The sequence below is a fragment of the Carcharodon carcharias genome, chromosome 12, assembly GCF_017639515.1.
Source record: "Carcharodon carcharias isolate sCarCar2 chromosome 12, sCarCar2.pri, whole genome shotgun sequence".
NCBI classification, from domain to species: domain Eukaryota; kingdom Metazoa; phylum Chordata; class Chondrichthyes; order Lamniformes; family Lamnidae; genus Carcharodon; species Carcharodon carcharias.
This window is the reverse complement of record NC_054478.1, coordinates 90149310-90293488: the sequence shown is the minus strand read 5'-3', so window position 1 is coordinate 90293488 and position 144179 is coordinate 90149310. Positions and strand designations below refer to the sequence as shown.

At 42.3% G+C, this 144179-nt stretch overlaps 1 protein-coding gene across 1 annotated transcript; it reads right to left on the bottom strand.

Moving 5' to 3' along the window:
• Window positions 1–26634: 26634 nt before the first annotated feature.
• Window positions 26635–141608, bottom strand: ppp1r1c (protein phosphatase 1, regulatory (inhibitor) subunit 1C). The gene is made up of 5 exons (XM_041201785.1): window positions 141478–141608; window positions 141203–141260; window positions 110038–110075; window positions 100669–100729; window positions 26635–27000 (listed from the first exon to the last, which is right to left on the bottom strand). The coding sequence occupies exons 1-5, from the start codon at window positions 141556–141558 to the stop codon at window positions 26900–26902; spliced, it is 339 nt and encodes a 112-aa protein (XP_041057719.1). The 5' UTR covers window positions 141559–141608; the 3' UTR covers window positions 26635–26899.
• Window positions 141609–144179: the final 2571 nt, after the last annotated feature.

Genomic DNA, 144179 nt, shown 5'->3' with positions numbered 1-144179 from the left:
AGAAGGCAATTTTTAGTTTACAGAAGAACTACAAAATTAAATAAGGAAGCAGAAGAAACACAAGTTGATAAATTTTTATTCACCTTTGGTTCATTTGCTGGTGAAGTGCTCCACAGCCGACATATAGATCAATACGGGATGACATTTGGTGAGATATTAAAATGCTTTGATAGATATTTTAAAGCACCAAGGGCAACATGAGCGAGCAACTCCTAATAAAGCAATGAGGGCAACAAGAGACCCCAGAGAGAGAGCGATAGAAAATCCCAGAGAGAGGGAGCCAAAGGGCCCCAGAGTGAGGGAGACAGATGTCAGTACAGAGCGAGCAGATGGTTATGAATGAAGGAATGCTATCTGAGATAAATCAAAATAAGCAAAATGTTCAAAAAGTAACTGAAATTGTTCTACAGGAAAATGTTTTCATCAGAGCTGATCTGGAAGATTTAAAGTGCTAGATTCAAGTTGAGTATGTACCTTTGAAAACACAAAATAAACTGAAGTTTTCAATGAAACAAGCTGTTTAAGATCTGAACAAACAAATTTCAGAGATGACACAAAGGTATCAGGAGTAGATAATGACGCCCAATTCCACAGTTGGCAAATCAAAGCAGGAGTTGGGAAAGCACAACCAGCTATCCAGCCAGCTAAAACAGCAGCCAGACAAGGCACACAAAAAAGTTGAAACCCTGAAGGTTTTCTTGAAGAATTAATACGTAGCCAAGACATAAGGAGCTTCAGAAAAAGCTGCACTGGAACTATCAACAACAATAAAACTGTGCACTGAAGCCCAGATTGAGTTGGCAAGAGGTCAACAAGGAAATAAACAGTTGAAAGAACAGCTGATTGTCCTTCAAGATCAAATGCAAAAGGAATTCATAACCATTCCGCAACATGAAGAAATTAATACTGTCTTAAATAGTAGAATGGAAGAACTACAAAAGAAATTTGGGAAGACTTTAATGAATTACGGAGAAGGTCAAAATGAAGGAAGCAAACTTCACAAAGGAAAGAAAAACATATGTTGAAAGACCTTCACTGACTACAGGAATCCCTCAGGTCACAGTTTATTCCTCTGGAACATTACGAAGAGAAGCAAACTGATTTCAAAGTCATTCTGAACATATCGAGGACCCAGTTGGCAGAAAAGACTCAGCAATGTTCAATATTCCAGGAGAAAGCCAAAAACTACAAGAAACAAACTAAATTCAAGTCTAAATCATTAATGTACATGGCAGACAGCAAGGGCCCTAGCACCACTTGTCACAAGCTTACAATCGCAAAAACAACCTCTGACCATCACTTGCTTCCTCCTGCCACTAAACCAAGTTTGGATTCTGTTTGCCAAATTGCCTTGGATCCCATGGGCTCTTACCTTCTTGACCATTCTCCCATGTGGAACCTTGTCAAAAGCCTTACTGAAATCCATGTAGACAACATCAACTACACTACCCTCATCTACACAATTAGTCACCTCCTCGAAAAATTCAATCAAAACAATGTAGGACCCATTACATTGTTAAAGGTTAACAATAAAGGGTTCATGTTTAAATAAACAAGTCTCAAGGTCTCATCACTGAGACATCTGAAGAACCCATCTTACAACACCCCCAAAAGCAACAAACCATGCATTTTACAAACATAAATTGATTAGTTGTTGCATTCAGATTTTCCTAAATCAAGTGGAATTTTCAAGGTTTCTGCTGGTGGAAAGGTATTTTTCTTTTGTCAACAGAAAGGAAAATTTATTTGAAATCAATTCACTTTGCATTGGCAATTTTATGCACAAATAATGCACCACCAGCCAATATAAAAATTGACAATTCTCATTTTGCATTAGTTAGTTTCCCATTTGTTTCATTTTTTGCTGCTAATTATTTTATCTAACATTGCCATTTTAAATATAGACCTAGATTTTAAGCTTTTGTGAAATTGGGACTCATTTGTATGTATGATACTCCCTGATTTTCTATCCTCAGAGTCAATTCTATGATTTTTAAATGCACCCAACATCCCAAGGAGTCTCTGCCTCAGGGCAGCACAGAAAAGTCCTGTGTAAAGCCTCAAAGCATGACCACTGACCCTTGGTGTTGTCGGAGAAAATTGGTCAGGCTTTCTAGTCTTTTAAATGTAAATACCCCACCCTGCCACCTTACCAAGGAGGAACTGGCAATCCTGGTGCTCAGTATTGTTAAGGCATTAATGACTGGGATATGTTGGATAATGTATTTTTTCATTTAAGTATTGTTCCAATACAACTGCCAATCTAATGCAATATTGCATTGAGACTTATTACTTCTGTGAATAATCAAGACAATGTGAAAATAGATGAGGACACGGCACGGCATGCCCCCCACAGATTTCTGACCATGCTTAGCTCAGATCAATTGAAATATCAGCAGAGAGAGGGCAGAAAATGCTTATGATACTGTTATAATCTCTTTAGTAACATAAAATGTAGTACACAGCTGCATTAGGACAACAATATTGGATCAGGACACTATGGGTCCTACATTGTTTGAAACATCACTTAAGTGTCATTTTGTGTTAAAAAATGGACATGGTCTGACAAACCTAATGAAATCTCCTGGCTGTAAAACTGGGTCATTTTTGGGTTAGCAGGCTGTTACTAGTGGAGTGCCACAGGGATCAATGCTGGGGCCCCAACTATTTACAATCTATATCAATGACTTGGATGAAGGATTGAATGTACAGTAGCTAAATTTGCTGATGACACAAAGGCAGATAGGAAAGTTAAATTGCCAAGAGAACATAAAGAGTTTACAAAAGAATTTGGATAGGTTAAGTGAGAGCAAAAATTTGGTAGATGGAGCATAATGTAGGAAAATGTGAGATTGTTAACTTTGGCAGGCATAATAGAAAAACAATATATTATTTGAATGGAGAGAGAACACAGAATTCCACAGCACAGGGGCATCGGGGTATCCTGGTACATGAATCACAAAAGATGGCATGTAGGTGCAGCAAGTGGAAGGCAAATGGAATGCTGGAATTTATTGCAAGGGGAATGGGGTATAAAAGTGGGGAAGTGCTGCTACAGCTGTACAGGACCGTTGTGAGATCACATCTGGAGTACTGTGTGTAGTTTTGCTTTCCTTACTTAAGAAAGGATATAATTGCATTAGAAGCAGTTTGGAGAAGCTTCACTTGACTGATTTCTGGGATGAAAGGGTTGTCACATGAGGAAAGGTTGAGCCTATAAACACTGGAGTTTAGAAGAATGAGAGGTGATCTTATTAAACATATAAAATCCTGAGAAAAGTTGATAAGGTGGATACTGAGGAGATGTTTCTCTTTGTGGGGGCCTAGATCTAGGGACATAGTTGCAAAATTAGGCGTCTTCCATTTAATACTGAGATAAGGAGAATATTTTTTCTCCCAGTGGGTTGTTAGTCTGTGGAATTCTTTTCCCCAGAGAGCAGTGGAGGCAGGAGTTAAAAAGATTTTTGATCAACAAGGGAGTCCTGGGTTATGAGGGATAGACAGGAGAGTGGAATTGAGGCCACAATCAGACCAGCCAGGATGCTATATGAATGGCAAAGCAAGTTTGAGGGGCCGAATGGCCTACTCCCGCTCCTTGTTCTTACAGAAACTGGGGGATTAGGGAGCAGAAAGTCACAATTCATGGAACTCGCTGGCTCTTGGCTTACAAGGTCTCTGTCATAGTTATATGCCTGTAGTTTACTTTCTTGCACAGGATGTGCAAGAGCTTCAGTGAGCAATTCAATTGTATTCAATTCAGATCATAATAATCCATGATTGCTCTGGTTTCACTCCAAAAATTAAAACTGACATTAAAGACCAACAATATTGTTGCCTGTTGGGAAAAATTATCTTAAATGTACACTTATTATTTTCCGGTCATTCCATTGCACGATGATGGAAATTGTTTTTAATTAAATGCTGTTACAGCTTTCACACGAGTGATTAAGAAGAAAATAAAATGCAGGCCAGATGAGCAGATGGTATATCTCCATTGGGACTCTGCGCACGATGGGGGGATCTGCTCCGCCTTCAGAAAAATGCCAGTGACTCCAGAAAATCAGTCCTAATTGGAGCATTAAATATACAAATTGGCTGTCAACTTTCATTCAACAGGCAGCCGATCCTGTTTCCAACCCAGTGGAAAACATCCCTGGTGCGAGAATGTTTCAGAAAGCTGTCCTGATGGGCTCCCCACTATTTTCCTGGCCTCTACCTGCCTCCAAATCCACCACCACAGCACCAGGAAAACTCTAGCCAAGCAGTGAATAACATGATACTTTGGCTATTCTATACTTTATGAAGCATCCAGATTTGCTTAAGCACCATGCACACTGAGTAATCGATGCATGGAACTTATTATACTCTATGCACATGGTGTGCATGTGTGTCACGAGCTAAGAAACTTAAGATGTCCTAGAAACATAGAAACATAGAAAATAGGAGCAGGAGTGGGTCGTCTGGCCCTTCAAGCCTGCTCCGCCATTCAATATGGTCATGGTTGATCCTCTTTCTCTGTGCCATACCCCCATACTCTCCCCATACCCCTTGACACCTTTAGAGTCTATAAATCTATCTATTTTCTTCTTAAATAAGTTCAATGACTTGGCCTCCACAGCCTTCTGTGGTAGAGAATTCCATAGGTTCACCACCCTTTGAGTGAAGAAGGTTCTCCTCATCTCAATCCTAAATGTCCACCCTGTATCTGGAGTCTGTGACCCCTTATTCCTGACCACCCGCCAACCCCACCCCCCCCCACCCCCCCACCCCGCCTCTGCACCCCAGCCAGAGAAAATATCATCCTTGCATCTAGTCTGCTCATCCCTGTCAGAATTTTATATGTTTCAGTGAGATCTCCTCTCATTCTTCTAAACTTAAGTGAACACAGGACTGGTCAGCCCAATATCTCCTCATACGAAATCCTGCCATCCCAGGAAACAGTCTGGTGAACCTTCGCTGTATTCCCTCGATGGCAAGTAGAGTCTGAGAAACCTTGCCATGTGAAAAAAAAGCCAGAGCACTCTCTTGCTTTATCCAGTTGTTTATTGGAAAAAGATGAAACATGTTAGTTACCTGCTTCGATTTAGTGTAGAATGCAGAGTGACTGATGTCTCCAATATATTCTCCATTAAAGCTAAATGTAGGAGGAGGGTACCTATTGTCACAGGGCTAGGTAATTTACAACACATTCGCATTAGTAAATGTTATGGCTGGAAGTCTAGAAATCAAATGCTAAATAATATCTGCAAATTGGAGTCTATCACCCTAAGAAACATTGGAACATTGGAGCATGAGTAGGCCATTCAGCCCCTCGAGCTCACTCTACCATTTAACTAGATCATGGCTGATCTTCTACCTCAACACCATCTTCCTGCACTAACCCCCATATCCCTTGATGCCATTGTCATCTAGAAATCTATCGACCTCTCATTGAACATACTCAATTGCTGAGCCTCCAAGGCATCTCTGGGAGAGAATTCCAAAGATTCACCTGACATGCCTCAGTTTTCAAGCACACAATCTTGCATTTCTGAACACCCATTTCATATGGATAATATTTGGAACTGGAGCTCCATTGGTCTTCCGCTGAGGACAGTTCCCACTTTTCTGCCCTCAGTGATACCCACGAAGTGAGAGTACATCCAGTGAGATGACACCTAAAAGCTTCCTGAAGCTGGGCTCCACAGTGGTGTGAACTCCTGAAAGCATTGTTCTTTTTAATTTTGTAAGGGGGCTAAAGAGATGAGCAAGTTGTGTTTATTTTGGGGATGTGGTGGAGGAGATGAAAAGATGAAAAGCATTTTTGACCTGCATAGTTAGTGGACTGTGAAAATTAGATGACGTCCGGCAGATCCCATTTGCTGCAGTAATGCCCTGTGCTATGTTGGGTCATTTATTTTATCCTCCCAATATATCCTTATATTACTATACAGGAAATAATACTGGAAGATATTCCTTCTGTTGTTGTATCTATAAGATATTATAGCCCATTAATTCAATAGTGCTGACAGTCCACCTCACTCTAGCCAATAATTTGAGAACATCTGATAGTACTAAGAGCTTTTTTCTAATATATTAGCGTGTTGTCTCCACTTCCTCAGAATTCTACATTAACCTTTTGGTTTCTGCAGAAGTCAGCAAAGTGGTTTAAAAAGTATATTTCTCAGTCCATTTTCACTTCAATCTTTAGTAGGTGAAAAGATCCATACTGTTGTTGGTGGGTGAAATTATTACTGAATAGGTATGCAGATAGTTAAAGATAGTGAAGTAGATAATTAAGTGGTTGACTTGGAGATGATGATGGAGATGGGTGGACAGTGGTGCAGAGATTGAATGTGCAATGAGTGCCATATATGGACTCTGTATTTGTATAGAAACTGCCTTTTATTTGTTTAAAATGGACACTGATGAACTGTTAAGATAGCTGCCAAGAGGTCAGATGACATTTGCTTATTCAACATAGATTATCAATCTTCCAGAAAGTTCTGAATTGAATAACCATGGTTAATGGCCTCTTCCTGGAATGGATATAACAAGACAGATATTATCTGTGAAAATGTTTGAAGCTTACTCAGGTTTGCAGTTCAATGAAGGAAAGCTGATGAGACTAGTTATCCGCTATTTAAGTGTGAAAGGCCACCATCTATTTCCTATGGTATCTCAATGGCCTTTTAGCTTTAAGCCATTCTGGGTGGACAATGGCCATTGGTCATGTGACTGAAACTGGATTCTAATGCTCAGATCCTTTATTATCCCAAGACCAAGGCAGACTGCAAAAGAACACTGACAAGCCAACAACTGTAGAGAAAGGCTGTACCATCTTTGCCTTTTAAGAACGATCCATCATCAGCCAGTCTGAAAACCAGACTCGGAAACTAGCTGCAAGTCATCAAAGTACTAAACCCATTCCAGTTTCAAAGTTCATCTGAGAACCAACTTCCTAGATCTTCAACTACAAGAAACTTCACAACCTGTTGTGAATCTTTTGCTTTACAAGACCCTCACTTCAACTTTAAATCATCAATTCCATTCAAGAAACCACAGGCCTGCCACATGGGGGACCGGAAATCGAATATCAGAGGCTGAATTAACTGTAATCTGTAAAAGTGCACTATCTTTACATGTATCCATGTGTGTGTGTGTGTGTCTGTGTGTGTGTGTCTGTGTGTGTGTGTCTGTGTGTGCCTGTCTGTATGTGTGTGAGTGTGTGCATGCATGAGGCAGAATGTGTGATGTTGGGTTAATTCAGGGTAAGTGTGTGAGAATAAATAACCTTTATTTTAAACTCACTAAAGCTTGCAGCTAGGTTATTTGATTGGTATACACACTCCAAGGGTAAGTAAAGGCACACCTTTTTCATATAGAACATACTGATTACAGGCAGTAAGAGGGCAAATACATTTTGTTTGTTCCGTCTGAGCGTTCCCCTGTTCGGACAGAATTCCACATTGGCCCCAAGCCCCAAACCCTCCCTCGGGTGCTGGTGCCCCGCAATATGAGCCGCCTCGGGGACATGCCCTCTGTGCCTTTTGGCACGGCAAAGAGGAGCTTTTTGTATGGACTGCTGCTGCACACCTTCCATTTTCTCGCCCTTGTCCGCCGCCCGGACATGCCCTGGCATGCCTTGTTGCCGTTCGGCGGCGGAGGCCCCCGATGGGAGGCCCTCTACAGAGGTGTCCTCCCCCTTTCTATTGGGGACCTGGGTTGGAGAGTATTGCATGCAGCAGTCCCCTATAATAGGAGAATGCATAGGTTCATGGACTCTCAGGACACATGCCCTTTTTGCGGTCTTATGGAGTCCGTGGACCATGCATATATAGGGTGTGGTAGGCTGCACTCCGTTTTTAGTTATTTGAAAAACCTTTTATTGATGTTTTGTTTGCACTTCAGCCCCATGCTCCTGATCTATGGACACCCGGTGCGGAAGGGGGTCGGGAAGGAGGAGGACCTCCTCGTGAACCTGCTCCTGGGCCTGGCCAAGTTGGCCATTAACAGGTCCAGGCAGCGGGCGATCGACGGGGGAGTCCCGCCCGATTGTTTATCCCTCTTCCGCGGCTACGTTTGCGGCCGGATGTCTTTGGAAAGGGAGCACGCGGTGTCTGCTGGCACTCTTGAGGCCTTCCATGCCCGGTGGGCACCGCGGGGACTGGGGTGTTTTGTTGACCCCTTTAATCACATTTTGATTTAAAGTTTGTAAGTTTCCTTTAAACTTTGTTCTTGGTTTTACAGCTGACCTGAATTAGGGGCTGTGCCTGATTTATCCCAATTTTGTTAATTTGGTTTTATTGGTTTTAACTCAAAAGAGTTACATTTTGTTTGTGCAGTGAGAATCTGAGCTGATGGATGATAATATGAAGGCAAATATCCAAGTAGTTGGATAAGTAGTTAAGTAGATAATGAGTTCCCAATGAGATTACTAATGAAGTGGATGAATGAACTTTGGTGATGTTCCCTGGTATAGAACTGTGTGACAATTTGGAGGTTGGATAAATAATGAATAGCTGACAGGACAGATGGAGGGAGGGATTGATGAACAGGCAAATAAGTAGAGAGTGAGGTAAGTATGCAAATGCATAGTGAGATAGCTGATAAAGTGAGTAGGTGAGTAGATAGTAAAATGGGTGAATAGATGTATAAGGGGCTCCTTGATCATGAGAATGTTAGGCAAGTAATGATATGAGTAGATGAATATTATAATTGTAGATTATATTGAAGGTAAAATGGATGAACTGGGTAGGATAATACTGTGATGGCAGATTAATTATTTTCTTCTTTACAGAGGATAGACTATTTTTGTCCTTCATTGTTGAAATCCCATAATCATGATGCAAAAAGGTTGTCAATGCTTATATATCATTTACTGATTTTTTGAACCTTGCTATTCCTGTAAATGTATTTTAAGATCCGACACACTCATTAATTATTTGTGATCTTGTATAATAGGATGAATGTATTAATACTTTAATTTTAAAGAAAGAACAGAGGGAACAAGTTAAATCTCAGTGATTGGTGATACTAATAGCAATTGGTAAAAAGAAAACTCATTATTTTGTCTTTGCTATCAATTTACTTGTGTTTTATGCATCATTTAACATAAATTGAATTCTTCAGTTTGATACAGTTTTTCATAAATGTGTTGGTAGTGTTCACTAGCAGATTTAGTTATTTTTAAAAATGATGGATTGTTTTCTATTGTTTCAAATCCATCTGTGATTTGCTCATGTGACAACATTACAGCTTAATGCAGTGGTGGTTTCATATTTGCACTTCTGGTGGGATACAAATGCTCATTATGTCCTAGTATGAGAAAATTCATTTGCCTATTGTGTTCAGGAAAGGAATAATTCAGATTGATCATATTTTTTCATATTTCAGTAGTCAATAGAAGGTCTACATGACTTTGTCCTCACCAATTTACCTGTTGCAGATGCACCGTCCATGAAAGTCCTTGTGGAGAAAAAGACCTGTCTTCACATTGAGGATACCCTCCACTGAGTTGTGTGGCACTACTGCTATGCTAAATAGGATAGATTTTGAACAAATCCTGCCACTCAAAATTGGACATCCATGAGGTGCTGTGGGAAAATAGCAGCAGCAGAATTGTATACAACCACAATCTGTAACCTCATGGCCTGGCATATTCTCCGCTCCACCATTACAATCAAGCCAGAGAGCCAACCCTAGTTCAATGAAGAGTGCAGGAATGCATTCTAGGAGCAGCACCAGGCATACCTAAAAATGAGGTGTCAACCTCGCAAACCTACAGGGCAGGGCTTCTTGCATGCCAAACATTGGAAACAGCATATGATAGACAAAAATAAGTGATCCTAAAACCAACAGATCAGATCTAAGCTCTGAAGTCCTGCCACATCCAGTAGTGAATGGTGGTGAACAACTAAGTAACTCATTGGAGGAGAAGGCTCCACAAATATCCCAATCCTCAATGATGGGGTACCACAGCAGATCAGTGCAAAGGACAAGGCCAAAACATTTACAACAATCTTCAGCTAGAAGTGCCAAGTTGATGATCCATCTCCAGCATCATAGATGCCAGTCTTCAGCTAATTTGATTCACTTCACATGATATTAAGAAATGGCTGAAGGCACTGGGTACTGCAAAGGCTATGGGCACTGACAACATTCCAGCAATAATAATGAAGACTTGTGCTCTAAAACTAGCTGCGCACTTAGCCAAGCTGTTCCAGTACAGGTCCAACTCTGGCATTGACCTGGCAATGTCCTGAACACAAAAAGCAGGACAAATCCATCACCCCAATTACCGCCCCATCAGTCTACTCTCAATCATTAGTAAAGTGATGGAAGGGTTCATTGACAGTGCTATCAAGTAGCACCTACTCAGCAATAACTTGCTCACTGATATTCAGCTTGAGTTCTGCCAGCACCACTCAGCTCCTGGCCTCAGTACAACCTTAGTTCAAACATGGACAAAAGAGCTGAACACCTGAGGTGAGGTGAGAGTGATTGCCCTTGACATCAAGGCAGCATTTGACCGAGTGTGGCATCAAGGAGCCCTAGCAAAACTGGAATCATTGGGAATCAGGGGGAAAACTCTCCACTTCTTTGAATCATACCTAGCACAAAGAAAGATAGTTGTGTTTGTTGGAGGTCAATGATCTCAGTCCCAGGACATCACTGCAGGTATTCCTCAGGGTAGTGTCCCATGCCCACCCATTTTCAGCTGCTTCATCAATGACTTTCCTTCCATCACAAGGTCAAAGGTGGGGATGTTTGCTGATGATTGCATAATGTTCAGCACCATTTGCAACTCCTCAGATACTGAAGCATTCCTTGCCCATATGCAGCATCATTCAGGCTTGGGCTGATAAATTAATAGGTAACGTTCGCCCCAGGCAATGACTGTCTCCAACAAGAGAGAATCCAAATGTCTCCCCTTGACATTCAATGTTGTTACCATCACTGAACCCCCCACTATCAACATCATAGGGGTTACTATTGACCAAAAACTGAACCTGACCAACCATATAAATACTGTGACTCCAAGAGCAGGTCGAAGGCTGGGAATTCTGCAATGCTTAACTCACGTCCTAACTGCCCATAGCCTGTCCACAATCTACAAGTCACAGGTCAAGAGTGTGATAGAACACTCTCCACTTGCCTGGATAAGTGCAGCTCCAAGTATACACAAGAAGCTTGACACCAACCAGCAGCCCACTTAATTGGCACCACATCCACAAACATTCACTCCCTCCACCACCAACACACTGCAGCAGCAGCATGTACCATGTACAAGGTGGACTGCAGGAACTTACCAAGGCTCCTTCGACAGCACCTGCCAAACCCGTGACCTCTACCACCCAGAAGGACAGGGATGGCAGATGCATGAGAATGTCGCCACCTGAAAACCTCCTCCAAGCCACACACCCTCCTGTCTTGGAATTATACCCTGGAACTCCCTCCCTAATAGTACTGTGGGTGTACCTATATCACATGGACTGCAGTGATTCAAGAAGATGTTTCACCACCGCCTTCTGAAGGGCAATTATGGATGGGCAATAAAAGTACTGGCCTGGTTAGTGAGGCCCATGTCCCACGAAAAAATAAAAATGTCCTCTTTTTAGTAGTTGTTTTGCACAAAGTAATGTCAGTTGAAGAATCACTGTGGTTATCAGCTTCTTTTCATTGCAGTTGTTCTCCGTTACAACCAATAGTCATACACACAGATATGTATATAAACCGTGAAAACATGCCTTAGGGTACAAAACACAGAGTGACAAGAAGCAGGCTTTATCTACTTTGGCTGTTTCTGTGTAGCTATTTTGTACTGATGGTCTATTATTTATGCCCCATTGTCTACCATGTGCATCAGATGGCTATTTCCTCAATAGAAACAGCAATTATATCCCCCAGCATACCATCCACTACATCCCTGTAAAAGTGATTTACAAACAGAAGTCCACAGACAAGAAGGGAGAAGGAAAGAGAAGCAGAACAGTGAATGGAAAAGGCATGTGAAGTATTCAATTGTTCAATTGCTTGGTGTTTGACAGTGTGTGGCTGTTGACTCTTCTCTGGCATGTCTGCTTTTAGTCAAGCCTAGGTGTGGTTAGACAAACAGAAATTAAGCTGAAGGCAAAAAGCTGGAAGCATGAGAGAGCAAACATTTTAAAATCATTGTAAATAAAACCCCTTTTCACACACAGAAACTGGCGTATCATCTTTGCATATCTCCAAGGCATATAACACAACAATTGATGACTAGGTTGAGAATAGCTTAAATTTACCAGCTCCAGCGCCTTTCCTTTCTTCACCAAAATATTCACCCATGCCATGGGATCCATGGATTTCCCTGCACACCATGGGGTTGAACAGTCTGGATGTAGCAGTGAGCTGCAAGAAGACGATTCTTGTATATTATCTCAGAGCAGAAGACCAGCGAGTATTCGAGGAGCTCATAGAAGACACGTCTACATTTGGTACGGCAGTAAGTGCTCTTGTAAAATACTTTGGGCCAAAAAAAAGCATATGATCAAACAATACACATTCTGCCAGAGATACCAGAGAAATAGTAAACCCATAAAACAATGGTGCAACACTTGGCTTCTAAGTGTAAAATCAGTACATTTTTTTATTCGTTCTTTGGATGTGAGCATCGCTGGCTAGGCCAGCATTTATTGCCCATCCTTAATTGCCCTTATTCAGAGGGCATTTAAGAGTCAACTGCATTGCTGTGGGTCTGGAGTCACATGTGGCTAGACCAGATAAGACCAGCAGATTTCCTTCCCTAAAGGACACCAGTGAACCAGATGGGTTTTTTTTTATGACAATTGGCAATGTGGTCATCATCAGACTTTTAATTCCAATTTTTATTGGATTCAAATTTCACTATCCACTGTAGGATTCAAGTCCAAGTCCCCAAAGCATTACCCCGGTTCTCCAGATGACTAGTCCAGTGACAATACCACTACACCACTGCCTCCTCAACTAACCAGTGATCTAATTTGTGACCAATTAATTGAAAAGACTTCAATTCCATGATTTAGGGAAAGTCTCCTCATGGAGGAAGGAATATTTAACGTTGGAAAAACCATGACCCTTGCAGTCAAAATCAAATCTGCCATGTCAGATTCAAAGAGGTTACACAGAAATGCAGCATTAGACTCAGGGTCACAAGCACAGATAGACCAACCAGCTCATACGCAAGGGTTACAGACTGAGAAACCTCAGCAGTTTCATCAATACATGCTCCATCATGGTCAGATACCTCAAAAATGTGCCCAATTTGTGGAGGCACCATCAATTCTCAACACCATGTCCAGCTCAAGGTTAAAGAGAAATCACTTTGCAAAGGTGTGCAGGTAATTGAAGAGGAGGACTTCTTTAGCTCTGCACATGGGGCAGTCTATTCCTGAAAGTGAGGTACGGCATGTATATACCATCACGGATGGCAAAACACTATTAATGAATGCACAGAAGAGATTGCAGGCATCTCAATGTCACTTCTTATCAATGTTGGTGCGAAAGTATCTATATTCAGTGACAAACTGTACTGTTATTATTTTTCATAACTTTCCTTCACTCCTGAAAAAGACACTTATCAAGCTTACAACAGTTCAATCATTCCAGTTTTGGGAATGGCTGCACTTCCAGTGCATGACAAAAATGACACCATAGCAGCATAGACAATTTCATGTGCTACATAGCGAAAGGCGTTTCTTAGCTTCAAACTTGAAGACCCTACCAGAGCAAACATTAGTGTGACCGGCTACATTGTCTGTACCTAATACTATCCTTCCTTATCCACCAGATTTGGGGAGATTAGGGGGTACTGTCATGATCCTCGCATCAATACAAAAATTCCACCAATTTGGAAAATTTGAGATGATTGGCATTTACTATCCGTACCAAAGTGTCACAGGACCTGAAAAGACTAGAGGCAAACGGTATCATTGAGTGAGTTGACTCATTGCCATGGATGTTGAATCTAGTCAATTGCATAACCGAAAAATGGCAAACTTAGACAGTGTGTCCATCATAGTGCAATTAACAAAGCAATCATTCCAGACAAATAACCACTTTCTACAATACAAGAACTATCGTTATCATTTCATAACTCCACAGTCTTCGAAATGTGTCAGAACTATCTTCAGATACCACTAGCAGAGCAAAGCCAATATCTTTGCTTTTGATACTCATGAACGTATGTTTCAATACCATGGAATATCCTATGGGCTAAGTTCAGCACCTAGTACATTCCAGGAGATTGTTTCTTCATTCTTGTGATGTTGAGGGGATTCTCAAATTACTCATTGAAGCTATTGTCCATGGAAGGGATAAAGCAGAACACTATCAGCAGTTATTAGTGGTGCTCATTCAACTTGTACATCACGATTTAATATTCAGCATGGACAAATGCAAATTCATGGCATTCGAGATTGACGTTCTAGGGTACAGACTGCCAGGAGCTAGAGTAGGGCCTATGCAACAGACAACATCAAAGCCATTCATGCCCTTCCGATGCCATCTAACATGAAGGAGTTGGCATCGTTCCTTGGTACAATAAACTTTTATCACAAATTTGTTCCTAAGTACACAGGGATTATGAACGCTCTTTGAAAGCTACTGTGCAAAGATGCACAATAGGATGGACAATTGCACAGCAAACAACGTGTGACACATTAAAGGTGAAGATAGCAACCCCATATACATTTCAACCTACATAGCAGAGCTGTATGTCATGACACATGCATCAGGAAATACAGCAGGAAGTGCGTTCTTACATTGAAGGAATGGAACGGCCAATTGCTTAAGCATCACCCTGTTGTCAAAAACTGAAACACTAACCTGCATCTATGCTTATAAACACTGGCATATGTATCTCTATGGTAGAAAACTCACTCTCAGCAATGAGCACCAAGTGCTGACTACATTGTTATTCATGTCAGGTCTGGTCATCAACCTCTGCACATCTACAGAATGGTCCGATCATCTTCATCAGTACAACTTTGAGGTCGAGTATCTCTCAGGTTCACACAACCGAATGACTCCTATCGCAGAGAGTATTAGAGAAGTGACTTGCGACATCAAAGACCTATGTGATCGCTATTATTTCACACATGAATATTGTTACATGACAGGAGTGGTAGACAGGATTAGCGACAGACAGCATTCTGCAGAAAGTAAGCCTGCACCTGAAGACTGAGTGGCCTCATGAGAAATAGGAAGAACTGGCCCTGTATTATGAAATATGCAATGAGATTGCATTGTTTGCTGACAACTGTGTTGCATGGGGAGTTTGAGTAGTTATTCGGATAGTGTTGCAGCAACCTGTATTTCATCTTGCCCATGAAGGACAACTGGGCCTTGTGAAGATGAAACAAAGATCCCATGAAGCAGCCTGGTGGCCAGCAATAGCTGCATTGAAATGTTCATAGGAAACGGTAGCATGTACAGTGAAAAATCTGTTAAGACGTGTCCTGCAACCTCGAAAGTTGAACCTTTGGCCAACAAAACCATGTCAACAACTCAAAGTAAATATTTTTCAAGAGGTGCAAGCAGCCTCTAGCAATCATTGTTTTTGCTTGTTGTTCATGATTTGCCTAACATATGGTCAAAAATCGCTACAATACAATTCCATAACCATGACTTTGATCAATGACATCTTAGATAAGTTGTTTACAAAATGGGGTTTTCTGGAGAATATCACTATAGACAACAGACCATGGTTTGGTTCCAGTTTGTTCACCAAGTTCCTAACAAGCTACAGAATTCATCACCATCTGACATCAAGATACAACCCACAATCAAATAGTAGCATTTAACAATTTCTCAGGGCAGCCAAGGACAACCTGAAAGCAAGCATATCGGAGGGGAAAATGTTGGAACAATCCATTCATATCATGCTTCATACATATCGATCCAACCCACAGTCTCTGACTGGAAAGAGACTGACTGAACCTATGACCGATTGTAACTATTGCATGCTGCTGACCATTCTTAAACCATCACTGACATCCAACAAAAGGTCAGAGTGAAAGCAGAAGAAACCAGAAAGGTAAAGTAAAAGCATACTTTGACAAGCAACATGCGCAAGGAAACTAAGTTTTGAAGCTGAAATTTGGCCTCATGTCAAACAGCCAAATCAGAACCACAGCTTACATCATCCCTATCAAGACCAAAGCAGATCAAGTGGTTGCTCGGTACCAATGCAGATCTGTTGGACGACAACACAAGATGGAATGTGCGACACTTGGCAGCAAGCAGACCGAAATATTTCAAGGGCAGTGATTATGAGGATACATTTCCTTTTCCAATGTGTGACTGTGATGTTGATCATTGCAGAACCACAACCTCAAGTTCATAGATCTCAGTGCCACCGTTAACAACCTTCATATCTCAAAGGCTATTTCTGAACTTAGAGAAAATGGACACACTGGATTCCAAGAAACGACTCAATATACATAGCTTTGTTGTTTAGGGTGGTTTAATTTTAAATAAGACTTAGAATCAGACACAGAAACTGATGTGTCATCTCTGCATATCTCTGAGGCATAAAACACAAGAAAAATGGTGTGAAAACAGCAATTAGAACACAGCAGAATGGATAAGAGAAAAATTGTATACTCTAACTTACCATGAGCACTAGTACAGCTTATAATTTCATTATAATGGCATACATCTGGTAATATACATCACATATGCATTAGTTCATTTTCAATGAAGCAACCAATAGAGGTTTTAGTATGTGGCCAGTTTAGGTCAAAGGTGAATTGTATTGCTTTCTTGTCCTCTTGAAGTTTCTCACTTATCTAGCCAGCTGTTTTGAGTTATACTATATTATAAGTTGTATTATGATTACTTCATTCATTTCTGCAATATTTTAGTCAGCAGTCTTTGTAATATCTGGGGGATCCTGAGAAGTTTCACCATCATCAGAGCTCACCAATGAACAGTCAGTAAAAAGTAGCTTAATCTCCAGATACAATCTCTCTAATATGCTTCATTGGGGTGGGTGGGGGTGGGGGGCAGCATTACTAATGGAAGCATTGCTGGTCATTCCAGACTGTTAAACATACCTTTGTTGTAGTCATTGTTTCCTGATGTACTGTACAGTATAGCACAATTGTTCACATTTTTACAACAGAATCTGTCAAGCATGCATCCAGCACAAATTGCTTTACCTAGCAGAATTTTAAGGTGATAGGTTAAAGCACAGGGGAGGAACATGATATAATCACTTTCACAGTCAGAAAATCATTACTTTTCAATGAGGGCATTCACATTACTTTGAATTTCTCCACCTTGGGCTTCCACTTTTCTTCCACAAATTGCAGCTGCAGCTTGAGGCCTGCTGCTGTTCTTATGCCAATAATTTGTTGTGTTGCCTTACAAATGGCAGGTACTAACCCCTTCCCACAATATAGGCCTCTGAATAAGTTTAAACCATGAAGATCCTTGGATAAGGATGAGACTTTCCTGAAACACATTCAGTTCTGCAATTTAAGGCTGCTGACAATTGTTCTCCAGACACATTCTGGATCGCACACTTGGGAAGGTGATCCGCTCTGTCAGGATATCTGTTCCGTCAGGATGTCACCCAGGCAACGAAGTTGAAAGTTACCTACAAGTTGCTGATGGAAACAGGAACAGAAAGCTATGGCAAGATAGAATTCCAAAGGAGAGTTACCTTTTTAAACAAACAAAATACAAAAGAAATTATTGTGGGTAATTATTGATTCGCAATTATTGATTTACTCAGTTGCTCTAGCACCTGAAATAATATCAATATATAGAAATTACAGATGATTTTCTATGCTTGTTAAATTAATTTTGGAAATAAACTTCCAGACTATTAAAATTATTTCACATTAAACACCTACTGTGCTGCTGGCTATGTGTATTTGCTTGAATGATACCTTTTTCATTCTGTCTAAACAGCAGATGTTGAATATATATAAAAAGAAATACTTCAGAACTGATTCCAGATTGACTTTTCCTCACTCCAGACAGAAGGACAATGCTGATGCCTTAGGGTCCAATGCTGTACCAACCAGAAGGTCGTAGAAATCAGACTTGAGATAAAAAGAAAAAAAATGGAAATCTGAAATAAAAACATTTAAGAAGTGTTGGAAACACACAGCAGGCTTATCAGCATATGAGAAGAGAAAAGGCAGGTTAAGGCTTCAGTTCCACCTGAAGAATTTCTACCTGAAATGTTACCCTTATTTCTCTTTTCAGGTGCTGTGCATTTCTGGCTGCTCTATTGTTAACCAGCTTAACACCTTAAACATTGACATACACATCAATAACCTTGCCATTGAAAAGGATAGCGGAAGACTGAATCAAGCTTTGGGCAGGTGGGGATAGGACACCCGTTATCACTGGGTGATTTTACACCCAGGTTCCGCTTGAGAACGCTTGGTGAGCTGCTTACTTGGCAATCTTGGGAAGCTGCCCATTTTCGAAATGTGATATCAGGTGAACAGTCCAAAACTCAGTTGAAGCAGGAAAGCATCATTTAAAAGGACATTGCACTCTCCCTGATGACAGATTGTTTGTTAAACTGCTAGCACAAGGGTCATTCACAGAAAAAGGCAGACATCACTTCCATGTTTCCTGTTGCCTCTCTTGGGCTCTTGGTTCAGGAAATCAGGGCAAGAAGGGAAATATACTTATTGGTCCTGGGTAAGCAAGTGCCAGTATCAAACAAGCTGGGAGCGAGGTTAGAGGATTAGTGACAGGAATATCGCCCTGAGGATCTGGCTTCAATGTAATAGTGTCATAAATATTTAATTTCATGATTCACTTGTTGTTGAGTATAACTTTTTAGTTTGGGGATTGAAATTTTTAAATGTAAGATAAATGAAAATACTAGGTTTGAGAAGCTGACAAACAGGCCTAAAGTAATTGCAAATCAAAATGTTGTCTATGTTTGTTTAACAAGGTTGTAGTGGTGACTATTGGAAACTAAACAATGGGATAACTCTTTGAGCTTCTTGATGGAGATAGGATGACTGCAGCAGGGTTTAAATAGTTCATATGGTTTCCCAAAACAAAGGGAAGGCTCAGGAATGGGGAATAATGGCTCGAAGCTTCCAATCAAAGTTGGAACCTCTAGGCCCAATGCTGATCAGACAAATAAAAATTCTGACTTACCTTCTCTAATTTTTCTGGGCAATCTTCCAATGGAGGATCCTTCCAAACTGACTCAGCACAGGACATCAAGGAGGCAGTAATGAAAGGAATCCACACAGAAGTCACGCCCTCTTTTTACGGTACTGGCTGCTGTATTCAGGTTAAATAAAGAGTTTAAATGTCCCAAGGCATTTTTGAAACAAGCTACTTAGGGAATATAAGTGGATAAGGGGGTAGAGTGGGTAAGGTAAATAGGTAAGAGGGTAGGGTGGGTGAGGTAAGTGGGTAAGGGATAGGGTGGGTGAGGTAAGTGGGTAAGGAGGTAGAGTGGGTGAGGGGTTGGGTGGCAGCTGAATGGGGTGCTGAGGCTGGGTCAGGTCAGGCCAGGGATGTTTCAAAGGGGTTGGGATGGAATGGGGTGCTGAGGGCAGGACAGTTCAAGTTGGGGGAGGAGCGGTGTCGGGGGGAGTCAGGAGATCAAGGGGTAGTTGGAAGATCAGGGAGGGGGTCAGGGGGTCATGGAGGAGTGAGGTGATCAGATCAGATTGGCTGGACCCCAGTGATTAGATGGGGTCAGGTCAGGTTGGGGGGAGTCAGGAATGTCAGGAGATCAGGGGGTAGTAAGGTGTCAGGGTGCAGCTGAGAGTTGGGGGAGTCAGGTAGAGTCAGTTTAGATTGAGGGGAGTCATGGATTGGGGCAAGTTGGGGGGTTTGGGTAGAGTCCAGGTGTTGAGGGGAGAGTTGAGGGTTCAGTTGTACAGTTACCTAGAGTTAGACTAGGATTTTTCTGTCTAACATTTCCTGGGTAACTATTTAGGTAAGTTATTTGGAACTGTCTAAAGTCTCCAACTCTAACTCGGAGTTGGACACCTTTTTGGAGGGTGCTGGGGAGCAGGGGAATTGGTAATCAGAAATTCAAACTTCCCAGGCAATTCCCCCAGAGTCATTGTGTTGGGACTTCCAGGGGATCCTGTAGCGCATCTTGGATATGTCTAGTCTCAAACTTTCCAAAGACCAGAAGATCTTGGCCATTTAGTTTAAGTCTCAATCTGGGACATCCCAGGTAGGCCATGTTGCCACAGGGATAGATTGCTGGGAAGTTTATTTTTGGTTTGAGTTTTATCTGTATGATTTCTCACAGAAACAGTTAATTGTGGTCAGACTAGAAGCAGCTTTGAGGCAGGTATAGAGAAAGAATCTTTCAGGAGGAGCTGCATTGCAGCTGTAACTAGTAACCAAGAGCTATCAGAAACCAGGGATGTTTCTGATTTGGAGTCACAAGCGAGAATGCAGTGAGGCCTACATCTGAACTGGGGTGTCCACAATTGGGAGATGTTGAAGGAGAGTTGGAGGAATCACCTAGCCCGATGCTAATGGAAGGACCCCAAGAAATCTCATGCCTCGGAGAACAGGAGTACTGAGGAAAGTCAAAGTGAATTCCTGAGAGCTATGGCATACTTTGGTTTGGTTCGAGGAGAAGTGAAGGAACACTCAAGATCCTAGAAAGTATGGAGGAACTCTTGAATGGAGATAAATTGGAACAAGGAGTGTGCTGTTGAGATTTTTGGGTTTAAAGTATAAGTGAAATATAGGGTAGAATTTTCAGGTCAGTGTGCAGGCATGCACCCAACCCACTTAAGTGTAAAATAACATATGATGACATCAGGTGAGCATCCTAATGTCATCCCATGTTCGCGCGATATTTCAGTCAGCAGATGCCCGCAAAAGTCAGAAGCATGCCACCAACCATTAAGAAGGCAATTAAACCCATTAAAGTTATAATTGTCCCCGATTTTTCATGGTCCGTCTAACCTAATGGTTGATGGATGGGTGATTCGGCCAGACAGCCTTTGCATTGTCCATGAAACCTCATCCAAGGGTGGGATGAGGTTTCCATTTTTAAAAAAAAATTAAAATTTAAGGACAGAATGTTTATAATGCATATGTTCAGGTGACTGTTTGTGATGCTTGGATATTTTTGTTCTGATTTTAAAATCTTTATTTATTGGTTTAAATTCTTCAGCTCCCTGAGGCAGCTCTCTGCCTTCAGGGAAGTCCTTCATTCCGCGTGCCCCCACGTCCACGCTTATGTCAGCATCCGTCCTCTTCCTGCTTCTGCTCCGGCAGCGCCGAGCATTTCAGTGCATGCTGGCTGGCTGGTAATTGTGCAGCCAGTGTGAAATCGCAGTTGGGGGCTGATCGCGGTCCATTCCCTGGCTGCTCCCAGGCCCGCTGATCGCGCTCACATGCCGACCTAAAAATCCTACCCGTAGTGTTATTGTAGTTGTACTTGTTTTGTTTAAAACAAGTTTTGAGTAAAAGTTTTTGTTTAAAATGTGAAATATTGTGGCATAGTCCATAACTAGGCACCCAAAATTATTTTTAATTGTCTACTGAGATTGTAACAATAGGTTCCGGAGTCTCACAAGAGCCTCAGGGTGAATATAGTTCTTTGTCTCTCCATCTCTCTAAAAATAACAGCTGGCAACACATTTTTCATTCATTAAATGAGAATGGATAACCGTGATCTATAGTTCATTCAGAATTTCATTATCGCATCAGCTTGGCTCAACTGCTAAAACATTTGCACCTGAGTCACAAGATATTAAATTTAAACTCCCCTGGAGGTCTGTACTCATGCAGTGCAGTATCGGGAATGCTCAATTGTTGGAGGTGCTGACCTTTGGATGGGGTGATTAACTAGTATCGTTTCCCTATTGCGGTGGATGATAAAGGACCCATGGAACTAAGAATAAGAACAAGCAGCTCTGACATTCTTCCTTGAACCAATATTACATTAAAAAAAACACAGTTGGGGAGTTTCCTCTGAAATGCTTGAATTCTTTCCTATTAGTTTGTTCAAAGTCCAGTTAACTATTTTGGTGAAGTTAGAGAGGTGCAGCAAGAAAAGTTCCAAGGAAATTCCTGGCTATAATTAACTGGTCATTCATCTTATTACCCTTCTTGCTGTGTGAAAATTGACTGCCAATGCACGCTAACTATATGGGAAGTACTATATAGAAATTACATAATTTCCTTGCTTGGGCTTTATTTGAGCGTAAGTTTTGTGAATGAGCCTCCTGAACCCTAAGGGATCTCACTGGAGTTCCATAATACATACTTTTGCAGTTTTTGACTTGCTACTGAATTATGTGCATTATGGAATATTAATATAAAGCCTTTTCTGTATTGACAATACTGCTTTTCAATAATCAACTGACACACTTTTGTGTCATTTAGGACAGGTGAACCTCATAATGTGAGAATATTTCCAAATATCCCTGGAGTACATTGATAATTGCAGGAGGCCCACACACAAAAAGCATTTGAAAATATCTGCTTACTTTAGTGCCAATTTCCTTGAGAATTAATGCAAAGGGAGAGAAGAAAGAAATAAGTAATCTTGCATTTTTAAGATGTATCATCTCTAATTTTCTAAATAATCCATCATATGAGAGCTGTATTTGCACATTAATTGCCCATTAAATTCACCACCTGATAATTGTTAATAACTGCCAATCAACCTTGCTTGCCCAGAAAGTAAACAATTTTAAGTGTGAGTAATTGGATTTGTATCAGTCTGCCTGAGTTCATTTCTGATTTGTGGCCTAAACTCAGTGGTTCATTGGACACAATAGGCCACACTCCTATTAATGGACAAAATGGCCAGCAATTTGTAGTGTGGAAGATAAACCCCATGAATTGCCAAATGCCACAGGTTGTTGGCCGATTTACATTCCTTCGCTGTTAGCTTCACAGAAATGGCATCTCACGCTTAACCTCCATGTGATTTTCATGTGTGCTGCCGTTGCACATTAATTGCCATTAAACTCACAGTAAAAAGTTAATTTTGTAAATAAAACCAAAATCCCCAATTAACAATATGATCATTGTTAATGACTGGAAATCAAACTCTCTTATCCAAAAAGTAAACAAAGTAAATTACAAGTGTAGGACTCTTATTCCTTCAGGTTGTGGATTGTTTTAAGAGATATTAAAAGAACAAATTTAAAATTTTTAAACTTAATTTTCCATTCTGCCTTTTCTTTTCCTCTTAATCCAATGGATTTTTTCCTCTCTTTATTTGTACCTGCTTTGACATCGAATTTGCTGATTATAATTCACCTTTATTCTCGCTTCTTCCTCTGTTTATTTCTCCATCCCTAAACTTCACTGTTAAAGTGATACATTGTTTTTCCCATTATTCGTCAAAGTCCTTGTTGTCTTTGTTTGCCATTATCAGTTTGTAGTATTAGGGTGCTCAGGACTGTAAGGGTTAATGTGGGACTGGGGAAAAAGTACAACCCACTTTATGATGTAGAGAGTCACATGGGGGTGGTAGAGTGCAGTGGTGAGCCTGGTAGAAGTCACCATGGAGGTAACACTCATCAGGCCTGTATCCTGTATAAATGTATATGATTATGTGTTATTATGTGTTATTGTTCAATCATACAAACCTCTAGACCTCTTCATGAGATAACGTACAACCCTACAAGACAGGTCACACTTCTAACAACATTTTAAACAGAAGTCACAGCAAAAAAAATTGACTTCAATTTGATTCTCCAAGCTTGGGAAAGCAATTAGCTGGCTAAAACAGTTTGTTCAAAAGATTTTCTGCAGAATCGCTGAAGTTTGAAATGGTTCCATAACTGTGATGGGAACCTGCCAAATCCCAACAAGTGCAAGAAGAGGCAAAAAAAACAATTACTACAGCACCATTGAAAATAAAATAAAGCTGTACTCTCTTGTGCTGAAAACATTCATGGATGGTAAATCAACACTGCCAGGCCAATTAAGACAGATGAAAAGGCCAGACAAGGCACAAAATTGGACGTTATGAAGAAGTTGATTTTTAAGATAAATGATAGCATCAAGCTTGAACAAGAAAATAGAGGCTGAACAAGTGAATACACTATTATATACAGTAGGTCCAATAGCCGATGACATAATTGTCAGCCAAGGAATAAATGAATCCTCCGATAACTTTGAAGAGTTCATGAAGTCCTTTGACCTTTACTTAAAACCTAAGAAGTAATAACATTTTGGATTGAGCAAAATTTAACAAGAGAGTCCAAAAGCCTAAGAAACCTGCAGGCTCTTTCATAAATGAATGTACTGGATGAAGGCTGTGACTATGGGGAAGTTAAGTTGGAGCTTATGAGAGACTGAATAGTAGTAGGAGTGGCTGATGATACTCTTTCAGATGTACTTCAATCTAAAGGAGACCTGACTTTGGAAAAAGCCATTCAAATTGCCAAACAGCCAGAAGTCCACCAGAAAAGCCAATCAATTTTGCATAGTGAAGTTAAACCATGGTATAGAGCAACCCCAATAGTCCAGCTCATAAAGCAACAAAAGGACAAGGAGATTCCAGGGCATGGAAAGCAATACCCAAGCAAAATACAAGATGGTGGCAGACCATGTCAGTGCTGTGGTGCCAAAAGACCTCACAGATGCGAGCAGTGTCCAGCAATCACTTTGCAATGCTTTCATTGCAACCACCTGGGGCACTTTGGAAAGATGTGCAAGTCTAAAACCTTGTGACATGCCAAATGCGTCCATGAGATGGATAAGCCACACAAAGAAGAAGTCCAACAATGCTTCTTGGGAGAAATTAAGGAGCCCAGATTCACATTTTAGAATGCTGACATATCTGAAATGGTTACCTCATGAATTCTAAGTCAGACACAGGAGCCAGTGTGACATTCCTGTCGGATCAGGAACCATGGCTAAAAGACCTCTGGCTATGGATGATAGACATGCCACTGTATGGTCCTGGTGGAATCCAACTACCAGTCATAGGCTCTGGTATGGCAACAAACAAATAATTGAAATTCAATACGACATCCACAATCAACCATTTTCTCTCCTGAGCATAGATGCTTGGTTTGCCCTCAACCTCCTCAAAATGACTGAAGATGTCAAAACAACCACTGTAATCAAATGCACCGATTTGGAGACTCCCGAGAGATCTACCAGTGGTAATGATCTCAACTTGGACTTCAGTTCGAATTGTCCCAGTTATTCCATCTCCTTTGCAGAAGGCAGGAAATAATCTTCTTCAGTCAGACCAACCAAATCTCCACCAACATACTTAAAATAAAAGATACAGGGGAGAAGGAGCAGCACCAGAATGTTGAGCCTGAACTTCAGAGCCAATCAGTTACCATCACAGAGCCAGGAAAAACTACAGCAACGAAGCTGCAGCTTCAAGCCCACATGCAAAACATGAAGTCAATCTTGGAGCAGGAGAGAAATCAACAGAAACTCATCAAACAAAACTCAGGGCGGCACAAGTACACATGAAGAAACAGAGCGCAGCATTAGAAGCCAAACTGCAGGTTGAGCTCAGGGGTGAAAAACATACAAACTTAAGGGAGGTAACCCTTCAACTTCCAGGAAGAACATGGCGGACCCTACCCAAAAAGAAAACCCAAGTCTACTCTGTGAAAGAACATTCCCTCCAAAAGGAAAAGGATAAGCCTAGAGTATCTGAGCAAGGAAGATAAATTGTCGACCAAGATAACTACAACCCCAACGAGTTCAAGAAGTAAACCAGATGTTGACAACCAAATATTGAAACACCAAGTACTAAACTTCAGACCAACAAAATCAGCCTAAAGCAGTTGAGACTACCACTCCTCCAAACGTGGAAAAAAAAAGATCTGGAAGATTCCTTCACTGTCGGTGGGTAAAAAATCCTGGAACTCCCTTCCTAACAGCACTGTGGGTGTACCTACACCAAATGGACTGCAGCGATTCACGAAGACAGCTCACCACCACCTTCTCAAGGGCAATTATGGTTGGATAATAAATGTTGGCCTAGCCAGCGACCCATCCATCCAATGAATGAATGATAAAAAAAATTGTAAAGCCTGTAAATTCAGAGGGAGAGGGATGGCATGCAAATATTATACATTTGGATAAAGACTTGTATTAGGTGTAGAATTATGGAGATCAGGACTGTAAGGGTTAATGTGAGACTGGGGAAACAGTATCATCCACATTATGATTTAGAGGGTCACATGGGAGTAGTGGAGTATAGTGTTAGTCTGGTAGAAGTTGGCATGAAGATAGCACTTAGTCAGGACTGTATCCCATATATATGGATATAGTTATGTGTTATTAATAATAAGTTATAGTTCAACCATACAAGCCTCTAGACTTCTTCATGAGACAGCATACAACCTTATAACACAGCTCAGTTTGAACAACTTTCTGGGCAAAAACTTTTTATGCATGAGCAAATCTAATTTATGGGACACACTCTAACCCAATCTGGCCCATAATTTACCTCGATAAGAATGTAAATTTGTAATGATGAATGTAAAAATCAGGATATCTTGAAAAACATAAACGCAAGACCTTTTAATTCATTGTCTTTATTTATAACTTTTTGATTAAGTATTATTTACACTAGGTTAGAGATTCACATCACACATCAATTAGTAGAGTAATAAACATTAATCATTTTACATTACCAATAATATCAATATTATTTCTATTGACAATGTGACTACAAAGTGAATTTACTTGTGAGACAAGGATTTGGTCTTTGGTTCTACACAATCATATCACGTGTATCCCTCAAATCCTATGAGACTTGAAAAAATTACTTCCTGGACCGAAGCCTAATATGGATTCCTACTAGTAGATTTGTAAGCACTCAGCACCTTGCAGGTAATGAGCTGAAGGCCTGGAAATACCCATTAGATTTGAAGCAGGATGATCTCATATTGAAAGGTTTCTCAGTTCAGATCCACTAAACCTCCCTTTCAGCTGCTCACAAGTTTGGCTTTTGTGACCAGTCTTCTTCTCTTTCATTTGCTGCCTCTTCTTCCTCAAGGAATGGTGTCTCATTATGAGTCCGTAGATGTTTCACCCCTGCAAATATGAAAATGATTCAGCTTACAGACATATCCAACTCTTACTGAGGCAACAATAGTTATTCATCCTTTTTACTAGACAAAGTCAAGCACTAGAAGTAAGGCTTTTGATCACTTTAACATGGGTTACTAGCAGCCCAAAGTTCCATTAGGAGGGCAATGTGAAGGTACAACAAAACAAAGATGTTAACTCCATCCTAATCCCACTTGCAAATCTTCTAGTGAAGTGTGTATAAATTCCCTAAAACTTCACCACTCCTGTATGTTATGTTTAACGTTGAAAATATTGACATTCTATATATTTAAATAACATAGTAGAGACAGATGCTCTGGTGTTGTGAAACAGTGCACTGTGCATGCTGCTCAAAATGTATTTTCAATTTCCATGTCTCATTATCGAAAATAACCTATGTTCAACAACAGCATACATTCCCTACAATGAGAAAAGAAACATCAGTTGAATTGTCATTATTAACATACATCTCAACGCGTGAACAGCAATAGCAGATGTCTATGGGTGGATTACTCACAGTTTCTTGGTCAATGTAACAAAAGATCTGACTTCATCAAGCTCTTCATTGAGAGAGCTCGCACTTTTGCAGCTTTGGTACATGCGCTGTTTGCAAAGCAACAGGTGTGGAGTCAATACACTCTACACCATGGGGTAGCCACTATCCTAGTAAAGCCATCTGCTCGCTCTGCCTACTTCCCTCAGGAAAGAGACAATGCAATATATTTCTCTCTCTTTGCATACAGAGCATCGGTGACCTTCCTTATGCAGCAGTAGCTGGTAAACCAGAAAATTTTGGAGTTGTCAACTGCTCCACCTGGGAAGGACCATGGCATGAAGAAGATGAAGATCATGGTCACCTTTGCAACCATTGGCAATGCCATTCTCACCCTACTCTGAGTCTACAGGTCTGCCTGCAACAGGTGGAAGATTTCAGTGAGCATCTCCCTAGTGAAACTATTCCTCGATGAGGTTGAGATAAAAGAATTGCTTCCTGAGATCCTGGATGGGCTTTCCCATAATGAAACTAAGTGCGGTGACGGGCAGTTTCGACAGCGTCCAGCCTGCTGCCCATAATGGCGGCAACTTATGCCCAATTCTGCGCTTGGAGCCTCATTAGTTATGCAGAGGCGAGTATCAGTCCGAATGACCTTGCAGATCGTCAACCTGCTGTCAGCTGGCAGATTCGAAGGTCCTGGCACCATATTTAAAGATCAGCCCAACACACCATCTCACTCTCTCCAGCCCACAGGGATGTCTGGCAGCCAGAACAGGAAGGCCAAGAGCCTTCACACACCAGGCCCTCGAGGCCTTGATCAGAGGGGTGTAGGCATACAGGCAAGTACTCAATCCAAGGGATGGCTGCAGGAAGCACAGCACCTCTCCAGCCTGGGAGGCAGTCGCAGAACAGGTCAGCGTGCCTGGCACCCATGCCTGAAGTGCCACCCAGTGTAAGAAGAGGATGAATGATCTCATCCACTCTGCCAGAGTAAGTCATCCTTCAATTCTCTCCACTATCAAACTCTCATCATGGCATCACGCACTCAAACGGCTACTCCCTTCAGGGGTCTCATGCAACCATTAGTGGGGGACATAAATCAACACTCATTCTCTCACCGAGACCTTCACATCCCCACCATCCCATCTGTCATGTTGCTGTCACTCCATCCTCTGGCCCTGCTGGGGAGGACTCACCACACACACAGGGGACATGCATCTCACCCAACCTCTGCTCCATCCTTTCTCATCACATGTTTTTCTTTCTCTTCATAGAGGCCAAGCTGGCGCAAAACAGGCGTGAAAGATCACAGACTGGGGGAGGGGCGACCGACATCATCGCCCTCACTGAGTTTGAAGGGGCTGCAGCCGAGCTGGCTGGGGAGGACAGGGATCACTCCTGTGGGGAAGGGGAGATCAGCCTCTCACACCAACCCAGTGCGGATCATAGCTCCATCACTTCAACAAATCCTGACAATCACAGTGAGTCACGTGCAGTCTTATCTAGCTCATGCTCATTAACTGAAAATCAATTTCCTATTTTCTAGGCACCAGCTGATTGAGCCCCCCAAGCCAGTCCAGCACCACCAGTGCGAGGCCCCAGACTTAATCGAGGAGGAAGCACTGGAAGAACTGTCATGGCGTACACACACATCCTCCACCACCTCAGAGACACACACGTCGGTGGGGCACAGATGTAGATTAGGCTCAGCCTCACTTTCTGGGGAACACCTCATTGATACATCCCCACAGCAGTTGGAGGCAGGGACAGCCCAGGTCTCCAGCACTCAGGGGGCTGCTGGAGACCAGCCACTCGCTCGGTCCAAGTCAGGGGATTAGCCTCTGGAAGCAGCCGCCTAATCTATGTTGGAGATGTAACGACAGGCGGCAGAACATCAGGGAGAGATTCGGCAGACTAGAACGAATGATGGAGGAGTCTGTCCCTGTTCTGTCTGATGTCATGGCTCCGACATGTGAGTGCGTCAGAGTCACCATGGGAAGGCTGGTGAGCACCATGGAGAGCACCATTGGTCCAACAGGTCTTGCTGGATTTGCACTCAGCCCTGCACTTCACGGCCACACACAACCTGGTGGACACCATCTAGATGTAGGCAACATGGGGATGAGGCACCTTGACCTCTCTTCAAGTGAACCATCTCCTGCAGGAGTCAGGGCAGGGCCCTCAGTCACCCACAGGGAGGGTAAGCATCATCCAGACACCCCTGGGGCCTCCTCTCAGGAAACTCCAAGGGAGTGCATCTACTCACAGCCCCCTCTGCCTGTGACCCCATCCGCTCCTGCTTCTCAGGACGCTGAGGGCGCTTCTGCCCCTGAGCAGTTGAACCTTATCAGCCCGGGGCCCTCCAGGCCTCAAGCCACCAGAGGACGTCTGCCAAGGTCATCCCAGCCATCAGGACATAGCAGTCAGCAGCTGCCTCCACCTCTGCTGCGGATGTCGGGGCTGCACTCTGGCGTAGTGCTAGAGTTAGGAAAGTTACAAAAAACTGATGTTACTTTTGGGTCATGGGTGTGCTAGACATGTAAATAAATTGCACTTTTGTGAATACATTTGATGGGTATGTGAATGTTTGGGGCAACTGAAGGTGTTGTGATTTTATTCTTTGGAATCCTCTAATGTTGAGGTTTAGCCATCCTCCCAGTCAGAGATAGTGTCCCACTGTGAGATTCACATTCCTGTGATGCCAACCTCAGTTGAACTAGTCTCTACACCCTTGTGTGATGTCAGGAAGACGTGTTTAAATCTTTGTTTGAAGTGTGTGATGTAAGCGTTTCTCACCCTTATTCCTCAAGGAACACCATTAAGCGAGAGCAGCTGATCAGCATTGATATTGTCGCGACATTTGTGTCCCCTCAGTGGTAGTGACAGAAGAAAAGACATGCACAGGAGGGGGAGATCCCTAGGCATGTCCACATCTCAGTCACAGCAGTGTTTGCATCATTAGATGGCGGTGAAGATGTCAAGTCTCCTTTCCCATCGCTCTTGATCCTAAGTGGACTCTCAGCTCACTCAGTCCCATGAACCAAAGCAGACATCATGGCCTGGCGATTCATGAGGCAAGTGTGAATGCAGGAGTCATTCTTGCTGCAACTGGGTGGACATCCCCTGAAGAAAATGGCATTGAGGTCTAGGAGAGATGTGGCCGTATTCCCTCACTTGAATTAACACCTCCTGGAACTTGTCAGCGATTGACATATCACGGGCGCAACTTCCTTCCTCCATGGCGTGATCACGCTCACACTGAACCTCTGCAGCCTTCTGGGGTTCTTGACCCTTCAGATCTTCATCCTCCAATGAGCTCCCATCCTCCTCCAGGTCATCCTCTGGCAGAGGGGCACCTCTGCATAGCCAGGTTGTGAAGGGCGCAAAACACACTGTGATGATGTGGGAAACACTATCGAGAGTGTATTGTATTGAGCCACCTGAGTGGTCCAAGCATCTGAAGCGCATCTTCAGAAGCCCTATGGTCTGGTCTATACGGGCTGTGTGTAGTTATGAGCAGTATTATACATCTCCTCAGAACCATTCTGAGGCTGATGCATTCGTGTCATCAGCCAGTATATCAGCGGGTACCCCTTATCCCCAAGCAGCCATTCCTGCAGACTTAATGGCCTCTCGAAAATCTCAGGTACCTGGGAGTGACTCAGGATGTAGGAATCATGGCAACTCCCAGGGCATCATGCATAAATGTGCAGTATATGCTTCTGGTGATCACACCAGTTGTACATTGATGGAATGATAGCCCTTGCAGTTTATAAACATTAGGGGCTGCTGCCATGGAGCCTGTATAGCCACATGGGTGCAGTTTACTGCACCCTGCACTTTGGGAAGCCTGAGATGGCAGCAAAGTCAGTGAATCTCGCAGCCTGGCTATCTTCATTCAGAGCAAACCTGACATAATGATGGACCTTCCTGTAAAGGGCACCTGTGACCTCCTTTATGCACCGATGTGTTGCGCACTGAGAGATGCCTCACAGGTCCCCTGTTAATCCTTGGAAAGAGCCAGAAGCCAAGAAATTGAGTGCAGCGGTCACCTTCAAAGCCACAGGCAGGGGATACCCTCCACCTCTACGTGGTGTCAGGGCTTCACATAGAATTGGCATATGTGATGTACCAGAGCTCGGGACAAGAGTAGACATGCGCAGCATTGCCTCTCACTCAGTTGTAAATAGGAGACTCTTGAACGATAAACCCTAGGTCTGGCGAGTCGCCCCCGAGATCTGGGTCTCTCCTCCTGACCTTCCTGTTCACGCTGTGGCTCTGCTTGACAATGTCCCCCCTGCTGGAACTGCACGAGGAATCGCCTACCCCTCCTTTGCCTCCTCCATTACATTAGGACCCCGACAACAGTAGCATTGAGCCCTGGATCCATATCTGCTTTTGCCTTCTCTCTGAAAGGAAACATTGAAGACATTAATGATTCAAGGGGCAAGAAAGCAAAGCTTAGTAGATAGCATGTTTGGAGACTGTAAGGATCCATAGTTTTTCCTACCCTACTTGCATGGTGGCTAATGCTGCCTTATCCCTGAGACACTAGCACACACATCGAGGTGACCAAATGGCATCGTAGATATTTAAAATCTTGAGCCCCACGCGGGTTACTAAAGTTTAAGTGAGATGAGTGACCCAACCTAGCTCTGTGCTCAAATCTGATGTGGCTTATTAATGACCAATCAGTTGCTCATGGTCAATCAGTGGATGCCCAATGGCCCTTTAGGACTGTGGCATTTGGTGAACATGTGACAGGCCTTCATTGGTGGAATGCCATATAGGATACAGCTGTGTCTCCCTCACTGTTGCCTACATTCCCAAATTCTACATTCCTATGTGTTATTCTTTAGATGCAGCGACTGTGATGTGAAACCACTGAGTTCTGAGTAGCCCTTTAACAGTGCGAATGAAGCCATTGGCTTTCAGTGGCTTTTATCGCAAGGAGTTCTTCCTCCTTTCCTTCTTAGCAAATCCTGCTCATTCATGCGGCAACAAGAAGTTAGAGGGTAACCCCAGAATGGCCCCCCATAATGTCTGCCCTTCCCCCTCACTGCCATTCCACAGACTTCCCTCCCTGTTGCCCCTATCGTGTTCGTCAACCCAACCCTCACCTCACAGCCCACCTGCCCCCGGTTGATGTGCTAGTCACTGAAGGTGGGGGCCTGCATGAGCGACACAGCCCTGTGGTGTTCCTCAGGACAATGAAAGCAAAGAGAAGGGGCAGTCCAACCCTACAGCCCCAGCAGAGCGGTGTTCACCACAACAAGACCGGCACAGCACTATGGCAGATATGTTCCACTCACCTCGAAGTTACCAGCGAACTGAGGTCTGACTTGTGCACGCCATCCTTTTTCAAATGGATTTGAGGCCGATGTAATTTCCCGCTGGCATGACAGAAGATTGAAAGATGTGGCAAGATTCAGGCAAGCTGATGTTTTAATGAGCATTCATGAGATATTAATGAATACAAATGGTGTTCACGGCACTAGTCGGTGGGATAACCGGCCGCCATGAGCATACCGTCAGGAGAATTGCGACTTGTTGTGACTTCTGTGACTTTTTGCCTGCCGCTGGATTCTCTGCTCTTGCTCACCATGAAACCCACCGCTGGTGAGAAAATTCTGACCCCTGTGTGGAATGACCTCCTTCTGAGGGCTCTTTTCCCCTTCCTCCTTCTTCCAGCAGCTTGCCCTGCTCTGTGTTATCTATGCTCATTCCCCCTGTCATGCTGTCAGCCAAGGAGGAATAAAACCTACAACACCCATATTTTGCAGCATGTGTCATGAGCAGACACTTTAAGTGAGCACTGAAGTCTTCACCACATTCCACACCACTTCCTGTAGGCTTCTCCAACTTTACAAAGCAGTTCAAACCACCAAACACTTCTATTAATTCAGTGACAGCCAGCAGAAATCCATCCACTAAGAACCTGAAAGTGGATGGTGATATCTCTACATTGGTCAAATGACTTAGCCCTTCCTGCTGCTGAATGCTTGCTCAGCTGTGTCGATGTAAGAGAGAGCATTAGCTGAAACATTGAGGTCAAAAATGGCAAAAAATAAAGTCAAATCAACATTACACACAGACAGATGTGACAACCTGCCTATTCTGCCTATTCCCAACACACACTTCTAGTGTCCACTCTAATGACTTTCCCAAAATGGCATCTGGCGCAGCCTGCAACAGAAATGTGTGGAGGCAGCACAGAAACCATTTAGACCCATTTGGCCACCCCTAATGCTGCAATATGTGCGCCACGCAATCAAATTTCGTGGCTTGTAACTTTTTTGGAGTTTTCGCTAATTGCAATTTGTTACTTTACTACCTGTTTAATTACTTAATTTACATTTTCTACATTGCATTTTTTAAGTTGGACTTTACTTGAAAAGCTCTAAACACATTTAAATAACTGTGCATACAGCAAAAACAAGAACATTGACTTCAATCCACTGCGATACAATCTGGAATTAGATTGTTTAAAATCTATGCTGATTTAAGCGAAGAGAAGATTTAAATAGGAGGTATAATATATCATCTGAATATCCATTAGCTATATTTGAAATAAATCTTTAAATAACTGCACTAACTTGGAAGCTCACAAACTAAACCAACGTCAACTCTCTAGGCGATATATTGAATATTAACCTTGTCACAAACACGGCTTGTTAGTCATTGTTTACAGCTAGAATTATCACACTTAAATTCTTCTCTCACTGCATCAGTGGGATCAGGTGAACAGATCAATGAGGTTTTAAATTTCAAGATGTATTACTACACATTAAGCCTGTCAAACAAATTATCCTGTAGCATCTTAATTTATTAAAGGCTAATATGTTCCAGTCAATTGGCATAAATCTTTGACTCTACTAGTATATGATTAAATTATTCTTGTGGATCAGAATTCATGGATTGTCATAAATGAACAAAGAAATATTATTCATTGCTTTTTGTGGTCATCAAGCTGAGGCCAGTTTGAGACAAGAAATCTTTTTTGACCTTTTGCGCCAATGCTGCTATCAAGTAACCTCAGATGAATCATAACAGGAACCGGATGGAATGTCAAACCTCCTCTACATTGCCCTAGTACTAATCTTTAACCTCAAAGGCACATGGCGCCCCTTTTGCATCCGTGTGCAGTGTCCATTTGCATTGTTTTTCTTTAAATTTCTATAATTTATTGATTTACTATGAGACCCAATATACAGAGGTAATCAGTAGAGCAGAAGCCAAAAGCCTATAAGCAAATTTGCAATCCAGTCTATCTGTACTCAATTTCTTGCAAACACTTGGTCCATTCCTCTTGCCTGCCAATGCAGTGCCTAATTACCTTCAGTTGGTTAAATTTGCATGTTTTCTATTCCTGGGGGGTGTCAAATATCACTTAAGTCATATGTTGATTACTGAGTAGAGAAGAAAAATATCATTAAAATCACAAAATAGTAACTCATTTTCTGCATCATTAAATTCTGGCTCCAAGTACTGATTATTGAAAGGAATCAATAACTTCAAAAACTCTGACCAATTGTAATTAATCAATTACTGCCACCACGACAGTAATACAATCCTGCACAGTTGAGATAATGTATAATGCATAGGCTATCTGATTTGATCTCATGGTTTCAGCTCCTTACCAATAGCAATTTCAAAATCACTATATGGAAGTGATTAGTCATTAACCGTGCTCAAATATATCCTGTTTCTGATGTGCTTATTTAGATTTTATATTTTGTTGTCAAGACAAGACTTCATCCATAAACTACAACAATTTTTTGGGCATTTGAAAAGCAAATGTCTTCATTGTAAATCTGGCACAAATGTGTCTCAATAAGACAATGTATTCCATGAAGCAGCCAAGAGGATCTTTTCTTATGTTGTGTAAAATAAATGGCATGAATCCTATGCCATTTAGACTTCAATAACAGGTTTGTCTAAAAATGACTATGCCGCTTCATCATAGGGTTCATGCTGTCTTTTTAACAAGCTTATACTTTGGCTACAATATGGCAGAAAATCTAACCAGCAAACTCATAAATGCAAACAAAACTACAAAACATGACAGACTTGATGTCCTCTTTGTTTCTTTGCCTGTCTCTTTGCTTTCAGCTATTCTGCTACTTAGCACAGACTTCCTCCTCAAACCAAATGATGCCATATTTGCCATTAATGTTATACTGTTGGGAGCTGTGTCTCTGCCTGTCTGGTCCCACTATTTCTCCTTTTCTTCAACAAAATAAAGTATCTTAAAAGAGCAAAATACTGCTGTTGCTGGAAATTTTACTAGAAACAGAAGGTGGAATTTTCCATGCCAGCTGGCGTCAGGTGTCATGGTGGGCATGAGCAAACAATATGGTGGGAAGGCCAAAAATCGGTTTCATGACCTCGTGAAACCAGTTTACAATCGCCCGCTCCACCCCATCAATGACGGGCTGCATTTCCCGCTGTCAGACACTGGGAACTTCATTGTAATACATCTGCATGTCATTATAAGCCCAGCTTACTGGAATCATCCCCCCCTACGCTGGATCATCTGAGCACGTTGGTGTGATTGCACACCAAATTGTTTCACAACAGCATTTATAAGGCGTGCACCTGGTGAGCTGCACTTCATGGGGGACCCAGGGGTGAGTGCACAGTAACGTTGCAAAGCGCTTTCCAGGGTCACCAGTTGGACCTCAAGGTTGAGGCACCATGAATCAGGCGAGGGCGCAGGCAAGCTGCAATTCCCAGCTGGCTGAAAGTGCGATGCTGGGGCAAGGGCTGCACTGTGGGTGAGGCGAGTTGGGTGGGAGGCGGCAAGGACTGTACAGCAATTGAGATGAGCTGGCGGTGTAAGGGCTGGACAGCAATTGAGACGAGTTGGAGGTGTAAGGGCTGCACTGCAGGTGAGGGTAGTGCACAATCACATGCGGGGTGGGGGGGAGGGAAGCAGCCACGGATTAGGGATTGGGGCGGAGGAGGTGGGGTTTCGGGCAGCCATGCAGTGCACTAAACTCTGACCATCCAAGTGGTGGCCAGCACTCTCCAGCATGTATTAAGGGGCCTTCAGACTTAGTACACCCAAGCTAACCCATGCATCAATCTTTCGTACTGTAGGAAGAGCATATCAGGTGCATAGAACCTGGTGACCTAGCTGCATACCTCATGGCTTACAGAGAGCGGAGATGAAGGAGAAGAGACTGAAGGCGGCACCTGGCTGGGCAGAGGGAGGAGCAGCACCTTCAGGAAGAAGAGGCAACATGTACTTGCATACTGAATAGCCACAGCCACAGTGCGCTGTTGCTGGTCAGCACCTAGTTAGACGCAGATGACTGAGAACCAGTGTCGCCAAAGACTGCATGCCCAGGGAACTGATCAGTCACATCTGCCAGCTACTTGCAGGATTTGATGCCATGGGGACATGGAGGGCATCCACTGCCAGTGGCCATGCAAGTGGCCACAGTGCTCAATATTTATGCCAGTGGCTTCTTTCAGGGCCCCACAGGTGACCTCTGTTTCCACACACATATGTGTTCATGAGGTTACAGTTGCCATCGTCATGGAAGCGCACAACTTTGTGATTTTAAACGGGATCAGAAAAGCCAGAAAGAAGAGCACTGGGATTTGCCCATATCTCAAGTTTTCCACAGGTGCAGGGTGCCATCCAGTGCACTTACATGGCGTTCAGATCTCTGTGGCACAAGCTGTCAGCTACGTCAAACACAAGGGCTTCCACTTGCTGAATGTTCAGCTGGTCTGCGACCACCACAAATGCATCCTACAGGTCTGTGCATGGCTCCCAGGAGAGTCCATGACTCCTATATTCTCAGTAGGTCTCAGATCTCTGACATCTTCCAGGGTCCACAGAAGTTGCGGGGTTGGCTCCTTGGAGACAAGGGCTATTTGCAGAGGCTGTGGCTGATAACACCCGTACAGCAGCCTCAGGCTACAGCAGAGAGAAGGTACAACGACGTTCATGCTGCAGTTCACACCTTGGTGGAGCAAACCATTAGTAGGATGCAGATAAGGTTCTGGTGCCTGGACCAGTCTGGTGGAAACCTGAAATATAGTCTACAGAGGGTGTCACACATCGTCATCACTTGCTGTGCTCTTTACAACCTGGCGCTGCAACGGGGGGAGGAGCTGGCTGGGGAGGAGATGGAGGAGCTGTATGTCTCCACCAAAGAGAAGGACGTCAATGGGGATGAGGATGAGGAGGTCCTTGAAGGTGACGATGATGGAGGTGAGGCCATCACACTGGCCCAGTTGAGGCAGGTGTGCTCAGAGGGGTCCTCACAGCTGCTAGATTTGTGGAGGATGATGATGACATGCAGTGAGGAGACACCATAAATCCTCACATTACATATGTGAATGTGTGACTCCTATCTGGGTGATGGCAGCACACATACCCTCTGTGGTAAGACTCCTGTCATGGAGATGCTGTGGATGCCCTTTGTCTCGACATTCCAGGAGGATGATGATGACTTGCAGTGGGGACACTCCATAGATCCTCACATAGTTTATCTGAATGTCTGACTCTTGTCTGGCACCTTGTTTGTGCTCTGTGAACAGGATCATATCATGGAGCTGCAGAGGGGAAACTTTAACTTCTCCTGATCCTATGACACCTTTTGTGAGCTGAACCCTTCAGGATTCCACTGTCACCCAACACATACGCTGATGAGATGGGCACCAACTGCACCTCAAAGGTGCTGGGAGCACAGAGAGAATGACAGAACTCTGTGCTGCTGGCCCAGGACATTCTGGCAGCAATGATAAGCCCCACTGAGGTGCAGAAATGACTGATGTGTCCAGTGACAGTGAAGGTACACCATCAGTGTGCCGGAAAAGTTGCACAAAGCATAGGAAAGGCCCTGGACTGAGAAACCTGCCTTTACCTTGTGCAGGGACCAAGGTTTCACATCTGAGTGAGAGGAACACTGCTGATCGTATCAAGGAGCCATAGGCAAGGAGACATTCTTGGGAGTTTATTAACAAAGTGAACATTATGTACAAGAGATCAGCACCTGTGTCCAGGCTGTACAAATACTTCTTCTTAATATTTCTAATCCTGCCACTACGTCTTGGTGGTCCCTCGATATCCACAGCTGAGGTGGAGGCAGCTTGCTGACTGCTACACCATGTCTGTGATGACCTTGGCTGGCGCCCTCTGGAGGGCTGAGACCTGGAGCACCCTGGCCTGCTTTTGGGGCCCTGCTGTGTGGCAGTGGCACCCTCCTCGCCTGTGGAGCTGGAGCTGCTGGTGTCACGGTAGGAGGGGATTCGGGTGGACCAGACATTCCTGGGGTCACCTGTGTGGATGGCCCCAGGGTGCGCACCTGATGATGCTCCTCCGTATGCGTGCCTGAGGACCCCTGGCTAACTTCTTGAGGGGAAGGGAAAGCTGAAGTAAGATTGAGCTGCCTCACACCCCTCTCACGTTGACATTGTTGGAGGCCAACTATGGTGTCAGTGATGGAGTTTGGCCCATGCAACCAGTGCAGGACCGATGTCCTGGACCAAGGTCTCCATGGCGGCCGCCATCTGACCAATGTTGACCTCAGTGCATTGGCATACCGGTGCTATCACCTCAGGCTGAAGGCAGACTGACTCCTCCAATGTGCCTTGCAATCTGAGGAGTGCAGCGGACATTCCCTCCTGTATTCCCGAGCTTGCATTTGTAGCTCCAGCAGCTGAGGTATGACCAAGTCCAGAGGCTCATTATCTGACTCTGACTCAGCAAATTTCTGGCCTCATGCTGTCCTCCACGTGCCAGAAACCTGGGAGGTCCCTGCCGCCACCTGATGTGGATCAGACAGTGTGATGTGCTCATCAGATTGTGACCCTGATGCTACTCTAAAGTTTGGTCCCACCAAGGTGTGTGTCTCTGCATTGATGGAGGATGTGGGTGAGCGCTGTGATGGGTCTTCAATGAGGGTTTCAGTAGATTCCTCTTCGGAGGTGTCTTCGAGTTTTGATTTGAGTATCTGTGTCATGGATTCCCTGGGCTGTTTCCCAGATGTGCCTGCGGAAGCAAGGAGAGATAATTAATTAGTGCATGTCAGGGGTCTGTGAAACAGGGCACATCACTCACAGCATGGTTGTCTGATGGGTGTTGCGCAGCTGGATCCTCGCTTGATTGAGAACCACCGACCTCACCATCAGCACAGGAATGGTCCAGATCCTTGCCGGCCAGCTGGATGGCTCTATGTTCAAAACCAGTGAGAACATTGAATTCAGACACTCCTCCATAGGCCTGCAGCCTCTTGCTTTTGTTTTGTGCCAGCTTGCCTGCATGAATACAGATGGAGGGAGTGTAAACAGGACGCCTGCCAGGCCTGATAATAAGTGTGTCTGGCATGCGTGGGCGTTGATTGGTGCCATGGATGAGGACAATGAGGTGAGTATGAGAGAGTGAATGGTGATATCCCTTGAACTGGCAGTAAGTGACATCCCTGTGAATGTGTGATGGGTTTCTGAGTGTGTGAGTTGAGAGTGATGAGAGGAGTAACTTACCCTGGCAGAATGGAAGAGATCGTTCAACCTCTTGTGGCATTGGGTGGCTGTCCTCTTTTGCAGCATGTTGACACTGACCACCGTTGCTAAAGGTGCCTCTCAAGCCAGGTTTGGTGATGTTGCTGCATTGGGAAGAGAGGGGACCCGATGAGAGACAATTCCTTGCCCTTAATGGTGACTCCCCTACACTGCCTCCCTCATGACCCCCAATCCATGAAATCCTCCAACCATCATTCACCTGTGGCCTGGGTCCTGGGCCTCAAGTCATTGTCAGTCAGGCACTGAGTGCCTTTGAAAGGGCCCCCCCCCCACCCAACCTATGGAAGCCAGTAAGCAAACACATCAAGGTTAGCTCATTAAAACTAGCAGTGGCGGGATGAGGCCCAGTTAGTGGCCATTGATTGGCTAATTCTAGACACTCAATTGGCAGCAGGGCAGGAAGGCCATCCATGGGTCTTCCCACCACAGACTTAATGGAGGTGGAGGTGGGAAAGGAGCGGAGTGCCTACCTGCCACCCTCTCACTTGATTAAATTTCCCCTCTGCACCCACCCACAAAGATCGTGGGGAGGGCACAAGATTCCAACCAACATTTCAGGCTGTTGACCTATCAAGGGAATTGGAAAAAAGTGAGGGGTGTAACTGACTTGAAGAAAGTAGGCTAGGAAAGAAGGCCAGCCCAATTACTGGTGAATCTTATTCTAAAACAGGCAGGTTACCCAACTCCACAAGGAGCAACAGACTCAGCATAACAGTGCAAAAGATTTGGCCAATGAGGGAGGTGCATCCATTTATCCACTTTATTGGAAAGTGGACAGAATTGACATTTCACTTACTGCTGTATTGTTTAGATCAAAAGCTTTCAAAGTGCCTAATCGGAAAATGAGGTGCTATTCCTCAAGCTTCCTGTAGTAATTGTAACTTAGACCATTCCTTATTGTTATGGAGACCATGTGGCTGGCTAGACGAATCAGCCCTAAGACCGGAGAATCTTAGGGATGGAGCTTTTTAGCCTTCATCTTGGAAGAAGCATGTAGCCTCACCAGGACTCTGTAAATAAAGTTTACTGTTTCTCACAAGAAACCTGCATTCCAAGTTTATTACAATTGGTGACGAGGATAAATAGCGTCGACACAGTACCGTGCCTCACGACTGTGAGTAATTCGGTTTTTAAGGGAAAAAAAGAAAAGCAGCAATGCCTCTCTTTGGCAGAATTGACCCGTATGATTCATTCATCGAGCACTGGAGTCAGTACATTGAGCAACTAGGGTTCTACTTTGCGGCGAACAAAATAATGGCAAAGGAGAAACAGAAGACAATTCTGCTAAATGTCTGCAGGAGCAAAACATATTACCTAATCCATAATTTGACAGCTCCGAATACGCCAAATTCCAGATCCTTCACCGAGCTAATCGACCACTTGAAGGGACATTTTCAGCCTAAACCCTCTGTGATCATGCAAAGATTCAAGTTTAATTCTCAAGTAAGGGCCCCCAGTGAGTTGATCACAACTTACTTTGCGAAGTTAAAACAGCTAATAGAGCACTGTGACTTCAGTGATACTATAAATGACATGTTGTGAGAGCATTTTTTTTGTTGGATAAATGACGACAATATTCAGTGCTGTTTGCTTGCAGAAGTTGAGACAGACCTGAAGTGTGCCAAGGAGATAGCGCTAGCAATGGAGGGTGCTGAGAGGGACTCACAGGCTCTGCAGAGTCTACAACATGGCGCCGTTCTGCAGTTAGAGTGGGAACCTGCCACTGGGCATGGTGCGAAGATCAGGGAGGCTACAGTGAAGTGGGACTCAGTCCCTACTGCTAGAAAAATAAAAGTAAATACTGGAAGCAGCTCACCAGTAACCCGGAAGTTAAAGTGTTACCGTTGTGGGGGAAAATCACGTATCCAAAATCTGCAGATTTAAAGAATGCCACTGCTGTCACAAAAAAGGGCATGTTGTTAAACAGCACAGAACTAGATCAAGGCAGCCATTCAGACATCAGATCAAGTTAAATGAAGTGCACAATGTTGAAGAGCCAGAAGCTACTGAAGCTGACATTTATTCCCTTCAAAATCTGAAGGGAAGGAAAACTGAACAAATCATTGTTACGCTTCAAGTAAATAGAAAGACTGGAGATTGACACATGAGCATCAACCATGGTGGTGGGAGGAGACATCTTTAAATATCTCAGAGAAGGTACCCAGTCATTGAGTTTGGAGAAAACCGCTGCTCAGTTAAAAACATATACAGGAGAAGCAGCACAGGTGAAAGGCACCACCTCTGCACCTGTATCATACAGACAACACTTGGCTCTGCTGCCAATAATTGTTGTAACTGGAGAAGGACCTAGCCTTCTGTGCTGTGATTGGTTGAAAGAAATCAAACTAAACTGATCACCTGTCCATCAACCATAAGGACAGACAGCAAACAATCCCAGTTAATTGCACCATTAATGGGCTTAATAACCCTCTTAATTGTTGGCAGGTGCACTTCCAAGCTTAGTGCGTGCCTGCCAACCGAAATATCACACGAATGCACAATGACTTTGGATTGTTCACTTGACATCATCATGCGCTGGTTTTACGCTCAAGCAGGTCAAGCGCATGCCCGCCCGCTCAGCGAAAATTTCTGGCCCTGAAGCTATTGTATCAGACAATGGTACTGCTTTCACTAGTCTTGAATTCCAAAGGTTCGTGAACCTATTTGGCATTGAACTGTATCATCCCTCATCGAATGGGTTAGCAGAAAAAGTGGTACAAACCTTTAAAACAGGCATGAAGAAACTATCAGAGGACACATTAGAAATGCGAATTTCAAGATTCCTGTTCAGCTATCACACAACTCCTCATGCGACCACTGGCGTAACACTCTCAGAATTGTTAATGAAGCGCCAACTTAATACAGTATTGAGCCCAATATTCCCTAATTTAGAGGGGAAGGTGGAGAGAAACCAGGGTAGTCAGAAAGTGAATCATAATGTTCACGGTAAGGGTCAAGAGTTTACTGTGGGAAAGGCAGTTTTTGTATGAAATTTTTCAACTGGATTGAGATGGGTCCCTGGTACAATCGCCTCTCAAACAGGACTTTATCTTATCAAGTAGAAGTGGAAAACAGGATAGTTAGGAAACATGTGGATCATCTCAGAAGTTGAGAAAGCCTCCAACAACCAATTAATCCACCTGAAATCAAAGTCAAAACTTCGACCCCTGAGGCGCCAGATCGACAAATAGATATATCTGATGTTTCAGTTAAAGTAAATAATTCTGAACTGCCATTGTCTAGGGATGTCCCTGAAGCTGCAGTTCCTGGTCAAGTCGATCCAATGGAAGAACCTCCAGTTGTAGAGTTGCATTGCTCTACCAGGATCCGAAAACTTCCTCAAAAACTAAATTTATAATGGCATGAACTGTCAAATATATAATATGGGTTAGGATATTTTTGTAAATAAGAGGGTAAAACAAAATTTAAGGGAGGGGAATGTAGTAATTATAAATAAAACCATTTCTTACTAATATGGGGATCATGTGACTAGATAGACAAATCAGCCCTAAGCGCGGGGAATCTTAGGGGCAGATCTTTTTAGTCTTGGACTTGGAATAGGCATGTAGCTCACCTGGAATCTGTAAATAAAGTTTACTGTCTCTTACAAGAAACCAGTTCTACACTCCAAGTTCCATTGCGCTTCATTGAAACAGTGTAGGAGTTCAAGGACAGATAGGTCAGAGTGGATACTTAGTAGCCTTTTGCACTCAACATTGAGATTAACAATTTCAGGTCGTAACCTCTGCATCATTTTTTGGACAGCAATTACCAGTGATGATTCTGCTATTGCCATTTACAACTCCCCTAGACCCATCTTTAGTTTCATTACTTATCTCAATACCATCTCCTTTTGCATTGCACTTTTTTCAGCTTTGTCATTTAATCTCTCCTGCCTTTCACCCTATCAAAGATTTTGTACTTTACCCCCTCCCCAGTCTCTGTACTTGTTTGAACCCTGTTATGTCTCTAACTTTTTCCAGTACTGACAAAAAAATCATCGATCTGAAACATTAACTCTGTTTCTTTCTTCACAGATGAAGTACTCTGTTACTCTGAAGCCTGCTGTCTGCTGACCTGATCAAGAATTGTGTACATTTCACCAAATGGGAATGGGATGTCAGTGCAAGAACTCCAGTTTGGGCATTGTGGTTGGAAACCCAGTCAGAAACTTATTTCTTGCCCAAAGCCTGGAGCTCTACATGGACAATATTAGATCATACAAAACAAAATAAGGCAGATATTGAGATCTATCTAAAAATGTTAGGAATATAATGTCCAAAAAAGGATTTATATTTGAAACAACTTTTCACAATGTTGATCTAATAAATAATGCGCCACATTAATCTGTAAATAATTTTGTTAAAGCTATCAAATGTTATGTTTTGTTAAATTTATAAAGCATAAAGATTTCTTTTGGGAGCAAATGGATTGCATAATAAAATACTTATTCACTGCAATTTCAAACAAGTAAGTACTTTATTTAACTTGGCTAGGATTTTCAACTATACATACTACATGAGCAATAAAATATTTAGTGAATATAGGTTTCATTGCACTTTTTAAAATATACTTTACCAATTCTAAGAAAAAATAAAATAGACATTAGGCTGGATTTTAACATTGCAATACACTGGGGTGGAATTTAGTCCCACTGCTGCACCCCTCTCCCCTCCCACCCCCAACTGTTTGAAGAACAGGTGGGAGGCCCACATTGCTTCTGTCTGGGAGGCCTGACAGTATTTAAGTGCAATCAGGCACTTAACTGGCCAGCATTGTGCCTCCAACGTGATCAAGGCCCCCCAGAGAGCAGGAATCCCACCCGTGAGAGTTGCTAGCAAATCAGATGCCACCAGCTCTCCATTGCCAGCAGCAGCACCAGGAATGGAGGTTGCTGTTGGTAACACTCTGAGGCCTTCACCAGGGGTCATTGCTGGAGCCCTGGAGACAAGTGAGGCAGAATGGGGGTCACGGGGAGGGGGTCACTAGTGAGGGTGGAGAGGGGGTCAGATGCAAGGGCAGGGGTTTGGCTTTCAGCAAGATCCCCCTGACCTTCCTCATACTGGTTCCCTCAAATGGGCACTAAGTGAAAACATGGTTTGCTGGGCTGCCTTTGGGAGGCAAGAGCCATGCATGTCCAGTTAAATCCCTGAGCAACCATTAAATCCCAGTGGGTTCAGGGATAATTGCTAAGTGATTCATGGAATTGACATTCCATGGCCAGTTGACTCTCCCGTGCCAGGCCTTTCCTGCACCCCCCATCTAAACTGGGGACAGTTCTCCCAATGCTGGGAATTGTATGTGGTTACTCTTCCCCCACCACCCGGATTCTCCCACCACACCCCTACCCCCACATCATGCCCATCTGGCAGGCTCCATTAAATTGCTCTCTGAGAGCAGGGTGTTCTGGTAGCACACAGGAAATCAAGAAGGAAGTGCAATGCTGTCAGCGGCCTTATAACCCAGTCACTGCATTACCATATTGTAGTAATTATAGTTTTGATAAACATTGGGCTGTAGCTTTAAGAATAATCCTGTGTTTAAGATCACATGGTCTGTGTAAATTAATAAGTTAGCAGCACGGGAACCTCTAGGACTGAATTCTTCTTTAGTTATAGAGTTAGATGCACACATGTAGTTGCTGCTGCTGTCTCTTGGTGTTTCCACCAAGAAAAGTTGTCTGAAAAATCAACTCTATAAGAAACTGGCGATGAGGATAAGTCAGATCTGGTACTGTCCTTCGCCCAGCAATTGTGAGTATCTAAGATAATCAAAAAGAAAGGAGGATATACTCATCCATGATGCCATAGTTTGGCAGAATCAATCCTTTTGAACCAGCTACAGGTGACTGGTCTCAACATATGGAACATCTTGCATCCTAATTTCAAGCCAACAAAATCATGGGAGAGGAAAAGAGGAGAACAATTCTCCTGAGCATTTGTGGAAGCAAAACCTACAGTTTAATTCAAAGCTTGATGGCCCCCAGTGCCCCTGATTCAAAGACCTTCAGCGAATTAGTAGACCTCATTAAGGGATATTTCTAACCCAAGCCCTCAGTCACAATGCAAAGGTTCAGATTCAATTCATGGAATAGAGCCCTGGGGGAGATCTACATGTGAAATTAAAACAACTAACGGAATATTGTGATTTCTGTGAAACCTTGAATGATATGCTCAGGGATCGTTTAGTCAGTGGCATCCGAGACAATGCTTTTCAGCCAAGATTCCTGGCTGAAGTGGATCTTGATGTTAAGAAAGCATTGGAAAGAGCACTTGTGATGAAAAGCACAAACGATTCAAGGTACGCAAAGTGGCGCCATTCTCCTAGTTGGGCAGGAACGGTCAGCTGAAAGTGGCCGTGAAGCAAGAAACAGTGTCCACTAACCGAAAATTTAGAGGAAACAGCTTAACAGCAAATTCGAAAACTATTTATTATCGATGTGGAAACTCCTAATGATTAGCAAGTTAAAAAGGTGGAGTATTAGTTTTGCCACAAAAGTTGTCACATATTGAAACATTGTAATGCGAGGTTTAAACAGGTTTCCAGTCAACAAATGAAATCCAATGAAGTACATAGCGTGGAGGAGCCAGAAACAACCAATTCTGGTATTTATTCCTTATTCAGCATGAAAGTTGGGAAGACAGAGCCAATTACTGTCACATTATAAGTGAATGGTAAACCCTTAAAAATGGAAGTAGACATGGGTGCTTCTACCACTGTAATAGGAGAACACAATTTCAGATATTTAAAAAAAGGTACTCAACAAACAAATTTGGAACAGACCTCTGCCAAGTTGAAAATGTACTCAGGTGAAGAAATCCAGGTAAAAGATATCACCAGAGTACCTGCTTATTATAGACACCAAACAGCACAACTACCAGTGATGGTATTGGAACGTAGAGGACCAAGCCTTCTAGGTCAAAATTGGTTGAGGGAAAGTAACCTTGATTTGGCAGTGAGATTTCAAAAGGAAGCAGGACGAGTTCTTGAGTTGGATAAGGAAAAAGGCAAGGTACTTCAAAAGAGCCTGGAGAGTCCAAGGATCGCAACTGGATGGAAAAGGGGTATGTAGCCATTCAGCAACCTGAAGAAGTGAAGACTGTCTTAAACAATGAAATGGAAGAACAGCAGAAGAAACTCAAGGAAACTCTGCTGAACTACATAATTCAAGATGAAGCGAGTGAGCTTCGCAAAGAAAAGGAAAACCTGTTGAAAGACCTTCATATATTACAAGGATCCCTCAGGTCATAGTTTGTGCCTCTAAAAAATTATGAAGAGAAACAAAGAATTTAACGCCATTCTGAGCAAACTGAAGAACCAGTTGGCAGAGAAGATGCAGCAATTTTAAAGGTTCCAGGAGGAAGTCAACAGATACAAGAAGGAGTCAGAAGGGCTGAAGAATCAGTTTAATAAAGCTAAAGAGACCTTGAAAGCAAAAGTTGTGGAACTTTCCAAGATGCAAGTAGATAATGAAATTATGGGTGGCTCAACTACAAAATTAAGACAAGTTGAGATTTCACCTGAGAAAAGTCAAGGCCAAAACTAAACTCTGGGGTAGAAAGAAGAAGACAAAAAGGAAGAAGGTATCAAAAAGACAAGAAAAGGTGGGAATGAAAAAGTTAACAGGTGAGTCGATGGAAACTAAATGTGCTCATTTCCTATTTCACTACAGAACAGCACCCCCCCACACTACAACAGATGCAACACCTGCAGAATTACTGATGAGGCGCCATCTTCAAACAAGACTAAGCCTAATACTTCCCAATATGGAGGGGAAGGTGGAGAAAAGTCTAGGGAACCAAAAAGTGACTCATGATTTGCATAGTCATGAGTGACAATTTACTGTAGGCGAAGCAGTATATGTAAGGAACCTTGGTGGAGGATTGAAGTGGTTGCCTGGTAAATTAAGCTCTGTGACCAGACCATTATCATTCCAAATAGAAGTGGAGAGCTGTATCACCCATAAGCATGTGGATCATTTAAGAAGAAGGGAGATACCCCAACAAAATGATGTTCCACCTGTAACCATTGCTGAACCTGTGGTTCCTATTGAAGTTGCTCTACCAAGGACAGACATGCCCAATATCTCTGTCAGAATGGAAGATCCTGAACTGCCTGTACCTAATGAGGTACTTGATGTTACTGCGGTTCCAGAGAATGTGGTTCCTGTCAAAGATTTGGAAGTCATGGAGATATGACATTCCACATGGATCAGGAAACCACTTGAAAGAGTGAACTTGTAATTTCATGACCTGTGTAAATATTGTAATGTCATGAGGTAAATATCCTTGTAAGTACAAAGTGTACAGAAAAGTTAAAGGGGGAGGAACGTAACAATTATAATTTTGATAAACGTAGGACTGCAACTTTAATAATAATCCTGTGTTGTAAGATCACATGATCTGTATAAACCAATGAGCTAGCAGCACAGGGAACCTCTAGGAGAAAATACTTATTTAGTTATAGAGTTAGATGCTGCTGCAGTCATGCAAATGAAGTTCAATGTTTCTGCCAAGAAAAGTTGCCTGGAATATCAACTCTATAAGTCATATCAACTCTGGGTTTCCCAACCAATCTGCATTAGCAGGCATGATGACAAACTGCATGAGGAAACTTCAGTTACAGTATTTAAAGAGACACTCCAAACATGAAATTTTATCGTGCTTTGCATTGGGAGCACAGCAAATGCAATTGGCAGAATGGAGTCCAGATGCTTAAAAGCTGCACCCCCTTTTACATTCACCTCTCTGGATGGACTGCTAAGTGATGTAAGGGCTCCTAGGAAGATACTCTTCCCAACTAAGAAAAGGAAGAAACCCGTCAGTGAAACAAAGAAGGTGCTGCCTGTGAAGTCAGCAGCAGGAGAATGGTGCTGCGCTCTTGGGTTCAATGCCAACAGTGGCTTAATGATCTAAGTAGAGCAGGAAAGGTGAGTACAATGGCATATTCACCCTCCCCCTGATGTACATATCACTCCAATCCCTCACTCAACCTTCTCAAGCCTACTTCAGCATATCACTGCTCACACCACCTTACCTTGTAGTAAACCCATCCATCTCAATGAACTCTTCTTCATATCCCCATCAGTGCATAATCGCCCTTACCCTTATGCAATACCATGCCTTTCCCTCATAATGAGCATCAATGAATGCTCCCCATCTATCCATTCATCACATTCCATTACCCTCACTAATGGTTATCAGCAGAAGAGAGCACAAGATAGCTTTCACTGTATTGTTCCTCAGCCTAATTGATTTAGTTCCTCACAGGTATCATTAGACATGGTTTAAGTGGGGATCCCTTGTCTTCAGTAGCCAGCAGTGAGCATGCTTCAAGGTGCAAAGGGATTAGGGATGGTGGATTGTCACAGTCCAACAGAATCATGGCAATCAGATAGGTCAAGTGGCCTACACCATGAATCTTTCACATGCCTGAATAAATATCCTTTGATGGTTGCACACCAGCTGTACATTGATGGAGTGGAAGCCCTTGTGATGGATGAGTACTTCCTGATCATGCGGTACCTTGATTACTACTCAGTTGTACAGTCAATGATGCACTGCAGCTGAGGGAAACCAGCCATAGCCAGAAACCTGAGCACCTGCTCATTCTGACTGGCATCATTACAGCAAGTGTACATGATTGCCACTTGGCTTAAATAGCCAAGTGGTTATGGCACTGGGTTTGTAACCCCAAGATCAAGAGTTCAAATCTCACAATGGCAAACTATGGAACAATGTGACTTCATCTGAAACAGATGGAAACAGGTTTGTACTCGAAAGAGTATCAAGAGTTCAAATCTCACAATGGCAAACTATGAAACAATGTAACTTCATCTGAAACAGATGGAAACAGGTTTGTACTCGAAAGAGTTACATGATTGCCAGCTAGCTGGCAAAAAAGCCCTCAGTCACCTGACTGGGCTACCAACTGTGAGATCCTATACATGTCTCCATCAGATCCTAAAAGGATCCAACAGCAATAACAACAGAACTTATATTTATATAGTGCCTTTATGTAATAACATTTCCAAGGCACTTCACAGGAGCATTATGTATCAAAGTTTCTCTTCATTGCTTCTTTTGCCAACTACCTTAAATCTGTGCTTCTTGTTCTCAATCAGTGGGAACAGTTTTTCCTTATCCATTCTGTCCAGACCCCTCATAGTTTTGAACATCTCTATTAAATTTTCTCTGTCTTCTCTTCTCCAAGGAAAACAGTCTGAACTTCTCCAATCAGTCTTCATAACTGACATTCCTCATCCCTGGAGCCATTCTTGTGACTCTTTTTGGCACTCTCTCCAATGCCTTTACATCTTTCCGAAAATGTGGCACTGAGAATTGGGTGCAATACTCCAGCTGAGGCCAGACCAGTGTTTTATAGAAATTTAACATAACCTCCTTGCTTTTGTACTCTATGTCCCTACTAATAAAGCTTAAGATATTGTATGCTTTATTCACTGCTCTCTCAACCTGACCTGCCATCTTTTATGACTTATGCAGGTCCGTCTGCTCCTTCACCTCTTTTAGAGTTTTACCCTTTGTTTTATATTGTTTCTCCACATTCTTCATACCAAAATGAATCACTTCATACTTCTGTGCATTGAATTTCATCTGCTATTTGTCCACCCAGCCCAACAACTTGTCTATGTCCCTTTGAAGTTCTACATTTTCTGCCTCACAGTTCACAATGCTTCCAAGATGTCACTTCCAAGATGAAGGAGAAAAAAAATTGTATCAGGCCTGAAAACAGGCTCCAGGATTTTTATGAATGATTAAGCTAGGCCCGTTCCTTCAGATGCAGGCAATATCCAAACTTCATGGTGCTGTTGAGTGGCTGCAGGCCTCAGCTTGTGGCCCAAGCTCATGCCTGTAACGCCACTAATAGCTCACATGCACCACTGAAACTAAGCCTGCATCTCTTTAAGAGGAGATGACTTCTGGCTGGACCAGGTACTGGAACTATTGCAGAAGCAAATTTGTGTCACATGAACACCGAGTAATGGCACAACAAGGCACAGAATGTGCTCCAACATCTCCAGATGCAGAGCTGGAAGTCTTGGTGCAGAAGGTGGACAGGAGGAGAGAGGTCTTGTATCCACAGGGGAAGACAGTTGGAGCATGTAGTCACTGGGGTCAATGCCAGCAGGGGACATGTTTGCAGTGCCAAAAGAACATAATGACCTCACGTGAATGGTCAAGGTCAGTGAATGTGTTTTCAAATGCCATATCTTTACCAACTGAACAATTAACCTCAGACACTGCTCTATTCAGTACTACCCATTCACTCAACTACCAACAATCTCTATCAATCACAGCTCATACCAACATTCATAGCTTCATCTTATCCAAACACTTAAAACTGCTGCAAGACTCACACTCGCCTTTCACAGCTTGCATACACTGCCAGCTGTTCAAAACATGAGTAGATCACCCAAACAGATTGTACCACACTCATTGACACAATTTCCTCTCTCTTGTAGGACAAAGTGACACACAACTGCAGGCAGTGGCACCGAACCAGCAGGGGGCAGGCATGGCTGCACGAGCTAACCCCAACGGAGGGGACCGTTCTCTGCACCATGGAGTGGCCATGGCTGAGGCCATGGCCAGCAGCAGAGCTGTAATGACTGAAGATAACAATATGCTCCTACATAATCCTCATTCTCATCCCACGTCTCCCTCATTCCACAATCCCATCTGATTTATGAACTGTCGATGGTGCAAGCTTGCACCTCTTGTTTTCCACCCCTTCCCTCACCGCCTGCTTTCAGATACCCAGGAACTGCTACCTGGCCAGGCAGTGGTGTAGGAGTGTGCAGTGCAAGAGGAAGAAGAGGCTGATGATAAAACACTGCTATTCGATCTCACACTTGCAGCCAACAGTCCAGGTACTGCCACTGCCCATACCTTAAAGGATAGCATTGAGGCAGAATCTGCACGTGGTGAGTACTGGGCACAAATGCCAGGGGAAAGAGAAGCAATAAAGCTGGTGCCAACTTACCAGAGAGCAAGGCCACATATGAGTTCTGTTGCAGACAATAACTTTTATGAGCTGGCACAGAAAAAGGCTAATGGGTATAGAGAATGTAAAGCTCGGTACATTGCCAGGCCTGCCTGGAAGCTAGAGCTCACTATCAAAGAGCATGGAAGAATCCTGCTTTAACATTGCACAGGGCTTTGTGTGGATCTTGCAGTCCATCCTTTTCAATGTGGAAGTGGTGACCAACTCCATTTGCACACATGTAGCCCCAACCATGATGCAGCGCTTAACGGCCAATACCTCTGCAGCCCAAGCAAAGGCCATCAAACATCTGTGTGCTGCAGTGGAAGTTCAGACTGAAGTCATGAGATCTCAGCTTCTTGTCATGCAAGGTCAGCTTGGTGCCATTCAGGCTCAGGCTGCTGCCAACATGACTGCTGCCATCATGACTGCGGATGCCAAAGTTCAAAGGTGCTTACAGAGTCCCACAGCAACATCCCACAGCTCTCATCCAACAGATGGGATTACTGGGGTGCCAACCTGGGAGAGGGGCAGTGACTTTATGGAACATTAACATGCTGTCCAACATTAGAATGACAGCAATCATCTTCCCACCACTGCCACTCCACCAGTGCCCATACTATTGCCTGTCCACCAGCCAGCCCTGGCTGTTGTCACTTATGCTGAGGTGGCACAATGCAAAGCCAGGCCTTCCAGGGCCAGAGATGTTCATGGGTATCCTGCAATTCCAACTGAAGTCTGCCATGACTGAAAGTCAGCCTTCTATTGGCATGCTGCAGCCACTGGAGGAACATAGGAGCACTAAGCCAGGCAAAGATACATGAAATACAGGCACTACGGGAATGCACAAAAATGATTTGGTGGCTTTTGTATGGAATATTGGATGTTTTGTCTGATAAAGTTGGTTTATAATGGTTGCTTTGTAATGGCTTTTATTTCAGCATTGTGGCCAAGAGTATGGTGACCAGATGTCCCGGTTTTGCTGGGACAGTCCCAGTTTTTCATTAAACATCCCAGGTGTCCTGACCATTTGCTCAAAATAGCTCATGTATGCCACTTTTCAGTTTTTTCCTCTTATCTGTGCCATATCAGAGATTTCAAGCAGCACTTCACCTTCTCTCCCTCATTGACCTCCAGCTCTCTTCTAAAGGTCTCCCGCTCTCCCCCACTAGCCTCTGGCTCTCCCTCTCGCTCCCCCAGTGGATTCTGACTCTCCCCCTCACTCCTCCCGTGGCTTTTGGCCCTCCCCCTTAGTCCCCCAGTAGCCTCTGGCTCTCCCCCTTGCCCCCCAGTGGTCTCCAATTCTCCCCCTCTCTTCCACATTGTCCTCCAGTTCTCCCACACTCTCCCCTACTGGCCTTTGGCTCTCCCCCCGCTCTCCCCGACTGATTTCCAGCTCTCCCAGGTCTCCCCTGCTGGCCTCCTCTATGCAATCCCTGATTGGCCAATTGGAGCATTCCAGCAGAATGGCCAATCAGGGCACTGAAAGGTGAGCTAACCAGGGCAGGGAAAATTTGTCTTATTGAGAACTAGTCCGTTTTGGGGAAAATAAATTTGCCCCTGGCGTCAACTCTGGATGCCAGTGAGAAAGATTTCTGTGTATGTGGAAGCATCCAGGCACAGCTGCTTGGTGAGTGGGTGACGTTCCGATTCACAGCATGTAGCCGAGAGGGTTTCTTTTTGGGTTTGCCACCATGGAGCATGAGGTAAGGGGGCAGGGAGAGGAAGTGAAGAGAAGAGACACTGATGATTGTGTGAATCCCTTCCCACACACGGAGCAGGTGAACGGTGTCTCCTCAGTGTGAATAAGCCAGAGGCCAATCGGGGTGAGTGTTGGAGTGAACCGGAGGCTAGTGGGGAAGAGCAGGGAGAGCCAGAAGCCAGTGGAGGAGAGCGGAGGACAACCGGAGGCCAGTAGGGGAGAGCAAGGAGAGCCGGAAGTCAATGGGGGAGAGCAGGGAGAGCTGGAAGCCAGTGGGGGAGAGCAGAGGACAACCAGAGTCCAGTGGTGAACATCAGGGAGAGCTGGAGGCTAGTGGGGGAGAGCGTGGGAGTGAGCTGGTGGCCAGTAGGGGAGAGCAGGGAGAGCCGGAAGCTTGTGGGGGAGTGCGGAGGACAGCCGAAGGGCAGTGGAGAGAGCTGGGGAGAGCCAGAGGCCAGTAGGGGGGAGCTTGGGGGGGATTGGGGGGTGCTGATTTACAGGAGGCACTAGGTTTAATTTATAGGAGTTAGTGGGGGCAATTTATTTGAGTTACTCGTGTAATGTACCTCAATGACCTCCAATAAATTAACCCCATGACCACCTGGGAGGCAGGAGGGAATCAGCCTCTGGGTGATATCAGTGAAGTAACAGCGGTGTCCACCAACTTCAAACTGCACTTGATGAGATAATTGGGCAACACCTATCAGTAAACCACCAATCAGCACTGAGTTTGGTTGAGCTGTGACACATTCAATATCAAACTTCTCATTGAAAATTGTGTGCTTTCGTACCTGCGGCTTTGGGTGCAAACAAAATTTCTCATGCTTGAGGTATGTTCACTAGTTTAAAATCAGGCTTCTGGCTGAAAATATCTATTGTTAGAACCAGTCTGCAAATGAAAAGAAATGAGGCTTTTGAATAGAGATTGGTCTTACCATTGTGCCAGAGTGGATTAGAGAATTCTGGAATATTGTGGCAAGGCTTTAGTTTAGATTTTTTAAGGAAGCGAGGCAGAAATGTGATTGAAACAAAAGCCTGTGGTTCGTAACTGCTGTCTTCAATAATAGGGTGTCTTTAGGGTTGTCAACTCTGGCTGGACATATTCCAGTTGATGTCATCAAATGACCTCCTACCTTCAACTGCCCCTGCCCTAGACTCCTGCCATTGGTTGCCCAGCATGTCCGTCATTTCGGAGCCCTGCCTTCCCAAGGTGTTTCAATGTGTCCCAGTTTAACTTTTTAAAATCTGGCCACCTAGCCAAGAGGATGCTGTGCTGACAAGTGGCAGAGTGAAGGTAAAGTATGGGACTGTAGTAGAATGGGTAATCTGGGTTATGTTGATTGGTACCACAGTCAGATGAGCCGATCACGGACAGCCCAGCTGGAAAGGGGATGTGTTGGTTCCGCCCTCCCTTCTCGTGTATGCTGTCCACATGTGTTTAGGTTATGCGCAGGAGTCATGCAACATGTGGTCAGTGGATAGCCTTTGTCAACCAGCAACCACCCTCTGGTTTTCTGGTGGCACAAATACTGATGAAACAGTAAACTTTTGCAATGTAATGGCATCATCTCAGGCATTCACCTGTAGGATGTGCTGAGCATGGTCACACACCAACTACACACTTAGAGAATGTAACACTTTTCAGTTCTGATACATCTCTGCATTTAGATGTAATGCATGGAAATCCAGGTGTGTTTACCACAGAGAAGCCTGCTAGGATAAAGCCACATGCTCACTCCACCTGCTTCGTTCTGGCCAGGGAAAATGCTATCTATTTCCCTATCCTGGCATAAAGAGCTTCCTTTCTGCAACAGTGAACAGCAAACTGTGAAATGTTAAAGATGTTGCCTGCTTCAGCCCTGAAGAATCCTGACACTAAGGTAAAAACAAAAAAACTGCGGATGCTGGAAATCCAAAACAAAAACAGAATTACCTGGAAATACTCAGCAGGTCTGGCAGCATCGGCGGAGAAGAAAAGAGTTGACGTTTCGAGTCCTCATGACCATTCGACAGAACTTGCGTTCGAGTCCAAGAAAGAGTTGAAATATAAGCTGGTTTAAGGTGTGTGTGTGGGGGGCGGAGAGATAGAGAGACAAAGAGGTGGTGGGGGGGAGGGGGGTGTGGCTGTAGGGACAAACAAGCAGTGATAGAAGCAGATCATCAAAAGATGTCAACGACAATAGTACAATAGAACACATAGGTGTTAAAATTAAAGTTGGTGATATTATCTAAACGAATGTGCTAATTAAGAATGGATGGTAGGGCACTCAAGGTATAGCTCTAGTGGGTTTTTTTTTATATAATGGAAATAGGTGGGAAAAGGAAAATCTTTATAATTTATTGGAAAAAAAAAGGGAAGGGGGAAACAGAAAGGGGGTGGGGATGGGGGAGGGAGCTTACGACCTAAAGTTGTTGAATTCAATATTCAGTCCAGAAGGCTGTAAAGTCCCTAGTCGGAAGATGAGGTGTTGTTCCTCCAGTTTGCGTTGGGCTTGACTGGAACAATGCAGCAAGCCAAGGACAGACATGTGGGCAAGAGAGCAGGGTGGAGTGTTGAAATGGCAAGCAACAGGGAGGTTTGGGTCATTCTTGCGGACAGACCGCAGGTGTTCTGCAAAGCGGCCACCACCAAACACATCTTCCCTTCACCCCCCTTATCGGCATTCCGTAGGGATCGCTCCCTCCGGGACACCCTGGTCCACTCCTCCATCACCCCCTACTCCTCAACCCCCTCCTATGGCACCACCCCATGCCCACGCAAAAAATGCAACACCTGCCCCTTCACTTCCTCTCTCCTCACCGTCCAAGGACCCAAACACTCCTTTCAAGTGAAGCAGCATTTCACTTGCATTTCCCCCAACTTAGTCTACTGCATCCGTTGCTCCCAATGTGGTCTCCTCTACATTGGAGAGACCAAACGTAAACTGGGCGACCGCTTTGCAGAACACCTGCGGTCTGTCCGCAAGAATGACCCAAACCTCCCTGTTGCTTGCCATTTCAACACTCCACCCTGCTCTCTTGCCCACATGTCTGTCCTTGGCTTGCTGCATTGTTCCAGTCAAGCCCAACGCAATCTGGAGGAACAACACCTCATCTTCCGACTAGGGACTTTACAGCCTTCTGGACTGAATATTGAATTCAACAACTTTAGGTCGTAAGCTCCCTCCCCCATCCCCACCCCCTTTCTGTTTCCCCCTTCCCTTTTTTTTTCCAATAAATTATAAAGATTTTCCTTTTCCCACCTATTTCCATTATATAAAAAAACCCCACTAGAGCTATACCTTGAGTGCCCTACCATCCATTCTTAATTAGCACATTCGTTTAGATAATATCACCAACTTTAATTTTAACACCTATGTGTTCTATTGTACTATTGTCGTTGACATCTTTTGATGATCTGCTTCTATCACTGCTTGTTTGTCCCTACAACCACACCCCCCTCCCCCCCCCTCCACCTCTTTGTCTCTCTATCTCTCCGCCCCCCACACACACACCTTAAACCAGCTTATATTTCAACTCTTTCTTGGACTCGAACGCAAGTTCTGTCGAATGGTCATGAGGACTCGAAACGTCAACTCTTTTCTTCTCCGCCGATGCTGCCAGACCTGCTGAGTTTTTCCAGGTAATTCTGTTTTTGTCCTGACACTAAGGTGTTCATGCTGCAGTCACCCTCACAGCCATTGGTGGAGCTGTTCTTGCCCTTCTCTGAGGCTGCAGACCTGCCTGCAAGAGGTAGCAGATTTCAGTGAATACCTCCTTCGTTGCACACACTATTCTTCAGTGAATTTAAGGTAATAGAAATGCTCCCTGAGCAAATGGTACCTGCATGGTTAAGGCCTCCTTTTAAGAGCCCTTCTCCCTGTCCTCCTTCTCCTCTATGAACACAAGAACATAAACGATAGGAGCAGGAGTAGGCTACATGGCCTCCCAAGCCTGCTCCGCTATTCAATATGATAATGGATGATTTTGGGCTTCAACTCTACTTTTCCGCCCATTCCTCATATCCCTTAATTACATGAAACACCAAAAACCTGTCTATCCAGTTTTAAACATAGTCAATGGAGCATCCACATTCAGTCTCTGGGTAGAGAGTTCCTTAATGATCAGCCCCTTATCCTGAGACTGTGCTCTTGTGCTCTAAATTCCCCAGCCAACGGAAGCAACCTCTCAGTATTTACCCTGTCAAGCCCCTTCACAGGCTTGTATATTTTGAACAGCTTATCCTTCTCTGTGTTGCCTGTGTTCAATTTCCCTGTCATGCTGCAGGCCAAGGTGGGGATGGTAACTACACATGTTCAGCTTATGTGTGTTTAAGAAATGATATTAGCTGGAGTGATAAGGTCAAAATTGGCAGCTGGTGTCAAATCAGTGCTACAATGCAAACTGACTTCATAATCTACACACTCACAGTGCATGCTCTTAATGCCCATGCTAATGCTCTCATCACTAATGTGCCTGGGATACATTACACTGGAAGTACATGAGTGTGGTGCAGACAGAATTTTGCAACCAGATGTCACACTGATGAAAATACAGGTGCTACACTGATTAATTTTCTTCTTTCTTAGACTAAGTTCACATGGGCTAGGACTCTCCTCACTCCTCCTGCCCCACTGCTGTAAACTTTGCTGGAAGTTTCCATGGGTAAATGGAGTTTCCACCGCATTCTGACAAAATTACAGTAACCAAGGCAGGAGCAACTCCGTAGAAATTCCATTTCTCGGTAATGATGGCTAGATATAGTCTATGATTTAATTTCTTACCTTCAGTAACTAAGTACATTTACCATTTATTGCTTGAATGAAAGGTTACTTGTACTATGATTGTATTACTCATGACTTACCTTTATTTTGGTGATAATTATTTCAATTCTTTGCATTTTGCTAAAGTCAGTAAAACTAAACTGCTCTATCAAAATAACTCTTAAGCTTAATTTAATTTTGAGCATATTTCACTGAGAACTAGTCTAATTTGAAAGTGTTATAAGAATGTTTTCACAAACCAGTAGCAGTGTTAACTTAGCAAAACAATATCATTTCCAGCAGTGGGTCACAGATTAATTTTGTAAAATACGTATAAATGATTGTGTTCCTTCCTCTATAAAGAAGCCAGGTTTTGAAAATAAAATGGCAGGATTCATAACCTTGCTTAACATGTAACAGAAAGTCTACCTGTCATGAGTGGTGGCTGGTGCTGAAAGGGAGTGTCTTTCCGCCGAGGTTTCAAAGATTGCTCATCTGTGTCTGTTTCTGTCTGTTGTTGCTGTGAACTTCTTGAGAACGAGTGAGGCACATCGTCATTACATTTAAGGGGAACTACCTGTTCAGATCCTGTAACTGTGATAGAAATAACTGTTCAAAGCCATGTGATGTAGCAGTCACTACAATGACAATACATTTTCTCAATACCAAGTTACAAAATAATATAGTATGTTTCAGTAAGTTGTGATTGGTATAGGAAAAGCTTCCTTTAGGAAGAGCAGTGATTATCCTCCAGGTAATCGTTCATTAAGGTATGCAACTGAAAATAAAATCATTGCCTGTCCCTTTCAGAAGGTTTAGAGTCAATTTTTCTTACTTTATAAGATCATTGTCACAAGTTTGTCTGGTTAATGCAGAAAGGTCGATAAGGTGCATAAGACTTAGTGATAACATTTACTCCCTATCGCCTATTGAAAGGGGGAAAAATGCCTCATGTTCCAGTAGAATAAATGCACAGTAACAAAATAATTAACGTAACTTTTATTTACTTCTTAAGCTTCCTGACACATTTCTCTTCTCACTGCGATGTGAAGCTTAGTATTAGTTAGTAAGGATGCAGTGCCCAACCTATCTACCCCCAGATAGGCTTGAGGGAAATGTAGCCCATAAACTTTTGTGAGAGGATCTGATTTCAGGCCTATCTGTCTTATTTTTCTCCATTGTTCAGGTGAGTGAAAGAAAACCCAACTCTTGGTCTCTGCACTCACTCAGCAGTAATGACTTGGACAAAAGAATCTATAGTCAGCTTCTGAATGCAGAAAGATCCAGTCACCAATGCCCGATATTCTTCAAGGACTTTCAAATGGTAGCTGGCAACCAGAGGGGGCAGAAGCCCTGTTTAGGTTCCAACTCCTGCCTACAACTTTCTAGGGCCTCTTAGGAATGCAACACATCAAGTAGGCCATTGACAAGTTTGCAATTAATCAGATGCATTCTCAAGTAGCTTTTCAGCATAACTTATGCCATTGGGCTGGTTGCAATGGGTGATGTACATGGGTTCTCTAAACATTCTGCTCACCTCAGCATTGTTCCATATTGTACGATGTTACAATTATGAGGTTTATAAGATTATCATGTTTTGGGACTGTGCCTTTAATTTAATGCGAAAATGAAGGGGGTCATGTGACCTGTTCTGAAGTCATCCTGACAGCAAGTTTGGGTGGTTTGATTGTTAGAGATTAAAGGAACCCAGGATATTTTACTGGGAAGAACGTGCAAGATGTTTACACTTGGATACAATTCCTGCAGCCTTTGGGCAAAGCCCAAAGTCCCAGAAACGTGTTGAGAATATTGGGTTGTAAGCAGTTATGCTTTAAATTGTCCAAGATAAAAGAGAGTTGGGGCGCAAGGATAGTTAATCAGCATTTCTACCTGGATACAAGATCCAAGTAATTTGCATTGCCACGGAGATGGACTTTGAGAGTAGAAGGGTTTCTGAGATAGTCCTGAAACTCACAGACATTGAGGCAGTCTGCCATGATCTGGGAGAAAGGCAGCAGCTAGAGGCCAAAAGAATGTTGGTGGCAGCTCACACTCGATTGAAAATGCCAAGTTCATGAGGATTTGAAACAAGACTGGAAAATTCACCGAGCTTGGACTAGAGACAGAATCACAGGAAGAACTCTCATCATGGAATACAGTTCTGGGGTTAAAAGTTACTAGACTGGGAAAGGAAAGGAACAGAAATAAACCCTCAGTAGCTAAGAATCATTTTGGATTGGGGAAAACCTTGGTCCAGGAAAATCAAATGACTATTTAAGAGATGGTGTAAAGTATACCTGTGAAGTGGGTTTGTTAGTTGTGTTAAAAATAAAGGGAGAAAGTTCTGTTCTGTTGTTTAAAGTATAAGTTGCCTGCAAACATAGGGCAGAATTTTCTGCCTGCCGGGCAGGTGGGCCCAACCTAATCTCAAGCGGGTGGGGAGCGGATCCCTGCCAGAGAAGCGGGCCCCACCGCCATTTTACGTGGATGGGCCAATTAAAGCCCGCCCAGCGTGACATCCGGTGGGAAGCCCTATGCGCTCCCTGTGCGGGCATGGGGGGATTCCCCAAAAGTGAGAGTGCGCTCTTTCATGCAAGCGCACGAAAGAGCGTACATCTCCCTGAGGCTAAGCGCTGCCACAGGGAGATTGCTGACAGTTTTAAAAACGTTAAAAATAGAAAAAGAAAATCCTTAACATGTCCCCCTCATGTGACAATGTCACATGAGATGGGACATGTTCATTATCTACACTAAAACTTTATTAAACTTTTTAAATCCCTGCATGAAACCTCATCCCACTGGTGGATGAGGTTTCATGTTTTTTCTATTCCCCGCCGGGGCTCCTGGCCTGTCCGCCAACCTTAAGTTTGGACGGGCAGGTCCTTTAATTGTTTAAATGATCCTGTCAATAGCCTCAATTGGCCATTGACAGGTCAGCGGGCCCGCAGGTGATTTTGCTGTGCCCCCACCTTCCTGAAAATTTAAATGAGGCGGGATGACATCAGGGGTTCCTCCCAACATCATCCCCCAATATTTTACACATCGGCAAGTGGGCTTCGCCCCCTGCTCGCCGAAGGCAAAATTCAGCCCACGGTATTTAGTCATTGGTGCTTTTAATCTGTTTGTTACAGTAAAAGGCTTAAAATGTGAAATCTTGTTGTGTCATCTTTTCAGCTATTAACTGTAAGTTCAAATTTATTTTAGAAGTTAATGACCTCAACAAGGATAATAAAAAAAATCAGCCTACGGTCATTCAATGTTTCTTTGGATTGAGCATCCATTCACCTAAATAGCCAAGTGGTTATGGTACTGGGTTTGTAACCCTAAGATCAAGAGTTCAAATCTCACAATGGCAAAACTATGAAACAAAGTAACTTCATCTGAAACAGATGGAAATGGGTTTGTACTTGAAAGAGTTATAGCTGAAGCACACAATTTCTGTTAAACTTTTCTGATGAACTCTGCATGTTGCAAATGCTTGTGTTTGTGAGATATCTAAAGTAAAACTGGAGAGAATTCTAAGAAGTGGTAATAGGAAGGTGTGTGCATAGTGTGGCCAAACCGGTTGACTATCAGCCTGTAATTTCTTCCAATATGCCTGATGGTTGCAGTGAAGAGCAGAAAAGTTTCCTGGTCAGCCATACTGCAGAAAGGAATGACAAATCACTGCAGTTCTTTGCCATGCATAATCATGGACCTATCCTATGGAAGCCCATGGTTGTCTTTGCCCTCTTAGGGCATGATACCTGAAGGAGGGTCTTTGGGCCTTGATTATTTACGATGACATTCATCTTTGAGTGAAATCCCATTGGTCAGTTAATACATGCTTAATTTTAGGTTGATTTTAGGTTTGATCATTACAGTAAAAGTTTTAAAAAGTGAAATCTTGTCCATTGGTTCCTTTCATTGGAGTTGTTTGGGGCTCCTTTCTTTTCAGGTTATTGATCTCTATGGGGCTTTGGCAAACAAAACAAAACTCCGAAAAACAGCAGTGCAAAAATAATACCATTGTATTTTTTTTCATTGATGAACATGTAACCTATGGAGTGGTATTGTGATATTACGATTTGAATGTCGCTGTCGTCTACTTGTCTCAGTGAAGAACCTCAGATTGTCTTAGGGATGACTGCTGAATGATGTTTTATTTACATTCAATATTTATCTAATAATTCTAAGATATGTATATTCTTTGCCTCTCATGTTTCCTCCTCCAAGTCAGTCTTTCAAATCCAGTTCATGGCTAGGTTGGGCCATTCCTCCTGACGGTGATTTGCCATCCTGTGCTGACCTGTAACTGTTTTGTAAGCATTCAGTCCAATTTGGCACTCCTTCCCCTGGGTATGTCAATGATATTTTTGTGGATAATGTTTTGCCTGTTACCAGTTATGTAAGCACAATTAGATCCTCCCTGTACATGCTGGCTACATACCACTTAGAATAATGCACAAAGGGAAGCAACACATGAAAGGTTTAAATAATAACCCTTTCCACCGAAGCTTGATGCATGTCCAGCTGTCAGTATGTTCTTACTTATTTATAATACCCTACACTAGTCAATCTTTTATAGTGTTGCATAAAGGAAGTCATAACAGATTACAGTATTCAGGGTAAACAGGGTTAGAAGGTAGGGGAATAACTGCCCCAAGGTGAAGATAGGAGGGACAAAGCAGGAGTAGGACAGAGGATGAGGAAAGTCAAGGGGGAGTGCAAGGCATAGCATGAGAAGGCCAGGAGATGAGGGACAAGAGAAGAAGGGAGGGAGAGGGGGAAGGAAAGAATGGAATGGGAGAGAAAAGAGGTAGGGATAGAGCAGTGGAGGAGAAAGGAATCAGGAGGAGTGAAGAGGAAGGAAAGAAAGACATGTATTTATATGGCATTTTTCACAACACCAGACATCTTAAATCATTTGGAAGCCATTTAAATACTTTTGAAGTGCAGTCACTGCTGTAAATTAGGAAATGCAGCAACCACTATGCACACAACAAACTGTCACAAACAACAATGTAATAATGACCAGGCAATCTGTTTTTTGTGTGGTGTTGACTAAAGTATAAATATTGGCTAGGAACCCAGGGATAGCTGCCCTGCTCTTCCTCAAAAATGTGCCATGCATTCTTTTACATTTACCTGAGCTATCAGATGGGGCCTCAGTTTAACAATTCATTTGAAAGACAGCATTTCTGACAGTGCAGCATTCCCTCAGTACTGTACTCAAGTATCAGCCTTGATTTTTTTTGTGTTCAAACCCTAGAGTGGGACTTGAACCCAGAGCTTTGTAACTCAAAGGCACAGTGCTAAAAACTGAACCACACTTGACACTGCAGAGGAGAACAGAATGCATACAGGAGAGGATAGACAGGAGTGGAAGAAGATGGGCAAGGGGAAGAGGAGGATGGAGGACAGAAATAGACAGGGAAGAAGGGAGAGGAGACAGGGAAAGGGAGTGAAGGGGATGCAAATTACAGGTAAGGTGAAAGTGAGTGAGGAAGGAGGGAATAGAGGAACAAAGACAGGAAAAGTAACAGAGCAGTGGGAAACTCACTCAGTGGGTACAGAGGGGTAATTCAGTGAACTCCCTAAGCTGGGAGTTGGTAATGACTTGCAAATTTGGGGTGAATGAACCAAGGAGGCTCACTGGAGGAGCTGGGTGTAGGCAGTGTTGCTGACCATACATTGTGATTACTGTCAATTGCAACTTGGTCCATTTGAACCAGCAATGGGTATCGGTGGGTGCACTGGCAATTGGGGTACAGCAATCCTGGTACAATTTCTTAGTGGTTAGATATGTTTTCATGGCAGCTAGTTGAACACCAATAGTGGGGTTGGTAGGGTTGGGGTGGGAGTTACCAGATCAGCAATGTACTGGTGGGTTTATAACACTCACAGTGGGAAGGGGACTGTGTCCCCAGGAACACTCTTGGTGGGGTGAGGTGAGAGCAAGGATGGGAGTAAGCTTGCAGTGCCCAGCTTGAGTGGAACAACAAGCTCTGTGGGAAACAGTGGGGGCAGGTCCACTTTTAGTGAGAATAAAAGGAAAAAAGTACTTCCACTTTACATCATGCCTTTCCATATATAAGGATTTCCCAAAATGCTTCCTAACTAACAAAATACTTTTGAAAGTAGCTAATTTTTTTTTACCTTCTTTCAGAGGGTGTGAGCATTGCTGGCAAAGTCAGCATTTGTTGCCCATCTAAAATTGCCTTTGAGAAGGTGGTGGTGAGCTGCCTTCTTGAATCACTCTCTGGCTGGAACATTGAAAATGGTGATGGGCGTGCCTAACCATGCCTTGTGGGGTCGGGATCCAGAACGAGCCCCCACTTCTAGTTCCCAACATCTGATTAAAAATCCAGTCCAAAATACATTTAGAGATTGGCATCAATATGGCTGATGAGCTGACTGGCAGGAGTACATCAGAGGTAAACTGAAGGCATAGATGGAGGAGTAGAATGCAGCATCATTGAATGGGTGAGGCTGGGATGCAATTGCACTGACAGGGGAAGGCCACGTGAGCAATTATTGAGAGCACTGAATTAAAAACAATTACATTATATTCCCCTGCCCAAAGCCAAACACTAATTGCTACTACACATTTGCATTTTTAATTAAATTGAACTTGCTGTTCCATTCAGCTGAAGATACCTCCGTGCCAGACTTTGTATTGAGAATCTGTCTCAGTGACATTAGCTCAAAAATAGAGGTGGAGCACTTAGTCCTATTGGAAAGCTCTATCTTAATGCTACCTACTGACAGATGTTGACAGTTTTAAATGGATTATATCATAGGCAGGACCTGACAAGAAATTTTCAATGCATTTTAAAATACAAAATATTACAGTGTGTCAATGACTTTTATACAGAATAGATTGTATATGACAGTTAACAAATTTCATCTTACTGTTCAATATTAAATTCGGGCTATTCTGGGCAGGCTTAACAAAAGCCAGTCTGGTGCAGAATAATGATGATTTGGGAATTAGTGTTAGACAAAGTGAATTGAATCCATCCTCTAAGGTTTGACTTAATTCCTGTTGCCGTTGATATTTTACTATGCTGTCATAAAATGAGAACTTGTGTTGTGATCACCCAGCTGCAAGTTTGTGACTAGATAGGTATTAACTTCTGGTGTTAGCTTTGGATCAAAGTTAATGCTGGATGAATTATCACCTCCTGTTTTGTCAGCTTATGACTTATCAAAATGTAATAAAATATACACCAGATTAACTCAAATGATCTTAGTGAGGGCAGCTATGGAAACTGTTCACAGAGCACTTGAGGCCTGGGGAAAGGCCTTACAAGTGGTACCCCTATCACAAGAATAAATAAAAGCTCTCAGTGGCAGCAGCATTTTGGGATTGGACTGAACTATAGAGCATTGCTAGATAATTAGAAGTTTGGGACATCAACTAAATAGAAATCACTTTAAAAACAGGTAGGAAGGTTTTTTTTTAATAGTTTTACAACCACACTTGTACATTGTAAAAGTAAAATAATGCAGATGCTGGAAATCCAAAATGCAAACAAGAAATATGGAAATGCTCAGCAGGTCAGGCAGCATCTGTGAAGGCAAATAATGTTAATGTTTCAGTTGATGACCTTTCATCAGAACGTTAGAGGTATAACACGTTTTAAAGAGAAACAGAGGCACTGTCAGGAAGATACAATAATTCTCAAAATATCATTGGAATTTATTGTAAAATAGAGTAATAGTGAGATGTGTCTATATGTGTGTGTGTGTGTGTGTGTAAGAATTAATTGAATTAGTCTGGGTGCTTTACTGTAAGAAGAGAAGTTAGGTCTGAAATGTTAATTAGGTAAACATGAAGTCTGCTTCTTTTAAAATCTATATGCCTTACTGTTGCCTGTAACTGGGAGTTAGGTTGATTGGGGGAATTTAGAAGTTAGAATAGTAGAATTTGTAGATCTAGGTATGTATTTAAAAATCATTTCTCTTATTAATAAATGTTTAATCTGGTTTTGTAAAACCGATAAGACTTGATGGTCTTATTACTACTGAACTCAAGGCACGCATCTTGAAATTGATACAAACTGCAAAACAAGTTGTGGCAATTGTTTCAAGTTTCCCTTTGGGATTTGACCAACTCAGCATTTACCATCGACAGTGTCATAACAAAATTTGGGGGCTCTTTGCAGGATATATTTGAAATTCCTTGATTGGGTAGAGTTGGTGAATCTTAAGGTTACGAGTATGAGAAGCACTTTGAATTCAGGAGTTGGTGTGAGGTTTGTTTTTGAAGTGGTGAGACTGCAAATAGCTTTGGCAGTTGCTCAGACTTGTTTGGAAGTTGAAGTTATAACTTTGGCTGGTTTACAAAAGGTAACTAAAGTTAAGATACTGGAATTGGTGGGTAAATTACAATTAGGGTTACCTGCGGGGGCAAAGAAAGCAGATATAATTGAAGGTACAGAACAGCATTTAAAGTTGGAAGTGATACCTGACACTAGTGAGTCACAGCTGGAGTTAGTGAGGCTTCAGTTAGAAAAGAAGAGGCTTGAATTTAAACAAGCAAAGGAAGTTTAAAAAAACTTGAGCTAGTATTTGAAGGAAAAAGAAAAGGAAGAGCATTTCAAAGGGAACAGGTAGAACGGCAGGAGAGAGAAAGAAAACAATAACAGGGAATTAGAAATGGCAAAGTTAGAAAAGGAGGAAAGAGAAAAAGAGAGAGAGAGAATTCCAGCTTAAAATTCAGGCAGTTAAAAATGAGACGTTAGTGGGTGAGGAAGGACTTATTTCCAGATTAGAACCTAATGGAGAGATGTTTAAATTTGTACAAGCTCTTTCAGAGATCGAGGAAAGAGACATTGAAGCATTCTTTATTTCATTTGAGAAGATAGCTAAACAGATTAAATGGCTTCAGGAAAACTGGACATTGTTGTTACAATCCAGGTTGGTGAGTAGAGTACATGAGGTTTGTGCTTCACTGTCAGAAGGAATGTCAGTGAACTATGATGTGGTAAAAACAACTGTTTTGAGTGCATATCAGTTGGTTCCTGAGGCATACTTGCAAAAATTTAGGATTATGAGAAAACAGCCCAGGCAAACTAATATTGAGTTTGAAATAGTAAAAGAAAGTAATTTTGACCAGTGGATAGGGCATTAAAGATAGAGACGACACATGCAACTCTTAGAGAAGTAACTCTTTTGTAAGAATTTACAGATTCAATTCCTTCAGCAGTGAGAACTTATGTGGAGGAACAGAGAGTTGAATCTGTAAAGCAAGCAGCAGAGATAGCGGGTGAATTTTCTCATCACCCTTTTATATCAGAAAAGGATAGAAAGTTGGAATGTGAAAAGAAGGAGGATAGTCAGGAAAGAGAAGGGGTGGTGGAAATTCACAAGTTTTTTCTCAGAATAAAAAGGAAGGTGCTGAAGGTAGAGATGACATTCGAAAATTGAGACGTTTCCATTGTAATAAAGTTGGAGTCACAAAGTCGGTGTTGGAAATCACAGGGGAAATCTGTTGGAATTACAGGGGTGCAGAAAAGTACTGGAACAAAGGCCAGAAATCTTCGGGGTCGGGGCCGGCTCACTGACATGTAAAATGATGCACGATGAATCAGGCGTGCATCCTGACGTCACTGCACATCATTCGGATTTTCAGTTTGGCAGGCGCGCACCTAAGTCGGCTATGTGCCAGCTGAGGTGTCAAAGGCCTATTAAGGCCATTTAAATATCAATAATTAAAACAATAAACTGAGTTGCCCGTCCAACCTTAAGGTTGATGGGCAGGCGAAGAGCCCAGGTGGCCTTCACATTTATCATGAAACCTCATCAACGGGTGGGATGAGGTTTCATGAAGGTATTTAAAGTTTTATAAAAATTTTTAATAACATTCATAGACATGTCTCAGTTCATGTGACACTTTCACATGAGGAGACATTTCTTAAATTTTTTCTTCTTTATTAAAATTTTCAGAACTTAAACTAATCTCCCTGAGGGAGCTCTGTGGCTCAGTGAGATTTCTGCACTCTCTTGCGTGCATGCGCGAAAGAGCACACTCCCCGACTCAGCCTACGCCCCCTGCCCACACAGGGAGTGCTCAGCACTTCCGGACATGCGTCACGCTGGGCAGGCCTTAATTGGCCTGCCCACGTAAAATGGCAGCGCCCAGCCGATCGTGGATGGCGATTGGCTGCGTGCCCGCCCACGTCCATTCTTCCCAACCCTCTCTGATGGAGAGAAAATTCTCCCCTAAGAGTACTGTGGGTACTGAGGTGCAGGTACAGGAAGAAACAGTGGTTTGTGTACAGGTAATACAGGAAGAATCAGTGATAGATAAAGAAGTGGGAATGTGTTCACAATTTATCCAAGAGAAACCTGAAGAGCAGGTTGCAGGGATGTTTAAAGATTTTGAAGGGAAAGTCTTTCCATGTGTATAGGGTGGTGTAGGCAAAGATGTTAAAATTTTAAGAGACACAGGGGTTAGTCAATCATTAACGTTGTGGGATAATGATATTTGTTGTTCAGAGGGAGTATTGCAGGAACAGGGATGGAGGGTAAATTTAAAGAGTAAGTGGAAGACAGGTCGTTATTATTAGAATAGTGGAAAAATTGCACATTGCAGGGGTTCGATTTATCCTGGGTAATGATATAGCTTGGTCACAAAGGTGTGTGATGCCTACAGTAGTTGAGCAACCTGTACTAGTGTCTTCAAAAGAATTGTTGCAGAGAGAGATTAGACGGAGCATGTAAGTTGGCTATGGAACATTTAAAGATATCACAGCAAGTGATGAAAGTGAAGGCAGACAGGAAATCTACAACTCAGAATTTTGTTGCTGGAGAGAAAGTGCTAGTTCTGTTACCATTACTCATTAAAGGCAAGGGTTAGTGGGCCTCACAGGATTGAAAAGAAACTGAATGAAGTAAATTACTTAATAAATACTTCAGATAGAAGAAAGAAGCTGAGGATGTGTCATGTAAATATACTTAAAAAGAGTTTTGACAGGGAACTGGGCCAAAAGGAGGTTAGTGGCTGTGGATAATGAGAAAGAAGTAGAAATGTAGGTTTCTGAAATTGATTTTCCTCTACTCAAATTGGATAATGAGGGAGTACTTGAAAATTTAAATGCAATATTGAGTTACCTTCCAAACAAGTGTCAAAGTGATTTGGAAAAGCTATTGCAGTCACACAAAGCTATTTGTGGAAATATGTTGGGGAAGACAGATTTAACTATACATGATGTGTCTGTAGAAGTTTCACCTTCAGTAAGGCAACATCCTTATAGATTAAGTCCAGCAAAGTTATCACAAGTACAGAAAGAAATTGACTTTATGCTTCAAAATGATATAATTGAGACTAGTTGCAGTAACTGGAGTTTGCCTATTGTACTGGTACCGAAACCGAATGGAACATAAAGACTGTGGGTGGGCTATCAAAAGATAAATGCAATGACAAAAGCAGATTCAAAACCTATACCAATGTTAGAGGATTGCATTGAAAAAGTGGGACAATCAAAATTTATCACAAAGATTGACTTGCTAGAAGGATATTGTTAAGTACCGTTATCAGACAGAGCAAAGGGGATATTGGCTTTTAGGATGCCGAAAGGATTATATCAGTTTAAAGTCATGTCATTTGGTATGAAGAATGCATCTGCAACATTTCAAAGATTGACAAACAAAGTCATTGCATGGCTGAGCAATTGTGCTGTTTATGTTGATGACTTGACAGTTTTCAGTCTTACATGGAAGGAGCATTTACAATATCTGAAAACATTATTTACTCAATTATAAGAAGTTAACTTGGTGCTGAACTTGGCTAAAAGTGAAAATGTAAAAGCGCAAATTACATATGTAGACCATACCATTGGACATAGTAAGGTGGCTCCAAGCAACGTGAAAATCAAGGCTATTGTGGATTTCCCCATGCCTACAACAAAATGAGAAGTTTTGAGATTTCTGGGCATAAGTGAACTTTATCAGAAATTTGTTCCAAACTGTAGCAATGTGGTTGCCCCACTGACTGAACTCTTAAAAAAGAACAAGGAGCTTCAATGAACACAGGAGCGCCTGAAGGAATTTGATTATTTGTAAACGATATTAACTACGACACCAGTTTTGACAGTACCCAATTATGCCAAGCGATTTAAGTTTGTCATTGACACAAGTGATATAGGCATTGTGTCCATACTGTTACAAGAAGATGATACTGGAATTGAAAAACCGATAGGGTATTTTTCATGGAAGTTGGTGGCACACAGAGAAGATATTCAATAGTCAAAGGGGAAGCTTTGAGTTTGGCGTTTGCATTACAGCATTTGAAATTTGCTGCAATTCATTCAAACAATTCATCAGAAACAATTGTCTATAGAGACCACAATCCTTTAAAGCTTTTAGACAAATTTTGAGACAGGAGTGCAAGGCTATTCAGATGGAGTTTATTACTGCAACCATTTAATCTACAGATTAAACATGTTGCTAAATGAGAAAATATGATTGCAGATGCTTTATCAAGAGTTTGAAGGTTAAAGGGAAAATTGGGCATTTAAAACCTGGACTCTGAACTGGAATATTTCTGATGATGCAAGGGGTTTGTGTGTATATATATTGTTATGTTAATACGTGCATCTGATAATGTAATAGCATAAATACATAGATAAGTATAGGAGATAGTATAAAATGGGTTAATAAAAGTGAAGCCATCTTTTTAAATTATGATGGTTCATTTTACAATATGGAGGGTGATGTCAGGAAGATATAATAATTTTCATAATATTATTGGAATTTATTGTAAAATAGAGTAATAGTGAGACGTGTGTGTGTGTATGTGTGTGTGTGTGTAAGACTTAACTGTTTTGATGTAAGAAGAGTTAGCTTTGAAATGTTAATTAGGTAAACATGGGGAAATTTAAAAAAATAGGTGTCAATGGAACATTTGCATTTTTAAATAAACCAGGCTAGATTGTTTTCAAAAAGTGGGGTGAAATGTGTCCCCTAGCCAGGTGAAGTTTAGAAACAGTGGCCAGAATTTTTCCGTCGGCGAGCTGGGGGTGGGGCCTGCTCGCTGACACAAAAATGATGCGGAATGATGCTGGGTGGAACCTCCGATGTCATCCCATCCCATTTAAATACTCAGGAAGGTTGGCGGACAGCGCAATCAGCTGTCCACCCGCCGACCTGTCAATGACCAATTGAGGCCATTGATAGGATAATTAAGCCAATTAAAGGCCCTGCCCATCCAACCTTAAGGCTGGTTGGCAGGCCAGGAGCCCCAGCGGGCTTCTGAAAAAACATGAAACCTCATCCACTGGCGGGATGAGGTTTCATGTAGGTTTTAAAAAACTTTAATAAACTTCATGTGATATTTATTAACATGTCTCATCTCGTGTGACATTGTCACATGAGGGGGACATGTTAATAATTTTTTTATTTTTCTATTTTTTAAGTTTGTAAAACTTTCAGCGCTCTCCCTGAGACAGCGCTTAGTCTCAGGGAAATGTGCGCTCTTTCGCGCACATGCATGAAAGAGTGCACTTTGACAGTTGGGGAATCCCTCCCCTCCCCCGCACAGGAAGCGCATAATGCTTCCTGTCAGGTGGCCCACTGGGCGGACCTTAATTGGCCCGCCCACTCAAAATGGCCCGCCCACCGCTGAGCCAGGGGGCCCGTCCACCCATCAAGGGCAAAATTCTGCCCAGTGTGTTTATTTTTCCTAATGATAACTGGTAAAATTTAGTGCTATGAGAGGTTTTTATTATTAGGAAGATAAAGTCCAAAGGCATAGTGAAACAATGGGTATTTGCATTCAAAGAGGAAAATATGTATAAAGGAGAGAAGACTGATTTTAGGGGAAGGCATTTTAAGATCTTACAAGTAAGAAAAGCTTTCAGCATCTATGCTTCAAGCTGATGTCTTCAAAAGACTGAGGTGAAGAAAACTCAATTTGAATTCAACTTGTTCAGGGTATCATGGTTCTTTGCCTGGGTCTTTTAAAATCTATGTGTCTTACTGTTGGCTTAACAAAAGTGTAACTGGGAGTTGAATTGATTAGGGGAATTTAGAAGTTATCATAGTATTTAAAAATAATTTATCTTATTAATAAATGTTTAATCTAGTTTTGTAAAGGCTATAAGACTTGGTGGTCTTATTACTACTGATTTCAAGGTATGCATCTCAAAACTGCAAAACAAGTTTCCCTTTGGGATTTGAACAACTCAGCATTTACCATTGGCTGTGCCATAACAGGCGCAGAAAGCAGGAGGGGAGAAAAGAACAGAAGGAAAGGGCTGATAACATGCAAAGAAGCCGAGATTGAATACCAGAAGGATTAATGATGCAAAGCAAAAGGGGGGATGGTAATGGGACAAATAAAGAAACAGAAGATGTGTTTAGAGGTAGTGTAAATGGCAATAGCTGAATCATTACCACAACTTTATCTGAGTAAATGGGAAAGGTGATTGTGATCTCAAATTGTTGAACTCAATGTTGATTGCAGAAAACTGTAAAGTATTAATTTGAAAGGTGAGATGCTGTTCTTCAAGCTCCCGTTGAGCTTCATTAAACAGTGTAATGGGCGAAGACAGAGAGGTCAGAGAACTTGCCATATATTTTCCTTTCTCCTCAATAGGGGATTCACTTCCAACTGGCTGATAAGGCCCTCCACTGTGTCTTTCCCATTCCCCGCACTTATGCTCTCACTCCTTGCCCTCCCTTCTAGTTCCATAATAAGAATCCGTTCAGTTTCAATCTTACCAGTCTTCGTATTCAATGAATCAACCTGTACCATATCCGCCACCTCCAGCATGATGTCAGCATCAAACACATTTTCCTCTCACCTTTCCGCATTCAAAGGGACTATTCATTCCATGACAGCCTGGTCCACTCCTCAATCAACTCCAGCATGACTTCTCTTTCCAATGACATCTTCACACACAAGTCCCAGAGAAGCAACACCCATCCTTTTACTTCCTCCTTTCTTGCCATTGAAGGCCACAAACACTCCTTTCAGGTGAATTTTGAATTTACTTGTACTTCTTTCAATTTAATATACAGCATTCACTGCTCACAATTGGAAAATGGCTTTGTGGAACACCTCCATTGAGTCCACAAGCATAAACCAGACCTTCCAGTCCCTTGTCATTTTAATTCTCCACTCCACCCCTGCTCTGACCCCTCTGTCCTCAGCTTCCTGCAGTATTCCAATGAAGCTCATTAGAGCTCATGGAACGCTACCAACTGCCAGTTCCCCTCCAAGCCGCACACCATCCTGACTTTGAACTATATCACCATTCCTTCACTGTCGCTGGGTCAAAAACCTGCCTTACAGCATTGTGGTGTGCCTACACCAGATAGGCTGCAGTGGTTGAAGAAGGCAGCTCACCACAACCTTTTTCAACAGTAATTAGGGATGGGAAACAAATGCTGACCTTACCAGTGACATTTACATTCCATGAAAGAATTTTTTTTTAAAGTACCTCACCTTTTGATTAGGCACTTTTGGAATCAACATGAAGTTCAGCAATTCACGTTAACACTTTTGCCCGATTTCTTCTGGACAGCAGCTGTTGGTAATGATTCTGTTATCCCATTCACACTTCTCCCAGGGTCATCTTTTTTTTAAATGTCCCACTACCACCCTCCCTTGCCTTTCATCATTAGTAAGTCGCACAAAGCTGGCAGCTGGAGATTGAGTACAGCAAGACCAAGTGCTTAAATCTGAGAATTTGGGAAGTGAGGGAATTCACTGCAGTGAGGGGGAGGTGCTGTCCTGGTCTTTTGCAGAAAAAGAGTGGTCCTGGAATAAGAGTCGGAGACATGAGACCCGAGAGCTGAAGACAGGAGGCATAAATTAGGCCAACAGGTAGATGATTGGCTGGTGAGTTATAAGTTTTTTCTCTGTCTTTAAACTGGCACAAGAGACTAGCATTGGAGAGATATAATTATTGCATTAAATTTATAGCTTAACTGGTTAAACTCCATAATATAACTAGCAATATAATATATATATTAAAATAAAGAGCGATATTCTAAACTTGAAACCGAATTAGTTAAATAACACACAATAAAGATTGCAGAACCAGTGATGTCTTGCAGCTGTAGCTCTGGGACAACTGTATGATCCATGGTACCTACAACTGCAGTAAATGTCTGCAGTTCGAGTAACTTTGGCTCGGTTGGTTTAGGAGCGGTGGGGAAACGGACAGCTGACCACAATCGGCCCCTGACCGTGATTTCATGCTGACTGGCCAATTGGGAAACATGCGCTGAAATGTTCAATGCTGCCGGGGTGGGGGTGGGAAGAAGGTGGGTGATGACGTTTCCATGGGCGCGGGTGAGCACATGAGTAAGCTCCCTGACTGCAGACATCTGCCTCAGGGAGCTGCAGACCTGAAAAAGCTGAAATAAATGTTTTAAAAGCTGAAAAAAAGAGTCCATGCATCATAACCAATCACCTGAAAATATGGCTGATAAAAATGCAGTCCGCAGATAGTTATTTTTATTTTATTTCATCACGGAAATTTCATCCTGACCTCGGATGAGGTTTGATGAGAAATGCAAATGGCAACCTGACCGATTGGCCCTTCTGCCAACTGCAAGGTTGGACAGGCAATGAAAAATCAGAGTCAATTGCACAACTAATGGGCTTAATTGCTCTCTTAGTTGCCGGTGGGCGCGCTTAATTGTTGCTGAGTGAAATATCGTGCGAGTGCGCGATGACATCGGAATGCTCGCCCGACGTCTTCTGACGCAAACGTATGCCCAATTGGGTCAGGTGCGTGCCCACCAGCGGGACGTACAATTCTGCCCCTGGACACTTTGTTCCAGGAGGCAATTACCCTTAGGCTAGCTTGTTCACATTTGTCTGTGGTCAGGAACAGGAAGGTGTGACTGTAAGAGAGGCAGGTAAGGAGATTCAGAATGTAACAGTAGAGGAACCTCAGGCCTTCCCATTGTCCAACAGGTTCTATGTTCTTGCAGCTTGTGTGGATGAGAGCAGGGACTGCAACAGAGATGAGCAAACTGCTCACAGCACGTGATGGAGGAGGCCATTCAAGTGGGGGAGGGGAGTGAAAAGGAACGTAGTTGTAGTCGAGGACTGTTAGGGTGTTGGACATTGGTCTCTTCAGCCAAAAGCAAAAGTCCTGAAGGCTTTATTGCCTGCCTGATGGTTGGGTTAAAGACATTTCCTCTGGGCTGGAGAGGAACTTGGAGTGGAAGGAGAAGGATCCAGTTGTCATGCCCCATGTGAATACCAATCACAGAGATAGAACTAAGAAAGAGGTTCTACTGACGGAGTAAAAGCATCAAGGGATAAAATTAAAAAGCAGAACCACAAAGTTCTCTGGATGACTATCTGAACTGCAGGTAAACTGGCATAGAGTAAATGGGATAAGAGAGTTGAACGCATGTCTCAGAGATTGGTGTGGGGAAAGTGGGAGCTGTACCAGTGAGATGGCTTTCATCTGAACCATGATAGGACCAGTGTCCTGGAGAATCATATAACTAGGGCTGTAGAGAGGGCTTTAAACTAAATAGTTGGGGTGGGGAGGTGGGGGATGGTTCATATGAGGGGGATTTGGAAAGCTAAACAGAAAGGACAAAGCAATAGTGCAGTGTAGCAATACAGGAAATGATAACCAGGGTGTGAGAGGGAGGGATAGAGAATACAAACATAAGAGTGCATCAGCAAATAATGTCACAGTGGGGAAAAATACTATAAAGACAGAATTAAAGGCTCTTTATCTGAATGCATGCAGCATTCATAACAAGATGAATGAACTGATAGCACAAATAGAAGTAAATTATATAATATGATCGTGATTGCAGAGCATTGATTACAATGTGACTAAGGTTGGGGCCTGAATAATCTAGGATTTTTGACATTTCAGAAGGACAGGAAAAAACAGAAAGGAGGCAGAGTAGCTCTGTTAATAAAGGATGAAATCAGTATAGTTGTGAGAAATGGTCTTGGTGCTGAGGATCAAAATGTAGAATCAGACTATTTTAACCCAGTGATGTGTAATGAGACAAGATTAATAAATGACATCATAATAAAGCACTCTCTAGGCAAGAATGATTATAAAATGATAGAATTTCACACTCATTTTGAGGATGAGAAATGTGGGTCTGAAACTAGAGGGTGGAATTTTCCATCCCAGGACTAAATCCCGTGGCAGGGGCAGGGACAGGGATGGGGAGTGTTTCCCGCCATGGAGACTGCCGGGAATTCATGCCGTATCACGTGACCCGGCCTAATTAATTATGCAGTGGGGGGCTTCCGACGTTTTGCGCAGTAGGGCAGGCTGGATGGCACCAGATATTTAAAAGGCACCTGGACAGCAAGTTACCCACCGTGCTGATTGAGAAGACGGCCTAAAGAGATTCAGGAGCTCCGGCACCCAAGTTCAGCGACGCCTCCTGGGTATCCTCCTCAATCAAGTGAAGGCCTGGATGGACGTCCTCTTTCCAGCGGATGTGGGGAGGAGGCCAAGCAGGGAGACAAACCCTGCATTGGCGGAAGTCTCTAGGGCAGTCAGTGCCCTGTGCCACCAGCAGAGGACTGCCTTGCAATGCAGAAAAATGATGAATGACCTCATCCATGCTGCCAGGATAAGTGAACCCTCAGCTGCTTACACCTACCTCAGTGAATGGTACAGAAGTCATGGGCCCCAGTGGCACCATGAGAAGGTCATGCCTCACAGCTCCACTGCAGTCTATCTACTCTGCTGGTGGAGAAGACACTGCACAAGAGAAGTTAAGCCATAATCATAGAGAGAGGGAAAAGGCGAGAGTGGGTTGGCCACAATTGAAACAACTGACCAACTTCGAGAAGCGGGCAACCCTGAAGGCAGGGGTGGAGCAGAATAGATCCATCAGAGATGGAGAGACTGGCTTGCAACCTCCATCCAGTAAGGATCCATGCATGTCATCGAAACCTCAGGGTCAAGGATGCCTCCTTGTTGGAGGTAGCTCATGCAATCACTCACTCTCTCCTCTCTCACTTAAAGGGGCAACCAGGTAGAGGCCAAAGGAAGATGAGGAAGCCCTTTCCAGCTTGAACACAAGCCCAGGGAGGAGTGAGGACATCACCAAAGAACAATGTGCACCTGTAGAGGTGTCACAGCAGACACCTGCACCCTCCACCACCACAGAGACACACACCTCAATGGGTATTGGTTCTAGTTTAGAAGGGGTCCCAAATACTGGTGGAAACTGCATGAACACGGGTCCACAGTAGGAGGGGGCAGGGTCAGCCAGGCCTACTGGCACTTGGAGGAGTGCTGGGGAGGTGGCATCTGCGAGGTTCACACCCAATGGCGGGCCTCTGGAATTGGCCTTCCAGGAGATGCTGGAGAGGCAGCAGGAGGCGGGGGAAAATCAGGCAGAGATGGCGGAGTCCCTCAACAGGCTGGCACGTGAGGCGGGGAGACTGTTCACCTGGCTGGCTGCTGAAGTGGTGCCGAGATGTCCACACCATGTCCATGTTTCAATGGGGAAACTGGTCCAGCAGATTCTGCCAGAGATGCGTGCAGTCCTGCACTCCATCGCAGTAGCCATGGGTGAGCTTCTGCAGTGGCTACATGAGAGGGGGATGGGTCACCTTGACCTCCCTCCAGTTGCCTCTTCCCCTCAAGGAGTCAGGTAGAGGCCTTCAGCGCCCAAAGGGAGGAGCAACAGCTATTGGACGCCTCTGAGATCTCCATTCAGGACTCCTGCATTCTTCCACCTTGAAGATCCGAATGTTGGGAGAAGTTGCTGGCTGAAGATCTGAACCTTGGAAGAAGTTGCTGCGCTGAGACCAATCATCTCCTGGGTGCTACTGCACAGAGAAGATCCACGTGGTAGATGCTCCACCCACCCAGTGCTGCATGTGGTGTTCCAAGGTCTGGTCGCTGGAGGACATCCATCTTCTCTTCAGATCCGTGAGCTGCCCCAGGCCTTCTTAAGGTAAGTGGCGACATTTACATGCCACATTGGTCCAGACATATTCTGGATCAGTGTGATTTCCCGCTGGCAGCGCAGATGATCGGGCGGGGGGAGGGGGATTCCAGTCGGGCCTTCATCTGCATCCCATTAACAGGATGACAACCTCTGGAGGGAATAGCGACCCACCATGGCAGATCTTTTGGGGGCAAAAGATCCCGCCATCATTTTACGCCGGCAGGAACGGATTTTTCAGTTCCCACCGTATTGTGTTCCCCCACCGCCCCCCACCCCCTCCCACCATGACGGGGCCTGGCAAATTCCACCGTCTCAAACTTAAATAAAGGCAATTACAATGGAATGAAGACAGAATTGACTAAAGTGGAGTGGGAAATAGGGTTATAAGGTAAGATGGTAGAGAAGCGGTGGCAGGCATTCAAAGAGACATTTAATAACGTTATGCAGGGTTTGAAAGCAGAGAATGGCTGGAAACACTAACTGAAGTGCCTTAACACTTTATTCCAAAACTTTGCAAAATAAGAGCCTCTTTTCTCAGTCAATGGGATAGGCCACATTATAGCAAATGCTGATTGTGGTAAAGTAGCTGGAAATAAAAATGTTATGACATTGTGAGGAAAAAACAATTTGGTTATTTAGGGAAGTCTAAATGGGACAGGCATTGATTTGACTTCCATTATTGTATATCTTACCTTACCCATGCTATAAAGACTATGACCAGATGAAAAAAAATCATTTTTAAAAACCTTGTCACCTTGATATTTATTTTCAATATTACAATGCGGCATTTTTTTTCAATTAAACTTAGAAAATGGGCCTATACTGCATAAATTAATCTAACATGAAATATGTTTATACGAAGCAGCACTTTCACTATACAAACATCTTTGCATTAATACTCAATTTCAGAAAGTTCTTGATAGTAATAAGTTCCAAAATAATTGATGCAACAAATCTTGATTCAAAAGATACAAATACTACAAACTTACCTCAGTAAAAGCTCTGTAAATTTATTTATCAGGAAAATCCAAAGATATAATGATAGCACACTGTAAAAGACTACTGACCTATTAATCTGCATGGCAGAGTTATAGTTCCGTCTGCCAGACACCAGTGTGAATCAGTGAGGTTTTCATTTTGTTCCAAATTGTGATAAGACATTATGAAAGCCTACCTGAGTCAGCACATACAGATTTGTTTCTAGCTCTCTGCCAGCATTTTTTGCCTTACTGCATGTATGGTCATTTTTTTTGTATTTAAAGAGTACAGTTTTTAAGACTTATGTGTTAGCCTGTACAGTGATATGATGTTACTCTTAAAGTGATTCAGTGCAGCTGAGGGAGTTCTGGGGAAACAAGATTATAAGAGATTCGCATGGATTTTAAACCCTTTAGGTATGATTCAGTGATTTGTAGTAAGTATTTTAGTAAGCTGTCTCATTTAAGGAGAGGCCACTTGTACAAACTCACATACAATTAAACCAGACAGACTGTATATGTAATGATTAATTGATTAGTAATGATCGCTACCAATATTGATGTAGGTAATCAGTTATGGACAATCAATTTCTGAAAATAAATCTTAGTGATTACTCATTACGATAGGATTAGCACACATGCTTGAGAGCATTAACTAAAGCTAAGAACCGGTTAAAGACATGATAAGGGTGCTGCGTTTCAGATCTATATAATGTTAAAGTTGAAATACATTGATCTTACGTAATGCCAGAACATTATCAATTTACTCAGAGACTTTCTGATCTGAAGCTAATAAAAATAACATTATGGTTTTAAAGCTTGGCAGGAAGTACCTGCTAACAGCAAAAGCAAAAAACTGCTTTAAAATAATTCTGCTAATACATTTAAAAGTGGTACTAACGAGCCCCATTAAACCCCTAAGGAATTGCAGAGTATTCTATAGGCATTGAGATTCATCCACTTGAGACCAAACTGAAAATAACTGGTACAAAAACAGAATTACCTGGAAAAACTCAGCAGGTCTGGCAGCATCGGCGGAGAAGAACAAAGTTGATGTTTCGAGTCCTCATGACCCTTCAACAGAACTCGAAACGTCAACTCTTTTCTTCTCTGCCGATGCTGCCAGACCTGCTGAGTTTTTCCAGGTATTTCTGTTTTTGTTTCGGATTTCCAGCATCCACAGTTTTTTGTTTTTATTTTTGTTTTTTTTTTTTTGTTTTATCTATGAAAATAACTGGTTCTAAGGCTTCAGAAAAGGGGGTGCCTTCAATGTGATGCATACCTCTTTCCTCCCCATGTATTACCCTTACATTGGGACATTTCAATCACCTCACATGCTACTGTCACTGTTCTTTAGGCCTCAGGTCCCCTTAGGTACTGATTTTCAAAATATTATGTTTCCAAACTGAACTTTCTATTGAATTAACTGCAGGTCATTAGAAATGTAATGGAAATTTTTGATCATTTTTTACATTAAGTCTCATAACAAAAGGGGTCATTTCAGCCTTTCTCACCCACTTTTCCACTGGTTTACCGCCCAAGCTGTGAAGGTGAAAATTTTCTCCCCACATTAATCACTGAAAAATAATTTCAATCAATTTATTTTTTATTTAAATGACATGGCATATCTATGACTTCTAATGGAGAATATTAGAGATTTGAGTAAGTTCTCCATAGAAAAATAGCAGTTTTCTTTTGTTTTTGACAATGCATAGTTCAAGATATGAATTGTTTTTAGCCATTTTATTGTGGCAACTGTGGTCGCCACATAGTGGCACTCAATAAATTTGTCTTCAAGATTGTTAATTATGAATAATTGAGCAACATTGATATTCAATAATTTCCCTCAAATGTGACTTTTATTCTCAACATTCATTTGCATAAGTAAGAAAAATAAAAGATGGCTGTATAAACTGAAAACTATATTCAAACTTTAATACTCAAGTAGGTTATGGAAAGCATTTGAAAATGTAGCACCATTGCAAAGCAAGAGGCCCCTATAACCTGGTGGCTTCACAGCTGGGTCTCAGCTTTCTGGTGACCGGTCTCTCATGGAATCATCGAGAAGCTTGTATGTTGATTACATATAGTGATGGTGGGAGCAATAATTCTAGAACTGCCATTGACTTACCACCAATAGAGCTGTTGCCTGGGTGGTCCTCGGCATTTAGTAGCAGTTTGATGCCTGTTTGGTTGCTGATGTGTTCACAGCAGTTGAGAGGACCCCAGTCTGTGTCTGCCAAGAAAGCAGGGGCTCCATTGCTGTGACAGCACTCAGTCATCATTGGGCTGAGCTCGTCTATGCAGCTGGGGTCACTTTCAGAGTAATCCTGCTCCGGCTGCTCCTGTTTCTGAAGATGGTGCTCCACCAGCAACTGAAGTTCTGCTTCAACAAGAGCACTTCATTTAATAATTAGTTCATGCTAGCCAGAATGCAATTACTTGTTTTATCTGTGCAATAAATCAATTTACATTTGAAGGTCATAGCAGGTTTCTGGCAAATGATGAGCCACCCAAACCAAACTGCATTAATATGCAATAAAATATGTTGTAAAGGCAATTTCTAATAATCTCACAAATTAAATAAACTGGATAATTGTATATTATTAATCAGGCACTCATTCTCATACTCTGTTTCTACAAATCAGGCAATCTGAGCCTAGTGAAAGTTTGATCTCTGAAGGCACCTTCATTTTGAAAAAAATGAATCATTGATCACTTCAGAGGCTATTTGGTTGCCTATTTATTCAAATCATCTTTCAACTTTTAAAGTAAAGTAATTATACATTTAACAAACATGCATTTCATTTGTTCCATGCTCTTCAAAAAGAGCACTTAAATGCTAAGCTGCCTTATGTAAATACAACTTTTACTTCTGAGTAAAACTATGAATTAATCACTCTGGGCACTTAATGAAAATGTAGATAAAGCATTTGCTCTAACAGAGTCACTGAACTATTCAGGATTTAGAATCCCAATGCATGTCACTGTCAGACAAGTATCTCCTTGGCATAGTTTTGAGAACCACAATGCAGCCTTTCTCCCAATCTAATGTGCAGATCAATATGATTAGAGACATTGCCAGTATAGTCAATTTATTCCTTTTCCAAGGCTTAGGTTTAGTCTGAATAAAAGCCTAACATTATGTTACTGTGCTGTATGCAATCAGTATTTCTGTGAAAGAATAAAAATTTATCATAAGAACTAAAAGCAAGTTAGAACAACAGCATTTTTTAAAGCTGATAATAATGTATTATCCTCTGAGTATAAAACAAATCCTTATTTCCACTTACAACTCCAAATGAAAGTTAATCTGCCTTCAATAAAATAGCATTCTTCCTGATAAAATACCTAAATGCAGAGTTTTGCAGATCACATACTTCACATTCAGACCTCCAAATGTATTGTGTAGCAATAGAGGCCAATTAATCAATCCAAATGCTGCTTAACTTGAATACTGATGAAAAGATGGATATCTTGCTGAAGATTTCCATCTTGTGCTCATCAGGGCAAATGAAAGAATGCTAGGTTTCAGATGATTGCAACAATTTTTACTGCAGGAGAAAAGGATACTGATTGGCCGAGACATTCTGATGGAGAAAACAACAGGAAACTACAGGCTCCTCAAGCTTGTGGATAATTCAAAAAAGGTCCAAGTTTTGAACATGTTCCTTTTGTTTGCAGAAAATGGGACCCTGCTTATGAATGCATGTTGCTTCTAGCAGGCATAAATGAGCCACGTTATGAGCTGAACTGATTAATTTAAAATGCTTTTTGTTGCTATTAGCCATTAGCTAGTGTGCTCAGGATTATTCAGCAAGTGCTGCCCAATTGCAGAATCACATCTAACAGAAGATGTTTTGTTTTGAGTTTTATAAGAGTGGGCTGGTTTTATTGTACTCTGTCTATTATGAACAACTAAAGGAACATTTTGAAGAAGAGTCATCAGGACTCGAAATGTTAACTCTTTCTTTCCACAGATGCGGTCAGGCCTGCTGAGTTTTTCCAGCAATTTTTGTTTTTGTTTCAGATTTCCAGCATCTGCAGTATTTTGCTTTTATAAAGGAACATGCTGTTTGAGTCGATCAACCAATCATTGGGGTGAATGGCCTACATACCTGGCATTGTGTTAGCTTTGGCAACATATCTGGCTTTTTAGCAACATTCAAGTTCTGTATTACCAAATGACTATTTAACCTCTTGGTTTCAAATAACATCAGAAGTTTGTTGCAAAACCTCACCTTCAATAGATACAATACAGCAAAAACTCCTCAGGTGAGCAACATGTTTCACTAATCTAGTCATTCTTGTTCACTAAGCTCACTGAATATTTGACATTGATTTGAGTTGACAGGCATATATCCTTTAAATAGTCAGCAATTGAAGTCATTTCATAATTTATAATTCCACCTTTGAAGAAGATGCAATCCCTTCACAGTGAATTCCTTTTTATCTGTCAGTAGCACTTGAGCTTACAAGATCCACTTAAATTGGGATCACTGGCTGTCACTGTGCCTATGAAACAACAACCCACTATGTTAGAAAATAAAGAGGGAAAAATAGCTTTTGTACAAATGCTCCCTTCTATTGGGTCTATTAATTGACCTATACCCTTTGAACATAATAAACCTGGAGTTGCATTTCGATTATATGATTCCCTGGGAGTGAGTTTAATTCTACCTGCCGGTCAGGAACCAGATGGTTCAGCAGTCAAATGTGCCCTGCCTGTCCTGAAACTAGCAGGATGTCACCACTTCTAATTGTAACGTGTTCAACTATACTGATGGCAAGGATACCCACCCAGAGTCAGTGATACTCTTTATCACATATCCATTGTCAAGTGCCATTAGCATTATCTGGACACAGCACAATTTTAACAGTGGCCTGAGCAGGAAGCCACAAGTTTCCTGTCAACCCACACTGAAAGGGAAAAGGATCAAGGCCAGTAGATGCCCCAAACAAATGTTTTTTTTTTATATTTTTCATGTGAGACTGAGAAAACAGGAGTGCTCCTTTGGACCCCACAAGGAAATCTTGCACATCCCCTGTCAAGAAACCCACTCCCCAACCAGCCACCCCACCACCACCCCCCACCCAACCCCACCCCAACCCCAGGACAGCCATCTCAGCTGATCCTGTCAAGTTGTACAGTTTTTATCTGGTTCCTAATGTTTGTGCACTTTGAACAGGTGACAAATTGTTTGGGAAGATTTAATGGAGGTTTGTGTAGTATAAGGGTCTAGCACATATAGGGTTAATGTGGGACTGAGTATAGTACTGCCCATACGGTGATGTACGAAGGCACATAACCCAGGCCCAGGGGTCAGTGCAGTGTTGAGTGGAGACAGGTTAAGACCTAACCATGGAGATAGTTCCTAACCTGTACCATTTACCATACATGTGTAAATAGTCCTACTTGTTAATAAAGACTTACAGTTAACCTACTGAAGACTATGAAGAGTTCTTTAAGAGACACCGTTCTGTACCAACACTCTCCCAACAGTGCGGATATTAAAATACTCCAGGCTCGATTTCAGAATCAACAAGGTGAGTTTCTACATCACACCATTATCCAGCCACCCAAGACTGCCAGGAGTTAATATTGGACCACCTATATCTTGTCATTGCTGAAAGTCTATTTCATTTGAGTGATAGTTTGCATTGTACATGTGAAGGTTATATTGTGTAGATACTCTTTAAGAAATTTAAGTCATAGATAATAGTTTTAAAAAGTTCTTAATGGCTATAGCTTTCATATACAAAAATGTTGATAATCCTTGTCTCCCACCCTTGTAGCACAATTCTCAAAAAGTTTTGGCCTTGTTTCCATAAACCCTATTCAATAAAACCTGTCATTAAGGCTAGGGTTAAGTTCTAATGAAAGCTGTAATCTGAATTAATATAATTTTGACCTCTGTTAGGGAGCTTCAATACATAAGTGGTGTCTCTCTGTGCTGATGATCTTTGGGTTTAATTCAAACAAATTTTGTTTACTATAAAGTGATAAAGGAACATGCCAGGCTGGGTGTTGAAATTTAACTAACTGGATTTATCATGACGCCTCCAAGTCTCTCAAGTTCTATGTATGTGTTTAAATTCCTCTTTGGCACCGAGAATTACTTTATAAAACATAGAACATATTGGTCAAATTTACAGTAGGTATTGTGCTCAAAATGGCTATCAGATAACGCTTGCATTACCTTGGTATAATTACACTATATATCAGGCATAGAAATTCTTGCAAAATCCTGCTGCGTTATTTTAATATCCAACTTAATCAAGTTTAGTTACATTTTAATATTACCCCTGGTTTATCTGTTTGACTTAAATAACAAAAGCAATAGCACAAATGCGCAGAATATTTTAAAAGTTTTTTTCTTTCCCTCCCTATTTTTCCCTGCCAATTTGTTTCATCCCTTCCTAAAGGCATTGACTCACTGATGGAATATCATTCAATAGGTAGAAGACCCTCACCTAAACTGCCAATATTCATGTTTAAGTCTTGGTGATAAAAGTCACTCTTAGGAATCCTATAACTGATATGCAACTCCAGTCATTCAGTCTTTAGGGATCACAATGGAGCTTGGTCAGCCCTCAGCTAACATTAACGTACATGCTTGCCCAGCCGGTATCATACAGTATCACTCAATACCAATCATGGACAGAAAGTTTTTTAAGCCAGCATCATTGAACAGAATTTTTCAGGGGGCATGCAAGGGCGGGCCCAACACACAGATGCGTGAAATAACGCATAACGATGTGGGGTGTGCATCCCGATGTCATTGTGCAGTCCCGCGATATTTCATTTGGTGGGCGTGCACTGGAGTTGGCTGTGTGCCCGGCGATATGTATGTGGCCTATTGGGCCATTAAGAAAGTAATTCATGTAATTGGTAATGCTGCCCATTCAACCTTAAGGTTGGCGGGCAGGTAAAAAGGCCAAGCGGCCTTCATGTTTTTTAGGAAACCACATCCACGAGCAGGATGAGGTTTCCTAAAGCTTTTATTAAATAAATAAAATTTTTCCCCCAAATATAAAAACATGTCCCATCTAATGTGACATAGTCACATGAGGGGAGATGTTTAAATAACTTGTTGAAACCTTTATTTAATTATTTTAATATCGATTCAATCTCCCTGAGGCAGCTCCCTGCTTCAGGGAGATTGAAGTGCTCTTTCACGCACATGCGTGAAAGAGCACTGGTGCCAACTCTCCCTTCTCCCCCCGCCTGCACAGGTAGTGCTGAGCACTACCGGTCAAGTCTTACGCTGGGTGGGCCTTAATTGTCCTGCCCGCATAAAATGGTGGCGCAGAGCCTATTGGCTCCATGTCTGCTCCCGCCAAGCCCGCCTGCCATATGAAAAATTATTGAACCATCACCAACCATCACCTTGACCTAGATCAGCTAACAGCATGGATCAAAGATCCAACCTTGGATCTTGTTGGCTTCTGTTATTGAGCTACTCACTGCTTATTTGGGCTCCACCTTTTAAAACAAACTAATATCATTTGTGCACATCATTGATATTTAGAGAAGAAAGCAAGTGTGAAAAGAGAATACTATCTAAATGAAACAATCAATGTGTGAATTTTAAGGAGGACTGCTAATAATTATAATCAAAAATAGGCATGATCACCAGCCCAGGTCAACCTTAAAACTAATGCTGGTACCTCCGTGGTTTGGACCAAATGAGGCCGATCCAAAGCTTGTCCGTTGGTCTATGTTTTGATCCCAGCCACAAATGCTCCTTTCCCAATCCCTGGCCCTCTCCCATTCCCATTCTTCTGTTTATTGTCAATGCTCCTTTCCTGATTCCACAGATGCCCCCTCTTCAATCCCTCCCATCCCACCCCTACTTATGACTCTTCCCTAATCTTTGCAGATGCTCCTCCATCAATCCTCACAGATATCCCTCTCCTGATTCCCAATTAGGCCGCTCTCCAAATCCTCACAGATGTTTTCTCCCAAGCCTCTCAGATGCCCTCTTCTTACTTGAGGATTTACTTGAGGCTATACCATGGCCCATCTTCTCGGGAAAGCTGCCTGGGCACATCCTTTAGCTTTCTGCAGCTCACCAGTTTGATGGTGATGAGACCAGAGGCCCAATGCCATGTGTGCCTCAGGCCTATCTGCTCAGACTGAGCGAACAATCCCTGCACTACCTGTGGCCTGTTTATGTCTCATATTTCTAAACCAATATGGTAAATGGCAATTTTTCATTGTATTTAGCTTGTATGAATTTTAGTAACACAAGCATTATTTTGAATTCTGGGACATATTTCTGGTTCCTAGAAGTCTTCTGGACAAAGAAATCTTGTTCCTCTTGTTTCTGTCAGAAAAGTCAGCATGTACCTCATCCTTTCAAGTTTCATGTTTGATGTCCAATTTATATTTAGTCAACTAATTTCAGTTGGAGTACCAACTAAGAGACAACAACAACATCTAGACTTGGAAGAGAAAGATCAACTAAGATTGCTGCTCTTGATTGTTATCCAGTTATCCTTCCCGCTTCCCCAACCCACCCCCCATTTCTGGAAGGTCCATATGTTTAGTTGTTATGTAGCACTTCAAGTTCAGAGACGTTGGCCTGTAGATCCGAACAGCTTAGTAACATTTAAAGCAGAAGAGTGCCCACTGGAGGTGATCAAACCTCATCAAACCCCAAGATCATCAAACGTATTGTAAGAGGAATGCCAGTAGGAAAAGAGAGGGAGTTAAAATTGTTTTTTTAAAAATCTAGGAAATAACCCTGTTGTAGCAGATGAAAACTGAGTCCAACGAAGCATAATGCTTAATGTCTATATAAATAAATGAAGCAATGAAGCATGAGCACACATCCCAGGGAAAGATATTGAGATAGTTTTGGCCACCTGAGGCAGGAAAGCAGAGGCTGAAGCTGCCAACTGACTGACTTTTCCTCAATTCTCTTCTACAGTGCACACCTAAGTAGGATATTGCGTAAGTAATCACATCTTCAAAATGTTGAAGAAACTACTCCTAATCGACATCAGCCTGCCTGTAATACAATACAACGTATAGAGTCTTAATCGAATAGGAATGCAGTTAGGAGAAAAACAAATGAAAAAATCTTGTCCTGTGAGCACACCATCACATTGTTTCTTCATTTGAAGGTGAAATAATGTTTAGAAGCCAATTAAGTTGTAAGACTATCCACAAATATGTTTAAAAGCAAGAGTATCAGTAATGAAAGGTAGCTTGTAACACATTTATTTATAGAATATTAACTTGGTTTCATATATTCTGCTACCACAAAAAGATCTGGGATTACTACAGTATCAGCAGCATAATATCACTGACTTTGAGGTCTGACCACACTCTTATCAATATTGCCTTACCAACTATGCCATTTACACATTCCACTCCCAGAAATGGAAGACCAGCATCATCTAGAAGTAAAGAATGTTAATGGAAATTCAGATCTTTAACGATATATAGGAACACTGAGTGGTATATATACAGTTAAAAATAGTAAGTGGTTGCCAATGGACATGGATGTAATTAAACCTCAATATTCCCATAATGGATACTGGTTTGCTTTCATCTTAAATTAAAACATTAGTATTCTGAGAAGGTACCGCAAGACATGTAAAGCTATCAAGGGCTAAAACTTTGAGAAATTTAAAAACAAAATTATATGTTTATAACTGTAATTTAACCAGAATGTGTATTAAAGCATTATTTGACTTCAAATATTCCATTTAACTACTGAATGAAAGTAATTTATTGCCTATTATAGTGAGATAATATCTGATTTAAAAGTTAATCAGGCCATTTCTAGTTAAATTACCCTTTAATCATTCAGCAACTTCTTTAACTTCAAAATATCTTTAATCATCATCAAACTGCCATGCTGTGGAAGCCTAAAGGAAGTGCCCAGGCAGCTTTCCCAAAAGGGCCACAGTGTTGCTGGCAGCAGTACTCATGCACATCCCAGCGATTGTTTGATTGAATCAAGCAGCGCATTCCTTCGGTTGTTCGTAATAAGCAGAGTACTGACCACTCAACCAGCCCATGCTTTCAAAACCCAAACCAAAATCTCTACTGTTAGGTGTGGTTCCACAATTAGGCAGCAATCTTCCTGAACAATCCTCAGTGCACTAATAGCTACACTAACAACAGATTTAAGATAATCAGTCGAGATCGTAAAGTGGCTTATTTACACTTGCTAGAAACAGCATACATTCATATGCAGGCTCTGCAAACAAAGCCTTGCACCTTTTTTGGATTACCCGGGAGCCTATAGTTCATTGTTGCTTTCTCCATGGAAGTAGCTTGGTCAATTACCTTGCCAACAAATCAGCCCCCTTTTCTCCTGTAGTGTAAATTATTGTGATCATTTGAAATTTGGCATTCTTGCATTTGTCCTGATGAGTGCAAGATGAAAAGTTTTGGCAACGTCTCTCTTTTCAGCAATATTATTCAGAATTCCTTTGTTACTAAATCACTTTTAGACCATAAGTTTATGTATGTGGTTTGCCCAGAGCAGTAGTTGTTCTGGTTTAAAATGAAGATCAGTGCTAAAACAGATGAGGGGCATTAAAAATTCAAATATATGAAAGTCATCACTGCTGACTTTTGTGCCTCTTTTCATAGCTGTAGTAAAATAAGAAAGGAGAGAAAACAATAGAGAGCAGTGACTTCAATTGTGAACAATGCAGAAGGGCAACGTGGCAGAACATGTAAAGAGGCAAAGTGTACTCAGACAGTATCACAGTCAATCTAGAATATCATCAGTGATACTATGTTTCGTGGTCACAGCTATGACATAAAGAAACACATGAGGCCATGGCTTGATTGTTGCAATAATGTGCTATGCCACTGGTTTGCTTTACTTATTTTATTTTTGATTACCAGAGATGTTTGCAGTGCAGATGGAGATCATTTGACCTTAATATCTTTGTCCTCATTTAACCACAGCAACCCAAATTCCATTCTCCCCATCTTCCCACCTTGCTCTGTTTAGCCATTCTTTCTTCGAAAGGTGCAGTAGCCTTTGTCCCAACCATTCCCAACAGCAAACTAATCCATGCTCCAAATCCTTTTGCATAAAATTATTTTTCTTAACTTTTCTCTTATTGTCCTCTTAGTCATAATTTTAAAGACCTCTTGTCAGTAACTCTACAACCAGGAGATGAAATGTTTTTTCTACTGTATCTTTTGCAATTTAAAAATTTTCCTTTTAACCTATTCTACAACAGTGGAAAAAGTCTGAGAAATGTATTTCCTGATACCACCCTGGTGCACCTTTGCTTTATGCACGCTATGTCTTTTAATGTCCCTTTTATAATGTGGCAACCATAACAGAGCAGAGTATCTTAACTGTGGCTTAACCATTCCCTAGTGCAATTTTATAATTAATTCTTTACTTTTTTTTCTACTTATCTATTCAAACCTTTTCTGGCAGCGAAGAACTAATAAAATGATGCATTCACTTTTAAAGTAATATGTGTCACTTTATAATAATGGTTTAGCCAGAAGTTACATAATATCCATGCTATACGAAGACACGACAGAAAAGAATACAAGATTCAGCATTTGTGGTCTGGCCCAAAGAAGGTACTTACCACAACATCGATGCCAATGCTATTTAAGAAAATAAAAAAATCTGTGTAATACTGCTCACATACCATAGGACTAAACTAATATTCTTGACAAGGATATTTTATCACTTAAACTTTAGTACATTCTATATATAATTTTGCTTGAGGCAAAAATTTGCAAGACATATTGCAACAGCCTGCTTTTAAAAATAGGCTTGTGTCACCCAGCCTCAACTGGTTGCCCTATCACCTTGGGTTTGGAGGAAGTCATAAATTGTAATTTAAGCGGTGCTTAAGGGAGTGCTGATTTATTGGGAATTCTGTCCTTCAAATAGAACATTAAACTGAGGTAGTATCTACCTACTCTGTGGTTCAGAAAGACATTAAAAAGCATTATTGAAGGATAGCAGAATGTTCTTCTGTTTTAGTCAATAATTCTATCTTAACCAATAGCCACCAAAGATAACAGATGAACTGGTAATTTATCGCATTGTTGTCAATATGCACAGAACTGTGACCATGTTTGCCTTCATGACAATGGTCACTTTATGCTGAATACTTATCTTTATGAATCCTTCAGGAACATGTAAAGTTTAAATTCATGTATCCAATAATTTCCATAAATCTGAAGTTGCTAATAATAACAGATGGTTGTGATTGTTGGGGGCTAATCTTTGCTAATGCTGGATGTCATTACAGAGGTTCCTCAGGGAAATGACATTACCATCACCAAATTTCCCACTGTCAACAGCCTAGGGGTCAGCATTGACCAAAGATTTAATTGGGCCAACCATATAAATACTGTGGTTACTAGAGAAGTCAGAGGCTTAAAATTTTGTGGTGAATGTCTCACCTCCTGAATCCCCAAAGCCTGTCCAAAATCTACAAGTAACAAGTCAGGAGTGTGATAGAATACTCATTGTTGATTGTTGTAAAAACCCATCTGGTTCACTAATGTCCTTTAGGGAAGGAAATCTGCTGTTCTTACCTGGTCTGGCCTACATGTGACTCCAGGCCCATAGCAATGTGGTTAACTCTTAAAGAAAAAAATGACCCCTGAACAAGGGCAATTGATGATGGGCAATAAATGCTGACCTAGCCAGCAACGCCCACATCCCATGAATGGATAAAAAAAATAGTTGCCTGAATGAATGCAGCTCCAATAAACTCAAGAGATTCAACATAATCCAGGACATAGCAGCCGCCTTGATTGGTAACCAACCCTAAACATTCATTCCTTCCACCACTGGCATACCGTGCATGCAGTGTGTACCATCTACAAGATGCATTACAGCAACTTGCCAAGGCTTCTTTAACAAAACCCCCAAACCTGGTCTTTGACCACCTAGAAAAACAAAGGCAGCGGGCACGTAGGAACATCACCACCTCTAATTCACATATCATGCTGACTTTAAAATATATCACCATTCCATCATTGTCATTGGGTCAAAATCCTGAAACTCCCTGCCTAACAGCACTGAGGGAGCACCTTTACTATATGGATTACAGTGGTTCAAGAAAAAGGCCCACCACCATCTTCTCAAGGTTAATTAGGGATGGGCAATAAATGCCAACTTTGCCAGGGATACCCATAGTCCATGAGTGACTAAAAAAAATGTTCTTCAACTAACCATCTTCAGTTGCTTCATCAGTACTCTTTCATTCATCATAACATCAGAAATGGTATTGATCTCTGATAAGTCCACAATGTTCATCTTCATCCACAGAGAATGAAGCATACCTGACAGCATACAGCAATACCTAAATGTCATCCAGGCTATGGATGGAAAGTGACAAGCAATATTTATACCATATCAGGTAATGATTATCTCCAACAAGAAAAGGCTCAAACTCTCCTGACCTTCAATGATGTAACCATCACTGAGACCCTATCAGCGACATTCCAAGGGTCATCATTGACCACTGATATCAACAATATGGTTACAAGACCTGGCCAGAAGTGATAAGTAGGTAACCTCTGGACCTCTCAAAGTTTCTACAAGACTCAAGTCAGGAATGTGATGAATTTCAAATAGATCAATTTGCTTGATCATCAACCCAGCCACAAGATTCAATATGTGCCCCCGCTGCTGTCGCTGCAGAATATAATACCTGCAGGACACTCTGCAGCAATTCTCCAAGATTAGTTTAACAGTACCTCCCATCCCATTACCTTTATCACCAGAAAGAACAAGAGCAATATCACACATCATTATGGCTCGGACACATACTGCATTCCTTCATTATTGTTGGGTCAACTCCAGGTTATGTCGGAGTAGACAATAAAAATGTAGCTTTGCCCGTATCATCCATATACCATCAACAAATGTAAAATTAAAATCTTGATGTCCTATTTATTGAACAGTGAACAACTTCCAGCCCCCAAAATGCAAACATGAAAGTAACAAATATAAGACTATGTGACCCGTGAACTATAATTTGGATATCCCTGTGTTTAACTGATTGTGTGAAGTGCCCTGAAATTAGGTATTATATCAAAACAAATTTCTTTTTATATCAACTGTGCATTATTCATTTCAAATATCTTGATGTTGGGGTTTCTACACTCAGAGCTGAAGTAGATCATTTTGATTGTATTTCACTTTGAGCAGACAAAGCAAATCTATTTGATTCCATTAGATGATCTGAAAGTGCACAATGCAAAAGGGAAACACTATAGCCATGGTTGCTTCATTGATTACATTAGTGGTAAGTGCCCAAAAATGTATGGCCATTTGCAACACAGCTGCTTCCTGAAGAGATTGCCTTAACTTTGCTGATTCATCTGTTTTCTTACTTGCATGATTAGTTAAACTGTATCATTCAGTTTTAATGTCATATATCAGTGGAATGTTGTTATAATGCACAATGTGCATCTCATTTTCCTTTTATTTCCTAATATCGCATTAGTAAAATATCTTTGTATGAGTAAACTGCTAAGTCCAAGGGCAGCATTTTCCGGTCGGCGAGCAGGGGTGGGGCCTGCTTGCCAACGCATAAAATGACATGCGGTGACGTCAGGCTGGCATTCCGACATCACCGCGTGTCATTTAGATTTTCAGTTCGGCAGGTGTGCAGCCGAACTGTCGAAGGCCGATTAAGGCTTGTTAAAAACTAATTAAAACAGTTAAATGAGCTGCCCATCCAGCCTTAAGGTTGGTGGGCAGGCGAAGAGCCCAGACAGCCTTCGCATTTTTCATAAAACCTCATCCATGGGCAGGATGAGGTTTCATGAAGGTGTTTTCAAATTCAATAAAAATTATTTTAAAAACTCATTCACATGTCTGAGCTCATCTGACACTGTTATATGACGGGACATGTTTTAAAAGTTTTTCTTCCCTTTATTTAAATTTTAAAACCTTAAACTGATCTCCCTCTGTGCCTTAGGGAGATTCCTGCGCTCTTTCGTGCACGTGCGCGAAAGAGCACAGGCCCCGACTCAGGGAATTCCGCCCACCACCCACATCTGCACAAGGAATGCTCAGTGCATCCAGGCGAGCGTCACGCCGGGCGGGCCTGAATTGGCCCACCTACATAAAATGGCGGCGTGGACCCGATTGGGGCACCAATTGAGTTCGCGCTCACTCCCACCCATCCCTGCACAACCCCCCCGCCCCCCGTCAGGGGGAAAGCTCAGCCCCAAATATCTGAATATCTTTGATGTGTGACAGCTCAGCTGTGATTCCACTAGGCTGTAATCTGTAATTTCTTAACAATATGTTAATGCTACTTCAGGACTGATATCCTTTTGCAGTAATTGCTTAGAAATACAAGGACATACATTTCCAAAACACAACAAGTTAATTAGGCCCTGCAAATCTTTCTCTTTGATCTCACCTCCACATATCTTCTCACCATATCCCTTGATTTTCTCTTTTGGAAACATTCATTGCTTCATCAATCCCTTTGTACATTGAATCACATTTGCACATACGCAGTGCAAAGTCTCTCATTACAGTGAAAGCTATCTTTCCCATTAATGCCATTACAAGAATATTTTAGAGCTAAAAGCAAGTACAAGTATAGAAATATGTTTTAACATTATAATGCTGAACATCACCTAATGAATGCTATTAAGCAAAAACTGTAAAAAATGAAAAATATGAATCAGTAACAAGAATACCTATCACAGAAATCTTATCCATTTAACCATTATTCAAATATGATTACACTGTGTCAAGGATATTTGAAAATGTTAGGAAATCACACAGATCCATCAATCATTGGGTTGGATTTACACACCCCGTTGGTGGGTTTAAAGGTGGGGGTCGGGGGCATGTAAAATCCAAAGGACGGCCTGCCAGACATCCTACCTGCCCGCCCCAGCCCCCACTTCAATTTTACCAGTGGAAGGGTTTGTGTCAGGTGTCCTGCCCACCAATGGGTCAATAAGGGCCCTCAAGTGGCTGTTATTGCCCACTTAAGGGCCTCACCCTGCTACTGCTGGGGTTTAACCGGCAATGGAAGAGGCCCACACTGAGCAGCCAGGCCAGCAGGTATCTCTGAACCCCCTAGGTCCATCAGAGACCCCGCCCCAAGTTGTTAGCCCCCCTGAAGATTCCCCTCCCCGGCATGGCCTCTCAAACAATGGCCCCACTCCCCTTGCTGGGGCCTGCCAGCAAGACCCCACAAATACTATCAAGTTCTGAGCTAGTGCTGAATTCCTCCTCAAGCCACGAGTGCAGTACCAGCAGTGGCACAGTCGGTGCTGAAAAGCTGCCATAGTCTGATTGGGCTGGAAGCATTCTGAGGCGGAGCTTCCTGCTCCTGAGGGGTGGAAATCCCATCTGCAATCTATTAAAACCCAGTGGCAGTGGGATAGCCGTTCTTCTGCTGGGTGTGTGGGCTCTCCCCCGACTTTTCAGCTAGGGAAGGGAGGAGTTACCAGGGGGAAACTGCAGGGATCAAATAGCCCATAAAATCCAGCCCATTGTCTTTTTGAGGGAGGTATTCTCCTCTTGCTTGCTGATTCATACACCAGGCACCCTCTGGCATCTTCAATTTAACAATACATCACACATGTGACCATTGTCTTGATATTTGAATATTGACAGAGTTTGTGGCCATGAAGTCATCACAATCTAGTCCAGTCTTCACCTGATTTCTGTGCGTACGTACTTTTTGGTGAATAACACCCAGGAGCAGGAACCCAGGGTAATCCTTCCCCTCCCACCCCACCTCGCTAACCTTGGGAAACCTGCAGCAATGAATGATCCCAGACTAGGATCAGCTGTCACAGACTGGATAGTGAACTTGGAAACAACTTAAGACTCCTGATACAGTTCTATAAAAATTGGGCATTGGGGAAACCCATGTGTCTGCTACACTGCCCAGAACATTTGTCAGATAGGGCAAACAAAGCCTAAACATTGTTGTAGTGTTTTATAGCTGTTTTATACAGATTTTAAAGGTTTCTCTTGCAGCCATATTCATTGTCTAGAAATTGTTATTGACGTTTCTTTGATTAGACAAAGAAAATACATGATTGTTTCTTGTTAGATTACACTGGTTAGTTTGGTCATATATATTTTTAGAATATTGTATGATTTGCTGCATTTGGCAGCTTTAGGAACAAGAATGCTTGGACTCTTCCTCTTCCTCTTCCCTTTCTACATTCATTCAGAAGTTTTCAATCCTAATTCCAATCAGTGGACTTCCTTTCACTAATGTGGAGATTTTGCTAACTGTCAAATGGAGCAGCAGAGTGACACAAAGATATTTGATGGTTTCAACTTCTCACGAGGTAGACCGAATTCTGGGGCATTGGGGGTCATTTCGAATTTTGCCTTGAGTATAAATATGACAATATCTGATCAGCTGCCTATTATACACCTGCCCCCATATTCCTCTTTATTGATGTTAACGGAATCTAAAATCATGAGAGGTGCTTAACAGGTGGTCAGTTCAGTATCATTATTGTTACACTATCTCCAAAAGTTAAAATTACCCACGTTGTGTCAGCTTTGACTACTGGCTAGGAGCAAACAAAATGTTACTCCACCACCAGACCACCAACTTGGGGAGACCTAGGTCAAAGGTTATGTAGTCATAACGGTTTGGATTTAGGCAACTGTCAACTACGGGGATGAATTTCAATGCAGGTTCTTCCCTTCCTCTACCGCGACTTGGACAGTAATAGCTCAAAAGCCTCGAAAAAAGACATAGGCGAGGATATTACAGCCCCTCCCGCCCAGCAGGATATTTTGGTCCCACCAAACTGAACGGAGATTTAAATAGCTCGCCGGGGAAAGACACACAACAGCGGGGCCATAAAATCCTGGCCATAAATACCATTCACAACACTTATACAGGATTTCCGCAGCTATTGCACTAAAACTGCAGTGGTTTAACATGAGAATCCCTGCTGAAATTCATCCCCAATGATTCTTATACTTGTGCTCTTCTTGGAACATAGAACTAATTGAAAAACAAGGATATTATCGATCTTCAATGTAAAAAGTAACTCACCAGATTTGTCCAATACAATAGACACTAGCCAAGTAATAGGAAATCCAGATGAGGATAATCACATTCAATTAATAAATATAAATGAGTAATAGACTGTCATTGGTATGCAATCTCAATAATCATATTCATATCACATACACGTGCTTAACCTTCCGTATATTTGTTGGTAAAGTGGTGAGCTGAATAACAGAATGTGCAATGTTTTTGAGCTTTCGGAATGCTTTAGTTCCTGGGTTACTGAACGTAAGTAAATATATACATATGAAGCATATTTATTTGCACTGTCTGAATGTACGTCATGCATTTTTATAAAAAATCATGCATGTGGTCAATATGGTGCCTCCATAGCCACACCTGTGCTTGTCAGCAATTTCTACTGGAAAAAACTGGCCCAGATCCTCTGGTCGGTGGCAATGCTGGGGATATTGCTGATGACTGTGAAGATAATTACAGCCCAATCCTTTGTCTTCCTTGCAGCTAAGTCTTCCTATTCTGGCTGCAGCACCGATGATTCAGTGCAGCCATTCACAGAGAGCAATGGCAAAGAGGGCCAGCAGACAGTTCATTGGCAGTGGGGACGGGTTAGTTGGGTGGGGTGGGTGGTCGAGTTGGGTTGTAATTGGGGCATGACGGTACTTGGGAATAGGTAGGGGATGGGTAGAGTGTGTGTGGTGAGGTCGGGGAGAGGGTAGTCGGGGAAGTTGGGGGGGGTGCATGGGATGGAGAGGTGGTGAGGTGCATGGGGGTGGTTGGGAGGCTGGTGGAGTGAGCTCTGCTGTATCTGGGTATGTATCGCGCAACAGACCCAAGTTTCTCACACTGAGGTAGTGTCGGAAAAATGTTTGGAGGAGCCCAGGCAGCACAAATTTGCCCATCGCAAGTTTAAACTTCCTGGATAATTATGGCGCATGTGCATGGGTCAGGACCTCCGAAGGGCCCTGATGCGCAATAGCGGCAAACATCTCAACATTCACCACTGTTGGAATTGGTAGGTTCCAGCCACTGACTTATGGGATTTAAGGCTCAGAATAGTTCAAATTAACAATTGCAATTTATCATGAGGTAACTGTTTAGACAAGGTCAGCCTATAACATCATCACACTAGGGTCAAATTGTATATTGGAAATATATATGTGAAGGAATGTGACAATAACATTACCTGTGCTAATATTAAAATCATTAATAAAAATGAACTCCGTAAAGGTTTACTTATATCAGGAATTTTAAATTAGACTCCTTGCATTTTTAAATGGAATTCAGTCCAGTTGGTAATGAAGTAATTAAACAACTATTTTTTCATTTTGTGTTTCATTCAAAGCCTGTACTAAACTTCATTAAAAGTCTGCATTAGCTTTTACAATTTATTTTATTGATAATTATTTATGTGATAATAACCATAGTAATCTGGAATGGCAGTGATTATAAAGTAAGGAATGCATTCAAATCTTTTAAATTTATCTTGCATTGGTAAAAACACCTGTTAAGAAAACCATTGAGTGATACCCTGATTGTATTGTAAATAATTTTGGCTTTATTATTGTCATGGAGCTAAGACTTTGCACTATATTTTTATGAAATATATATCATATCAACATGGCTACTTCCTAAAATTTTTAAAACTGGACAAGGACTTTAAAATGTTGTCGCTATGACTGCCTGTAACCCTGAACAAAAGGAATTTTCTGGCGATATCCAAGAAGCTGATACCTCGTTATCTCTGAAGAGACGCTAATGACCCTTGTGGCTGCAGAGATAAATTCAAAGGGAATTATATAAAGGCCATCTATATTTCCTAAGCTAGGTCTGGCCAGTGGAGACTACCAGCCTGCTAGGACAAAAGACCCTGTACTGTTCCATTCAAACTCTTAATGATTAAAACATTAACAATCTCAAGAATCCAGACAAAGGAATACACATTCTTTGTCAAAGCCCAAGTGGACAGTTGGGAGTTGTGTGTCATGGCCCCCCTAGCCGGAGGAATCTGTAACACTGTCTTGCTGTCCTGCCAATCAGTCTGCAATCTTCCATCTAGCAAGCAACAGTTCAGAACAAGAGCTCGGTCCATGTGAATGCTTGGCCCCCATCTACACTGTTTCTACTGGAACTTCTGAACTTCTGCAGCAGCGCCTACAAGACTAATTCATCTCTGCATGCCTATCTCATTGTGGAAGTCATTTTTACTGGAAAAGTAAAATATCCAACATCAGTCTTCAACCTGCTAACCTCTATGAAGGAATACACCATAGAACTTTAATTCTGGACTCTGAACTCACATGAAACAATAATTCTTTGTTCTGTGGTCTTTGCCTGTAACTCTTTCTTTCTCTATCCTTCTTTTATTGCATGAATGCACTGGGGACTACGTAGTGACTCCCCTCCCTATGTGTTTGAGTGTGTGTGAATATACTACCCCTCTGAGTTTACCCTATCTCAAGTTTGCTGAGGTTATTAATAGAAATTGGATCACACCAAAACTGAGATGTTGGGAAATGCGCCACCATTTAAAAAGAGGGAACTCAAGATCAAAACATCTTTCTGCTTATGGACAGTGAGAGGAGAAATCAGGGCTGTTAAAATTAAACCCCCTCATATCCATAACATTATCCAAATGTGGTTCGCAACCACGCCCTCCCACCCAAAAAAGAACTGTTTTCTCTTTAACCTGACTAGTTCTATATCCCTTGTTGTGAATGTGTTGTTGAAATGAGTGAAATGAAGCCTATGATGGCCATTATGGGTGAGGCTTGTGAACATGTGCAGGGCTGTGTGACTGCAGGTTAGGAAATAATTATACACTTAAAATTATGGTATCAGAAGGCATCTTCAATATTCATTCTAATTTAACCTTTCCATTCTAAATCAGAAAGCACTGAATATGGAAAAACCAAATTATCTCTAGGCCTTTTAACCTCTGTCGTGCTTTCTGCAAGGAATCAAGTAAGATAAGGATTTTAAGTCAGTCAGAATTAGAATTAATTTAAATCTCCTTTTGATTCCAGGTTAAAGTGACAAAAATAATGGCAAAGCCACCATTATAAATTGATTCACTGCTGTGTAAAACAAATAGGTTGATGGATCACCTATTATCAATTTGTGCAAATCATTTAATTTATCCATTGCATTCTTTGGATGAGAACTGGGGTTCAACACAGTTCATAATGGAAATATTTGCTGAAGCAAGCTAGGTCAGAAAGGCTCCAGTCAGCTTTAGCAATGGACAGTACACATGCACAAGCAGAATTTGGAACAGTACCTGAACAGTACCTTTCATAGTTGGAGGTGTGTATACACTCTTCTTTCTCTGTTGAGGTGACATCTCAGCATTCTAGGAATAAAAAAAAATCATCTATAGCATCAAATCGATGAGATTACATGGATTTCCCAAACAATTCCTGAGGAACACATTGAATGAAGTTTTAGAATTTGATGAAATGTATTAGCATAATGATAAACATTTTTTTAAAAATTATGAACTGTTCAAAATTGCAGGGGGGTGGTTAATTTGGTAAACTATGCTCATGAGCAGAAGCAACAAATATTCCACCTTAGTGGTTCTTTTAAAAACATTCTGTGCATTATTTGTGGCCATGTCAGTAACCTGAACCTTCTCCTCATCTTCTAAAATGAAAAAAATAGATTTAGTGCATAAACTCTTCCAAGAAATCAAGTTAATGTTTCAAGGTAACAATCAAATTAGAACCCTGCTCTCAAATTTTCACTGAAGTTCCCAGAATTAATACAGCTCAGCACAATGGTTACCCATGTGGAATCAATATTTTAGCTACTGTTACATGGTAGAAAGCAAATTGGTATTACATAATCCTTTATTTCTGAGTCTAGATTTGGAACCATGAGTTGGCGGGGGGAGAAATTGGGATAGATCAGGACTAATAAGTGTAGTGGGGACCAATTTGGGGCAGCAACATCCCCCACCCAATACAGAATTCCTCTTACCTCTCCATGGACCATGACCCCACCACTGAACATCAAGCCATTGTTTCCAGGACTGTCACTGACCTCATCTCCTCTGGGGACCTCCCTCCCACAGCTTCCAACCTGATAGTCGCCCAACCTCGGACGGCCCGCTTCTATCTCCTACCCAAAATCCACAAACAGAACTGCCCTGGTAGACCGATCGTCTCAGCTTGCTCCTGCCCCACAGAACTCATTTCTCGATATCTTGACTCCCTTCTCTCTCCCTTTGTCCAGTCCCTTCCCACCTACATCCGTGATTCCTCTGACACCTTACGTCACATCAACAATTTCCAGTTCCCTGGCCCCAACCGCTTCCTCTTCACCATGGACATCCAATCCCTCTACACCTACATCCCCCACCAGGATGGTCTTAGGGCCCTTAGCTTCTTCCTCGAACAGAGGCCCGAACAATCCCCATCCACCACTACTCTCCTCCGTCTGGCTGAACTTGTTCTCATGCTGAACAATTTCTCCTTCAACTCCTCTCACTTCCTCCAAATAAAAGGTGTGGCTATGGGTACCCGCATGGGCCCCAGCTATGCCTATCTCTTTATGGGGTATGTGGAACATTCCTTGTTGCAGTCCTACTCCGGCCCCCTTCCACAACTCTTTCTCCGGTACATCAATGATTACTTCGGTGCCGCTTCATGCTCTCGTCAGGACTTGGAAAAATTTATTAATTTTGCTTCCAATCTCCACCCCTCCATCATTTTCACGTGGTCCATCTCTGACACTTCCCTTCCCTTCCTTGACCTCTCTGTCTCAATCTCTGGTGATAGACTGTCCACCAATATCCATTACAAACCCACCGACTCCCACAGCTATCTCGACTACAGCTCCTCACACCCCGCTTCCTGTAAGGACTCCATCCCATTCTCTCAGTTCCTTTGCCTCCGTCGCATCTGTTCCAATGATGCTACATTCAAAAACAGTTCCTCTGACATGTCCTCCTTCTTCCTTAACCGAGGTTTTCCACCCACGGTCGTTGACAGGGCCCTCAACCGTGTCCGGCCCATCTCCAATGCATCCACCCTCACGCCTTCTCCTCCCTCCCAGAAACATGATAGGGTCCCCCTTGTCCTCACTTATCACCCCACCAGCCTCCGCATTCAAAGGATCATCCTCCGCCATTTCCGCCAACTCCAGCATGATGCCACCACCAAACACATCTTCCTTTCACCCCCCCCTTATTGGCATTCCGTAGGGATCGCTCCCTCCGGGACACCCTGGTCCACTCCTCCATCACCCCCTACTCCTCAACCCCCTCCTATGGCACCACCCCATGCCCACACAAAAGATGCAACACCTGCCCCTTCACTTCCTCTCTCCTCACCGTCCAAGGACCCAAACACTCCTTTCAAGTGAAGCAGCATTTCACTTGCATTTCCCCCAACTTAGTCTACTGCATTTGTTGCTCCCAATGTGGTCTCCTATACATTGGAGAGACCAAACGTAAACTGGGCGACCGCTTTGCAGAACACCTGCGGTCTGTCCGCAAGAATGACCCAAACCTCCCTGTCGCTTGCCATTTTAACACTCCACCCTGCTCTCTTGCCCACATGTCTGTCCTTGGCTTGCTGCATTGTTCCAGTGAAGCCCAACGCAAACTGGAGGAACAACATCTCATCTTCCGACTAGGCACTTTACAGCCATCCGGACTGAATATTGAATTCAACAACTTTAGGTCGTGAGCTCCCTCCCCCATCCCCACCCCCTTTCTGTTTCCCCCTTCCCTTTTTTTTCCAATAAATTATAAAGATTTTCCTTTTCCCACCTATTTCCATTATAAAAAAATAAAAAAAAAACCCCACTAGAGTTATACCTTGAGTGCCCTACCATCCATTCTTAATTAGCACATTCGTTTAGATAATATCACCAACTCTAACTTTAACACCTATGTGTTCTATTGTACTATTGTCGTTGGCATCTTTTGATGATCTGCTTCTATCACTGCTTGTTTGTCCCTACAACCACACCCCCCCCCACCCCCACCTCTCTGTCTCTCTATCTCTCCGCCCCCCCACACACACACTTTAAACCAGCTTATATTTCAACTCTTTCTTGGACTTGAACTCAAGTTCTGTCGAAGGCTCATGGGGACTCGAAACGTCAACTCTTTTCTTCTCCGCCGATGCTGCCAGACCTGCTGAGTTTTTCCAGGTAATTCTGTTTTTGTTACAGAATTCCTTTGCAGTTTGGCATTCACATATTGATTCAGACGGCTTTAAACTATCTTGGTCAACCTCCTGAACAGGGCGGTGAGCCAACTGAAATATGTAACCAAAGGTCCTTCGCCTTTCACAAAATTAGATTGTGGGAATGTGGGGTACAAGGGTTCCGAACCTGGCCCAGTGATTCTTGGTGCCAGTCAGCAAACTGGCTGTCTCGGTGATATTTAAAGGGATCCTCAGCAGCAGACAGTTAAAATTCTGGTTGTTTTAGGCTGTTAGCGGACTTGGAGCAGTTGTTTTAGCTGTATATTGATGGGGCAAAGTGATTTTCTACAGCTTCAGTCCTTTGTTGCTTTTAAAATGGATGTTTTGCTGTGTCCATCTTTAGAGCTACAGCAGGAGGAGAAGATGAGAACAGGACAACAAAGAACTGCAACTGGCACAAGAGGGTGAAAAAAGGCCAGGCACAAGAGGCCTCCAGCAATACCTATTGTCTCAACTTGAGTGTGGAGCAGCATGTCTGGAGCCTTCACTTCAACAAATAGGCTGTATCATCTTTTGCAAGGCATGCACAGTACTACCTCTGGCTAATGAGACATGGCCCTCAATTTCTAATCAATGGGGTCACTGAATGCTGCAGCAGATAACACTTGCAATGTCAGTCAATTTGCATTGTTTTGCATGCAATGGATGCACTCTCCAACAAGGGGGACAATTTCATCAACTTCCCTAAGGAGGCAACCAGTCCAGAGGAGAAAGCTCTAGGATTCCCTGAAAGTGTAATTTCCTATAAGTCCGGGGAATAATTGGTTATACACATTGTTCCCAAGCTCCTTGTGAACACCTTAGATTATTGATAAACAGGAAATGCAACTGGTATGTGACTACAAGCAATGAAAAATGCAAGTCTGTGGAGTATTTCTAGGTGGTTGTCATGATGATCTTGTCCTCTGCCAGCCCTCAATCTTCTTTTCCTTCTGCCCATCCCACCCGATCAAAGGATAAATGCTTGGAGACAAGGTTCTATGAGCACCTGACCTGTGACTCTTGTAAAGAGCCTGAGCACAGAGGCTTAGCAATGCAGCAATCCAGGGCCCTTCAATAACAGCCCGAGGGGGTCTTCAGAATCATTCTCATTTTCCTTCATTCCTCACAATTTTTCCCTGAAAATGGGACAGCCCTTGTAGCCACATTGTGAAGAAGACATGGAGGAGCAAGTTGAGGAAATCAGGCATCCTTGGACAATGAGGTCAGCACTGCTGGCAGCTTTGTATCAGCAACTAATCTATAAGAGGTTCTGTTGAATTCTCCCTGCTTCCAATGCCCCAATAATCCCTCCAACCTTCACAATCAACCTTTATACCCAGCTGAAGAAAGCCCCACATCCATGCAAAAGAAATGTAGCACAACAGTAAGCTGGTCATTTAATGGTTCATTTCACATTTGTTTACAGTGATACTTGAAAACTAAAAATCAACGTTGTGCAAACCCCAGGGTCTGTATTTGTGCTTGACTACTAATTCTGACACTTCTAAGAGACACTTCTCTGGTGACAACAGCATGGAAGGTGCAAGATTTGAGGACACTTAAGAAAGCTGTGGTGTGCAATCTCGAGGGGCTATGACTATACATAGTCCAGCTGCACACAGTATCTCAGCAACAACCAATGCAGTCTGGCTCAGCTAGCCATCTAACACTAAAGTGGGCATCAGGGGAATATACTATCATCTGAAAGAGGGCAGTGTGTGCCACTCTCATGGTCTCAATGCCACTGTCATTGGACTGCACCTCAGCACTCACACTACTCTGCACAAAAACAGAGTCCAGAGACGAGATGGTGCTTTCAAAAGTTTTCATCTTTCTCTGAAAGCTAGAGTACAGCCAATAAGGAAGCACTCTGAGGTTCCATTGATCTGCCAGAGCAATCATCAACACCTCTATCACTGTAGACCCTGCGACAGTGTTCATAGAGCAGACCACATACTTCATGGTTGACTGTGTTACCCCTATGCTCCCCACACAGAAGTTGCAGTTGGACTCCTCCATGCTCCCCAGCTCTGCATAGGATCACTGGCAAGCAGCAAAAGCACTGCATGGTTTGTCATACAGAGCCATCAGTCCTCTTCTGTATGGGGGGCCCTGGAAATCATCACCCATCTCTTCTGCAGCAGACTTTGCGTGCAAGCTCGCTCTGCAGCATTCTGGTTTCTGGACCATCATATTCCTCATATTTCTCCTCTTTTATGCTCAGTAAATCTCTCAGTTCAGACTCATCTACTTTACCTTCTACATCATGCAGGTGCCAATTCTGAGCTGGTTAAAGAGTGTGCATACTCCAAAGGCTTTCCCTTCCTATGAGCTGTGGACACTAATTCTGCTGGACTTGGAAATGGAAGAGAGAGACAAAGATTAGCAGTTAGTTACAGGGGTAAGCACTGAGAGAGAGAGACGTGTGTTGGGTAAAAGCAAGGACACTTCATCATGCACAGTGTGTGAGGGAGAGATTTAATTGAGAAGATAAAAAGAGGGTAAGATGGTCAAATATTTTATGGAACTCCTGTTTCTTGTTTGCAATGCTCCCAACCTGCCTCCTGTCCATGATACCCATGGCAGTCTTTCCCAATAATGTGGAGAGAAGATGGAAAAAAGGTCTTCTGTTTGTTCCTGGCCAAGATTTTCCATGCCAGCCAGCATTGGGCATGTTTGGTGGCGTGGATGAACAATGTGGCACAATCGGTTTCACAATGGCATGAAACTAGTTCATGATCGTCCGCTCAGCACACCGATAACAGCCACATTCTCTACCGTTGGACATCAGGAAACTCATTGTAATACATCGGCATATCATTATTAGGCCTGCTTGCCAGAATCGTCCCCCCAACCCCCTGCTGGGTCATCCATCCACGTTGGTGGGAAAGCATGTTGATGTGTTTCATAACAACACATAAACAACGTGCACTTCGCTCAGGACTTCAAGGTTTGTTTGCCCACTTTGCTTCGATCAGCACTTGCAGTCATCAGCGCCAGGCTTCACAGACAGCGCCATATCAATTTTAAGGGGGTCTGAGCAGGTCTCTACCTACCAGACCAACCATATGTGGATGGTTCTTCAATGGCTGCAGGGCTAGGGCCTGCATGGGGAAGGGGGAAAAGTAGCCTCAGGCAAGGGAAGAGGCTGCAGGATGAAGGATGTACTGGGGAAGGAGGGTAACCCAGAGTGTGTGTGGGGGCACATGTTAATCTGTGCAAGAGGCCTCAAGGTGAGGGCTGAGGAGGCAGTCTCCAGAGGAGATGAGGCCAGATGGACATGTCAGGGTATGTGTGTGAGAGAATGGGTGGTGATGCCCCTTGAGCTGGCAGTGAATGAGATGCCAGCGAACATGCAATGAGCTTGAATGTGTGAGTTTAGAGTGATGAGACATCTGCCATAACCTGGCTGCACGGGTGAGATCATTCATCCTCTATCTGCATTGGATGGCCAGCCTCTTCTGTGCAGCATTGGTACTGATCACCACTGCCATTGTCTACCAAGCCTGGCTGGTCACACCTCTGCCCATCCTGCGGCCAGAGCTGGGGCAGAGGACATCATGCTGGGTCTCCATGGCGTCCAAATGGCATTCCAGTGACACGTCACTAATCCTGGGGGCTGCAGTCTTTTTGCCTTTTGTGGACATCCTCCTTGCAGTAGTCGTGGTCTGGAAGCACTGAATGGTGTGTGCACAGCTGCACTTTAAATATGGCGCCCGCCTTGATGAAGTCATGCAGTGACAGCGTGGCGGGCGAATAAGACCCTGCCCACCACTGAAACAGCTTGTTTCCCATGAATGCATAACAAATGTTGCAGGTTTAGGATGAAACAGCGTGAAAACCTGCCATTGCGGCCAACGTGTAAAACATCATTTTAACATCCACCACCGCACTTAGTGCAAATCTGGGACGATTCCCCCACCTGCTCCCTATTGTGCATCAGCTTATGGGTCAGTGAATAGTTATGAAGATATTGCTGTCAGAATAGAATAATGTTGCATGAAAGGTGGCAGAGGCGTGAAGAAGTGAGGGCCAAGGTGGGAGACTGTGAACACAGGATCAGGTTTAGTGTACCAGCAGCTGAAGGCAATTGAGGGAGGTGTGTTGATGTGATTGGAGCAACCAATCCCGATCTGGTTGGACCACATAAAATATTATTGGGTCCTACTAACCTCTGCCAAAAGTACTCACTATTCTAGGATCATCCTAAATTGCAAAGACATCCCTCACCACCCTCCTGGCTTCTTATTTCCACCACAAACCAACTTCTGAGACCATCACCTCCAACAACAAACAACTTCTTTGCCGCCAAGATAGAGATTATCCATCCAGCTGCTTCTGCCGCTTCCTTCCCTTCCCCTGAGTCACTGGACCAAATTCCGTCTAAGGCTCCCCCCTCCGCCCACAACCCCAGCCGTTGCCTTGAGCACCTAGTTTTCTCTAGTTTCTTTTCTCTCTCTCCCTATGCCCGCTCTGAGCCCATCTTGCCAATAAGGCCCACCTACTTCTCCCTTGACTCTATGTCTACCAAACTGCTGACCACCCAACTTCCCTTCCTGATCCCCATGTTAGCTGATATTGTTAGCTGTTCTCTCTCGTCAGGTGCTGTCCTCTGCCCTTCAAATTTGCCAACAGATTAAAATGAACATTCAAATGATCAGACTGCTTATCTGACAGTCAGTACTGAGAGATCGGAAATTTCCTCCAGTTATATATTGGCAGGGCTGAAGCCCCAGCCCCCAATCCAAACTCCATTCCCTTGCTATCGAGTCCATTCCTCTGTCGGACAACTATCTGAGATAAAATCAAACTGTTCACCAACTTAGTGTTACATTTAACCCCAAGTGGAGCTTCCAACCACACATCTGCACCATCACTAAGAGAGCCTATTTTCATCTTCGTAACATCACCTAACTTGACCCCTGCCTCAACTCATCAGCTGTTGAAATTCTTAATCATGCTTTTGTGACCTTTAGACTTGATTACTCCAGTGGTCTCCTTCTGGTCTCCCACATTCTACCCTTCATAATACTTGAGGTCATCCAAAACTCTGCTACCTGTGTCCTTACAATGAATTGATTGATCTATTTCCCTGTGCTCGATGACATTGGTTCCTGGTCAAACAGTGCCATAATTTTAAAATTTTCACCCTTCTTTTCAAATTCCTCCGTGGCTTCACCCATTCCTACATCTGAAATCTTTTCCAACCCATAACCCTCCAAGATATCTGTGCTCATCTAATTCTGGCCCCTTGAGCATTCTCAGCTTCAGTCATCCCACCATTCGTACCCATGCCTTCAGCTGCCTAGATCCGAAGCTCTGAGATTCCCTTTCTAAACCTCCCCATCTCTTTCCTCCTTTAAACCACTCTTTAAAACCTCTGAGTTTGACCAAGCTTTTGGTCATCTATCCTAATATCTGCTCGTGTGGCTCAGTATCAAATTTTATTTGATAACACTCCTGTAATGTACGTTGGGACATTTTGCTAAGTTAAAAGCACTATATAAATACAAGCAATTGGTGTTGTCAGAAAAGAGTGATGGGAGATGGCTAAGGATTGTGAGTGTTGAAGCACCAGGTAGTGTGGGCTAGGGGTGAGAATAAGACAGATGTGAGTAGGAATCTTACCTTATTGGTAACATAGAGATAATTCAATTTCTTTTAATATTGCAGCCAGGTCCTGGGTGCAATACTGTTGTCATTCACTAGCCCCACCACCTCTGACTGTGGCCATGCAAATTGCTTAGATACTCTTTTCCCATTGGAATGAATTTGCAGCTCCCCCACCCTGAAAACCTCCTGCACAGCAAGGCAGAATCAGGGGATCCTTGTTGCAGCAACTTAGCTTTGCCATTCCTCTCTTTCTAAAGGTGAATTATCTCACAATAGGCCAAGTGCACCTCTACTCTATAAAACTGAGTTTTGGTGATTACATTTCTGCCTCCTACACACATACAAATAGACAAGCAGCCAATTAACCATGCACACAGTGCAGGAAGTTCATTGTCCATGTTAAAATCAAGTATCTGTGCTCCAATTTTGCACATCCCTCTTATTGATCTCATCAGATCTGTGTTTTCAATACCTTGCCAATGTCATGCTGGTTCCCAGCAATTTTCCAATTCCTTGGCCCATGTTTCAGTTCCTTGTTATTTTAATCTTAACAGCGTGTTCAATTTTAAACCCTTTTTATCCACCTAATTTTTCAATCTTATGAGTTTAGTGTTTGACTGGTAAATAATTGCTTTAGAATAAGATGTCTCTGCTTTAAATTAATGTACTTAGATTAGAACAGTCAACGGCATTATGAAAGAAGTCGTAAAATAGCTATGAAAATATTTACGCGGCTTTAGGGGCCTCTATTAGAATTTCACAGCTGTCGTTCAACAGTAGCAACAACATTGATCAGCCTATTTTTATTAATGTACGAAAGAAATAGCAAATATATTGTTCAACTTACCTCACCTTGTGGATTATTCTCCCTCTTTTCATCAACTTCTAAACAAGAAAATGGAAAAAAATGTTGTAAAATGCAGACATTCTCTTTTATAATCAATACATTTATAATATTGCATGTTTAATTCATCTTTTATTTAATATAGTTTCTACATTAATCATTGGAGCTTCTAAATTATACTAATATAGCCATGGCCTGTAACAATGTACAACTAAAAGAAACATCTGTGGTAGAACATCTGAATAGTTTATTATATGTGACACTGTGGGTTAATGACAGTATTATTATATTCTGCTGCCTGTCAAAACTGACGTATTTTTCACTTTGTAGCAAAATGAGATTTAGATTAATTGTATTAAGGTAGATCAAAATTGAGGGGACAATTTTGAATCGTCACCGTGACACTCAAATGATGGGAAAGGTTCTGATCTACAATAATCTCATTCACTCAATTCACCGGACATTAACTTGTCAAGTTAAATGAAATTGAATTTATAGACAGAGGCTGGGCGATTGCTATTGCTATATGTAGTCAGCAGCTCACTGATACGTATTCCAGAAAAAGAGTTGTGTGCTACCACATATCAACATTATTGATTGATGAGTTGGGATGTGGTGTTGATTTACAGTCCATATCAATTCTTAAAAGCATTCTCTTGCTTTAGCATTTGCCCACCTGTGCCTAAATTTTCTAGACAGAGATACATGAGGTGTTATTGTTTAAGTACCTACACAAAGCAAGAAACACCATAATGAATCAACCCATTCTAGGTAGATTACCAGATTGTTGAATACAAAGCAGCTTTTTTCTACCTCATGGTAGACAAGTCAGTCGGCAACTTGCAGACTTTTAAAGGGATAGTATTCTGAGGGTGACCTTAACAAGCTAAGACTGGGACTTCTGCCTCTCAGGGACAGGAAGTCCTGCCTTTGATAGCTGCCAACTGATTTGATTGGCTGGCAGCTGAGTAGTCCCTGCAGTGCCAGAATGTAGTCATGACCAGTGCCAAGACTACAAGGAAGCCCTGAGAAGATCAATGGATACCAGACTGAAAGCTAAGTCTGGGCTTTTTGGCCAAGGAGGAATAAGGAACCCTAGTGAGGGGAGGAGGGGTTTTGGGGGTTGGGGGGAGTGCAGGAGGCACAAAGGAGGGTTACCATCTTGGGGGTGGTGCCCCGGTGGTCACGAGTGACCTCCCCAAAGGAGGTACCTTTTACCTCAAGTTGGGAAAATAGCAGGTTGACCACATTCCTTCACCGGCCGAATGTATTTTGATGACAGAGGAAAGAAGCCCTTAAGTGGCCTTTAAATGGCAACTTAATGGTGCCAAAAGGCCTAAGGGCAGGTGGGCTGGCTGACACCCTAACTACCCAACGGAATATGCGGGACAACTTGTGGGGGTGTGCAGAAGGTGGTAGACTAGACATCTATTTCAAATATGACTCCAACTTTAAATATGCTAGCAGGGGGTGTAATTTCTCTCCATGTCAACTCTTATCACAAATCTCCCCCACCACAGGGCATATATATCTACATAAGAACACAAGGAATAAGAGCGGGAGTAGGCCATTTGGCACCTCAAGCCTGTTCTGCCATTCAATAAGATCATGGCTGATCCACTCCACTTTTCTGCCTGCACCCCAACCCCATAACCTTTGACTCCCTTATAGATCAATATTCTGTCTAATTCAGCCTTGAATATATTCGATGACCCAGCTTTGACACTCTGGGAGAAGAAATTCCTCCTCATCTCCATCTTGATCTGGAGACCCTTTATTTTGAAACTTTGTCCCCGGTTCTAGATTCCCCCAGAATGAGAAACATCCCCTCAGTTTCTACCCTGTCAAGCCCCCCAGAATTTTATATGTTTCAATGAGACCACCTCTCATTCTTCTAAACTCCAATGAGTAAAGGTTCAACCTTTTCAACCTTACCTCATAAGCCAAACCTCTTCATCCCAGGAATCACTCCAGTGATCACTTATCCCATCTATATTCCTTTGCAGGTTCTGTGTCCTCCTCACAATTTGCTTTCCTCCATATCTTTGCATCATCAGCAAATTTAGCTACCATGCATTTGGTCCCTTCATCCAAGTCAGTAGTATAGATTGAAAATTGTTGAGGCCCTGGCACTGATCCCAGTACCTCTCTGCTAGTTGAGAGGAAATTGCGCTGGTTGACATAGGCCTCGATTTTAACTCAAGACGACTTCAGTAGTGGGGTGGGGCGGAACCAATAATTTGATAGTCCATCTGATAGATCCCCTGATTATTTATTTATTAATCATTGTCCCACCAGGCAAATAAGGTGTCCTAATCCAAAGTCTTTATCAGTGTTGCTATACCAATTAGAAGGAAATGCATGAGAAACATGCCTTCCTGTCAAGAAGAGATTCACCTTCATCCTGCCCCTTTCCCCAGACAAACTGGCAGAGCAAGAACACATTGTGTAAAAAAAATGTTATCTCCACTTCAGTATCTTGATTGAATGCATAATCAAATTATGCCACAGAAAGATGTTACAGAATACTTGTATGATTACCTCATTAATCTTACCTCTGGCCTTCAATAGAAGTATTGTCCCAAACAGTTGCTTGGTTCAGATCAGCTTTGTAAAACTTCATTCCTGAACCAAGTTAACATGTAGGTACATCCCCAAAATTACATATACAGTTACAGCCTGTGTCCATATGCAGCAACATCTGGACAACATTCAGGCTTGGGCTAATAAGTGGCAAGTAAAATTTGCACCACACAAAGACCAGGCAATGACCATCTCCAACAAGAGAGGATCCAACCATCACCCCTTGACATTCAATGGAACAACCATCCCTGAATCCACCACTATCAACATCCTGCGGGTTACCATTGACCCGAACTGAACTGGGCTAGCCATATAAATACTGTGGCTACAAGAGCAGGTCAGGAGCTAGGAATTCTGCGGTGAGTAACTCACCTCCCGACTCCCCAAAGCCTGACAACCATCTACAAGTAACAAGTCAGGAGTGTGATGGAATACTCTCCACTTGCCTGGATGAGTACAGCTCTAATGTTCAAGAAACTTGACACCATCCAGGACAAAGCAGCCCGCTTGATTGTCACCCCAGCCACCACCTTCAAGTGTCACTCCCTCCACCACTGACACACAGTGGTAGCAGTGTGTACCATCCACAAGATGCACTGCAGAAACTCACCAAGGCTCCCTAGACAGCACCTTCGAAACCTGCAATATCTACAGCCTGGAACAGGCTTGTCCAACCCACAGCCTGCAGGCCAGATTGTAGCCCGCAAAGCACCTCTATGTGGCCCCCGGAGCAATTGCTCAAAATGCTGGTAAGATGAGTCAGTGAGGTTGAAGATTTCTGCAGAGGGCTGCTCCTCCAATCACAGGCCATTTCTCTCCACTTGTGAGCCTATCAGCAGCAAACTTGGGAGGGAAACAGGCTGTGATGGGAGGAGCAGTGAACACCAGCAACTGCAAACATGTGGAGATAGAGAGAGAGACTCTGGGGCACACAGAGCCTCCACTCCCCATGATTTCCCCCTGCTCTCATCGCCTTCCCCCAGCTTCAGCTCTTCACACCCCTGCCCCCTCAACCCCGCCACCTGCTCCGGCCGCTTTCTCCCTAGCTTCAGCCGCTTTCCCCTGGCTCCTGCCACTTTCCCCCTGGCTTGCACCACTTTCCCCAGCTCCTGGCGTCTTCTCCTGGCTCCCAGAACAGAGATGAGGAGAAACTTCTTTAGCCAGAGAGTGGTGAATCTATGGAATTCATTGCCACAGAAGGCTGTGGAGGCCAGGTCATTGAGTGTATTTAAGACTGAGATAGATATGTTCTTGATTGGTAAGGGGATCAAAGGTTACGGGGAGAAGGTGGGAGAATGGGATTGAGAAACTTATCAGCCATGATTGATTGGCGGAGCAGACTCGATGGGCCATATGGCCTAATTTCTGCTCCTATGTCTTATGGTCTTATGGAAAGTGTGAGTGTGTGTGAGACAGAGAGAGGGGGTGAGAGTGTGTGTGAGAGAGGGGCAAGTGTGTATGTGTGAGAGAGAAGGGAAAGTGTGAGTGTGTGTGTGAGAGAGAGAGGGGGGTAAGTTGTGTGTGTGAGAAGGGTGAGTGTGTGTGTGATAGAGGGGTGAGTGTGTGTGCGCGCGTGTGTATGTGTGTGTAAGAGAGGGCTTCACCACTGACCGCAAGATCTGGGTCCATATCTCCTTAAATGCCTTGATGTCATGTTTTGATTTACAATGGTCCTGCGAAGTACCTTAATACATCCATTATGTCCAAGGGGCTATATAAATATAAGTTGCTGTTGTTGAAGTATTAGATGCTCCACTTTACATTTAGATCTTTTTCATTTGTATTTATTGTCTCTATTAATTACATTTTCAGTCCACAATTTTCTTTTGAACAAAAGTACAGCATTGCATAAAAACTGAGTGTCACAATACTGCTGCAAAACAAATAAACTAGCTATACAGTGACAGCTTAATTGGATCCCAGTGGAACAACATGTCAGCGCTGCAGTTACAAGTCAGCTTTATCACACTAGTCTTGTTTGCACAGTGAAGGTGTGAATTCCAATTCCACTTTCTATTCTCAAATATATCACACATCCACACCTACCAATTGCTCTGTGGAGAATGTGAATATGTCCTCCCTCCTGTTAGCAAGTGATATGCAGGTCGCAGGCAAAGTATAAATGGTGAACATTATAACATTGATTACATAAATATATTCTATCAATAACAGAAAATAAACACAGCCAAATCTGACCTCCCACCTTCACTAAGAGGCACAGTATGTAGCAGAATTTTTATGTGCTTTGACTATTATCTGTGTCAGGCTCAATTGATATTATTTTCACCTCTGAATAAGAAGGCTGGAGAGCCAAATGCCATTTTAGAACTGTCAGCGTATTTAGGCAGAACTAATCTAGGTTAATACACCAGTATTATGGGAATCCTGCTCTGTCTCATGTATAATGTTTTAGAGAAGGCATCATACTGGGACCCGCCTACCCATTCCACTGGACAAATGGATGTTAAGGAGCCCATGTCACCAGCTAAAGAAGTTCTGGTGACCAGTGCAATATTCATCTCATTGCTCCTTGTGGCATTTTGCTGTGTTCAAGATGGATGTTAAATTTTCCCAGGTAACATTACACACTGCATTTCAAGCTCATTCATTGTATATGAGGCACTTTGCGATGCTTTTGAGAATTGATAAAGTGCTTAAACCTCTGAAGTTCATTGAGTAACATCAAGAAAGAAAATTTGCAACCGTAGCATTGAAGTTGACACCACTGAACATCAATACAGACAATTAAAAAGCAGAAGATTGTTGAAGAAAGGCTGTTAACTATTGGAACTGAAAAGTTGTCATTGTGTATCTTTGTCTCCAGTTATTTCTCTTTTTGACAGTTTCTTAACCTCTCATAGTCACAAGATAATAAAGGAGAGAACTTGCATTTATCTGGTGCCTAACTCACCTCAGAATGACCCATATGTTTTACAGTGGAGGTGTAGTGACTGTTGCTACCAGATGGAAGAAAGACAGGTAGACCCCTGAGCGGTGATCACCTGGCTGGCTGTGTGCTGTAGGCCGCTGGAGGGGTGGGCCACACCCTTGGGGTCTATGTACCTTTCTTCTACCACATTCCTGGGCCACACCATGCCTCTCCACTTTGTCAGAGTTTCCATGCTTCCCTTCCCCTCTACCATTCTGCTGTAACTATTTCCACCTTTCTTATAAATCTTTAGTTCCTATCCCTATTCCATTATCACCCCCTGTTGCTTTGCACTATCATTTCCTTTGCCCTCCACTCTATTACAGACCTCTCCCTGAAAGGTTTAACTGTTTCCTTCTCCACAGGTGTTGCCTGACCCAGTGAGCATTTACAGAATGTTCTCTCTTTGATGCAGACCTCTGCTTTTGATCTTTCCTCCCCTCCTAACAGCCCCCAGCCCCACATTTTCCCAGGTTCTGTATTTGTTTAAAAGCTGTTCCCCTCAAATATGTCTGTTGAAAGATTATTGATCTAAAGTATTAATTATGTTTCTCTCTCCAGAGATGCTGAAAGCTGTCAGCATTTTCTGTCTTATGCAAGAAGTTGCCTAAAATGGTATCATTAAGAAGCAGGAATTGGAACTTGTGGTAAGTGGCACCGATCCTGTGAGGGTTCTCCCAATCTCCTGCTTTATTGCCATTTCTCTGGGGTTTGCGCCAATCATCTACTGAAATTATAGTGGTAGATCAGGAAACCCCTACAGAAATAGGACCCCAAGATTATTCAGTGAATTTTTGTGAATATTGGTGTTCAGCAATAGACTAACTGAATCAGATCAGCCGTGTCTCTTATACTCAGCGTGATATTACGTTCTACTGACATTACCAGTTAAGCTGTAAAACAGGAACCCGATCAATTTCGCTCAGTTATTCCTGGGTTGGGTTAGGTCAAGATACCCCATATCCCCAATGTTCAAAGATAAAATCAAATTAATTTGCCATTTTTTTCCAAGAAGTCCAATTTTGTACTCAGGCTAACCTCTTTTCATAACATTATTGACAGGAGAAAGGTCTCTCTTTCAGAAGGACTAAAATGAAACTGGGTGGCAATGAGGAATTCAGCATCAGTAAAAGCTCAATTTTGTAAATGGCATAGATCATCAACTGTATCTTGCCATTTCACTGACATCCAAGAAATGCTGTCGTACATGTGTCAATTCTTTTATACATGTCTATAGTACATGTCATATGTTTCATATGTTCGAAGTAATTGAACACATGCCAGACTAGGGGAACTGTACTGCAAATTCACAAACATCAACATAACAGAATATATGAGACACAGTCATATTACTATCTTATGGTTCTGTCAGATAACCCACTGAAGATTATTAACAGTGGAATTTGCTGATGCCAGAGTTCTAATGTCAAACTTGGGTGCCATGAAATCCTGTCACTGCTATTTTAATTAGCTAATTAATAAGGCAGACATCGACCTCGTCCACAATAAATTAAACTAACACATGTTAGTTAGATTTTGAACAGGAAGACTTTCTATGAGCTTCTTCAGGGAATACATTAGTGGCAGCGTCCATGTCAGCTGTTTCATTGAATGATCTGGAATGAATCGTTTAAATTTAAAACTCCAGACAGTGGAAAGTTATCCACTTGAACAGATGGAGGAGAGATGGCAGCGATGGTAGACTCAATTCATTGTAACTTGTGGAAAGTGGATGTCTAAAATTCCAATGGCACATCTGTGCATGAAATGCCATGTTTTGCTCTCGAGAATATTAGATTAATGCTCCCCCACTTTCTACCTCTTTAACATTGCCAGATTGCTGGAAACAAAATCTAATTTCAAAGTAAAACATTCCAGCCATCATTTTCACTTCTTCATGATACACCCTTTATATCATGGACCGAGTGACATGGGCATTTTGTTTTTACCTCTTGTGTCTGCGTTTAAATCAAGCTCAGCAGATGGGTTTCTTCTCTCAGATGATGATACTGGGCACTTCAGCCCAGTTCTCAATGGATATTAAATCAGATCAGTGCCCAAACTGTCCCATGCTAATGAAGTAAATAAATGAAGTGCGCAAATGTGACTTCTGGTTATCGTAGATGGAGGTAATTTAACTGGACCCCAGAAAAATGAATCTGGATCATCTGGCCATTGATGTGCCTTTTGCTTTCATTTTAGGTGCAGATTAGAGGAAGTAATGAAGCAGAAAGTATGCTTTCTAATGGCTTTTAGCCTGGAAAGATGATCTGAGATTGAACGTATAAATGGTTGAGTTAAGAAACACAAGCTGCTGCATTATTTGCTGAAGAAAGGGCAATCCATTACTAAAAATCCTATAGATTTCACAAACATATTCTCATAGGATTTATTGAGCTCCTACAAAAATAGCAAAATCCCACAGGATTTGCAGCTAATCCTATGGCCAGCTTTGTTTTTTTTTAAAAAGGAAACTATGTCAAGACCATATAAGCTTTTTGAGCAGATGGGCCTTAAAGAGGCTGTAAAGGCCTTAAAGATAAGTATGGACTGTCAGTTTGCTTTCCTGCATGATGAATCTAAGCAAACAGTACTTGCCAATAAGAAGTTGCCTAGCCACATGGAGCTGAAACCTTTAATCAAGGACAACAGGTCTGACCCAGTCATGTGACCCTCTCTGGTGGAATTTATTTAAGTTGGTGGAAACTCTTTTGCCAAGAAATCAGTTTTTAATTTGAGCAAATATAAATTGTTTGGTAAATATGCAGTCAGCAACAGATTCTCATGAATAATATTGGCAAGGGGTCAGAGAATAGCAGTGCAATAGGTTAGAAAGTAACCATAGATTCCAGCTGATGGTAAATTCCTATATACAGGGCAAGAAAATTGCTGAACTGGTAGTGTTGATTGTAATAGGATAGTCAACAAAACTGATAATGATAAAACCATTGACCTACTGCTGGTTAGGAGAAGATGACCAATGTTCACCACTCACAAGATACATCCTGCCTAGGTCAGTGGAGGTCAGTAGCTTAGACATGAAAATACCGGTTTCACTAAAAGGAGCAATGATGAAATGATTCAGGCTGTGCAAAATAAATACCATTATTGTAATCACATTCTATTTGTCTGTGACCAAGGTTATAGAACATCAGCAATTCAACTGTAATTGGCTTTCCAGCTTAATCATGCCTGTGAACAATGTAGCAGTTTCAATTAAACTCAAATTGTTATTTCACATGATTCTTAACTTTTCATCTCATTCTGACTAACAATAATTCATTTTTACATTATGTTGTCATTCAGAGCTGAGTGTTCAGTGAAACATCCAGCAAAACGCCACCCTTAGGGTAATGACCCAGCAGGACTGGAAGTACTGTTAGAAGCCCATAATAAGTCTTACAATTAACTTGACCCTACAAGAAGTTCTAGGGTTCGAACACAGTAAGAAGTGTGGCCACAAAGGTGGTCCCAATGCTGATTGTAGCAATGCTAAATACAAAAGACAAGAATGGATCACCCCTGGACCGGCCAATCATTACTCTCTAATTATGATATTTAGTAGTGTTACTTTAACATATTAATATATCATCTTTAAACTCTGTAGTTCATATCGCTTACAGTGGTGAAAAGTCATCTTCTTGTGGCTCAGTTGCAAAAGGCAGTATAGACCAAGGAAGGACCATGGCTTGACTTCCTGGCTGTGCAGTGTTAGCTGAACCCAACCAGCATATTGGTAGGGGTGATATAATTGGTAGCTACAGCCCCAGATTAGGGAACTAAAGATCACACAGCGTCCTGATCGCTGTTCAGCAGCCCTGTTGGAAGTACAAGTGTGGGCATGTGCATCTGGAGAGCACTGGATCTGGCTAAACTGCAATGCCCCTACAGAGGATTAGACAGATGCCACTTAGATCTGACTCACATGTAAAGAATGGCCACAAGGGTAAGGTAATGGAGTACCAGACACCTTTGGAACCAGATCTCAGCAAGCCTTCCAAGGAGAGGATGAGGATGAAAGAGAGAAATTTAGTGAACAAAGAAAGAAGAAATCAAATTGAAGAAGTAATCTGTGCTTGTGAAAGGAAACAGACCATCAGTTCAAAAGCAATTAGATGAGTTGGATTTAAAACTGTTAGCCTTACAGAAAACAATGTAAATCATTAAGAAGTACATGAGTAATAGTTCACCATTACAAGTAATTTATGTTTACACATTACAAGAAGAAACAAAGTATATTCTCCCAACGCAGAGCTAAAATGTTAAAATATTCACCTGTTCTGTTGGGTCAAATTCCCCATGTCAGCTGCAATGAATAAATTGTTCGTAACCCATGGTATCTGGTACTGAGAGCTTGCCAAACACAGGATGTGCCAGCAGCCCTCAAACAAAGCAGCTTAAATTTAAAGGGTTGTGACTACTTAAATGTATGCATGGAGTCAACAAAAAGGCTAGTGAAATAAATGTGAAGACAGAAAACAGAACCTTTGTGCAAATGATGGAATAGTTCAATACCTGGGGAAGAATTTTCCTCCCGTTGGGGGGGGTGGGGGGAAGTGCAGGAGCGGGCGCGTGCAGGCTTGACTCTGATCGGCACCCCTAATTGGGGGCGCACCGCCATTTTAAGCGGGTGGGCCAAATAAGGCCCGCCCAGCATGACATCCACCAGAAAGCGCTATGCGTTCCCTGCACAGGCCGGCGGGGGTGGGGGGGTAGAATTCCCTCAACCGGGAGTGCGCTCTTTCATGCATGCACATGAAAGAGTGCACTCATCTCTCTGAGGCTAAGTGCTGCCTCAGGGAGATCGGCTCCAAATTTTAAAAATGGTAATGGAACAAAAACAAAATTTCCCTGACATGTCCCCTCATGTGACACTGTCACATGAATTGGGAGATTTCCATCACTTTAACTGAAACTTTTATTAAATATTTAAAAACCCTCATGAAACCTTATCCTGCTTGTGGATGAGGTTTCATGCTTTTTCTTAAGCCCTCCAGGGCTCCCAGCCTGCCCGACAACCTTAAGGTTCGATGGACAGGTCCATTAATTATGTCAATTACTTTTTAAATGGCCTCAATAGGCTGTTGACAGGTCGGCAGGCGCACAGCTGACTCGGCTGTGTCCCCTCTGACCTGAAAATGGAAATGATGCAGGGTGACAACGGGAGTTCCGCCCAACGTCATCCCTCATCATTTTATGCATCAGCGAGCGGGCCCTGGCCCCGATTCTCCGACCTAAAGATCCTGTCCCTGAACCTCTTTACTGGCTGGTGAAGCAGAGATGCTGTAGTTGAGATGAAAATGAAGAGGATTGACCTTTTCGCCATTGTACATCACAACTTCCCCAGCGGGCAGTAGGCCTGGCAGGAGTTTGTGGCTAGGGTCGACATTGTGTATGTGCTCAGATCACCTTGAAATGGATGCGGCATAAGTCAAGATATCCTTATGGAAAAATACCCAACAATACCACATACCAGGTTGCTAATCCAAGTGTGTTTATAACAAAGGATCTGTCAAACTATTCCACATTTAATGCTGTCTGGCCAAGCCCCACAAAATTTTGTAGCTCTCTCTTTTGGTGATCCACCTAGCAGGACACACTTTCAAGTTGCAACACCCAACTAACACCATTGGGATAACATCATTGTAGCATCATTGTAACACAAACCAATCACAAGATATATGATCACTGACTGAATCACAGGATGGGCTGCAGTATGTCATGTGACTGCGGTCAGTGAGCCCCCTGCCGAAGAAAATGCAGCAGTTCAGTGACAATGGGCAACCATGGCATGCTGCCGCTGAACAGAACAAATGAAGAAAGTCATTCTGCTCTACAAGAATTGGCTGGGAAAGCCAATGACCTCTATGACTCTATGATCTGTATGTCAGCCTGAGAGGAGGCAGTGTGCCACTGGCAGTGCCATCCCAGTGGTGCAAGCTAACTGCATGTCCATTAATGCTCACTTAAAGGTCTCATCATGCCGCTGCTGGTATTAACCCAGCAGCAAGCAGGGGAGTTACCAAGTGGGCAGCATAGCAAGCAAATCCTCTCTGGCTCCTGTCAAAGGCAGTCAATGCCTGATTGAAGGACCCAGTATCTGGAAGGGAGGGGAGGCCCAAAAGCAATAAAACTGGGAAATAAAGGTACTGGTCCGAACTGGTCTTATATGCCTTAAAATGGAATGCCAGTTTGTAAGCAGTACTCTTATTTACTAGTTTTTACTGTTTTTTCACACTGGGTCAGGATGATGGTGGGGAGGCTCAAGGGTTACAGAGGTAAATTGCACAGTGATGTTGAAAGGGTCAAGGGTGGTGGGGTCAAAGTCGAAGGTGACAATGGGAGGGCGGAGGGCCATGGGTTACAATTCAAGGGTCACTCACAAAATTTAACTGGCCATGTCCAAAAACTCACTTGCAGCTGCCAGGAGTGCAGATCCAAGTTGGGGGGGAGGCCATTGTGGGGTGGGTGGAGTTTTGGGTGTGAACAATGGCAGGAGTAGAAAATCTCTTTGCTCAGCATTTGAATGGACAAAATCCATGGACACACAGGTACCTATATCATTTTATTCTACCTTTTCACTCAGTTCGCTGGGTAGAATAACTATGGGTCTGATGCACCCAATCTTCCTACAGCCTCAAGAGCAGGAAGAGAGGATGTGACAAAGGAGGGCTCTTGCTAGTCAACAACTAAGGCTGCAAGGCCAGCAACAGGCAGAACCAGAAGGGTGGACTGATCTGGAGGGAGCCATTCATGGAAGACATAGGAGAAGAAGATCACTGGCACAGCAGCATGTCTTCAGGAGATGGACAAACTACCTCAAGATGTCCAAGAAGCAAAGCCAGAGATGCTGAGGCTGTCCTAGGAATCAGTCACTGAAATTTGCCAGATCCTGCAGCAAGACCTGCAGCCACATGAATTTGGCAGCAACCCCATGCCTGTGGCCCCCAAAGTGGCTGCACTCAGCTCTATCACCACCGGCTGCTTCCAGGGCTCCACAAGCGACATATGTGGCATTTCACAGGCTGCCACACACAGGTCCATAAAGGAGGTGACCAATGCCCTCCAACATGCCAATGAGTTATCAGGTTCACGACAGATGACGGAAGCCAGTGCAATGGGCTTCACGGCTATCACTTGTTTCCCTACAGTACAATTGACTGCACTCATTTTCCATTAGAGCTCCCTGAGAACAGTCAGTGACCTATGTGAACCACCTGGAATTCCACTCTCTAAACATCCAACTGGTCCGTGACCACATGCCAGCCTGTGATCATTTCCCAGGGAGCTCTCATGATTCATATCTCTTATGGAACTCACAGCTTTGAGTCCCCAGCCCTGACTGATGGCTGGATCTTGGGTGACAGACCTGGTTGATGTGACCAGTGAGGCAGGCTCACAGTGTGTCAGAAGAGCAAACGAACACAGCCCACACCTCCACCAGAGCAATGATCAAACAGATCTTTGGCATGTTAAAAATGCACTTCTGCAGCCTTGACAAGTCTGGAGAGACTCTACAGTACACACCACTCAGGGTTTCACAGATATGGCCTTTCAATGCAGCAAACCCTTTTATCAGGTTGACAGGGACACTCCTCCTCAGATGAGGATGGATGGGATGATTCTCAGGAAGAGGACACAATGAATGTGCAGGAGCTTCTAATGGATGGCAGGGCCATGGAGAGACATGCCAGGGACAATCTCATATACACAAAATTCACTCAAGATTGAGAGACCTACATGACCATTGTCCCATTCCCAGGACAGGTTCACCTGTTTGGAATGTCTGCTAACCCCTGCCAGCCTCCCCACCAGGAGTTACCTCTGAACTTGCATCCTCTACCACCTAGAGTGGCAAAGGGAGTGGACCTCTGTCACACACACACTTGCTAATGAAAAGCGTTACCCAGGACAACTGGTACGCCTGTGGGTATACGTCAAACAGCCTATAATAACCAAAAGCTCAGAAGGTCTTCCATCATTACAGGTCCTTGACTTCACATAAAGCAGCTCAATTGTCCATGTGGAACATAATCTCAAACAATCTCCTTGACAGTGCATGCAAGGGAGTGTCTGCAGAGTCCACATTTTCCTCTATGTCCCAAATACATGCAAACCTCAAAATGGGCACACACACATGAACATTAAATAAAGACTGATCACAAACACACAACTCTATAGTCCCCTAGACAATAAAGGAGATGTTTAACGTTCCCCTGCAGCCATTGATAAATGCCAACCATGAGGCATGCCAGTATAATTAGGCCGCTGACTAATCAAGTCACAAAAGCAGATAATGATGCACACATGAATAAATTGAAATGATACATTGTGCAATACTCACATGTAACAAAGTGAATTTCATAAAAAAAACCACCCATGCCACATTTGTGTTCTCATTACTCTTAAGTTTTTTTCCTTACCGTTATGTCTTGGTGTGAACCTGACATCGCAGCTGAGGTGGAGGCAAGCTGCTGAGTGTGATGCCCCATTCCTACAATGACTTTGGCTTCCATCTCTGGAGGCCAGGGACCTTGAGGTTTTCTTCCTATAGCGGATTTCCTGCACAGGAGCAGAGGCAACCTCCTCAGCCATGCCTGCTGGAGGCAATGGGGTTAATGGCAAAGGATAAGATAGGAGGCCACTTACCCTGGGGTGGGGGATCTTGAGAGAAACTCTTGAGGCAGCTGGCACTCCTCCTCCATCTGGGGGCACAATGACATCTCCCTATCTCTCTGAGGAGAAGGGGCACTTGGAAGGAGGTCAAAGTGCCTTGTCCCCTTCTTGTCTAGCTACTGCTATATGGAGCTAATGGCTAAAGTGATGGAGTGCGGCTCAGAGCGCATATGGTTTCAATATATGACCTGGCTCTCCGTGGCAGCTGCCATCTTCTTCATGGATGATGCCATGCACATAACCCCTGGCATCTCTGCCATATGTTCCCCTAATCTCTGCTGTGTAACCAGGAGGCTTCTGATGGTACAAGCAGATGCACATCATCTGCTTGGATCTCATCAGTGCCTGATCTCCATCAGCCCTCTGATCATCTAGGACCTCTTCAGTGCTAGAGGGTCTCCTATTGGCTCTCCAACTTTGAGAGCTTACCCACCATCCTTAATTTGATGGCAATCTTGCCCTATGGCCACTAATTTGTCAATCCGGGTAAATCACAGCTGACTGACTATTTACTCCACAATGCGGGCTTCTGGCTTCTGTTTGCCAATAGTGGTGGGGTTTCCAAAGACCGCCAGGAAATTCCTGCCCCCATTATACATGAGAGTGAGTTGCATTGACTGTGGCATTTGCTTGTTTGCTGTGATTAACCAAAAACTTATACATTGTATAAATGGGATATGTGATAGCCGTCTATGTATTGTGATAATTAGCTTTGCTCTAGTCTGTCATTTATGAGTAATCCAGTTTACTTCACATGTTGATTTTTGTTGTATCACATGACTGGACCCAAATTCAATGGATGATATATGTTCTGAAACACTTGAGTAATATTCTCAGGCCCACAAGTATTGTACATCAACAAAACATCAATATTTTGGATGTAATTTATTCATCAATAATTTGCAATATGACTTTAATGTCTTTAAAACTTTCCAAGGTGCTTCACAGAAGTGTTAATCAAACAAAAATATTCCTGCTATAAAATACGAAAATGCTGAATGTATTACCTTGTAGTGTTGTATTGCTTGAAAGGTACAAATGCTTTCACAAAAGTAAACATTGCAAGTTCAGGTCTTAAACTTATATTCAGAAAGAAAAGTTTTGTAGATGCTGCTTTTATATACATATATATATTATATATATGAAATATATACACAATATATATATGTTATACATTGCTATTCGGTGCCTTAGAAATAAAACTAAAGAGATAATATTTGAATATTAAACAACAGAAACATTCAAGCAAAGACTTTGTATGCTTCATTTACTTCTTTTCCTAAACTGCAATATCTCACATAATCCAGTTCAACAAAAAGCTGAAACAAGTGACCTGAACACTGCTGATGATTAAATGGTTCCACTTCAAATCATCATTCTGAGTCAGCACAGAAAAAAAAAGGATTCATTACCATGGTTGATCTGAATGAATAGAAGTAAATATGGTTCAAAAATCAAACCTACACAGCATACTCGGGGCAGAGCTACAAGGACAAAATAAACACATTCTCATCAGGAGCCAGTGATAATTAGAGAAAAAAATTGCTCTGCTGCTTAGTTTTGACAAAGCCACAAATATTTAAAATTGAATTTTAAGTATTTTTCTAAAATAAGCAGGAAAAAAAGCCCTCAGAAAAGAAAATAATGCCTTTGTTTCATTTGATTAAAAATTCAGGCCCAGTAGGACAAAGGAATTTAATCTTTTAGACAAGAATTTAAATTATTTCTTCCTCTCTTTACAGAACAATGTCATCTAGCAAATACCAAGCATGAGCAATGGTTATTTATAAACTTTTCACTTTCTTTCAACACTCAGAGAAAGCAAACTCTTCCTCCTGCTTATGTATAACACAGAAAATTAGATGTCCAAGGAGTATAGCTCTGCTCAAGCATCCAAACACATATGTGACATGAGTTGGTAATTGGTTGGGAGGTGGAAACAGAGAGTAGTGATAAAGGGAACACAGTCTGATTGGTAAGATGTGCCAAGTGATGTTCCCCAGGGTTCTGTACTGGGGCCTCAGCTGTTCAGCATGTATATCAATGAACTGGACAAGGAATAGAGAGTTGTATATCCTAGTTTGCAGGTGACACTGTGTTAGAAGGAACAGTAAGTAATGGAAATGATAGCTCGATGATATTGATACTGAACTAGTAATCTAGAGGCTTGGACGAATGCTCCGGAGACATGAGTTCAAATCCCACCATGGCAGCTGGGTGAAATTAAGTTCAATTAATTAATAAGTCTGGAATTAAAAAGCTAGACTCTGTGATGGGGATCATAAAACTACCAGATTTTCATAAAATTCCAGCTGGTTCACTAATGTCCTTTGGCCAGGAAGTCTGCCATCCTTGCCTGGTCTAACCTATGTGACCTCAGACACACAGCAATGTGGTTGACTCTCAGCTGCCCTCTGAAATGGCCTAGCAAGCCAGTCAGTTATATCAAACCACTAAAGAAGAGTCAAAAGCCATAAGTCACGGCATATAAGTCAATCTGGTGTATAAGATGACCCCATTTTCTCAGCCCCAAAAATCACCTTTTTGCATATGTTTTGCATACTAAGTCCCCCTTTTCAGCCACAACATGTTATACTTGCATTAGTAGTCAACTTCAATTTTTCACCCCACACATTGATGCTTTACTTACTGTAAATTCAGTGCAAAGGATTGCGCAGGTAAAACGGCTGTGTTGTGACGATGTGTGGGAGTTTAAGATGCATCCACACAGAACAGACCCCGGAGGCCAAACAACAAAGATGGCAAACACCAAAACTAACGGTGGTGGTTCATTTTTCCATTTGGCATATAAGTCGGCCCTCAATTTTGGGGGAATTTTTTGAGGCTTCAAAGGACGATTTATATACTGACACCTACAGTAAGGATAAAACTGAATTGGCCATTCAGCATTGGCCTAGGCATCAGACCCGCTCGGTTGATCCTGCAGAGCCCTCCTCAGTAATCTCTGGGGACCTGTGCCAAAATTGGAAGCGCTGTCCCACAGACCAGACAGGCAACAGCCTGATGTAGTGATTCACATCAAGTCATGCCTGAAAGACAATTACCCAGACTCTTCTCACACCATCGCTGGGTATGTCCTGTCCAACAGCATACAGACCCACCAGAGGTGGCAGGACAGTGGTATACAGTCAGGATGGAGTGGCCCTGAGAATCCTCAACATTAACTCCTGGCATGAGGTCAAACAGGGCAAGGAAATCTGCTGATTGCCACCTACCGCCTTCCCATAATTGATGAATCAGTGCTGCTTCACGTTGAGCACCACCTGGAAAAAGTACAGAGGGTAGCAAGGGCACAGAATGTACTCCGGGTGAGGGACTTCAATGTTCATCACAAGAATGGCTCAGTAACACCACTACTGACTGAGCTGGCTCCATTCTGAAGGACGGAAGGAAGGAAATTGAAAGAAAAAACAAACAATGCGACAAAGATTACTGGTAAACCAGAGGGTTGGGGAAGTTTTAAAAACCAACAAAAGATGACCAAAAAAATAAAGAGGAAGAAAATAAACTTTGAGGGTAAACTAGCAAGTAATATAAAAATGGACAGTAAAAGCTTCTTTAAATATATAAAAAAGGAGGAGAGAGGCCAAAATAAACATAGGTGCCTTAGAGAATGAAGCTGGGGAAATAATAATGGGGAACCAGGAAATGGCAGAGGAGTTGACTAAATACTTTGCTTCAGTCTTCACGGTAGAAGATACTAATCACATTCCAAAAATATTAAATAATCAAGGGGCAAAAGTGGGGAAGGAAATAAATACAATAACTATCACTTAAGAAAGTACTAGAGAAACTAATGAGGATAAAGGCCAATAAGTCCTCTGGACCTGATGGGTTGCATCCTAGGGTACTAAAGGAAGTAGCTACAAAGATAGCGGATGCACCTGGTAATAATCTTCCAAGATTCCTTAGATTCTGGAAAAGTCCCAGAGGATTGGAGAACGGCCAGTGTAACACCCTTATTCAAAAAGGGAGGGAGACAAAAAATAAGTAATTATAGGCCGGTTAGCTCAACATCTGTCATTGAGAAAATGTTGGAGTCCATTATAAGGGATGTAATAGCAGAACATTTAGAAATACATAATCTAATCAAGCAGAATCAGCATGGCTTCATGAAGGGGAAATCATGCCTGACAAATTTATTAGAATTCTCTGAGGAGGTAACAAGCAGGATAGGTAAAGGGGAATCAGTAGACATAATACATTTGGATTTCAAAAAGGCGTTCGATAAGGTACCGCACATAAGGCTACTTAATAAGACGAGCCCATGGCGTTGGGGGTACTATATTATCATGGATAGAGGATTGGCTAACTAATAGGAGACAGCGAGTTGGGATAAGGGGGGCATTTTCAGGATTGCAACCTGTAACTAATGGAGTGCCACACGGGTCAGTGTTGGGGCCTCAGTTATTTACAATACATATTAATGACTTAGATGAGGGAAATTAATGTACTATCGCCAAGTTTGCGATGACACAAAAATAGGTGGGAAGACAAGTGGTGAGGATGACACAAGAAGCCTACAAAGGGATATAGACAGGTTAAGTGAGTGAGCGAAAACTTGGCAGATGGAATATAATGTGGGAAAATGTGAGGTTATGCACTTTGGCAGGAAGAAAAGAGGAGCTGAATATTACTTAAATGGAGAAGAACTGAAGAAAGCTGGAGCACAGAGGGATTTGGGAGTCCTTGCCCATGAATCCCAAAAAGCTAACAAACAAGCTCAACAGGTAATAGGGAAGGCAACTGAATTGTTGGCCTTTATTTCAAATGGAATGGAGTATAAAAATAGGGAAGTCTTGCTAAAACTATACAAGGCACTAGTTAAACGACACCAGGAATACTGGGAATAATTTTGGTCCCCTTATCTAAGGAAAGATTTACTGGAATTGGAGGCAGTCCAGAGAAGGTTCATTAGGTTACTCTCGAGTATGGAGGGATTTTCTTATGAGGAGAGGTTGAGTAGGTTGGTCCTGTACTCATTGAAGTTTGGAAGAATGAGAGGTGACCTTATTGAAACATATAAGGTTCTTAGGGGGCTTGATATGGTAGATGCTGAGAGGTTTTTTCCCCTTGTGGCAGAGTCTAGGACCAGAGGGCATAATTTCAGAGTAAGGGGTCGCCCATTTAAAACAGAGATGAGGAGGAATTTCTTCTCTCAGAGGGTAGTGAATCTGTGGAATTCTTTACTGCAGAGGACTGTAGAGGCTGGGTCATTAAGTATATTCAAGGCTGAGAACAGTAAGGGAATAAGGGTAATTGGCCAAAGGCAGGAAAATAGAGTTGAGGATTATCAGATCAGCCATGATCTCATTGAATGGTGGAGCAGACTCGATGGGCCGAATGGCCTACTTCTGCTTTTACATCTTATGGTCTTGTGGACCCATCTGCCAGTCTGGGCTTATGGCAGGTGGGTTGAGAACAAACACGAGAGAAAAATCTATTTGACCTCGTCCTCATCAATCTATCTTTTAAAGATGCACCTATCCATGACAGTATTGATAGGAAGTTGTTAAAACTGAGGACACTCTCCCTTATGTTATTTGGCATTACCACTGTGCTAAATGGGATGGCTTCAGACCAGTTCTAAAGCTCAAAACTGGGCATCCATGAAGCACTGTAGGCCATCAGTAGCAGCAGAAATGTATTCAATCACAATCGTAATCTCATGGCCCAGTATATCCCTCACTCTACCATTACCATCAAACCAAGGGACCAACCTTGATTCAAAGAGGAGTATAGAACAGCATGCCCAGGATTACCACCAGAAATACCTAAAAATGAGATACCAACCTGGTGCAGATACAACACAAGATTATAAACATGCTAAATAGTGGAAGCAGTATGCAATAGCAGAGCTAAGTGATCCCACAACAAACAGCTCAGATCAAAGCTCTCTGCAGTTCTGTCACTTACAGTTGTTAATGGTGGTGGACAATTAATCAGCCAACAGGAAGAGGAGGTTCCACAAACATCCCCACCACAAAGATGGCGGAAGACAACAGGGCTGCGTCTCTTAGCAGCCAAGGTTGGGGGGTGGTGCAGCCAGGTATGGCTGCAGATGGGGAGTTAAAGCTCCAAAAATGGGAGACAGGTCAGAAACTCAACATGATCCCGTTCACTTCTGGATTTCACAGGGAAGGTTCGAAAGCGAGGGGAAACCCATGTGGATCTGACGGAAAGTAATTAAAATAATCAGTTGAGCCATTGATTCTGCTCTTAACCCAGAATTCTTAACTCAGAAAACTTTAACATTCAGAGCATGGGTTTCTTGAGCTTTGTGAAAGTTGCCAGGTTAAACCAGGTGAGAATAAGGCAGGGAGCCATTGTTCATTGTAATTGACTGGCTGGGAAACCTTTAAACAGTGAAACTGAAGAGCTGCAGCCATGCCAAAGTGAAAGTTTGGTGTTCACAACATTTCTTAGAGTGTGCTTTCACTGCTTGACAGGTGATCTCCAACTTCTTGGAAGTCAGTTTACCTGTCTTGGACTTTACTCACCTTGATCCACACTTCACTGCAGCATTCGAGCAGTTTATGGCAGCTCTACCTTGGACCTCTGAGGCAGCAACACAAAAAGCACCAACAGCACTAAGAGTTGCTACTTCCTTTTACAGATTTGACATATCATCTTGCCAGTAACGAGTTCATCACCCGTTACCGACCTCCCCACTGTTTTTGGGTCTGTTTGCTGAAAATTGCACCCTGCATGACTCAATGAGGATTCTTCAATCTGAATAATTGAAGAGGCCTGCTTGCCCTATTTACACAGATCCTCCGTGGAGGGCATCACTCTATTTTTGCCTCTCTAATTACTGCAAATCACCGTGTTAAGACCAACAGAAAGTCTGTGGGCAAATGCCATTCATTCGCCACTGACTGCAAACATTGTGTTTATTTGTATAGAATATCAGAGCCAATAATGTGGTAGGCACAGGACCACCAGCTACTTCACTGCCCTGATATTACCAGTGCACAAGGTTATTGAACCTGCCAGACAGTGAGTCCGACTCATTTGGGTACTTTGTGGAGCTTCATGAAGCATCACTTGTGACATAGTGGACGTACCAAGTCTGGACCCAGCATCCAGGGGAGGATAGCTTGCTACAATAAAAAGAGGGCACAGGGATAGAGAGAAGGCCTCAAGAGGAACCTAAGGTGGGTGGAAACAGGCCGAGGAGCTGAGGCAGCGACAGCCATGAAGTTACCTTTCTGTAATAAGAACTCCTTCCACGTCAACAACTGGTCCAAATGGGTGCTATGTGGTTTGCCTCTGGCATATAATTTATGCCAAGACCCTCAGTTGCTTTTGCAGCTGCTACTAATATTGAGGTACACTAAAATTTTTAGGCCTCCTGTCTCTGCTCTCAATGACATGGGGATTAGGTACACATAGAACATTCGCACGCATACTACCACTATTGTACCACATATCTCATAACTATCATACTAGAATGTGCAAACTCAGACATATCACCTGAACAAATTTCACTTTCAAGACATTCACCACCAGCAAGCATTTATGGGCCAAGAAATTATAATAAGCTCAAACAGGTCTAGTATATTACCAAGTTTATTCTGATTGACTGCAACCTCTGTAAGACTGTCCTTAAGATCCATCGCTTTGACCAAGCCTATGTAGTTTTGTGTCAAACTTTATTTGATAAAACCTTTGTGAAGCACGTTGGGCCAGTTTACTATGTTAATGGCACTCTATGTAAGAGAGTTGTTGATCTTGTGACTGCCACAAAGGATGGTGATCAATGTTCTCTAAACTGAGCACAAAAATTGTAAAGGGACTGTGTTACAGTCCCAGTGGAGGCCAATAACTTTTTAAAAGTGTTTTTAAAACCGTTAACCCCGCCACCACTGCACCCTCTCCCCCACCCCGAACAACCAACCCTAGTTGAGAAACCTAGACAATCGAGTGTAATGCAGATGTCAAATGCCACTGAAGAATTGGGCAGGGAATAAAATCAACATTACACCCAATCTACAGCATGAGTTAACCTAGAATTGTCGGATCAGATACATTTCTCATCGCACCAGAAAACATGGGGCTGAATTTTCCCAACCCATTGGAGACAGGCCAGAAGGCAGTATGGCTGACAATATGTCGGGGAAGGCATCAGGAGGAGAGCCCGGCCTTTTTCCATCACGATGGAGCGGTGGGAACATTAGGGGCAAAGCAGCCCACTGGGCAGCCAATTGGGCTACTAAATAGGTACTGCAAGGCTCACAGCGGGGGAGAGGAGCTCCCTGGCAGCAATTGCCATCCCTGTGTCCAAGGTGCCACAGCCATAACAATCACCACCATCCCCCTGCTCCCCTCCACGACCCCCCACCCACTTGCCTGGCTTGTGCCCTCATTCTGGAGCTGGAGCTGACCCTCAGCACTGGCCACTACTAGACATGGTGCTGCTGAGGCTGCTGGTATGGTGGCCTCAGTGTAGCCTGTTAATTGACTGCTGCCAGCAAAATGCCACAGCAGGGTCCCACCATCTCTCCCCACCAGCTCTCACTTTCAACATCAATGGCGGGACTTACAGCTCCTAGAAAAATTCAGCCCACTCTTTTCACAAAGGTATGGATACTAGGCATGGAGGTATAAGGATCTTGACTAAATATTCTCCCTTTTAGGTTTAAATTTCCATCAATCACTGTCATAATACAGCCACTCACCACCCCACCACCCCCAAACCCGTGACAGGATTATCTCTGGATAATGAGATTTGTGAAAGGGTGTGTGCAGTCTGCATTTTTGTAGCTTCTAATATTAAGAGTTTAGGATAACAGTAAAATGTCAACCTTTAAAAAGAAAAAGTATTTCATTAAAGGATTTGTAAAGCAGGTAGTTTTCTTTGAAATTTATGTTTTGGTAATGCTCACAGCCTCTCAGCGCAAAGTTAAGCTTCCTTCTGCTTAATAGGATATAAACCTCTTAGAAACACAATAAAAAGCGGATTGTGTCGACAACAGTTACATGCATTTTGCCACACTTTTGCACCTTGGGAAAAGTAATCTAGTTTCTGTATGGATAATGTGCCACATGAATTAAACCGGAATGGCAGGCACTTTGTCAACTCTGCAAGTAGTTGACAGGGCAGTTTACAAATTTCCCTTTAATCCTTCTTTTTCTCCTTGCTTTTCTTAATCCATGCAACAATCCTCTTTCTGAAATAATCATTGACAGCACAAAATATTTAGATATCTTAGATTGTTCCTGGGTTTCATTTTAATGACCATGAACTATGCTGTTCATTTCAATTAATTTGCTTCTTGAAGATCTTTTCAATTATGATTTTGACTTCAGGCCTAACCCATTAATCAATATGTTTTGTAAAAATGTCCTTTTTACAATTTCTTTCAATTTAGCAGTGCAACTTGCCAACCTATGTCCTGCTTCAGGTTGAGGTAGGATGCTTTAGCCATGAATTTCCCTTCTCATGGCCATTGTTAATGTTGCTCTACTTTCAGCTGAGAGGAGGCACAATTCAATGAATGGTCTGTGGGTCTAGTTTTACTTCCACTCAGAATAACACATTCCCATTCCAGCCTGGCAAACAATTCATGAAATTCACCAAACTGATCCAGAAAAATTAGCTAAAGAGATTGTAACTCTTTGGATCTCTGGTGGACAATCCATAGGATTGCTCAACGTTTTTGCTTTATTTTGTCGATTTGGAGAAAATTGATGAGGAAAACAAATCCTTGTCAATGTACTTTTTACTGAAAATGTGTCACGCACAATAAAGTTTTACTTTCAGAAAATACTGCATAAGTTTCATTTCAAAAGATTTGTGAATAGCATGAAAGACATGTGGTCAGGCAAGGAACCGTAGTTTATGTCATCATTTAAAATATACTATGAAACTGATCCAAATTGTTCAAATCAGGAAGAGATTTCAAGCTTTGCACTGAACCATGAGAAGAAAACTAATCAACATGATTGAGACCAATGAAGCATAATTTAAGTAGTTACTTTATACTTCAAGTTGTTCACTATTCAAAACAACTACAATCTAAGTGCTGAATCAGTCAGTGTATGCAAACTAATTGGTGTTTCAATAGTGATAAGTAATGTAGACATGGCACCATTATGTGACAGAGATAAAAGTAATCTGTACATGTCCTGAATATGAATAACACAGGGTTGGGTGGAAGAATTGAACATCCCTTTTTCATTCTAATGATTTTACATTCTAATCCTGTGCAATTTAATTGCACATTCCATTCAGGTAACAAAACAGTGCAAATAGATCAGTGATTTACTGAGGTCCCTAATAATTCATTCAGTTTTACCTTTGTTTTTGGGATGAAGCACAAGCTCATTAAAAAGCTATTTAGAAATGTTTGCTCAAGGTGAAAGACAATAAATTTGTTAAGGCACAGAAACTTTAAACTCAGTCTCAAAGTCAAACACTCCTAGTTCAGATATAATCCAGAACTCATTGCACTAAATCTAAAACTTCATTGTAACATTATCATTTCTTAAATTACTTATCACAGAATCACAGAATTTTAACAGCACAGAAAGAGTCTATTCAGCCCATCATGTCTACGCAAGCTTTCCAAATGAACATTATGACCTAATGCCCTTGCCCTGCCTTTTCCCCGTACCTTTGCACATTGTTTCTATTCAAATAATCATCTAATGCCCTCTTGAATGCCTTGATTGACCTGCCTCCACCACACTTCCAGGTAGTGCATCCCAGACCCAAATCACTTGTGTGAAAAAGCTTTTTCTCACGTCACATTTGCTTCTTTTGCAAATTGCTTTAAATCTGAGTCCTCTCATTCTTGATCCTTCTATGAGTGGGAACAGCTTATCCCTATCTACTCTGTCCAGCCCCCTCATGATTTTGAACATCTCTATCAAATCTCCTCTTATCCTTCTTCTCTCCAAGGAGAACAATCCCAACCTCTCCAATCTATCTCCGTAAATGGAGTTTCTCATCCCTGGAACCATTCCTGTAAACCTCTTCTGCGCTCTCTCCAATGTGTTCACATCCTCCCTATAAAGTGGTGTCCAGAACTGTACACAATACCCTAGCTACAGTCATATATAAATTCAGCATAATCTCCTTTCTCTTGTACTATATGCCCCTATTAATAAAGCCCAGGATACTATATGCTTTATTAACTGCTCTCTCTACCTGTCCTGCCATCTTCAATGATCTATGCACATATACACCTAGGTCTTTCTGTGCCTGCACCTTCTTCAAAATTTCATTCCTTGGTTTATATTGTCTGTCCATGTTCTTCCCGTCAAAATGTATCACCTCACACTTCTCCACAATGAATTCCATCTTCCACCTATCTGCCCACTCCACCAACTTGTCTATGTCCTTTTGAAGTTCTACACAGTCCTCCTCGCAGCTTACAACACTCCTAAGCTTCATAGCATCCGCAAATTTTGAAATGGTCCCCTGGACACCAAGACCTTGATCATTAATATTTATCAGGAAAAGCAAAGGTCCCAATACCGACCCCTGGGGAACTCCACTACAAATCTTCCTCCAGCCCAAAATATACCCATTGACCATTTACTCTCCACTTCCTATTTTTCCAGTTGCTACTGTCCCTTTTACTCCATGAGCAATAACTTTTCTCACAAGTCTGTTGTGTGGCACTGAATCGAATACCTTTCGAAAGTTCATGTACACCACATCAACAGCATTACCCTCATCGACCTTTTCTGTTACCTCTTCAAAAAACTCTTTTAAAGAGTCCAAATTAGTGTTAAAAATGCTGGATACAGGAAATATTGTGTGTCAATGGTAGACTAAATGAAGAGTGTCTGAATAGGGGAGGAGGAGAGAAAAGGAAAAAAAAAATCAAGATTGCCTGAACTAAATTAATTTAAGAGACTGTACACCTATCAAGAAGAAATATGTTGGTATTATTTACTAAAGTTGGATAAAAACTTCGATGCCAAATGTCCTAACCTAATATCTTAATTAGCCCCATCATCCTGTTCCCTAACATAATAGCATTTTAAAACGTGTTCAATTTTTAACTATTTAAACTTATGTCAATTTTGTAAATCAATGTAAATCTCAGAAACAAAAAACTATGAATATTATGTGCAGGGTCATTGTGAAGCATCTTTACACAAATATTTTGGGGGAATGAATTGCTCTGATTATACATACAAAAAAAATTTACAATTTTACTGCACGTAACAACCAGATCAATTCTTCCTCCATTAAATATTCACATGGCTATTTTTGTTAATAAGTAGTTTTATTTTGTTAGATTTTGCAAATTGAGGTAACTTTCTATCAACAAAACTTGATTTGCTGGCATTTTCCCATCTTTTTCTATAGTTCATTAATAACTGCCATTTTTGACTTGGAGAACAGGACATTTTGCATCAGTCATGGTTCCTATGTTTGCAGGATGGGACTGGTCCTGTCAATATCCTCCCTTCTCTTCTCCACAAGTTTCACTTCTCAGAACATGGTGCGAAAGAGATTTTGTTAAGTGTGTGCATTGAGGCCTTGTTCTTTATTGGAGATTGTTGCAATTTATTGCAACGTGTTCCTGATGTTAAGAACATATTAAAGCTGCAATTTCTGCTCTTCAGAGGAGATGACATAATGAAAATTCAGTCATTTGCCAAAATATGCTTTGTGAATGATTTTTAATAGCAGTATTCAGGACCAGATGCATTTTCATTTTCAATTTTCCATCTTCATTCCTGAAGATGCTGACTCGTTTAGGAGCACTGTTCCAGAGGTACTGGCAGCAATCCAGTATTTAAGCGAACAGACATTCTTAAACATGAGGCCTAGATAGTCAATGCTGACAGGCTGTTCAGCTGTAGAGAATATTACAGCTGAGTGAGATCTTCTTCTTAGAGCCCTCTCCTTTATATTGTCATTCACACTAAGAGGTGTGTACACATCCTTTCATTTTTCAGATTCTTGATAAAAAGTTTCAACAAATCTTTTTCATTGAAATTTCAGTCAGAAAGGGGAAATTCCATAGCAATCCTAAAATAGTTATCCTATTGGGTTGTAAATGGTGAAGTATTCTATTTTTAATTCTACCATACCAGGGGTTGAAGTTTTCACGTTAGCTAACATTATCCAAAATACAGACATGAGCCTGAGGTGTTCAGGATTGTTTCAGGTTTGATAATCTAAATGAAGAGAAACTATTTCCGCTGGTAAATCACTAGAGTGCATAAAATTAAGATCATCAACAAAAAAAATGGAGAATCTGGGAACATCGTTTTCTTTTTTACCCATCATTATTAATAAGTGGAATGCACCAACAAAAAGTGTTGATGTGGTAATAATTTTTAAAGGAGAATGTAGAAAAAAGAAAAGTTGGTGACAAAAGTGCAGGAGAAGGTAATTAAGTAGGTAGAATCAACACAGATGTGATGGGCTAAGAAACCTCCTTCAATACAGTGGAATTCTATAATATTTTTCCCTACTTATCTCAGAAATGGAACACTCAGATTTAGCACTGACATCAGCTTAGCGCAAACTAATGATTAAACCTGGTCTGTCTGGCTCATTAGCTCACCATGCAAGGATTAAGTATCAAGCATGAGGGCATCTTGATCGGAAGCATTTGATTGCAAAATCATTCCAGAGTCCGGTCTGGTAGCTCCGCCATTACAAAGCCTGGAAAGAGCAGGCAAATACAGATGCTAGAATATTGAACTGATATTTGCCTTTGCCTATTAATACCACTCAACCAAAGAGAATATTTTAAAAATCAATATAGTTTAAAACAGGAAAAAAATAATAACAAAAGAAATGGCACATTGTCACTGCATCTTTATGATCTTACAGATTCCTTTATTGATGCATGGAATTTGTAATTTCTTCTACTTTTTTTAAAGGCTGTGGCACCCAAAATAGGATAAAGTGCACCTGGTTAGAAGAGTGGAAAGCTCAGCATGCTAAGCGGCAACATGTCACATGGGACGTGGTGCATGCATAGGTGCAAGAGAAGCTGGGGGTAGAGGCTTAGAGTGGGAGAAAACAGGGTCTCAGTGTGTGAGGGGTCCTGATCTACACTGACCTGATGAGGATAAGTACCAGAATCCCTCCTAGAAAGGAGGTAGATGTGAGAGGTACGGGGAGGCATGGTTTGTTTTAGGACGGAGCAGTGTATTTGAAGCACAAGTTGAGCTCATTTCTGTTGGAGTTGATCTGGTGTCATGGTGCTGACTGGCATTGATGGGTACAGGGGCTATTACAATATACACTAATGAGAGAAAAGCTAAGGGCAAGGACCTCAACAGAAACCAGAGGGCCATAGAGGCTGAAGTTGGATTCGGAATGGATTATAGCCTTAGGATGGGAGAGAGCTCTCTTTTGTAATTTCATTCTTTACAATTGTGTTACTGTAGTTTTCTTTACTAAATGTCCTGCTGTCTTATTATTTGGAACATTTATCTATATCATTAAAGATATTAATTCAAAATTTCCTTTCTGACTCTGTTGCCGCCAGTAGTGTGCCAGGCCCACCTGGATGACTTGGCATTGACCTTTTTAAGTTTTTGGAATCAGCTGAATTATCATATCTAAATTGGGTTGCCAAGGATTTTGTCATCTGTAATGCAAAGCTCATCATGTAAAGAAGGTTGGAAGTGCCTTTTTTCTGCAAGATTCCCATGCCTGGAACACCTTAAAGTGCCAGGTAACATCCAGGGGAAAAACATATTTAGTTACCTCCACTGAAGAATTTTTATATATAAATATACAGAAGTCTTCATCAATTGTGCTTCCATCCATTTATTTGCCTGCTATGCTTTTTTATCACATGAAACATTGCCAAGCAGCATTGAATGCCTGTTCTGTACAGGCATTCCAAATGGCCAGCTTTGCTGAGACAATAGTGACACCAAACACAGCATTTGAGGTCACACTACTATTACCATCTCATTATAATATGCCTGATCATATTGGGACAGGTGCTACAAAGTGACATTGGGAAATACAATGAGAGTTAAAATGGGCAGGAATCCAGTCTTACATATTGCCAATAATGGTGCTGTGACTGTTCTCACAACTGCCACCATTGAGCCAGTGGGAGGCATAGAAAAATCCCATCATTGCACCCATGCACTTATATTATTGCTTGATTATCATTTAACAATGATCCACAACATTATCAGCAGAACCATCTATAGCTCACCCTCAAACCAGGCCTCACTTGCTTACTCCTTGCCAGCCTAAGCCTCACTTCTCTCTGGCTGCCCATCAATCCTATTTTCAACCAGATACATTTTATTTCAGACCCTAGCCTGCAAAATATGTAAAAAAAAGATGCAAATTTGGTCAAGCAATGAAGGATGATGTATGAAATGTATAGAGACACAATGAGAAACAGGCAGAAGTAAGGGTGCACACAGAGGAGGACAGAATTGTGAAGATAAGAGTGAGAAACAGAAAGAAAGCAAATGAGAGCTATTGAGAGAAAGCGTGAAGATAAACAGAAAGAGACAGAGGAAAAAATAATTCGAGAATGTCAAACACAAATACTTACAGGCCTGGATGATTTTTTTTTAGTTTGTGAACCACTCCGCTGAAGGTGAACTTAATGGTTTAAACTTCTTCAACAGTTGTATTTGTATTTTTATTGGGATGAAATTATTGCAAATTATATGGTCAAGTTACTACAATTGCTTCCAATATTCTCTGTAAAATGCTGATCAATATGCCAGCTTCAAACACATAGACTACAACTGGCTATAAATTGTACATTGTATCTTCTGACTAGTAACAGATTTCACCTGCCTCAAAAGACTGCTCATAATTAGGTTGAAAACTGAAGACTGATGCAGAAGTCTGCTATTTCACTTATCACCTGATTCAAGCACATCAATAAGTATTCACATGATACTAAAAGGTCTTCAATGAGTTCAAGACAGCCTTGATATATAAATTTCTATGGAAGCTAATATCGTACTTTCTGGAGCCTACAATATTGCCCTATGACTCTTGCAGTACTTTAATTGGTGACTCATTTCCTGAGAGAGTTGCTTCACTACTGCATGCTTCCAGAATGTTTCAGTTTCCTTCTGAACAGATCTTTATATCATTCAGTGTGTTCAAAAAAAAAATGCTCAGATGCATCTTTTCTATCAGCAAATTAAGGAACACTGTACGAATATAACCAGACACAAGGACAGGTTAAGGAAAAAAAATGCGCAGAGTTTAATGATGTATTCTAGTAATAAAGTCATGCAGCCAAATTTAAAAAAATCTCAAGGGCAAAAAGTGCATGTATGCAGTGTCGGTACAATGTCCATTTGTAGAGCCAGATTCCTTTATCTTGTATTCTGTTTACAGTTCACAAGGACAAAGCCCAGATATACCCGCTGGAACAAATGTGAGAAACAGGTGCAGAAAAACCAAGAACATTCTGATTTCTGCCTGCTGATTAAATACATTCCCATTGTTTCACATTGGGTTTCCAGCCTGTATGCACGGTCCACGAGATAGTTTAATATGAGAGTGCTGGGTAGGATACCAAGTAACCTTTAGGTTGAAATCTTCATTAACAATATGTTACATACAGATCTTTAGCATTGACTGCCTTTGTCAGTATGTTTCTCTTTTATCAGTGGTATCAGGTCACTAATAACTAGTGATAAAAGACAGCTGAGGGTCTCCAGCATTACAATTAAGCTTTCTGGTGAATTATTAAAATAACCTTCAGAGGTTTTGAAGCAATTTTAACAAATCACAGTTAATTAGCTAGCTATGCCATGGATTCTGCAAAGACACATTTCAAACAAAAATGTCCTTCTCCAAAATTTTGAAACTGCTAACACGTTGCCTGCTACTTTCTTTATACATAATGTGCTAATAATTTTTAAAAATCAGCAGTGATTAATTCAATCACAGCACCACAAGAAAAAAGCATTTTTTCTAACTTGTCATTGTACGTATATGCTTAGTTCACATGATTTCTACCATTTATCAATTACCTGGTGATGACTCATTAAGAATAACCAGTGAAGCTGGAGTAGGTCTTCGCCTTCTGATCTGTGGAAAATCAGCCAAAACAGAACTAATTATTTTAGCTACCAATACTGAAACTTTAAGCTCCACTGCAATTGTTTTATAAGTACCTTTTAATTTTTTAATAGAAAGTAATGGTGAGAAAACAACAAGAATTTAAAATAAGACTTGCTTCAACATGCATAAAACCCATTTGAAATGTTTTCATTTTTCAAATGCCTTGTGAAAGGTGCTTCTTTACCTGTTCAGCCGCCTCAGGGTCTAAATGACTTTGAAATAATGGCATTGCAAACTGAATCTTCTTTGGACTATTTGGCTCCATACTGTAGCACAGGAGACTCCAACAATCCTGAAAGCAGAAATGAGCTACTGTTGTTATCCACCGTTACACTTCCGAAAGACACAGGGACTGTTGCAGCCTGCCTCAAAGTCTCCCAGTTAGTGAATAAAGGTCCTCTAAGCTGCGTCTACTGTACTGAGCAACTCCCTCATTAGACATCCAGGAGCATGTTTGCCTTTGATATTGCAATCCTACAGTCCCTTCAATACAAACCATCAAAAACAATGAGCTAATTGTACACTAGCCCAACTCCACAATAGTCAGGCATTTATCCACAGGCTAATTTAAAATGCGATGCTGGACTTGAATGGCTTTGTGTCCTGGGATTTGAATACACCAATCCATCTACTATATATTATTAGCAGTCTACTCAAATGTGCAATATAAGCTCCCTTTGGACTCTGCTGATGCACTGTTAATTATTGATAAGCACAACTCAGGAAGCTTTTTCTTTTCTTATATTTGATGGAGTGGATTACGCTGCACATCTACCTAACTGCTTAGTGGAGGAATCATAACTTAAATTCTGCACCATATATTTTGCACTTGAGATGAGATACATTAGCTAAATAACTTTAGTTCCTCAAAATTCAGGCATGCACATGAATCTGTCCTGGTTTGAGTTTGGCTCAGATTCAATGTCAGACTGCTCACTCATCCCAATTGTTTGACGCAGGTGCATGTACTGTATCAGACCTTCACTTTTGAGTACACAGCACTCCTGTTCATATGCCATACACCCACAAATCCAGGAGAAAACTGGCTCACCTTATCCAAATGTTGCTGGTGGCAAGTCTAAATAAGGATGAAGAATTTTTTCATTATAAAGTGAAAAACTAAGCAAATGTCAGCATACTCAAATTAATATCAACATTTTTCAATAAAATAACCTTCTGCCTTAGCTGGATCTGGATTCAAAAGGTGCAAATTGCCAGATTTATAACAACAATGGATATTTATATAGCGCCTTTACCATGATAAAATATATCAAGATGCCTCACAGGAGCATCAGAAAACAAAGCATGACACCAAGCCACAAAGGAAATATTAGGTCAGGTGGCCAAAAGCTTGATTAAAGTGTCAGGTTTTAAGGAGTGTCTTAAAGGAGGAAGGCAAGGTCAAGAGACAAAGAGGTGTAAGGAAGGAATTCCAGAGCTTGGGGCCTAGACAACTGAAGGCACTGTCACCAATGGTGGAGCAATTATAATTGGGAATGCACAAGAGGCCAGAATTAGAGGAGCGCAGATATCTAGGAGGGTAGTGAGGCTGGAGGGAATTGCAGAGTTAGGGAGGGACAAGGCCCCAGAGGGATTTGAAAACAGGGATGGGAATTTTTAAATCAAGGCATTGCTTGACCAGGAGCCAATATAGGTCAGTGAGCACAGGGATGATATGGTAATGGAACTTGCGGCAAGTTAGGATAGAGGCAGCAGAGATTTGGATGAGCTCATTTTTACTGAGGGTAGCACATGGGAGACTAGTCAGGAGTACATTGGAAAAGTCAAGTCTAGAGGTAACAAAGGCATGGCTGAGGGTTTCAGCAGCAGATACGCTGAGAAGGGGCAAAGGTGAGAAATGTTATGGAGGTGGAACAAGGCGATCTTAGAAATGGCACAAGTAAGAGGTTGAAAGCTCATCTCAGGGTTAAATGTGACACCAGTGTTGTGAACAGACTAGCTGTTTGAACAAAGCAAATTCATACCTACGGGTATCAGCTGCAAAATTACCCAACATTTAAATGCCACATTTGGATAAGCTGTGCAAGTTTTCTCTTGGATTTGTAGATGAATGGCAGGTGAATAGGAGTGCAGCATACTCAAAAGTGAAGGTCTGATAGAGCGCATGCACCTGCATCAAAATACAAGAGTGAGTGAGCAGTCTGACATTGAATCCAAGCCAAACTCAAACCAATAAAAATTGTAGATCCTTTCTTCCAACGTAATGGCAAAGTAGAAAATTGGCTTAGGTTCAACTAAAAAAAAAATACCTGAAGTTGTGGTCATACCTAGAATATGCACAGCTTTCTGTTTGTTGGATGGAGATCAACATGACCTTCAAAGCAATATTTCACTCAACAGCTACTGCAGTTGAAGGAAACTTTTAGGGAGGAGAGCATGTGAAAAGTCATGAAGTGAATGTTACCAAGTGTGACACAACACAACTAAATAAACTGAGGCTTACCTTGTGTGTGAAACTTTAATATTGCCAGATGGATCTATTGGAAATGGTTTAAACAACTGACCAGAAAATTAGTCAGTTTGAATCTATCTAAAGAAACTTGTCATTTTGAATGCAATTAAGGTCTGCATGTTGTATTATTTTTTTCTATTTTTTCATCTGTTCTTCTGAAGGCATTAAGTTAAAGAGTGAGTATTGGCAGTACTAGGCACACTCCTTAATGCAGATACCCACCATCTGCATTGATCACCTGCAGTTTGTTCCATAACTTTGCCATAATGAAGAACTAGCCCTTACCACCAGTGGGAAGCAAGAAGTGTAGCAGGATCAGGAGAAGGAGCATTATGAGGAAGAAGGGCAGGACAGGTATCAACTGCCAGTGGCTCCAGAGTTCTCAGAGAGCAGTTCATCAAGGAGTGCTTCAT

Bases quoted from the DNA above. Each gene is read 5' to 3' on its own strand.
- ppp1r1c (XM_041201785.1), bottom strand. From the start codon at position 141,558: ATGGAGCCAAATAGTCCAAAGAAGATTCAGTTTGCAATGCCATTATTT. The intron at 141,261-141,477 runs GTAAAGAAGCAC...GATTTTCCACAG, and splicing joins ACCCTGAGGCGGCTGAACAG to ATCAGAAGGCGAAGACCTAC. The intron at 110,076-141,202 runs GTAATTGATAAA...TTTCTTGTTTAG, and splicing joins TCTTAATGAGTCATCACCAG to AAGTTGATGAAAAGAGGGAG.